We start from the raw sequence: 144,179 nt of genomic DNA, 5'->3' as shown, positions 1-144,179 counted from the left end.
AAGTGACAAGGTCTGAATATTATCCGAATGCACTGTATGTATGTACAGTTGAATTCGGAAGTTTACATACACTTCGGTTGGAGTCAATAAAACTTGTTTTTCAACCACTCCACAAATTTCTTGTAAACAAACTATAGTTTTGGCAAGCCGGTTTGGACATCTATGTGCATGACACGTAATTTTTCCAACAATCGTTTTACAGACAGATTATTTCACTGTATCACAATCCCAGTGGGTCAGAAGTTTACATACACTAAGTTGACTGTGCCTTTCAACAGCTTGGAAAATACCAGAAAATGATGTCATGGCTTTAGAAGCTTCAGATAGGCTAATTGACATTATTTGAGTCAATTGGAGGTGTACCTGTGGATGTATTTCAAGGCCTACCTTCAAACTCAGTGCCTTTTTGCTTGACATCATGGGAAAATGAAGAAAAAAAAAATCAGCCAAGACCTCAGAAAAAGAATTGTAGACCTCCACAAGTCTGGTTCATCCTTGGGAGCAATTTCCAAACACCTGAAGGTACCACATTGATCTGTACAAACAATAGTACGCAAGTATAAACACCATGGGACCACGCAGCCATCATACCGCTCAGGAAGGAGACGCGTTCTGTCTCTAGAGATGAACGTTCTTTGGTGTGAAAAGTGCAAATCAATCCCAGAACAACAGTAAAGAACCTTGTGAAGATGCTGGAGGAAACGGGTACAAAAGTATCTATATCCACAGTAAAACGAGTCCTATATCGACATAACCTGAAAGGCCGCTCAGCAAGGAAGAAGCCACTCCTCCAAAACCGCCATAAAAAAGCCACACTACGGTTTGTAACTGCACATGGGGACAAAGATTGTACTTTTTGGAGAATGTCCTCTGGTCTGTTGAAACAAAAATAGAACTGTTTGGCCATAATGACCATCGTTATGTTTGGAGGGAAAAGGGGGATGCTTGCAAGCTGAAGAACACCATCCCAACCGTGAAGCACGGGGGTGGCAGCATCATGTTGTGGGGGTGCTTTTCTGCAGGAGGGACTGGTGCACTTCACAAAATAGATGGCATCATGAGGCAGGAAAATTACGTGGCTATATTAAAGCAACATCTCAAGACATCAGTCAGGAAGTTAAAGCTTGGTCGCAAATGGGTCTTCCAAATGGACAATGACCCCAAGCACACTTCCAAAGTTGTGGAAAATGGCTTAAGGACAACAAAGTCAGGGTATTGGAGTGGCCATCTCCACTGGCTTCCTGTTGAAGCTCGCATCCGCTACAAGACCATGGTGCTTGCCTACGGAGCTGTGAGGGGAACAGCACCTCCATACCTTCAGGCTCTGATCAGGCCCTACACCCAAACAAGGGCACTGCGTTCATCCACCTCTGGCCTGTTCGCCTCCCTACCTCTGAGGAAGCACAGTTCCCGCTCAGCCCAGTCAAAACTGTTCGCTGCTCTGGCACCCCAACGGTGGAACAAGCTCCCTCACGACGCCAGGACAGCGGAGTCAATCACCACCTTCCGGAGACACCTGAAACCCCACCTCTTTAAGGAATACCTAGGATAGGATAAAGTAATCCTTCTAACCCCCTCCCCTTAAAAGATTTAGATGCACTATTGTAAAGTGGTTGTTCCACTGGATATCATAAGGTGAATCCACCAATTCGTAAGTCGCTCTGGATAAGAGTGTCTGCTAAATGACTTAAATGTAATGTAAATGCCATCACAAAGCGCTGACCTCAATCCCATAGAAAATTTGTGGGCAGAACTGAAAAAGTGTGTGCGTGCAAGGAGGCCTTCAAACCTGCCTCAGTTACACCAGCTCCGTCAGGAGGAATGGGCCAAAATTCATCCAACTTATTGTGGGAAGCTTGTGGAAGGCTACCCAAAACGTTTGACCGAAGTTTAAATTGTTTAAGGCAATGCTACCAAATACTAATTGAGTGTATGTAAACTTCTGACCCACTGGGAATGTGATAAAATAAATAAAAGCTGATATAAATCACTACTATTATTCTGACATTTCACATTCTTAAAATAAAGTGGTGATCCTAACTGACCTAAGACAGGGAATTTTTACTTGGATTAAATGTCAGGAATTGATAAACTGAGTTTAAATGTATTTGGGTAAAGTGTATGTAAACTTCCGACTTCAACTGTATGTATATATATATATATATATATCAGCAACAAAAGAAACGTCCTTTTTTCAGGACACGGTCTTTCAAAGATAATTTTTAAATATCCAAATAATGTCACAGATCTTCATTGTAAAGGGTTTAAACACTGTTTCCCATGCTTGTTCAATGAACCATAAACAATTAATGAACATGCACCTGTGCAACGGTCATTAACACACTAACAGCTTACAGACGGTAGGAAATTAAGGTCACAGTTCTGAAAACTTAGGACACTATCAGAGGCCTTTCTACTGACTCCGAAAAACACCAAAAGAAAGACGCCCAGGGTCCCTGCTCATCTGTGTGAACGTGCCTTAGGCATGCTGCAAGGAGGCATGAGGACTGCTGATGTGGCCAGGGCAATAAATTGCAATGTCCGTACTGTGAGATGCCTAAGACAACGCTACAGGGAGATAGGATGGACAGCTGATCGTCCTCGCAGTGGCAGACCACGTGTAACAACACCTGCACAGGATCGGTACATCCGAACATCACACCTGCAGGACAGGTACAGGATGGCAACAACAACTGCCCGAGTTACACCAGGAACACACAATCCCTCCATCAGTGCTCAGACTGTCCGCAATAGGGCTTGTAGGCCTGTTGTAAGGAAGGTCCTCAACAGACATCACCGGCAACAATGTCACCTATGGGCACAAACCCACCGTCGCTGGAACAGACTGGACTGGCAAAAAGTGCTCTTCACTGACGAGTCGCGGTTTTGTCTTACCAGGGGTGATAGTCGGATTCACGTTTATCGTCGAAGGAATGAGCATTACACCGAGGCCTATACTCTGGAGCGGGATCGAATTGGAGGTGGAGGGTCCGTCATGGTCTGGGGCAGTGTGTCACAGCATCATCGGACTGAGCTTGATGTCATTGCAGGCAATCTCAACGCTGTGTGTTACAGGGAAGACATCCTCCTCCCTCATGTGGTACCCTTCCTGCAGGCTCATCCTGACATGACCCTCCAGCATGACAATACCACCAGCCATACTACTCGTTCTGTTTGTGATTTCCTGCAAAACAGGAATGTCAGTGTTCTGCCATGGCCAGCGAAGAGCCCGGATCTCAATCCCATTGAGCATGTCTGGGACCCATTGGATCAGAGGGTGAGGGCTAGGGCCATTCCCCCCCAGAAATGTCTGAAAACTTGCAGGTGCCTTGGTGGAAGAGTGGGGTAACATCTCACAGCAAGAACTAGCAAATCTTGTGCAGTCCATGAGGAGGAGATGCACTGCAGTACTTAGTATCTGGTGTGGCCACCAGCTGCATTGACTGTTACTTTTGATTTTGACCCCCCCCCCCTTTGTTCAGGGATACATTATTCCATTTGTGTTAGTCACGTGTCTGTGGAACTTGTTCAGTTTATGTCTCAGTTGTTGAATCTTATGTTCATACAAATATTTACCAATGTTAAGTTTGCTGAAAATAAACGCAGTTGACAGGGAGAGGACGTTTCTGTTTTTGCTGAGATATATATTTACTACCAGTCAAAAGTTTGTACACACCTACTCATTCAAGGGTGTTTCTTTATTTTTTACTATTTTCTACATTGTAGAATAATAGAGAATACATTAAAACTATGAAATAATACATATGGAATCATGTATTACCCAAAAGTGTTAAACAAATCAAAACATATTTTAGATTATTCAAAGTATCCACCCTTTGCCTTGATGACAGCTTTGCACACTGTTGCCATTCTCTCAACCAGCTTCATGAGGTAGTCACCTGGAATGTTTTTCCAGCAGTCTTGAAGGAGTTCCCACATATGCTGAGCACTTGTTGGCTGCTTTTCCTTCACTCTGCGGTCCAACTCATCCGAAGCCATCTCAATTGGGTTGAGGTCGGGTGATCTGATGCAGCACTCCATCACTCTCCTCATTGGTCAAATAGCTCTTACAGCCTGGAGGTGTGTTTTGGGTCATTGTCCTGTTGAAAAACAAATAATAGTTCCACTAAGCCCAAACCAGATGGGATGGTATATCGCTGCAGAATGCTGTGGTAGCCATGCTGGTTAAGTGTGCCTCGAATTCTAAATAAATTACAGACAAAGCACCATCACACCTCCTCCTCCATGCTGCACAGTGGGAACCACATGTGGAGTTCATCCATTCACCTACTCTGCATCTCAAAAAGACACGGCGGTTGGAACCAAAAATCTCAAATTTGGACTCATCAGACCAAAGGACAGATTTTCACCGGTATAATGTCCATTGCTCATGTTTCTTGGCCCAAGCAAGTCTTCTTATTAGTGTCTTTTGGTAGTGGTTTGTCTAGGTCTTCCTTTCCTGTGGTGGTCCTCATGAGAGCCAGTTTCATCATAGCGCTTGATGGTTTTTGCGACTGCACTTGAAGTAACTTTCAAAGTTCTTTACATTTTCCGGATTGACTGACCTTCATGTCATAACGTAATGATGAACTGTCATTTCTCTTTGTTTATTTGAGCTGTTCTTGCCATAATATGGACTTGGTCTTTTACCAAATAGGGCCATCTTCTGTATACCAACCCTACCTTGTCACAACACAACTGATTAGCTCAAACCCATTAAGGAAATAAATTCCATAAATTAACTTTTAACAAGGCACACCTGTTAATTGAAATGCATTCCAGGTGACTACCTCATGAAGCTGGTTGAGAGAATGCCAAGCGTGTGCAAAGCTGTCAAGGCAAAGGGTGGCTACTTTGAAGTATCTCAAATATATTTTGATTTAACACTTTTTTGGTTACTACATGATTCCATATGTGTTATTTCATAGTTGATGTCTTCACTATTATTCTACAATGTAGAAAATAGTAAAAACAAAGAAAAACGCTGGAATGAGTAGGTGTATCCAAACTTTTGACTGGTATATTGTGTGTGTGTGTGTTTATATTTATATATATTTTTTTATTGTTGGACATAAGACTGTAAAAACACCAGGAAACGAGCTCCATATGATTTTATTTCAGAAATATGTTCCCAAGTATTCCCACTCATAATAAAGAGACACGTGAATGTGTACAAATGTAAGCAAGGTTGGAAATGTATGTTTAGTCAAACATATGTTTGGGCTTCTTGCAGTCAATTTGCAGTCTACAAATGATTTGCAATTATGTTCCGGATCCCCGACCATCTGCTCAAGAAAAAAAATTGGGCCGTGGCTGAATCTAGTTGATCTCTGCTGTACAGACACAGTGATCTGAGATAACTGATTGGCCTGCTAACTGAAGTGCACCTACCACCAACAGCGTAAAAAATAAATAATTGTAATGCAAGGTGTTTGTTTACAGAAATGTTTGGTGATCGACTAAGAATGCCTTGAAGATTGACCAGTCGATTGTGACCGGTTGGTTACCACTGTTCTAATCATTATAATTCTATGGAACCAACGTCCTACCCGTCACATCATATTACCCACAACAACGGGCTTAACGCTAGGCTCTCTCTAATACGCTGATCTCCGGTAAGAGGATGGGGAAGTTGGAGACTTAGTCTAGCACACAAACACACACTTGTTTACCTACTACAGTACATTGTAACCTACAACAATTCTACAAATATAGATTTAACTAAAAGGTAAACTCTTCTCCGTATGTAGGGTTTTCAGCAATTACATTTGCCCACATTTGGCTCTGTGTAAACTACAATTCCGACACTATTTTAACGTATAGAAACGTCAAAAATCAGCACTTTCAATAAGGTTTTTCTAAACGTATACTGACATGCCTCTTATCTTTCATGTAAGCGAGAAATAATCTTTCAAATTAAAAAGATACTTACTGTAGCAGTTTTGCACAGATCCATACACCGTGTGTGCCTCCAGTTGAGAAACTACACTACCTCCCCATTTAGCTTCACACAGGTGTTCAAAGCAATTAGCATAGGTGGGGGCCAGTCGTTCCCAAAAACAAGCGCTGTAACATGGAGATCTGGCAATGTGGCAACATTAACCCTATAAAATGTGTGTAGTAATTTACCTTTTGTTTTTTTATTATTATTTCCTGCTGATATGAAAGATATATTCCTTATGTTTCCAAAACAGTACCGCAAGCAATGCGAGTTAATGTTTAGAGGAAGTGTTGGGCTCTTTAACAAAGATACTATCGTTAATAGGCGCTAAAGTCTATGAATGGGGTACTAAAGGTCCTACCTGGATGTCTGAACAGAGTGCGGAATAGAGACCAGAGGAGAGGACAGGGAGGACACAAGAAGTTATGGGAAGATAACATGCTGTTCAATCAATAAAGAGATTAATTGATCAATGTAAAACTGTCTGACCTGGCCAAACGGATATCAGTAAAAAAAAAAAAAATGAAATAGACGACAGCAGAATAAACTAAATTATAGACCATCTATTGCACAAAAAAACATTATCCAACATTACACCATAACTGCAAGTAAAAGTAGAAAATGTTAAATCATACATAGAACAGAGCGTAAGCTCTTTTTCAATAATATTGCAGTTGCTATTTCAAAGGGCTAGATCCCATGACTGCACCCCGAATTTACCAGGGTTGAAGCTGCCACGTAACCTGACAGGCGACGACATGTGGTCCATGTTGCGGTGCAGTGCGCTGTCAGCTGGTCATCGGACGGCTAGGATCGCGTACCTTCCGTGTCTGTCAAAACAAACTCGCTGCGTCAATGACCGGATTTTATTCCAACTAGGCCCTAAACCAGTGGTACGTTCAGTTTGCTTGAACGTTTGCTACGTTGCAGAACGGTTTGTACTTAACGACACGTTTTCCCAAAACGTTCTTGAACAGACTTTGAGATATGTTTGCTCGGGTCAGTAGGTGTGCGGGGGTGTGGCTTGCAGCAACGAGTGACCAATTTAAAGGGCAGCGGTGAATTTTGAACCCACCCCTTCCCCGTTTTTCAACTGGTTACACCGCTCCTTTTCAGTTGGATGTTCTATACAATTTTGATGTATTCAACGCAGCCCTGACCAACTGAGCTAATTGATCAGTTCACTTCAACACGCCTGGTCTTCCAGGTCGGTTAAATAACAAATATGTAGTGCCTGCGCCACTCCAAGACCAGGGTTGCCTACATATCTGATTTCACTGGGTTCATGACAACTCTGAACTCGGAAAGAAAATTAGATCCGACTGGGAAGAAATCATCATCCAACTCGGAATTCCAAGTCGGAAACTCAGGCATCTTTCTAGCGCACTGACTTTCCGACCTGAAGCTCACTGACGTCATGATTTGACCTTGTTTCTTCCCGAGTTCCCAGTTGTCTTGAAAACAACATTAGTCAATGCTTATGAACTGAATATTGTATGTGAATTTATATATGACACTAACAAAAGAGTTGAATTTTTAAGCAACATGTGCAGTAAATGCTAACATGGCTTTGGTGATGAAAGGTACATAATGCTTTTGTCATATTCTTATCTGGCCACTGCATGCTGTGACATGGGCCTGGATGCTGACACATCTTCACGCTGACTGACTGAATACTGTGGCCTTCAGTGGTGCCGGAAGCACAAAAACCCTCTGTCTCACAGCCATTCTTTCAACATGTATTGTATGTAACCACTCAAATTCAAGCAAATCACTACAGATGCAATCACTGACTTATATTCATATTGTCTACTTGTCCCATTCTTCAATCTTGTCTGGGATATATTTTAGTTGACACACCTGTGTGATGTCTGATATACATGAATAAAAATGTATTCACCCTGGACCCTACTTTAGAACTTTTGAATCATAAGCTCCAAGTGTTGTCTTTGTGTTTAAGTTAACACAAAGGTTAGTGTGAATACCAAAATGACAAACATGCTATGAAAGTTGTTTTGTAATCTAACAATAACAAATAATAAAAAATGAGAATACAAAACTATTGCATTTGGACATCCCAAAACTGTTTTAGAAAGGATGCAACTATCAAGGCTTTCAAAGGGAACTGTATGCTGATAACCTGCCAAACTGTTGACAGCAATGTTTTTTATAAAAAAATGTTTACCCCCTTTTTGTCCCCAATTTCGATCTTATCTCAGAGAGGCGAAGGTCTTATAGTCATGCGTCCTCCGTAACATGACCCGCCAAACCGTGCTTCTTAACACCCACCCGCTTAACCCGGAAGCCAGCCACACCAATATATTGGAGGACTGTTTTAGAAAGGATGCAGTCAGCCTGCAGTCAACCGCAGTCAGCCTGCAGGCACCCGGCCCGCCACAAGGGGCATTGTTTACTAACTAAATTATTGGGATCATCTGGTTACCACCAATGTTTGGAATACATTGAGCTCATTGACAAATAGACCATGGGATGCCTTTTCACACTGAGATACTTTGTCAAAGTTCCGGTCTGTGTAAGCTATGCAATTTTTATATTGAATGTCATCTATTCATTTACTCTTATAGCATTTTAAGTAGCAGCTAAATGTCAGCCAGGGAAACGAATTGTTCTCACATACAGAATTTTCTGCATGACTGTCACGCTCTTTACCTGAATTGTTAGGATGTTCTTGTGATCACAATATTCACGACAGTACTACTTATTGTGTTCAAACAGAAAGATAATTAAATCGTGTTTACTTTAAAAAGATGGGCCTGGCTTAGAATAGAACATTCAGTTTTCTGCCTGTGTGGCACTGTTTACTGCAATTTTCTGGAATATCTTGTGACCAGAACTAGAGATTGAAATAACGGTGTTTCTTTAAAAATACATTAATACAATACATTAAGGGGAAAGGATCCACAGACACAGATTATCTTTCTGCACATCTCTTTATTTGCAATGCTGGCTGCCATGGTTAACACAAACACAGGACATTCAGGGCCGGCATTATGGGCTGGCCATATAAAATATTGATAATTTATTTGACGAGGCGCGCTAACAGAAAGATGCATCAATCTCACATAAAGCATCCAAGCGAGCGAAACAGCGCCCCTCTGTCTCCGTATGTGTAAACCATGTATCTGATGCTGTCTGGACAAAAGGAGTATGGCATGTCACCTTTTCTGTCCAGACAGTATCAGATACATTGACTACATAAGAAAGGGGTGTTGTTTCAGCAGAGAGGAAGAGGCGAAGCGAGAGGGGTCACTCTCGCAAAAATCTGTCCTGAATAAGCTCAACGCGTTTCGATAAAAATAATATGCAGACCTAAATTTGTCGACTGCATTACCGCCTTGTCATTATATATGGATCTCTGGTTTCACCCACTTGCAAATTAGAAAGAAAAGTTGGCGGGTGCACGGTGGACAGTGCATTGTTCGGATGCTGGCTTCCCCTTTTTCCAAAACTATATAATTACTCCTGTCTAAATGAAATCATTTAAAATACTTAGCTACACAGGATCATTACCTTCTTTAAAAAAAAATGCTGTGGATTGTTTCAAATCACAAGTATAGGCCTATGCAGTGGCGACCCATCATTCAGGGCAGGTGGGGCTCAAAACAGGTGGGGCTCTGCATACAAACATGGTCTCTTTTTTGCTTTCTTGAGTAAGGCAGCTCTAAAATGCAGGTGTTTCAGCCTAGTTCAGTCCTTTTTGTGGTGGGGCAGCCAGCGGAAAATACGGAGCGTAGGGGTTGGTAATATTCTCTAGTTGCGCCGTGATTGGCTCAGTGTTCTGTCACTCATGGGGACTCTACGTCACAGCAAAATCTACGGGTATAACTCGAAAATTCAAGCCCCTTGGGTGCTGCCATAGTTACATTAGAAGTGCCCCTCCAAGAAGGCTCAAGGTCATTGGCACCAGATAATATTATGTCAAATCAGGTTACATCTACCGTAGCTTTGATTGGACTGATCATGTCAACATCATACTTTCAAAATCTTAGCTAGCAAGCTAGCAGTCATCATCATGAATCAAGTCAACAATCTACTGGCAAATCATTTTCGATCCTTGTCAAGCTTTATCTGAATGATGCACTGAAATTAACTACTCTCGGGGGGGATCACTATTGTAGCTAGCTATGGCTATTCTCAAGAACAAGCAAGCCCCTATCTGAGAAGCATGTCCGACTGACTGATGGAGTATATTCGATGAGCGCTGATTTAATCAAAAGTGCATTACAGGCTGACCACACCATTCGCGTCGTGTGTGCGAGCGTTGCAAAATAAATGTTGAAATCTATGTTATTCAATTATTGCACCCATACTGCTCGCATGCGCCAACGAGCATCTGTGTGCCAAGGACTAAAAATAGAAATCAGTTCTATTTCTGATGCAGATCGCGCTGCAAGTCCTGCCTCTCTCATCTCCTCATTGGTTTATAGAAGCAGGTACCCACGTGCCATCTCCTCATTGGTTATACCCACGTGGGTGACTGAAAGACAAACGAGGTTAGTGGCGGTAATGCACCTAATTTATGAAAGTTGCCCATCGCAATATAAAGTCAAGAGAAGATAAAGCCTGGAAGGATGAGAGATGACTAGAAAAGATTTGGTTGACCGTTCAATGTTTATATACCAGGACAAATTAGCTATCGACAGCAAGCTAGCTAAAAAGGACAAATTAGCTAGCAAGTGCAAGCTAACTAGCTAAATTGCCATAAATGTTTAATGCTTTTCAACCTATCCCCAAATTAATATAATTGGTTCAGAGTTTGTTTTGATATTTTAACCTGTGTGTTGTGATCGCATTTGGTGTGGGGGGACAAAATAAATGTATGCACGATGGAGCACGCACACAGCCGGATTGGGTTCCGTGTTACAGTGGCTTGGAAATACAATGACATTACAAAGGGATCCTGAGTGGCGCTGCGGTCTAAGACACTGCATCGGCAGTGATAGAGGCGTCACTACAGACCCGGGTTCGATCCCGGGCTGTATCACAACCGGCCGTGATCGTGAGTCCCAAAGGGCGGCGCACAACTGACCCAGCGTCGTCTGGGTTAGGGGAGGGTTTGGCTGGGGTAGGCCGTCATTGAAAATAAGAATGTGTTCTTAACTGACTTGCCTCGTTAAATACTTAAAATAAACATTTTAAAGGGAGTAAAAATGTGTAGGAAAACCTTTAGTCATCATTTTAATGTCACCAGATTGACTTCAGATGTAGTATAACGTTAGCTAGCTAAGATTGGGGGGAGACCAACTCGGATTTCCAACTCGGATTTTAGCTAGCTACCGTTAGCATTGCTAGCTATTTTGGGCTAACTTTGTTAGCTATTGACAACATTTCCATCCATTTGACAATATGTTAATGATGGGAAAGTTGTTTCCTACTAAACATCTGCTTACTTCAGCAATATCTTATTTCTAAGTCACTATAGTGTTATTTAGACAAAACTGTTGTTAGCCTCCATCTATCACGACTTTTGGGCACCAGTATGGCGCCTTCTTTTTCAATGAGGTTTAACGATGGTTGGCATCCAATAAATGTTGCATTACCACCATCTACTAGACTGGAGTATAACTCCCTTATACTTTGCTTAATATATATATATAATAAAAATAATAATACAAATACCCTACCATCTAACACTATACTCACAAAAAATAATAATAAATACCATACTCCACTATTTGAATCTATTTAGTTCTACTTCAGTCCAACAGCCTGAAAGGATGAGACACCACCACTTAACACACCCTGTAACTATTCTGATGTCTCGCACACCCAAATACCTCTTTGCAGCTACCACCACAACCTCTATTTTCCACGACTTACTTTCCATCTCTGCAGTACAGTTGATAACCATTCCTATAAATGCCAAAAATCCAATCTTACTGAAACATATCACTTGTACTGGTACAGATCTACTACTCACACCCCTTCTCTCAGAAACCCTCCCCCTTGACCAATCTTCCTCTACTTTCTTCACTGCCTCAGCATATGACAACTTCTGCACTACTCTAACCCTTGAAATCTCAACCTGCCTCTCTCGCACTGGACATCTGATCCCCAGCCCCATAGGCACCCCTACAATTAACACATACCACAACTTTCCCCAATGCTACACATTTCTTTGTCTCATGCCCTTTTGCACACTTCTCACACGTTGGAACCTCCCTCCTACACATTGCTGCCACATGCCCATAAGCTTGACACCTCTAACAACATAATGTAGTCAGCTCAAAAGCTTGTACAGAATAATTTATATTTCCTAACATCACTTTGTCAGGCAAAGACTCAACATCAAAACTCAAAAGAACAGACAATGACTCCTCTGTTTCACCACTCACGCCATCCTGTCTGCGTCGCACCAAACGGCGAGCATCACAAACACCGGGAATCTTCCCCTTCAGTTGGTCAGCTTTCACATTTACTGCTACCCCAGTAATCACTCCTTTCAATGGCACCCTTTTCTTGAGAGTAAAACAATTCACATCTCTTGCCCCCATTCGTTTAACACGGAGCACCTGCTCCCTCTAACCAGCAAACACATACAATTATCACAAGACCACTTCTGGTTACCCTCACCGATTCCACAGCACCCAACTCTGTTTTCACCCACCCTGAAACCTCAAAATGGATCAGCCAAAAGGCAAGGGTCCACTTTACCAAAAACTTCACTCCTATTGTCATAGACTCATCTTTATCCTGACCCTCGGTGCAAGCCTCGGGCTCAGAGGACTTCACCAAACCTACGACCTCCAATACTTCGCCCTCATTCACTTCCATTTCTCCTCCTGTCTTCAGCTCCCTCTGCTTACACTTTCTACCATTCTTCTTTAACAAACATGTTTTTTCCACAATTCTTAACCAACTCAAGCTCACCCTCTTCCTCTCTCTCTTAGACCGCCTCTCTTTTTCTCCTTATGATAATGCTGCACTTCTCTTGACATACATCTTCTTGCCTTATGACCATTTAACCAGCGGTCACAATCTCCGTACAACCAGCACAAACCCCTCAGGATGTAGCACTCAACAGTGCATCCCATTTGTAAAGCAGCCACTTCGTCTTGATGTTCTTCTTTACCAATATATTCCTCAACGCTTTTCCATTTCAAACACGCTTGCTCTCTTTCTCCCGTATTCCTCGATTTCCTGGAACGTGAAGTCCGCCTCCAAACCTCTCCACTTCACTTCCCATTTGGGCGTTTACGCGTGCCTCTGTCATTATGCACAAGCATCCCAAAACTGAGGGTATAGATGCCAATTAGACCCTCCGATCCCAGTATGGCGCCGCCGGTAGAGGGCGGCTTGACATGGCCCAATGACTGAGGTGCAACCTATCAATAGCAACATTTGTTTAGCATTTGCCCATTTTGCCCAGGTCTCAGATTGTGTGTATGTGTGTCTGTTTGCCAGGCTGTCTGTCTGTCTTGGGGTATTCTATATTAGGTACTACTACAGTGCTAGCTAGTACATGGATTTACAGAACTAATCATATTTAATTGATGTACAGGGTCCACTTTGACCCAAGAAAACAATCCAGACTAAGAATTTGCACAAGGTAAGATCATAATGAATATGGACAGATTGGACTTTATCCTAGATCAGCACTCCTACTCTGATGACGAATTCTCACTCTCCCTCATCTTTTCTATAACTTCAGATTGACCCACTGGTCTATGATTAGTAGATGTGGGTGAGTGGACATACAGATCTGGGACTAGCCTGGCAACAGCAGCTCTTCTCAAATATTGGCAAGGATTCATTTGACAGCCAATCACCAGGAGAGATGCATTATTTTGCATTCAACACTTCTATTGCAGGAGTGGAGAGCACCTATCAGATCACCCTGCTGTCCTTCGCCTCTTGGTGCAGTCTGCTGACCATCGCTGAGGCCAGGAATAACTCCACCAGCCAAAGTAGGAGCCATGTTAATCGCCATGCAACACTCTACTGACCGAGGTAGACTGTTCTTTGAGTAGCAACTAACTGACAGGCAGACAGACAGGCACACACACACACATTTGACATTACTCGTCGGTATAGGTACCCCCTTCTCCCTTCACATTGATCTCCCTTTCACCACCTTAGGTGCCAAGTGGTGTCCCATCTCCTTCATAGTCGCCTCAGCTGGACCCCGCTGCATAACCTCTTGGTCTAGAAAGGTGAATCAAGAGCTTCACCAGAGACGGAAGTAGAAGTGAGACATCCCACTCCCAAATGTTTTCTGTTTCAATTCAAGTCAATGAACTAAGTAGACCAGACCCAGCTGCTATCGGATTGGGTGTCTATGGGAGAACCACCCCCTTAAATAGACAATGGTACACGGCCTGAGTAAACAATCTTCATTTATCCACCATCTTTGGCTTCCTTTGAAACTCCACCCTAAGTGTATCCCCAAAGATGGAGGGAGCACATCTGCTTGCTCTGTCCCTGCAGTACTGTTTACACCATATTCGCTTGAACAATAAAGTTGTTGCTTGAGTCAATACTTTTAAAGATACATCTTATTTCACAAGATAGAAAATCCTACAATAAATGCATATCAAGTTGTTCCTTGTCACTGTCAACATGAAAAGGTTGTGTGAGGTATAATGTAAATAACGTTGATATCATTAGTTCATTGATTTGTCATGGCCAATCTGAACATTTAACAATATACCGTTACTGTAGTCTTGGGGACCTATGATGGAAACATTGTCCTAAAGGTTACGCAGTCATTCTTGTCCTAAAAAGCACTGATGTTCAACAAACAGGTTACAATTTTTATAAGTAGTACGCAACTATACTAAACAAAAATATATACGCAACAATTCCAACTATTTTACTGAGTTACAGATCATATAAGGATTAGGCCCTAATCTATGGATTTCACATGACTGGGCAGGGGCGCAGCCATAGGCCCACCCACTGGGGAACCAGTCCCAGCCAATCAGAATGGGGTTTTCCCCAAAAAAAGGGTTTTATTATTGACAGAAATACTCCTCAGTTTCATCAGCTGTCCAGGTTTCAGACGATCCTGCAGGTGAAGTGGAGGTCCTGGGCTGGTGTGGTTACACATGGTCTGCAGTTGTGAGGCCGGTTGGACGTAGTGCCAAATTCTCTAAAACTACGTTGGAGGCAGCTTATGGTAATTCTCTGGCAACAGCTCTGGTGGACATTCCTGCAGTCAGCATGCCAATTGCACACTCCCTCAAAACTTGAGACATCTGTGGCATTGTGTGACGAAACTGCACATTTTAGAGTGCAGCACAATGTGCACCTGTGTACTGATCATGCTGTTTAAGCAGCTTCTGGATATGCCACACCTGTCAGGTGGATGGATTATCTTGGCAAAGGAGAAACACTCACTAATAGGGATGTAAACAAATTTGTGCACATTTGAGAGAAATAATATTTTTGTGCGTATGGAATCTTACTTCAGCTCATGAAACATGGGACCAACACTTTACATGTTGCTTTTATATTTTTGTTCAATATAGGTTTCCGTGAATATGGTTTCCAGCAAAGTGGACAGAACTTCACTACAGAGCAAGTACATGTCTGTATATTAATTATATTTACAGAATACATTGGCCATATGACTATGTAACACCTACCGCCTATAGAGTTACCTAACATGGCACAACTACCAGACTACGGCAGTTCCTTTTTACTGAGGGGGAACCATAGGAAGACTGGTTCGTTTCAGGCCACCCATTGAATTGACTCATGAGTTCTGAGCATTACAATGGACCAGACAACACTTTATAAAAAGTTGATTTTTAAGTTACAAGATTAAAACAACTGGCACTTCCTGTTTGTTAGCCAGTTCCAACAGTCATTAATCAATAATACATAGCCGGCTGGTAGTCTCAGACGGGTTGCCTCCCACAATGTACCGGCTTATACGTCTGCACGTAAAAAACATCAGTTTGGCATTGAGGAACGGGCGGAGTTGGGACATCCGGCATTCCTACGTCACTGCCTTATCCACATTATTGCCCTAGCGCAATGTTTCACAACTCCAGTCCTCAAGTACCCCCTACAGTACATGTTTTTATTGTAGCCCCAGACAAACACATCTGACTCAACTTGTCAACTAATCATCAAGCCCTTGAGCTGAATGAGGTGTGTTTATCCAGGGCTACAACAAAATAGTGTACTGTTGAGGAATGGAGTTGGGAAACACTGCCCTTGCACAATGAGGGAGTTCTATTAATCTGAGCTGCGGTGCAACGGTATGACCTGTGACGTGAATGAGCAAAAGTGGTGAGGGAGGAGCGCCCTTCTCAAATCTAACAGTAATTTGCCTCGCTCTGTCATTTTGTCATTAAGGCAGCATGGTGCATCGTCCAGAAATATCCCTTCTCCATAAAATATGTTAACATTTTAAAAATAGTTCTCATTGGGAAGGCCAATTTAAAGCAATTTTTTTCTCCAAAAGGAATCACTTTTGCATGTGAAAAAACACAATCCTACTCATTACACCATGTGCTTAATCTTGCCTTCGTCACTTTTGTTTTGAGCCGACTTTGCGTTGGGCTTTTAAAATGGGGCACCTGGCTCACGCCCAGGAGGCAGTTCCAAAATGAATGCAATCACTTTTCACCCAGTGCAAACTCCTCTCACTGGGTTAATCTGGGCCAGATAATCTAATCCCCTCAATTCCTGCTAGCATTTTAAACCCTGTCCACCCAAACTTGTGATTTGTTGGGAGAGTCGTCTGAAGAGGACCCTCCTCCAGATTTTATTTCTTCTTTCGTTTTATGAAGTTACCAATAGAGTCCGTCATTAATCCAAAACCTAGTCACTGCTGTTGCCTTGGTCTGGATTTCCGAAACTACCCGGATGGTGGTTTGCGCTCTATTTAATCAATACTTTATATAGCTTGGAGTACAAAGCAATAAATTAGTTACATCTCAATCATAACAAATACCTTAGCGAAGCCACCATCACACCGAGCATGGGGAAGCACGTGGAGTGGCGCAAGATATTTAAAAAAATAACAATAGCTGACATCCCTGAAAGCAGGGAAAACTACACAGTGTACAAAACATGCTATGATCCCTTGTCATTTGTTAAATCCACTTCAATCAGTGTAGATGAAGGGGAGCAGACAGGTTAAAGAAGGATTTTTAAAGATGCACTATGGAGAAATCGCTCCACCAGTTCCTGGTTGCAAAAATTTGAATAGTTTGCCTTATTTCAATTTATGTGAAAAAACAAGCAAGTATAACGTAGAGCAGGGGTATTCAACTCTTGCCCTACGAGGTCCGGAGCCTGCTGGTTTTCTGTTCTACCTAATAATTAATTGCACCCACCTGGTGTCCCAGGTCTAAAATCAGTCCCTGATTAGAGAGGAATAATTTTTAAAAAAGCAGTGGAACTGGCTTCGAGGTCTAGAGTTGAGTTTGAGGGGTGTAGAGAATCATTGTACCATCTAAACCACTGAAATATATTTTCCACAACCAAATATATTGTATTTCTTAGCTGTTTGAAGCAGGTGTACAAAACTGAAACCTAACAGGAAGCATAGAAAATGGACATAGAACATACCTACTGCTTCTTAGACCTGCTTCCAATGAGAATGACAGATTTATAACACACATTTCTATGTGAATTTGGTCAGGATGTCCCAAAAAGGTACATATTGCAGCTTTAAGCCATGAGACATGGATTGTGTATGTGTGCCACTCAGTGTGTGAATCGGCAAGACAAACTATTTAACTTCTCTAGGGCCAGTGGGACGAAATCGTCCCACCTACGTAACAGCCAGTGGAATCCTGTGGCGCGTTATTCAAATACCTTAGAAATGCTATTACTTCAATTTCTCAAACATATTACTATTTTACATCATTTTAAAGACAAGACTCTCGTTAATCTAACCACACTGTCCGATTTCAAAAAGGCTTTACAACGAAAGCAAAACATTAGATTATGTCAGCAGAGTACCCAGCCAGAAATAATCAGACACCCATTTTTCAAGCTAGCATATAATGTCACAAAAACCCAGAAGACAGCTAAATGCAGCACTAACCTTTGATGATCAGCAGATGACACACCTAGGACATTATGTTATACAATACATGCATGTTTTGTTCAATCAAGTTCATATTTATATCAAAAACCAGCTTTTTACATTAGCATGTGACGTTCAGAACTAGCATATCCCCCGCAAACCTCCGGTGAATTTACTAAAGATTTACTAAATTACTCACGATAAATGTTCACAAAAAGCATAACAATTATTTTAAGAATTATCGATACAGAACTCCTCTATGCACTCGATATGTCCGATTTTAAAATAGCTTTTCGGTGAAAGCACATTTTGCAATATTCTCAGTAGATAGCCCGGCATCACAGGGCTAGCTATTTAGACACCCAGCAAGTTTAGCACTCACCAAAGTCAGATTTACTATAAGAAAAATGTTATTACCTTTGGTGTTCTTCGTCAGAATGCACTCCCAGGACTTCTACTTCAATAACAAATGTTGGTTTGGTCCCAAATAATCCATAGTTATATCCAAACAGCGGCGTTTTGTTCGTGCGTTCAAGACACTATCCGAAAGGGTAAAGAAGGGTGACGAGCACGGCGAATTTCGTGACAAAAAAAATCAAAATATTCCATTACCGTACTTCGAAGCATGTCAACCGCTGTTTAAAATCAATTTTTATGCAATTTTTCTCGTAAAAAAAACGTTAATATTCCGACCGGGAATCTGCGTTTAGGTAAAAAGAGAAAAGAAAATAAAGCACGGGGTCGACTCGTGCACGCGCCTAAGCCCATTGTCCTCTGATCGGCCACTTGCCAAAAGCGTAAATGTGTTTCAGCCTGGGGCTGCCTCGATATCATTCAGCTTTTTCCCGGGCTCTGAGAGCCTATGGGAGCCGTAGGAAGTGTCACGTTACAGCAAAGATCCACAGTCTTCAATAAACAGAGACAAGAAGAACAAGATCTTGTCAGAGAGGGCACTTCCTGTAAGGAATCTTCTCAGGTTTTTGCCTGCCATATGAGTTCTGTTATACTCACAGACACCATTCAAACAGTTTTAGAAACTTTAGGGTGTTTTCTATCCAAAGCCAATAATTGTATGCATATTCTAGTTACTGGGCAGGAGTAGTAACCAGATTAAATCGGGTACGTTTTTTATCCGGCTGTGTCAATACTGCCCCCTACCCCCAACAGGTTAAGTACCTTTGAACGGGGTATGGTAGTAGGTGCCAGGCACACCAGTTTGTGTCAAGGGCTGCAACCAGGGGCAAAAATCTGATATCAACTTTGGAGGGGACAATTACATAAAATTTTCTCAAGAGCAATTCCTGAGGGGGACACCAAAAGTAGTGCTGTAACACATAGCCTACGTTGTAATATGGTAAATGTATATTGAGGAACCAAAGAAATAAGGTGTTTGCCGTACTCCTAACTACCGGTACCCAAAACTACACAACTAATCACAACAGCAATACCATTGCCTTTAACAAATCTTAGTTCAGTCACCAGTTTAAGTTGAGAGTGGGGGTATCCATGGCATTTTCCAATTATGTTCCTATTTTACAAGTAAAAAAAATTGAGAACCTTTCATAATGTTGCCAAACAAAGACTCAACAAACTTACCTGAGACTCCCTGTCTCTGCCAGTCTGTCCCTGCATATCTGTCCCCAACTCTGCTGTCTGTGTGCCATCTGTTGCCTGCTCTGCCTAATGACATCATTGTGAAACATTCCATTAGCATTTCACTTCTTTCTTATGAACATTTTATCAACTAGTCTGAGATATTAGGCTACTAGGGTTCTTACTTTGCGTTTTGGTGTACTGAAAAATACTCTGATGTCCATCTTTTTTTGCCATTTTTCTACCTGGCTGGCTACACACACACAGTATGTAGGTTATTTACAGTAGGAGATGGGCTTCTATCATCTTATCTTCTATCATTCTATATGGGCTTCGATCTAAAAGGTAGCTAGCAAATGTGAAACAGATTGCAGTGACAAGAGTTGACAGCTGTATGAGTTCACAATTTACACAACATATGCTGCAACCTTTTGTAATTTTAATCGTTTGCTTCATATTGGCTGGCTTCTAACAATAGCTGAATTTGCAAAGCTAGCGAGCACCAATTCAGTGGTGTTTGCTATAATCTTTGCTACCCGGGTTAAATAAAGGTGAAATAAAATATATAAATAAAAGTTCCCTTGCGACAATTTAGCTTTTGCAACGAGACCATTAAATATATTTAAAACAATGGTAGAAGAGAGTGTAGTTCTGTTCAGTTTATCGCTAACCTTATCACAGGGACGTTGAAGCACTAACTTACATGCATGCTGATCTTGGAATAAATTGACGATAGCAAAGATTCCATCTTTGACGACGCCACATAAATGGAATAGGTACTAGCTAGCTTAATAGTTAATATTTGTGCGCTAGCTCTGCATATTCAGCTAGTGTGTGTGCGCGATTGACTGGATTAACCTCACGTCAGTTACGTTCATTGAGTGCCTTTCAGACAGTAGATACGACCTCTACGTTACCTAGCAAGCTAAGGATCTGGCAGTGGATCAAACCATTGTGAGGCAAAGGGTGGGGGGGGTCGCAATCTTTTGAAACTTAAAAACGCGCTATTAAGTATCTATAATCAGCACAATTGCTTTCATTGCGTATTATTAATATTATTTAAATTACATAGTTAGGTTTCAGTGATATATTGGGGGGGACAAATCATATTTTTCCCAGGATGGGGGGGTCGTGTCCCCCCCGTCCCCCCCGGGATTTCCGCCCCTGGCTGCAACACTGCTGGGTTTTTCACGCTCAGAAGTTTCCCGTGTGTATCAAGAATGGTCCACCAACCAAAGGACATCCAGCCAACTTGACAACTGTGGGAAGCATAGGAGTCAACATGGGCCAGCATCCTTGTGGACCGCTTTCGAGACCTTGTGGAGTCGATGCCCCGACAAATGAAGGTTGTTCTGAGGGCAAAATGGGGGGACGGAGTGCAACTCAATATTAGGATGGTGTTCTTAATGTTTTGTACACTCAGTGCATGTTAGGTCCGACGCCACTATGAGCTAGCACCAACTAGAGCTCCGCAACTCAGACATTTGCAGTTTGGACCGACAGCTTGTTTCTTGGACACAAGCGCCATGGAAACGTTCCTGCTCCCTTGAGGTGATCGACCACAAACACAGGTGGACTACAGGTTATAAAGAGGCAGATGGCATGAAATGCAAGGAGAGGAGTTAAGTAGTATGCTCCAATCACAACAGGAGGGTATTTCAAAATGTTCAGATAATGAAACACAGTTGATTGGAGTGGAGGCTCAGTAGTTGGAGTTGAGTACTGTAGGATGGTTGTGGTAGGAAGGAATGTTTGTGGTTTCTGGAATGGAGATACAAGCACATCAATTAGGATACACATAATATAAAAAGTGCATGCAGGATGAAGTAGTGGCAAATATGTAGGGAGAGTGCCAGAGCTGAACAAAACTTTAATAGCGTACCCAAAGTGGAGATGAGGAAGATCCTAACTTATATTCAGGTACTAATGCAGATTCTGGATGACAGGAAAACATGGCTTGCTATAAAACAGTCTTGTCCATAGTTGCCAGTTTAATGCACTAAGATTTTCAGGGGTACAATTTACTTTTTGGAGAAAGGAGGCAGTAACCAGGCAACTTTCAGCCAATTTGGTGCCACAACATCCCTTCCTTTCCATGGGAGAACATCCTCACCTGGCTGATAGTGGACAGATCTAAAAGACAGGTGGTCGGCTGGAGCACCTACAGGAGCTGCTGAAGTTAACTACACACATCAATGGCATTGGTCAGGTGTTCCACTCCCTTCTCCTGAGGGTTGGAAAACAAAATAGATTAGTTGAAAGGCACACTGCCAGGTCAGGATTAGATGAAGTCTAAATTATTATAAACTATACAGAACAAAAATATAAAGGCAACAAGTTAAGTGTTGGTCCCATGTTTCATGAGCTTAAATAAAAGATCCCAGAAATGTTCCATATGCACAAAAATCTTATTAATCTCAGATTTTGTGCACAAATTTGTTTCATCCCTGTTAGTGAGCATTTCTCCTTTGCCAAGATAATCGAATAGAATTTTCATTTCTCTACCATAAGCCGAGGCGGCTTTGTTGTTTTAGAGAATTTGTCAGTATGTCCAACCGGCCTCACAACCGCAGACCACGTGTAACTACACCAGGACCTCCACATCCGGCTTCTTCACCTGTGGGATCGTCTGAGACCAGCTATCCGGACAGCTGATGAAAAGGAGGAGTATGTCTGTCTAATAAAGCCCTTTTGTGGGTAAAAACAAATTCTGGCTCCCCAGTGGGTGGGCTTTGCTCCCAGGCCCACCCATGGCTGCGCCCCTGCTCAGTCATGTGAAATCCATAAATTAGGGACTAATTAAATTATTTCAATTGATTGATTTCCTTATATGAACTGTGAATCAGTAAAATTCTTGGAATTGTTGCATGTTGCGTTTATATTTTTGTTCAGTATAATATAGAAGATTATTTATTCCCAAAAAACTTCAGTAAACTCCTAACCAGGCAACAGCCCACTTACAGTCTCCGGTACTGTCCCGAGGGAATATAATCATTCACTATTGTAAGTCATCCGACCATGATGACATTTAATTTATAAAGTAAAATCTGCGCCTCTAGAAGAATGTGAAGCCCCTAGTTGATAAATGAGGCTGGTGGAAGCAAACGGGATTGTAACTGTAATCCAGCTGAGGCCACTGAAGTAGATGGGAGACCAGGTGGCACCTAAAGTGGAGAAAGGGAGGTGAATGGGATGGGAAGGAAGATGGGGGGTACCTGTGAGTAGAGTGCTGTCACTATAAGGTCAAGTCAAATTTGAGTATGTTTCAGTTGCTACTCAAAGCATAGTCTACCTCGGTCAGTAAAGCGTTGCATGGAGATGAACATGGCTCCTACTTCGGAGATCTTCCTGACCTCAGCGATGTTCAGCAGAATGCACCAAGGGGCTCACCTCTCCTGCAAAAGAAGTGTTGAATAAAGGATAACGCATCTCTCATGGTGATTGGATATGTAATAAATCCTTGCCAATAATTAAGAGCTACTGTTGCTAGGCTAGTCCCAGATCTGTATGTCCACTCACATCTACTAATCATAGACCAGGGGCTCAATCTGAAGTTACAGAAAGTATGAGGGAGAGACAGAATTCACCATTAGAGTAGGAGTGCTGATCCAGGATCAGGTCTACTCTGTCCATATAGTACTAGTATTCATTATGATCTTCTCTTTTGCAAATTATTAGTCTGGATTGATGGCATCGACAGAGATGGTCGCCTCGCTTCTATTCCTTCGGAAACTATGCAGTATTTTCTTTTTTTTATGTATTATTTCTTACATTGTTAGCCCAGAAAATCTTAAGTGTTATTACATAGTCGGGAATAACTATTGGATATCAGAGCGACGTCAATTTATAAACATCACGACCAGGAATACGACTTTCCCGGAAGCGGATCCTTTGTTCGCACCACCACCCAAGGACATTGGATCTGATTCCAGAGGCCGACCCAAAACAACGTCGTCGCAAAAGAGGTAGACGGAGGGGCCTCCTGGTCAGACTTCGAAGGCATGCAACACCACCCACCGCTTCCGAGTATATTACATTTGTCATATTATTACTCGCCAATGTGCAGTATCTAGATAACAAGGTAGACGAAAATAGTCGGTACAGCCATTCTTTATACGTCGTTCACCTGAACTAGAATTCCTTACAAATCAAATGCTGACCACATAATCCCCCAAAATAATTCTCGTCAGTCATTATCACAGCCGTTTATATCCCTCAAGCCGATACCACAGTGGCCCTCAAGGAACTTCACTGGACTCTACACAAACTGGAAACCATATATTCCCGAGGCTGCATGTATTGTAGCTGGGGATTTTAACAAAGCAAATTTGAGAACAAGGAAACCTAAATTCTATCAGCATATTGATTGTAGCACTCGTGCGGGCAATACACTGGATCACTGGTACTCTAACTTACACAATGCATACAAGGCCCTCCCCCGCACTCCCTTCGGTAAATCCGAACATGACTCCATTTTGCTCCTACTGTTCTATATAAGCAGAAACTCAAACAGGAAGAACCCGTGACTAGAACTACCTAACGCTGGTCTGACCAATCGGAATCCATGCTTCATGATTGTTTTGATCACGTGGACTCGGGAAATGTTCCTGGCAGCCTCAGAGAATAACATTGATTTATACGCTGATTTGGTGAGTGAGTTTATAAGGAAGTGCATTAGAGATGTTGTACCCATTGTGACTATTAAAACCTACCCTAACCAGAAACTGTGGATAGATGGCGGCATTTGCGCAAAACAGAAAGAGCAAAACACTGCATTTAACCACGGAAAGATGACTGGGAATATAGCCGAATATAAACAGTGTAGTTATTCCCTCCGCAAGGCAATCAAACAAGCGAAATGTCGGTATAGGGACAAAGTGGAGTCGCAATTCAACGGCTCAGACGAGACGTATGTGGCAGGGTCTACAGGCAATTATGGACTACAAAAAGAAAACCAACCACGTCACGAATACCGACGTCTTGCTTCCAGTCAAACGAAACACCTTTTTTGCCTGCTTTGAGGATAATACAATGCCACCAACGCGGCCACTACCAAGGACTGCGGGCCCCCCCTCTCCTTCTCAGTGGCAGATGTGAGTAAGACATTTAAACGTGTTAATCCTCGCAAGGCTGCCGGCCCAGACGACATCCCTAGCCGCGTTCTCAGAGCATGCGCAGACCAGCTGGCTGGTGTGTTTACGGACATATTCAATCGCTCCCTATCGCAGTCTGCTGTCCATACATGCTTCAAGATGGCCACCATTGTTCCTGTACCCAAAAAGGCAAAGATAACTGAACTAAATGACTATCGCCCCGTATCACTCACTTGTCATCATGAAGTGCTTACCTGCCACCCTAGACCCACTTCAATTTGCATACCGCCCCAATAGGTCCACAGACAATGCAATCGCCATCACACTGACCTATCCCATCTGGACAAGAGGATTACCAATGTAAGAATGCTGTTCATTGACTATAGCTCAGCATTCAACACCATAGTACCCTCCAAGCTCATCATTAAGCTTGAGGCCATGGGTCTCAACCCCACCCTGTGCAACTGGGTCCTGGACTTTGACGGGCCACCCCCAGGTGGTGAAGGTAGGAAACAACATCTTCACTTCACTGATCCTCAACACTGGGGCCCCACAAGTTTGCATGCTCAGCCACTTCGTGGCCATGCACGCCTCCAACTCAATCATCAAGTTTGCAGACGACACAACAGCATGATTACCAACAACAATGAGAAAACCTACAGGGAGGTGGTGAGGGCACTCAGAGTGTGGTGTCAGGAAAACAACCTCTCACTCAACGTCAACAGAAGATGATCGTGGACTTCAGGAAACAGCAGAGGGAGCACCCCCCTATCCACATCAACGAGACCGCAGTGGAGAAGGTGGAAAGCTTCAAGTTCCTTGGCGTACACATCACAGATAAACTGAAATGGTCCACCCATACAGACAGTGTTGTGAAGAAGGCGCAACAGGAGGCTGAAGAAATTTGGCTTCTCACCCAAAACCCTTAAACTTTTACAGATGCACAATTGAGAACATCCTGTCGTGCTGTATCACCGCCTGGTATGGCAACTGCACTGCCCACAACCACAAGGCTCTCCAGAGGGTGGTGCGGTCTGCACAACGCATCACTGGGGGCAAACTACCTGCCCTCCAGGACACCTACACCACCCGATGTCACTGGAAGGCCAAAAAGATCATCAAGGACGACAACCACCCTATCCACTGCCTGTTCACCCTGCTACCATACAGAAGGCGAGGTCAGTACAGGTGCATCAAAGCTGGGACCGAGAGACTGAAAAACAGCTTCTATCTCAAGGCGATCAGACTGGTAAAACAGCCATCACTGACAAAGGTATATACTGTATTCTATACCATCTATTGCATCTTGCCTACGCCACTCGGTCATTGCTCATCCATATATTTATATGTACATATTCTTATTCCATCCCTTTACTTAGATTTGTGTGTATTAGGTATGTGACCAATAAAATTCGATTTGATGAATTCATAGGTTGCACCGTTGTCACCTCATTACATTGGTGGAGTTCGTTTTTGCATGGTCCGGTGTCCCGGGTAAGGGGACATTTAACTTAAGGACTCATGGAATGGTCTAAAATAAGCAAACTCTGCTCACCTGGGGCACCAGGCCATGCAAAACAAACTCCACCATTGTTATGAACGTTCTTAAACCGCCCTCTGCCAGCAGCGCCATGGTGGTGCCCCAAAGTCGTGATATAGAGGCGAACGACTTTTGTCTAAATGGTCTGGAAATATGACGACATTGCTAAAGTAGGCAGATCTTTAGTAGGAAACAACTTTGCCATCATTATCATGTTGAAAGGATGGCAATGTTGTCATTAGCTAACAAAGTTTGTCAAAAACATAGCTAGCGATGCTAACGGTCGATCTGCAACTAAAGTAAATCTGGGAACATCAAAATTATGACTAAAGGTTAATTGAATATGCTCGATCAGTCAGTCGGACATGCTTTCCAGATAGGGGCTTGCTTGTTCTTGAGAATAGCCATAGCTAGCTACCAGTGATCCTCTCGAGAGTATCTAATTTCAGTGCGTCATTCAGATAGTTTGCTAACTACAGTAGTTGGTTGTGCTAGAGAATATATAATCATGCTAGCTAATTGTTTCAACGCAGCTTCCAAATATGAAATTACAAGACAAAAAGGACACTTACCTAAACTCTTCCTCTATGTCCTCTTAGTTGCAAAGGTAGGAGCTAGTCTCTTTCCAAGAGACTTCTGCCCAAAATGCAGTCCATGGGGGTCTAGAAGTATATGTCTGACTTTGTTTTGGGTCACCACATAACCCGTTCGGATGCATTTAAGATGCATTAGTTTGTATCCATGAAAATGTCCCTCGTCCGCCCAGTTGATCAAGACGGAATAACGTTATGTCAAGGAGGTCCGATAGTTTTTTCTGTCTGCCTTAGAGTACTCAGATTTCTCTGCAATGTAGGTAAACTACTGACAACACCATCTACAGTATATTGCACAATGACACGAATATCTCCCAATGCCTCAAATTGTGGAGAAAAATAAAACCGCCCATGTCAAGCTGTGCATGAGATGAAGTCAAGCCGGCCAAGTACCCTATGCTAACATTTCAGCATGATAAAGGCTTTCTCTCATAAATAATAACATGCAACCGGCTTATTTCGTATTAACTTGATCTTTCACGTCTTAAAGTAAATGGACTGTTGTTTCTCTTTGCTTATTCAAGCTGTTTTGCCATAATATGGACTTGGTCTCTTACCAAAAAGGGCAATCTTCTGTATACCACCCCTACCTTGTCACAACACAACTGACTGGCTCAAATGCATTAAGGAAAGAAATACCCCAAATTAACTTTTAACAAGGCACACCTGTTAATTGAAATGCATTCCAGGTGACTACCTCATGAAGCTGGTTGAGAGAATGCCAAGAGTGTGCAAAGCTGTCAAGGCAAAAGGTGGCTACTTTGAAGAATCTTAAATATAAAATATTTTTTGATTTGTTTAACACTTTGATTACATGTGTTATTTCATAGTTTATGGCTTCACTATTATTCTACAATGTTGAATGTAAAAATAAAAATGTAAAAATAAAGAAAAACCCTTGAATGAGTAGGTGTTCTAAAACTTTTGACTGGTAGTATATGTAAAGTCAGTAAAAAAAAGTGAACTAGCCCTTTATTACTCCTGTATGAGCAGAGAAAAATACTTGTCAGCACCCACTGTGTGTTTGATATGCTCCTTGTTCTCTTAAGTAAAGCATTCCTCACTGAAGTCAAAAGCATTTTGTCTCATCATCTAACACAATAGAATGAGAAAGATTGAAAACAAACTAAACTGACACAGTATACTGTACACACAGTATCAAAAAGGGACACCGATACTACATTTAGCTTGTGTCTTTATTCCAGTAGTAGTGTATCATCTTTTGTTTTACACCAAAGGCCTCCTGGATTAGATTGAGGTGTGGCAGAAGTCATAATCCTAAAAGAGAATGAAGTTAATGGAGATTTTACATATTAATTGGCAATAAAGTATTATTCTATTCAATTAATAACTTATTTAATACGATCAATATTATTTCATCAATCAACAAAAAAATAAAAAATATGATTTTGGTCTAAGCACAAGGACAAATCTCTTTCGCGTGTGTCTCCCTACCACAGTGCGTTGGCTCTTGCACAGCCACTGTGCTCTGTAACTCTCGTAGTGTGTGTCATGGGTCATGTCCTTCAAGTCCTGCATATGAGTCCTCACCAACATGTTCCTCAGGTGGACAAAGTCACTGTGATATGGGTTCTCCACTGACAGCACAACAAGACAACAGTGAACTGCAATAAACTTAAATGGAGTGTACAGTACATTTATCTGAAGTTCACTTACAAGGTGTGTGAGTGTGCATGTTCATGTATGTCTATTTATTCTGCACCTTCCACCACTCCCCAGGGGTAGAGACGGGCACGGAGCCGCCGACCATTAACATCCACCACCATGTTACTGCCGATCACTGCAAACGGAACACTCCTCTGACAGAGAATGAGAGACAGAAACTTATAGAACACACTTCCTCATTTAGCAGCAGGGTAAATCCATTTGAACGGATTTGATTTTGTTGTTATTGACAGCATCGCTTTTGATTTAAACAAAACTTTCCTTACATGTTTGCCCATGGAAGAAGTGGTCAGAAAGGGACTTTTTTGACCTGAATGCAAAAACATTTAGGAGATAAAGGTCCTCAAAGTTCACCCATTTTGCATACCTTACGAGACAATGTCTTATTACTGGAAAAGATAAACGGTTGAGTTTGATATCATTTAAAAGCTTAGTGTTGTCAAACTATTTTATTATATCATTATAAAAAAATAAAACATTTTTAAACCTTTAATGTCAATTATCTAAAAACGTGTCAACTCAGATTGTCATTCGCATGTGTGGTAGCTTAGACCCTATAGCACATCTGAAGCTTTTGTGTTGTGCCCGCCATCGGTTGGGACAACATGCTCTTGAATAAAGCGTGGGTGTCATTTCAAGCTTAGAAATAAGTCACGGAATGGACCTGTCCCTTCAGACCACTGCAATTTAGCTGGTACACCGCTAACCCACCAACCGGCGAGGACGCTGTAATCAACTTATCTGATAAGGTACTTACTACACATCAGGCGTCTGCTTTAAGCAAAGGCCTCCCTTTTGTCCCCACATGAAACCAACTCTTGAGATAAAGAGTGATCTTTTTTAGCTTTTTTTGAAAAATATACAGTGAGGGAAAAAAGTATTTGATCCCCTGCTGATTTTGTACGTTTGCCCACTGACAAAGAAATGATCAGTCTATAATTTTAATGGTAGGTTTATTTGAACAGTGAGGGACAGAATAACAACAACAAAAATCCAGAAAAAGACACATCAAAAATGTTATCAATTGATTTGCATTTTAAATGAGGGAAATAAGTATTTGACCCCCTCTCAAATCAGAAAGATTTCTGGCTCCCAGGTGTCTTTTATACAGGTAACAAACTGAGATTAGGAGCACACTCTTAAAGGGAGTGCTCCTAATCTCAGCTTGTTACCTGTATAAAAGACACCTGTCCACAGAAGCAATCAATCAGATTCCACTCTCCACCATGGCCAAGACCAAAGAGCTCTCCAAGGATGTCAGGGACAAGATTGTAGACCTACACAAGGCTGGAATGGGCTACAAGACCATCGCCAAGCAGCTTGGTGAGAAGGTGACAACAGTTGGTGCTATTATTCGCAAATGGAAGAAACACAAAAGAACTGTCAATCTCCCTCGGTCTGGTGCTCCATGAAAGATCTCACCTCGTGGAGTTGCAATGATCATGAGAACGGTGAGGAATCAGCCCAGAACTACACGGGAGGATCTTGACAATGATCTCAAGGCAGCTGGGACCATAGTCACCAAGAAAACAATTGGTAACACACTACGCCGTGAAGGACTGAAATTCTGCAGCGCCCGCAAGGTCCCCCTGCTCAAGAATACATACACATGCCCGTCTGAAGTTTGCCAATGAACATCTGAATGACTCAGAGGACAACTGGGTGAAAGTGTTGTGGTCAGATGAGACCAAAATGGAGCTCTTTGACATCAACTCAACTCGCCGTGTTTGGAGGAGGAGGAATGCTGCCTATGACCCCAAGAACACCATCCCCATCATCAAACATGGAGGTGGAAACATAGCGCTTTGGGGGTGTTTTTCTGCTAAGGGGACAGGACAACTTCACCGCATCAAAGGGACGATGGACGGGGCCATGCAAATCTTGGGTGAGAACCTCCTTCCCTCAGCCAGGGCATTGAAAATGGGTCATGGATGGGTATTCCAGCATGACAATGACCCAAAACACACAGCCAAGGCAACAAAGGAGTGGCTCAAGAAGAAGCACATTAAATCTCCAGACCTTAACCTGTTAGGGCTAGGGGGCAGTATTGACACGGCCGGATAAAAAACGTACCCGATTTAATCTGGTTACTACTCCTGCCCAGTAACTAGAATATGCATATAATGATTGGCTTTGGATAGAAAACACCCTAAAGTTTCTAAAACTGTTTGAATGGTGTCTGAGTATAACAGAACTCATATGGCAGGCCAAAACCTGAGAAGATTCCATGCAGGAAGTGGCCTGTCTGACAAGTTGTGTTTCATCTTGGCTCTTTTTATTGAAGACTGAGGATCTTTGCTATAACGTGACACTTCCTACGGCTCCCATAGGCTCTCAGAGCCCGGGAAAAAGCTGAACGATATCGAGGTAGCCTCTGGCTGAAACACTTTATCGCGTTTGGCAAGTGGCCGATCAGAATACTATGGGCTTAGGCGCATGCACGAGTCGACCCCATGCTTTATTTTCTTTCGTCTGTTTACCTAAACGCAGATTCCCGGTCGGAATATTATCGCTTTATGAGAAAAATTGCATAAAAATAGATTTTACACAGCGGTTGACATGCTTCGAAGTACGGTAATGGAATATTTAGATTTTTTTTGTCACGAAATGCGCCATGCACGTCACCCTTATTTACCCTTTCGGATAGTGTCTTGAACGCACGAACAAAACGCCGCTATTTGGATATAACTATGGATTATTTTGAACCAAACCAACATTTGTTATTGAAGTAGAAGTCCTGGGAGTGCATTTTGACGAAGACAGCAAAGGTAATAACATTTTTCTTATAGTAAATCTGACTTTGGTGAGTGCTAAACTTGTTGGGTGTCTAAATAGCTAGCCCTGTGATGCCGGGCTATCTACTGAGAATATTGCAAAATGTGCTTTCACCGAAAAGCTATTTTAAAGTCGGACATATCGAGTGCATAGAGGAGTTCTGTATCTATAATTCTTAAAATAATTGTTATGCTTTTTGTGAACGTTTATCGTGAGTAATTGAGTAAATTCACCGGCAGTGTTCGGTGGGAATGCTAGTCACATGCTAATGTAAAAAGCTGTTTTTTGATATAAATATGAACTTGATTGAACAAAACATGCATGTATTGTATAACATAATGTCCTAGGGTTGTCATCTGATGAAGATCATCAAAGGTTAGTGCTACATTTAGCTGTGGTTTGGGTTTATGTGACATTATATGCTAGCTTGAAAAATGGGTGTCTGATTATTTCTGGCTGGGTACTCTGCTGACATAATCTAATGTTTTGCTTTCGTTGTAAAGCCTTTTTGAAATCGGACAGTGTGGTTAGATTAACGAGAGTCGTCTTTAAAATGGTGTAAAATAGTCATATGTTTGAAAAATTTAAGTTTTTTCATTTTTGAGGAATTTGAATAACGCGCCACGGGATTAACACTGGCTGTTGAGTAGGTGGGACGCAAGCGTCCCACCTAGCCCATAGAGGTTAAACCCATAGAAAATCTGTGGAGGGAGCTGAAGGTTTGAGTTGCCAAACGTCAGCCTCGAAACCTTAATGACTTGGAGAAGATCTGCAAAGAGGAGTGGGACAAAATCCCTCCTGAGATGTGTGCAAACCTGGTGGCCAACTACAAGAAACGTCTGACCTCTGATTGCCAACAAGGGTTTTGCCACCGAGTACCAAGTCATGTTTTGCAGAGGGGTCAAATACTCATTTCCCTCATTAAAATGCTAATCAATTTATAACATTTTTGACATGCGTTTTTCATGATTTTTTTGTTGTTATTTTTTCTCTCACTGTTCAAATAAACCTACCATTAAAATTATAGACTGATCATTTCTTTGTCAGTGGGCAAACGCACAAAATCAGCAGGGGATCAAATATTTTTTCCCTCACTGTAACTTAGGCATATGTTTGGCAAGTCTAATGACTCCAATGATGCACAAAGGGCCAATATCTCTGACTATATTAATAAAGCTGTCAGCATAAAACAATGTTTTCTGGACAGGGGTTACTCCACTCCGTGTTTGGAAGAGGCATACCAAATTGCGCTCTCTAAACCTCGCCAGGCTATACAAAACAAAGTTAAAACTTCTGAGTTGTTTGTTACTTGCATTTCTACATTCACTGGCATATGCTCACCTCAGACCCAGCCAGGAATTCAAGGATCCCCCCTTTTTCATCTACAAATGGGACCCCAATTTTGAGTTGACTAGTCCGTGCCAGCCTCAACACGGGTTCTAAACAAACCCTCTTTACTCCCCTGAGACGGAAACTACCCCTGTGGCAATTGAGCTCAGTGCAACACCAATACAACACCTCAGCGTTCTGACACCCTAGGTCTGGAGAAAGATAAGAGGTAAAGGCCATAATAAAATGTGATTTACATCCTACGCTGTGTTTGTGATAACATGTACGTGGGCAAGATATCCAGAAGCTTGAAAGAGAATTATTGAACATAAGAGTTCTATAAAGACACCAGGATGAAAATGACCGTTGCTTGTCACTTTGTACAGTTCTCAGTGTCTTCTCTACACTTAAAGGGCATTTAGAAGGTGGAAGTGTCACCAATATGAGATGACGACGACAGTAAACTCTGGCAGAGAGAACTCTTTTGAAGATTTTTATATGAGGGTCAAGTTATAATTCCTATTATCATCTTACACACCCCCTCCCTGTTATTAGGGGGTCCTGTATTCATGACGGCCCTAGTGGTCCAATACTTCCGACAGGTTACCTTTATCTAGTTATTTTCTAGATTTCTCCTGGTTCTATATTTGAAGGTGTCCACATACTTTTGTATATGTTTTCCTTCTTTTCTTTTGCCCTCTCTTTGAGAGTATGGGTTCCTTATACTAACACCACATTCCCTGTGTACATGTGTTTTTGTTCTAGTAGAAATAAATCCATATCCTGTTCTGTCCTGTAATGACACCTGGTGGATACATTAGATTACTACAGGTTTATTTTTATTTAACCTTTATTTAACCAGGTCGGCACATTGAGAACAAGTTCTCATTTGCAACTGCAACCTGGCCAAGATAAAGCATAGTAATTCGACACATAACAACACAGTTACACAGAATAAACAAAACAGTGAAAAATACAGTAGAAAAGAAAATAAAGTCTATATACAGTGAGTGCAAATGAGGTAAGTTAAGGCAAAAAAATAGGCCATGGTGGCGAAGTAATTACAATATAGCAATTAAACACTGGAATGGTAGATGTGCAGAAGATGAATGTGCAAGTAGAGATACTGGGGTGCAAAGGAGCAAGAAATAAATAAATACAGTATGGGGATGAGGTAGGTAGATAGATGGGCTGTTTACAGATGGGCTATGTACAGGTGCAATGATATGTGAGCTGCTCTGACAGCTGGTGCTTAAAGCTAGTGAGGGAGATATGAGTCTCCAGCTTCAGAGATTTTTGCAGCTCGTTCCAGTCATTGGCAGTAGAGAACTGGAAAGAAAGACGACCAAAAGAGGAATTGGCTTTGGGGGTGACCAGTGAGATGAGATAAGGCAGGGCTTTACCTAGCAGATAAATAACCTGTAGCCTGTGGGTTTGGCGACGAGTATGAAGCGAGGGCCAACCAACGAGAGCGTACATGTCGCAGTGGTGGGTAGTGTATGGGGCTTTGGTGACAAAACGGATGGCACTGTGATAGACTGCATCCAGTTTGTTGAGTAGAGTGTTGGAGGCTATTTTATAGATGACATCACCGAAGTCGAGGAGCGGTAGGATGGTCAGTTTTACGAGGGTATGTTTGGCAGCATGAGTGAAGGATGCTTTGTTGCATTTGCGATATAGGAAGCCGATTCTAGATTTCATTTTGGATTGGAGATGCTTAATGTGAGTCTGGAAGGGGAGTTTACAGTCTATCCAGACACCCAGGTATTTGTAGTTGTCCACGTATTCTAAGTCAGAGCCGTCCAGAGTAGTGATGCTGGACGGGCGAGCAGGTGTGGGCAGTGATCGATTGATTAGCATGCATTTAGTTTTACTTGCGTTTAAGAGCAGTTGGAGGCCACGGAAGGAGAGTTGTATGGCATTGAACTCGTCTGGAGGTTAGTTAACACAGTGGCCAAAGAGGGGCCAGAAGTATACAGAATGGTGTCGTTTGCGTAGAGGGGGATCAGAGAATCACCAGCAGCCAGAGCAACATCATTGATGTATACAGAGAAGAGAGTCAGCCCAAGAATTGCACACCCATAAAGACTGCCAGAAGTCCAGACAGGTGTCTGCAATTACCTCTGGCTCACTGTGTGGCCTTACCTGTCCCACTATTGTTTGTGGAGTTATGTTCTGATGAAGGTCGATTGACCGAAAACTCAGATATAATTAAAATACATTCGCATCTGACTGGAAGTGAGCACGCCCCCATTCTCATCGACGGGGCTGTAATAGAGCAGGTTGAGAGCTTCAAGTTCCTTGGTGTCCACATCTCCAACAAACTAGAATGGTCCAAACACACCAAGACAGCCGTGAAGAGGGCACGACAAAACCTATTCCCCCTCAGGAGACTGAAAAGATTTGGCATGGGTCCTCAAAAGGTTCTACAGCTGCAACATTGAGGGCATCCTGACTGGTTGCATCACTGCCTGGTACGGCAATTGCTCAGCCTCCAACCGCAAGGCACGACAGAGGGTAGTGTGTACGGCCCAGTACATCACTGGGGCTAAGCTGCCTGCCATCCAGGACCCCTACACCAGGCGGTGTCAGAGGAAGGCCCTAAAAATTGTCAAAGACCCCAGCCACCCCAGTCTTAGACTGTTCTCTCTGCTATCGCATGGCTAGCAGGACCGGAGCGCCAAGTCTAGGACAAAAAGGCTTCTCAACAGCTTTTACATCCAAGCCATAAGACTCCTGAACAGGTAATCAAATGGCTACCCGGACTATTTGCATTGTTCCCCCCGCCAACCCCTCTTTTACGCCACGGCTACTCTGTTTTTCATCTATGCATAGTCCCTTTAACTATGCCTACATGTACATATGACCTAATTTTGCCCGAGTAACCGATGACCCCGCACATCATAATCTAAAATAACCCTAATTTGACTAATGGTGGTCAGACCCATCTATGTGGTGCTAGCCACAATAAGGATTAGCCACAATAGTGGACTTTGCTGTTAGCTTTCAAAATAAACATATGTCACTGACAGTGATGCAAATTAATACAAATAGTAGAATTATGCATTAATTGAATAGATCATGCTAAACAAGATTGGAATGTTATATAAATGTCAACAAAAAGACAATTTGTTAATTTAACAAAAATTTGTTGAAATCACACTGGACGTATTATACTTTAGAATTTTATTGGGGGCATACTTACTTCACTGTACAGCCTTACCTATGGACTGTGGATCAATGACATGGGGTATCAGTCTACTCAGTGACACCTAGAGAACATTAGTGTCATAGCTCTTATTGCGGGACTCTGAAACAACTGAATTGAGCCACATTTATTGTCAACCTACAGTGGCTTATGAAATGATTCACCCCCTTTGCATTTTTCCTATTTTGTTGCCTTACAACCTGGAATTAAAAGATTTTTGGGGAGTTTGTATCATTTGAATTACACATGCCTACCACTTTGAAGATGCCAAATATTTTTTTATTGTGGAACAAACAAGAAATAAGACAAAAATACAGAACTTGAGCATGCATAACTATTCACCCCCCCAGTCAATACTTTGCAGAGCCACCTTTTGCAGCAATTGCAGCTGCAAGTCTCTTTCTTGGGGTATGTCTCTATAAGCTTGGCACATCTAGCCACTGGGATTTTTGCCCATTCGTCAAGGAAAAAGAGCTACATCAAGTTGGTTGGGTTCTGCTGGTGTACAGCAATCTTTAAGTCATACCACAGATTCTCAATTGGATTGAGGTCTGGGCTTTGACTAGGCCATTCCAAGACATTTAAATGTTTCCCCTTAATTAAACCACTTGAGTGTTGCTTTAGCAGTATGCTAAGGGTCATTGTCCTGTTGTAAGGTGAACCTCCGTTCCAGTGTCAAACCTCTGGAAGACAGATTTCCCTCAAGAATTTCCCTGTATTTAGCACCATCCATCATTCCTTCAATTGACCAGTTTCCCAGTCCCTGTCGACGAAAAACATCCCCCCCCCCCCTGCATGATGCTGCCACCACCATGCTTCACTGTGGGGATGATTTCTCGGGGAGATGAGAGGTGTTGGGTTTGTGCCAGACATAGCATTTTCCTTGATGGCCAAAATGCTCAATTTTTGTCTCATCTGACCAGAGCACCGTCTTCCATATGTTTGGGGAGTCTCCCACATGCCTTTTGGCGAACACCAAATGTGTTTGCTTATTTTTGTCTTTAAGCAATGGCTTTTTTATGGCCACTCTTCCGTAAAGCCCAGCTCTGTGGAGTGTACAGCTTAAAGTGGTCCGATGGACAGATACTCCAATCTCCGCTGTGGAGCTTTGCAGTTCCTTCAGGGTTATTTTTGGTCTCTTTGTTGCCTCTCTGATTAATGCCCTCCTTGCCTGGTTCGTGAGTTTTGGTGGGCGGCCCTCTCTTGGTAGGTTTGTTGTGGTGCCATATTCTTTCAATTTTTTAATAATGGATATAATGGTGCTTTGTGGGATGTTCAAAGTTTGATATTTTTTATAACCCAACCCTGATCTGTACTTCTCCACAACTTTGTCCCTGACCTGTTTGGAGAGCTCCTTGGTCTTTATGGTGCCACTTGCTTGGTGGTGCCACTTGCTTAGTGGTGTTGCAGACTGAGGCCTTCAGAACAGATATATATATATATATATATATATATATACACACACACTGAGATCATGTGACACTTAGATTGCACACAGGTGGACTTTAACTTATTATGTGACTTCTGAAGGTAATTGGTTAAATAGGGCTTCATAGCAAAGGGGTGAATACATATGCACGCACCACTTTTCATTTTTTTTTTATGAATTAAGTTATTTTTTTCATTTCACCAATTTGGCATATTTTGTATATGTCCATTACATGAAATCCAAATAAATATCAATTTAAATTACAATGTAATTGTAATTTGTTGTAATGCAACAAAATAGGAAAAACAAGGGGGATGAATACTTTTGAAAGGCACTGTATGTGTATTGAACACTATTCCCAAGTAAAAACCATACTGCGTGGATGTTTTGGAGTCTGATAACTCTGATGTTGGGAGAAAATAAAAAAATTGCTTGGGTATTGATAAACTTATACCCCATTTCACTGATCCTCAATCCTTTGGTAAAGCTGTGCAGTGCAATATGAATGTCACACACAATAGCCTGACTAGGGAGGTGATTTCAGTCAATCGATAAGAGCTACAAATTAATATTTGCGTAAACTGGCCCAAGCAAGTCTCTTCATATTGATGTCCTTTAGTAGTGGTTTCTTTGCAGCAATTCGACCATGAAGGCCTGATTCACATAGTCTCCTCTGAACAGTTGATGTTGAGATGTTTCCAAGCATTTGGGCTGTATTTCCAAGGCTGGTATTTCTAATGAACTTATCCTCTGCAGCAGGGTCTTCCTTTCCTGTGGCTGTCCTCATGAGCGGCAGTTTCATCATAGCGCTTGATGGTTTTTGCGACTGCACTTGAAGAAACTTTCAAAGTTCTGACTGACCTTCATGTCTTAAAGTAATCTTTGCTAATTTGAGCTGTTCTGGCAATAATGACTTGGTCTTTTACCAAATAGGGCTATCTTCTGTATACCACCCTTACCATGTCACAACACAACTGATTGGCTCAAACACATTGAGGAAAGAAATACCACAAATTAACATGGCACACGTGCTAATTTAAATGCATTCCAGGTGACTACCTCATGAAGTTGGTTGAGAGAATGCCAAGAGTGTGCAAAGCTATCATCAAGGCAAAGGGTGGCAACTTTGAAGAATCTCAAATATATTTTGATTAACACTTTTTTGGTTACTACATGATTCCATATGTGTTATTCCATAGTTGGTCTTCACTATTATTCTACAAATGTAGAAAATAATACAAATAAAAACCCTTGATTGAGTAGGTGTGTCAAAACATTTGACTGCTACTGTATATGTTGGAGGTCAATGAAGGGTGAATAAGAACTTTGTGTATAGAAAGTTACTGAGTGAGACAATGGGAAGTGCAGAAAGTTCATCTTCTGTTCAAACATGTTATTGCTAAATATTAATATTTCTAAGGAGGCAAAGGGTAGCAGTCTGGTTTCAGTTCCTGATAAGGCAGGCCAGCTGCTGTGGAACTAGGACAATGAGGGATGTGGAACTCAACTCAAGATAAGTCAACAGTTGAAGAGAGAAGACACTGCTGGGAGGGGGGCCATAGGGGTCCACCCTGAAGACCATCTGACTACAGTGCTATCCCATATTCACACACTTCCACGCCCATGATGGTCCTAGATTTAGGTAGGGCCATGACAATACCAGTTAGAGGAAAAGATTGAGAATTGTTTATCTTACACATACAAGGGGGTGACTCTGCCTTGTCAGACGGTATAAATATGTTATTTTGTGACTTGTATGTTGTGTTCGCAGCAGAAGCACCCAATGGGTTGAATAAAGACGGTTTTAGCTTTTTCTAGATGTCTGAGTTTTTACTCGGTTTGTTCAGAACCTAACAATATATATGTACACACACGACTCTGACATTGCTTGTCCTAATATTTCTTAATTAAATTATTTTACTTTTTAGATGTGTGTATTGTTAGATATTTCTGCAGTATTGGAGCTAGGAACACAAGCATTTCACGACACCCGCAATAACATTGCTAAATATGTGTATGCAACCAATAAAATTTGATATTTGAAAGAAATCAGAGATTAGAATTTTTTGATAATTGACATTAAAAGTAAAAAATAAATATATTTTTAAGAGATTATAAAACAGTTTGACAACCCTGTTTGGAGGCTTTTAAATTATATAAATCTCAACCATGTATCTTTTCCAGTGATGAAGACATGGATGTCTCAATGTACAGTGGGGGATACAAAATGGGTCAACTTTGAGCACCTTTATCTCTTGAATGTTTTGGCATACAGGTCCAAAAAGTCCCTTTCTGAGCACTTCTACAATGGGCAAATATGTATAGAAGGTTTTGTTCAAATCAAAAGGTTGGCTGTCAAAAAGTGATTGAATTCAAATGGTTTTAACCAACATTTTGCTGATAAAGCTGTTATTATTGTCATCATCATCCATCTGTCCATTTTCACCTTGAGCTCCATGTCCTGCCTCCTGAACTCCTCGTCCTCATCAGAGTCACAGTCTGGGAACTGGTAGATCTTTAACCTGTACTTATCTATCTCACTTAGAATCTGTATAGGGGAGGGAGAGGGGGGGATGGAGGGAGGGGGAAGTAGAGAAAAAGGGGGGGAGAATACAAGGAATATGGAAGCGGGATTGGGGGAAGGGGAGATATAGAAGGCAAGAAAGGGGGAGGGAGAGGGGAAGCGAGAGAGAGGGGGAGTGAGGGGGAGATAGTGGGTAAGAGTGAGAAGGAGCAGGAGGAAGGGGGAGAGGGGGTGAGGGTGAGAGGGGGGGAGACAGGGGAAAAGGGAGAGAGTTAAGGTTTACAGGTGTAAACCTCTGGCTTCTATTTTAGAGTGAAAATGTGTAATAAAGGTAAAATATCTGCACAGTGAAATAAACAACTGGTGGGAAAGGTGATAGCTTGAGACATGTCACCAACTAGGGTCTGGAAAACTCTCTTATTTACCCTGCTCTTCTTCTTCTTGACCTCATCATAAGTGAGACCATCAGATTTGGCCACAATAGGGATGATGTTGACCTTGTCCTGCAGAGCCCTCATACACTCTACATCCAATGGCCGCAGACTGACAACACACACAGAGTGTAACATTTGTATAGGTTGAGTGTGTAGTATGAGAGTGTGTAGTATAAGTGTGTGTAGTCTGGTACCCATGTCCGAAGGGAGAGATGAAGTAGAGGCAGCAGTGGACTCTGTTATCCTGGATGTTCTTTCTGTTCAGGCCGATTTCATCCCTGCGGTACTGCTCAAACTGATGGTCAATGTAGTCTGAAACACACTTATAGCTACAGCAGCACACACACACACAGGACAGAAATGTGTGTAAGTACAGCTCCCATGACACACACTCACAAGTGCACACAATGGCTCTGGGGAGGACTTTTTCATGAGCACACCATGTCATTTTGAGACTAGGGTAAGCTTATTACTACTTAGCGTCTTTATGACTCTACATGTACCAGTGAATACCTACATACCTGTCTGTATTATTGATGGTATCGCCATAGCCTTGTGTGTCCACTACGTTGAGTTTGAGCTTCACTCCCTTCTCCTCGATGCACACTGTGTTCTTAGTGATGCCCACAGTCTGAGCCAGCCTCTCTGGACAAGACAGATGCGCACACACACACAAAGAAAAAACAAAAACACACATACACAGAAGATCAGAGGTTGTATAAAATCAATCTTGTAGATCAGGGTTGGGTAGGTACAGTAGAGACAAACCACTCCACAGGATACAACTTGATGTTGCAGAAGTACAATAGCAACAGTAATAGACCCATTGAGAAATCACACTCTCACCCTCTGCATTCAGCACCTTCCTGTCCTTGTAGAGGTCTGTAAGGAACAGACTGTTGACTAGTGTAGATTTACCCAGTCCAGACTCTCCTAGAGAAAGAGAGGGAGGGAGAGAGAATGATGAAGAGAATGAGGGAGATAGCGCGCAAGAGATCCTGCTTAGCCTCAGACCCTGATCATATGCCTGCTAAATACTTCTAATTTGGCAGTGGAAACACTGTCATGAAAGTGAACAAACTACAAGTCCCTGACAGCCCTTCCCCTGTCCTCACCTACCACCATCAGAGTGAACTCAAATCCCTTCTTCACTGACTTTCTGTGTACCTGGTTGGGTAGAGTAGCAAAGCCTACATACTCCCTGTCCTGGTCCTGCAGGGGTTGACCACATGACAAACCAATATAAAGCAAAGACAAACAGATTATACTGTAACTCACTACTCGCTTAAGAGAATATACTGTACTCACTGCTTACATAAAATAAACTCAGCAAATAAACAAAACATCACTTTTTCAGGACCCCGTCTTTCAAAGATAATTCGTAAAAATAACTTCACAGATCTTCATTGTAAAGGGTTTTAACACTGTTCCCCATGCTTGTTCAATGAACCATAAACAATTAATGAACATGCACCTATGGAACGGTCGTTAAGACACTAACAGCTTACAGACGGTAGGCAATTAAGGTCACAGTTCTGAAAACTTAGGACACTAAAGAGGCCTTTCTACTGACTCTGAAAAACACCAAAAGATGCCCAGGGTCCCTGCTCATCTGGGTGAACGTGCCTTAGAAATGCTGCAAGGAGGCATGAGGACTACAGATGTGGCAGGGCAATAAATTGCAATGTCCGTACTGTGAGATGCCTAAGACAAAGCTACAGGGAGACAGGACGGACAGCTGATCGTCCTCACAGTGGCAGACCATGTGTAACACATGCACAGGATCGGTACATCCGAATATCACACCTGCGGGACAGGATGGCAACAACTGCCTGAGTTACACCAGGAACACACAATCCCTCCAACAGTGCTCAGACTGTCCGCATTAGGGCTTGTAGGCCTGTTATAAGGCAGGTCCTCACTAGACATCACCGGCAACAATGTCGCCTATGGGCACAAACCCACCGTCGCTGGACCAGACAGGACTGGCAAAAAGTGCTCGTCACTGACGAGTTGCGGTTTTGTCTCACCAGGGGTGATGGACGATTCCGCGTTTATCGTCGAAGGAATGAGCATTACACCGAGGTCTGTACTCTGAAGCGGGATCGAATTGGAGGTGGAGGGTCCGTCATGGTCTGGGGCAGTGTGTAACAGCATCATCGGACTGAGCTTGTTGTCATTGCAGGCAATCTCAACGCTTTGCATTACAGGGAAGACATCCTCCTCCCTTATGTGGTACCCTTCCTGCAGGCTCATCCTGACATGACCCTCCAGCATGACAATGCCACCAGCCATACTGCTCGTTTGTGCGTGATTTCCTGCAAGACAGGAATGTCAGTGTTCTGCCATGGCCTGCGAAGAGCCCGGATCTCAATCGCATTGAGCACGTCTGGGACCTGTTGGATCGGAGGGTGAGGGCTAGGGCCATTCCCCCCCAGAAATGTCCGGGAACTTGCAGGTGCCTTGGTAGAAGAGTGGGGTAACATCTCACAGCAAGAACTGGCAAATCTGGTGCAGTCCATGAGATGGACTTAATGCAGCTGGTGGCCACACCAGATACCGACTGTTACTTTTGATTTTGACCCCCCCCTTTGTTCAGAGACACATTATTCCATTTCTGTTAGTCACATGTCTATGGAACTTGTTCAGTTTATGTCTCAGTTGTTGAATCTTATGTTCATACAAATATTTACACATGTTAAGTTTGCTGAAAATAAAACGCAGTTGACAGTGAGAGGACGTTTCTTTTTTTGCTGAGTTTATAATATGCAGCTCAATCAACAGAGACGTTGTAAATAGGTATGATGGCATCATGAGAAAGCCCTGAAAGCTGCCTGTTTTCAGACCATATATCACGTTTCACCTTTGACTCTTGAAATCTAGGTTTTAGATTTACATCAGGAAAATCTAACTCCATTAACAATTCAGCACAGGAGCCAATGTGGGCTCTTAATACTACCGTTCTCTTCCTGTGCCTAGGGTTGCAAAAGGTTGGGAAATTTCCCAGAAATATTCCATGGGAAGTTAAGCCCGGGATTTTGGGGAATTTTGCTTAACCCCTCTTGGGTAGGGGGCAGTATTTTGAAGTTTGGATGACAAACATGCCCAAAGTAAACTGCCTGTTACTCAGGCTCAGAAGCTAGGATATGCATATGCATGGTAGCATTGGATAGAAAACACTAAAGTTTCCAAAACTGTTAAAATAATGTCTGAGTATAACAGAACAGATATGGCAGGCAAAAACCTGAGGAAAATCCATCCAGGAAGTGGGATTTTTTGATGTGGGTAGTTTTCAATTGAATGCCTATAGAGTATCTAAATGGTTAGGACCCAGATTGCAGTTCCTATGGCTTCCACTAGATGTCAACAGTCTTTAGACATTGTTTCAGGCTTGTTTTCTGAAAAATTAATAAGAATGAGACCAATTTATAAGTGGATTGTAGAATCAAGTAGAGCTGGTTTGCGCGTGACCGATTGCGCGCTCTTCGTTGTTTTTCCTTTCTAATGAAGACGCTATTGTTTAGTTGAAATATTATAGATTATTTAGACAATAGACAACCCGAGGATAAATTATAAACATCGTTTGACATGTTTCGACGAACTTTACCGGTACTATTAGGATGTATGCCGTCTGCATGTTTTGACCGGCTTTGAGCCAGTGGATTACTGAACAAAACGCGCCAACAAAACTGAGTTTTTTGGATATAAAAGGGGACTTTATCGAACAAAACAAACATTTATTGTGTAGCTGGGACTACTGTGACTGCAACCAGAAGATGATCTTCAAAGGTAAGTGATTAATTTTATCGCCATTTCTGACTTTTGTAATTCCTTTACTTGGTTGTAAAATGTTTGTATGCTTTTGTAAGCGGGGCGCTGTCCTCAGATAATCGCATGGTATGCCTTCGCCGTAAAGCCTTTTTGAAATCTGACAAAGCGGCTGGATTAACAAGAAGTTAATCTTTAAACCGATGTATAACACTTGTATTTTTATGAAAGTTTATTATGACTATTTCTGTATTTTGAATTTGGCGCTCTGCAATTTCACCGGATGTTGGCCAGGTGGGATGCTTAAATTGATCTAAAAAGTTAGCTTATAACAGTGAACCTTTTTTTGTGGAATACACACAAGGCAAGTCTAAGTCTTGTGGCATATTTTGGTTAAACTATCCCCAATTCAATGGAATTGCCACCCTCTGCATGCACAGTGCATTCTTCCATCACAAGTACAGCCGATTCTCAAGATCTTGCACACTAATGAGATGCTATTGAGCCCACACTACTACACTGTCTGAGCCAAGGACCACATGCTTTCTGGTAAGTATTGATTACAATACTGGGTGAGGTGAATGTATTTTATGACATACGTGCTTTTTTTGCTAACTAGTAAATAGTAGCCTACAGCAAAGTGTGTTTAAATCATTTCTAACTTGTTAGCCATTTCTGCTAGTTAGTTTTTGCTACCATGTGGGTTTTAGCTTGCTTGAGCCTGCTAACTGAGGAGTGTTAATTCACCTGTTGTTTCCAAACAACTTACAAAGGAGGTATTTAATTTAACTGTTTAACTATTTATCTGTACATGGAATTGTATTTGGGTTTTCTTTTTACTCATTTTTTTCTAATCTCTACAGGAAAATGCCACGGGCACTATCTGATGTGTGGAGACATTTCACTGCAGCTAAAGTAGAAGGAAAAGCTGTACATTTGCAAATACTGTGCCAAATCATATGTGACGAATGCAACAAAGATGCAGAATCATCTGGCCAAGTGCATAAAGTTCCCTCAGTGCTCACAAGCAACCTCTGACAAAAGTCCCTATACTTCTATTCGAGGTGAAAATGAAGAAGCAGAAACCTTATCGATAGCAACAGCTCATGGTCCTCCTGGAATCGGAGTTTTTTTTTTACTCAATGGAGGAACGCAGTCAGAGAAATGCTGATGAATGTCTTGCTCGATCTGTGTATGCAACTGGTTCACCTCTGATGCTCACAGGCAGTGTGTATTGGAAGAGATTTCTAAATGTTCCTCGCCCAGCATACACCCCTCCAACCAGACATGCTTTATCTACTCATTTGCTGGATACAGAGTTCAGAGTTCAAGTGAAGGTCAAGCAAATCATAGAGAAAGCAGACTGTATTGCAATCATCTCTGATGGGTGGTCAAATGTTCGTGGGCAAGGAATAATTAATTACATCATCTTCACTAGAGGTCGACCGATTAATCGGAATGGCCGATTAATTAGGGCCGATTTCAAGTTTTCATAACAATTTGGACGCCGAATGTTTTTTTTATTTTTACACCTTTATTTAACTAGGCAAGTCAGTTAACCTGTCAAGGTATAGGGGGCAGTATTTTCGATTTCGGATGAAAAGCGTGCCCAGAGTAAACAGCCTAATACTTGGGCCCAGAGTCAAATATTTGCAAATTATTAGTAGATTTGGATAGAAAACACTCTGAAGTTTCTAAAACTGTTTGAATGGTGTCTGAGTATAACAGAACTCATATGGCAGGCAAAAACCTGAGAAAAATACAACCAGGAAATGAAAATCTGGTGCCTGTAGTTTTTTCCAAGTCATTGCCAATCGAACACACAGTGAGTTAGGGTTCATTTTGCACTTCCTAAGGCTTCCACTAGATGTCAACAGTCTTTAGAAAGTTGTTTGAGGCGTCTATGATGAACAGAGACCGAACAAGAAGGCTGGGAAGTTGGTGACCCAGGGAAGGACATCAGTTCATTGGTGCACATTCACATGAGGAGGTAGCTCTGTTCCAAAACGTTTTTCAAGACAATGGAATCGTCCGGTTGGAATATTACTGAATTTTCACGTTCTAAAGGCCCTAAAGATTGATGCTTTACAACGTTTGACATGTTTGAACGAACGTAAACAGAACTTTTTTTGACTTTTCGTCGTGACATTTTCCTCGCGCGCCCTACATTTTGAGTAGCTTACTGAACGCGCAAACATGGAGTTATTTGGACATAAATTATTAACTTTATTGAACAAAACAACATTTATTGTGGACCTGGGATTCCTGGAAGTGCCTTCTGATTAAGATTATTAAAGGTAAGTGAATATTTCTAATGCTATTTATGCATTTAGATGACTCCAAAATGGCGGGTATCTGTAATTGCCTGATGTATTTTTCTGAGCGCAGTACTCAGATTATTGCAAAGTGTGCTTTCCCAGTAAAGTTATTTTGAATTCTGTCAATGCGGTTGCATTCAGGAGATGTTAATCTATAATTCTTTGAATAACAGTTTAATATTTTATCAACGTTTATAATGAGTATTTTTGTAAATTGTTGTGCTGATCCACCGGCAGTTTTGGGGGAAATACATTTTCTGGACGTCACACGCCAATGTAAAATGCTGTTTTTGGATATAAATATGAACTTGATACAACAAAAAATGCATGTATTGTCTAACAATGTCCTAGGAGTGTCATCTGATGAAGATTGTCAAAGGTTAGTGCATAATTTTAGCTGGTTTTCTGCTTTTGGTGACGCTTGTCCTTGCATTGAAAATGGCTGTGTGTAATTTTCTGTCTATGTACTGTCCTAACATAATCTAACTTTATGCTTTCGCCGTAAAGCCTTTTTGAAATCGGACAACGTGGTTGGATTAAGGAGACGTTTATCTATAAAATGGTGTAAAATAGTTGTATGTTTGAGAAATTTGAATTATGACATTGTTGTTTTCGAATTTGGCGCTCTGATTTTTCACTGGCTGCACGGTGGGTGGGACGCTTGCGTCTTGCAACCTTACAGTTAACTAGTCCAACGCTCTAACCACCTGCTTTACATTGCACTCCACGAGGAGCCTGCCTGTTACGCGAATGCAGTAAGAAGCCAAGGTAAGTTGCTAGCTAGTATTAAACATCTTATAAAAAACAATCAATCATAATCACTAGTTAAGTACACATGGTTGATGATATTACTAGTTTATCTAGCCTGTCCTGCGTTTCATATAATCGCTTAGGTACACGTTGCTCCAAGTGAAATAATCTGTCTGTAAACAATTGTTGGAAAAATTACTTGTGTCATGCACAAAGTAGATGTCCTAACCGACTTGCCAAAACTATAGTTTGTTAACAAGAAATTTGTGGAGTGGTTAAAAAACGAGTTTTAATGACTCCAACCTAAGTGTATGTAAACTTCTGACTTCAACTGTATTCCCGTTAATTCCCATGGAAAGTTTCCACCTCTGAATATTTCCCAAAATGTGCAACCCTACGCTGTGCCTAAAGCCTAATTGTGAACTTACACAAGTACGCAACGCAAGAACACAACTACACAAAATGGCTGTTCTGCGTACTTGCGTAGCAAAAATATGCAGACATGTGCAACCCCGCAATTTGTAGCTCGATGCAACTACACAGGGTCGCAATTTTGTGAAGCCAATTGGGTCTTTCTGTGTTTACTTCCATAAGGAATAAATTCAGATTTTGGCCATAGCTAAATCACCTCAGAGGTGTAGGGGTCTAGGCAGCCCCAGGGGCTCTTGGGTCGTGGGGGGCGGTCAGAGGTCCAGCTGGTGGGTGTGGCCAAGTAGCGGTGTTCCGGGAGAGGGGAGGAGTAACAGAAGTTTCCCAAGATCGATCCTGTGCCCTGGTGGGAGGAACAGTTGTAACTGTCCTGGGGTAACTCCCTGATGAAACTCTCCAGACTTAAGTTCCCCATTTCATCTATAGCCAGGCTGGAGAACTAGACAGAACAGAGGAGAGAGGAGGGAGGGTTGTAGAGGAAGGAGAAGTAGAGAGGGGGAGAGGAGAGGGAGGGGGATAGATTCCTTATTAAACCGGTGTGGTTTGTGCTACTGTATGTCTGAGTGTAGGGTTTACAATAGCTTACATAGGGAGAAAACAAAATCTGATGACACTTCATTGGCATGGCACAGTGATAACAGTATCTCCAAAAATATTGTTGCTAACTGCTTTCTGTGCATCCTACATACCTCTCCATCTGAAGGCAGTGCAAGTATGGTGGCAGAGGAGAGAGACACACACATTCAGGATCATAAAGAGAGAGGGGACCAGGATGATGTCAGCACAATTTCAACACCGAAGGGCGGAATCTTACTGTTATATTATAGGCTAGTCTACACCTGCTGAACATCACGTCAAAATACCAAAATTGCTGCCAAGAAATGTGTGAGTATCTGACAGGCAGCAATAAGCTACATTTCTATTGATTATGCAGGGCTCTACAGTGACATTTTTTACAAGGAGCAAATGTGCTCTAAGTAGAAAGATGTCGGAGCACAATGAAAAATATTTTAGGTATTAAAGCAGCAATCCACAGTTGAAACAATAAAGCATTCTCAACACCACTGTTTCTGTAAAAGGTTGAGGGATGCGGCTGCAGAAACGTAACCACACTCAAATTCATAGACAGATGGATGCATCCATGATATCAAAATTAGTTTGAACCATGTTTTAAGGCTATACAGTGTTTGTTTACATTTAGTTTGTTTACAAACCTTGGAAAAATAAGCTTATATTTCGGCTTCTGATGTGGTACGACAGTTAAACTAAGCTCATGGGGCATTTAAAAGTGATATTCTTCAATAATCAGCGGGTTTACATAATTCAATTTTAAGTCCAAAAAGTGATGTAGTAACTGCAGCAAGCCCTATTAAATTATAAGGATTGACAGCAATAACAAAATACAGGGTTTAGGAGCACCAGAAAAATGTATTTTTAAGATTGGGCCTATGAATCCTTGCTACTTTTGAAGCACTCCCTTTCTTTGTGCTACCACATATTTGCACTACTGTGGCTGCGGGACATTCCAACAATTATTCCATGAGTGATTTTTTTCTTCCTAGGGGCACTGGTTCACGGTAGCACAGCTGGCCACACCATTATAGACAGAACACCAGCTGACAGCTTCTTCCCTAAATAGTACTCGCATAGTTTGGAGCTGTACTTTCGGTCATTGTCCTGTTGTAGGAGGGAATTGGCTCCAATTAAGCGCCGTAGACAGGGTATGGCATGGCGTTGCAAAATGGAGATCCCTTTTACCCTGTACAAATCTCCCACTTCACCATCACCAAAGCATCCCTAGACCATCACATTGCCTCCACCATGCTTGACAGATGGCGTCAAGCACTCCTCCAGCATCTTTTCATTTTTTCTGCGTCTCACGAATGTTCTTTAGTGATCCGAACACCTCCGACTTAGAACACTTTCCTAATCCTCCTATGTCCAGTGTCTGTGTTCTTTTGCCCATCTTAATCTTTTCTTTTTATTGGCCAGTCTGAGATATGGCTTTTTCTTTGCAACTCTGCCTAGAAGGCCAGCAGCCCAGAGTTTCCTCTTCACTGTTGACATTGAGACTGGTGTTTTCCAGGTATTATATATCTGTTTCTCAAACAAGACACTCTTATGTACTTGTCCTCTTGCTCAGTTGTGCACTGGGGCCTCCCACTCCTCTTTCTATTCTGGTTAGAGACAGTTAGCGCTGTTCTGTGAAGGGAGTAGTACACAGCGTTGTATGAGATCTTCAGTTTCTTGGCAATTTCTCCCATGGAATAGCCTTCATTTCTCAGAACAAGAATAGACCGACGAGTTTCAGAAGAAAGTTCTTTGTTCTTGGCCATTTTGAGCCTGTAATCAAACTCACAAATGCTGATGCTCCAGATACTCAACTTGTCTAAAGGCGGCCAGTTTTATTGCTTCTTTAATAAGTACAAGTTTTCAGCTGTGCTAAGATAATTGCAAAAGGGTTTTCTAATGATCAATTAGCCTTGTAAAATTATAAACTTGGATTAGCTAACACAACGTGCCATTGGAACACAGGAGTGATGGTTGCTGATAATGGGCCTCTGTACGCCTATCAAATCAAATCAAATTTATTTATATAGCCCTTCGTACATCAGCTGATATCTCAAAGTGCTGTACAGAAACCCAGCCTAAAACCCCAAACAGCAAGCAATGCATGTGAAAGAAGCACGGTGGCTAGGAAAAACTCCCTAGGAAAAACTCCCTAGAAAGGCCAAAAACCTAGGAAGAAACCTAGAGAGGAACCAGGCTATGAGGGGTGGCCAGTCCTCTTCTGGCTGTGCAGGGTGGATATTATAACAGAACATGGTCAAGATGTTAAAATGTTCATAAATGACCAGCATGGTCAAATAATAATAATCATAGTAGTTGTCGAGGGTGCAACAAGCACGTCCGGTGAACAGGTCAGGGTTCCATAGCCGCAGGCAGAACAGTTGAGACTGGAGCAGCAGCACGGCCAGGTGGACTGGGGACAGCAAGGAGTCATCATACCAGGTAGTCCTGGTACGCCTATGTTGATATTCCATAAAAAAAATCTGCCGTTTCCAGCTACAATAGTCATTTACAACATTAACATGTCTACACTGTATTTCTGATAAATTTTATGTTATTTTAAATGGACCAAAAAAAAAGCTTTTCTTTCAAAAACATGAATGCCAAACTTTTGAACAGTAGTGTGTCATAAACCCTCAAAGTTCCAGGACGGTTTGAAAATGACAGCCATATTAGTCAGCAAGAAATCCAAACCAGTCAAAAAAATTAAAAGGCACGTGATATACACTATATATACACACTAGAGGTCAACCGATTAATCGGAATGGCCGATTAATTCGGGCCGATTTCACGTTTTCATAACAAATCGGTATTTTTGGCCACCGATTTGCCGATTGTTTTTTTTGTTTTTATAAATATTTTTTTACTAGGCAAGTCAGTTAAGAACACATTCTTATTTTCAATGACGGCCTAGGAACGGTGGGTTAACTGCCTTGTTCAGGGGCAGAACGACAGATTTTTACCTTGTCAGCTTGGGGATTCAATCTTGCAACCTCACGGTTAACTAGTCCAACGCTCTAACCACCTGCTTTACATTGCACTCCACGAGGAGCCTGCCTGTTACGTGAATGCAGTAAGAAGCCATGGTAAGTTGCTAGCTAGCATTAAACTTATCTTATAAAAACAATCAATCAATCATAATCACTAGTTAACTACACATGGTTGATGATATTACTAGTTTATCTAGCCTGTCCTGCGTTGCATATAATCAATGCGGTGCGCATTCGCGAAAAAGGACTGTCATTGCTCCAACTTGTACCTAACCATAAACATCAATGTCTTTCTTAAAAATCGATACACAAGTATATATTTTTTAAACCTGCATATTTAGATATTTCTTTTAACTAGGGAAAATGTGTCACCTCTGCATCAGAGTCAGGGTATATGCAACAGTTTGGGCCGCCTGGCTCGTTGCGAACTAATTTGCCAGAATTTTACGTAATTATGACATAACATTGAAGGTTGTGCAATGTAACGGGAATATTTAGACTTATGGATGCCACCCGTTAGATAAAATACGGAACGGTTCCGTATTTCACTGAAAGAGTAGAGATGATAGTTTCCAGATTCTACCATATAAATGACCTAAGGCTCGTATTTGTGTGTAATTATGTTATAATTAAGTCTATGATTTGATAGAGCAGTCTGACTGAGCGGTGGTAGGCACCAGCAGGCTCGTAAGCATTCATTCAAAATAGCACTTTTGTGCGTTTTGCCAGCAGCCCTTCACAATGCATTGCACTGTTTATGACTTCAAGCCTATCAACTCCCAAGATTAGGCTGGTGTAACCGATATGAAATGGCTAGCTAGTTAGCGGGTGCACGCTAATAGCGTTTCAAACGTCACTCGCTCTGAGACTTCGGGTAGTTGTTTCCCTTGCTCCACTGGATATCATAAGGTGAATGCACCAATTTGTAAGTCGCTCTGGATAAGAGCGTCTGCTAAAGGACGTAAATGTAAATGTAACGCTGCTTCGAGGGTGGCTGTTGTCGATGTGTTCCTGGTTCGAGCCCAGGTAGGAGCAAGGAGAGGGACGGAAGCTATACTGTTACACTGGCAATACTAAGGTGCCTATAAGAACATCCAATAGTCAAAGGTATATGAAATACAAATCGTATAGAGAGAAATAGTCCTATAATAACTACAACCTAAAACTTCTTACCTGGGAATATTGAAGACTCATGTTAAAAGGAACCACCAGCTTTCATATGTTCTCATGTTCTGAGCAAGGAACTTAAACGTTAGCTTTTTTACATGGCACATAATGCACTTATACTTTCTTCTCCAACACTTTGTTTTTGCATTATTTAAACCAAATTGAAATGTTATTATTTATTTGAGGCTAAATTGATTTTATTGATGTATTATATTAAGTTAAAATAAGTGTTCATTCAGTATTGTTGTAATTGTCATTACAAAAAGTATTTTTTTAAATGTAAAAAAAATATATAAAATTTTTTTTAAAAAAGCTGATTAATCGGTATTGGCTTTTTTTGGTCCTCCAATAATCGGTATCGGCGTAAAAAAAAAAAAATAATAATAATAATAAGTCGACCTCTAATATAAACACAAAAGTATTTGGCGACTCCTACAAATTAGTGGAGTCGGCCATTTCAGCCACACCCGTTGCTGACAGGTGTTAAAATCGAGCACACAGCCATGTAATATGCGTAGACAAAACAAAGGCAGTAGAATTGCTCGTACCCAAGAGCTCAGAGACTTTCAATGTGGCACCATCATAGGATACCACCTTTCCAACAAGTCAGTTCTTCAAGCTTCTGCACTGCTAGAGCTGCACCGGTCAACTGAAAGTGCTGTTATTGTGAAGTGGAAACGTCTAGGAGCAACAACGGCTCAGCTGCAAAGTGGTAGGCCACATAAGCTCACAGAACGGGACTGCCAAGTGCTTAATATAAGGAACTTGAAACGATTTATACTTTTGATGCTAAGATGTACTTAAGTAATTCCATTTGTAGAGTTAAAATTGTTATTCCAGCAAACTTCAGATTATTGGAATAGTGCACAATGCAGAGCAGAACAATCAGGTTGAGGGTCAGTGGCCACAGACCGCGAACAGGAATGTTCCAAGTTCAGACAGAAGGGGGGAGTCAGATCACTATGATCGCCAGGAACTTTGCTTTTGGTTTCTAATTTTAATTGTTGAGCTACTGGTGATGCCTGTTGATGTTAGGTGGGCAGCTACAGTAGCTGAATGATGTTAACATCTTCGGGTTTTATTTCATTAAATGCATTTTATTTTATCTGGGTGCTTACGTCACCTACTAACACCCTGGTACTACCAATAGCTCCCGCTCTCCTCAGTCTGAGAAAACACAGAGAGAAAGAACAGCTTGTCAGGTGGTGCATTGGAGACTGATGTGTTCCTGTCCTGTTTTTTCACAATACTATTGCAGATCAACATAAAAGCCTAAAAGACAGCCGTTGTGTCGCTCTTCATTTCTTGGTTCTCCTGTGGTGCATAGTAGAGCCGCTCCACATTTAATTTTAATACTTAAGTATATTTCAAACCCAAATACTTTTACTCAAGTAGTATTTTACTGGGTGACTTGAGTCATTTTCTATTAAGGTATCTTTACTGTAAGTGTTGTTACATAGATGCTGTGTTCACTATGCATGATTAATACATAATTCAAGGTTTATTTGATGTAGTAAATAAATAAATGATTTATTGATGTATAGATAAGAATTTAAATGTGATGTAACAGGTAAATTAACGTTAGGCCATTGTTTGTGTTTTTATGTTCCATCCCGGAACTAACGTTCTCTGTTGTGTTACTGCTACGGAATTTGTTAATTGACTGTGTGCAATCTAACTTAAGCAGATCTTAGTCTGAGTCATAATTGTTGATGGCAGAGGCTAAGAAAGACAGTAAAGGGACTTTCAAGGGACTTTAAGGATTCAAGAACCTATTTTCAGGACAAGCAGCCAACGAGGTATTTTGTTCAACCTATAGAACTTTGTTTATAGTCGCGCCAAGTTCTATTTGTATTGTCGCGCCAAGCGCCATTTGTATTGTTGCGCCGAGCGCCATTTGTATTTCTTTGTTTCAGTACTCTATAATTTATCAACGTTACTGTGTTCATTCAAACATATAGTTCTCACGGCGTGACGTGGATGCATCGAAGAAAAAGACGTGCAATGCAATAAACGCCCGTTTCAAGGAACCAACCTGTGTCTGTTGTCGTGAAGAGAGCTACATTTACTTTTACTCAAGTATGACATTTGAGTACTTTTTCCACCACTGCTAAATTTGAGTTGAGTTCTTGGAAAGCTATATGTGCTATTATATGATAAAATGACAGTACTTGTTGCAATTACAACTTGTCTAAGTCCTATCAAATGATTTCAGCCAGTGTATGGCTGTAGATTGACTGCATTGTTTGAATGGAATGTTGACAAATTGGCAGTTTATTAGAAAAATGTATATAATCATTCCTTAACTGTCTGGCTAGCTAAAACATACAGTGCAGGTAAATTCTTCTAATTCATTATTCTACACTATCTTTTCTCAGCACTGGCAAACCATGGTTGACCAACTCCCTGACCTTTATCCCATCATAAGAAGGTTCATGTCCATTCTAGTATTCTAATTAAGCATTAAGGCCCAAGGAGGTGTGGTATATTGCCGATATACCACGGCTAAGGGCTGTTCTGGACACAGCCCTTAGCTGTGGTATATTGGCCTTATTGCTATTATATACTGGTTACCAACGTAATTAGAGCATTACAAATAAATGGTTTGTCATACCCATAGTATATGGTCTGATATTCCATGGCTGTCAGCCAATCAGCATTCAAGGCTCGAACCACCCAGTTTCTAATTCTTAATTATATGCCCAGAAATGTTAAAGTATGTCATGTTGCTAGGTAGCCAATGTGCCTGTGCAGCTAGCTTTACTAATGTTGCTAGCTAGCTAGCTAGAAATTGTAGAAAGTCATTTGGCTACAACTAGCTAGCCCAAGATGTACTCTTAAATAGCCAACCGTTACTCCCTAAGGTCCAGGGACCTTATATGTTATTTACTGAGGTAGACTGACTTTGGGAGCCAAAACAGCCATATACTCCATCTAAACAGGAATCAATTCTCAATCGTGATATCTAGAAACAAAGCCCTTTACTTTCATATGACATCAAAATAACTTCACAAATGCAACATATACACTTACTGTACACTGGTTTAACCAGATTTATCACTATTGCAGCCTACAGTATTTTTTTCAATTACAAGTTTTGGGAGCCTTCTTCCATTACACAGGTGTTCGGGGCATGCTAGATAGCTAATTAGCACTCAGTCTTCCGTAAACACGCGCTGTAACATGGAGATATGGCTGTCTGGGAACACTAACCCTAAGGTGTGTATCAATTTTTTTTTAAATTATTATTACAATATTTCTTGATAATATAAAACGGTCCTTATGCTTCCCAAAACGTACCGCAAGCGATGCGTATTAATGTTCAGACCGAGAATTTGGGCTCTTAATGAAACTCCCCTGTACAGAAAATGCCTTCATCCAATGACTTACGTGTAATGTAATGAAACTGAGTCATGATCACAGGCTAGATAACTAGTTAGCAAGACGTTTAATAATTTAATTCACCCTCACCACGCTGTAACTAACATCATGTAGCTGTGTAGACATGGACACCTGCAAATAAGACTTCTTAGACTAGCCTACCTGGAAGGCCTTCGTCTGTCTGTGTGCCTGGAGTGGAAAAATGTTAAAGGTTTTAGCTTTGTAACCAACTCAAATGGCATAATGCCATGTTATGAATAAATAACTTATCTCTGAACAACAGTCTCACTTGGACAAGTGACAAGCAGGGAAGTTACACCATGATTTGTTTGCTAGTTGCTAGCTACCTCAACCTGGTCTCAGAGCACTTCATATTATTATAAATAATCCGAAAAACTCAAATTTAGTTTGATATGTTACGTATGGTATGTATTAATTTGTGGATATCCATCATCCATTTCGTTAATGTTGCGAATTACAATTTGTATGACTTGTTAAGAACCTGAAATATGTACAATATGTTACGAATTCTAGTCAATGCCACTCCTACATTGCTCGTCCTAATATTTATACATTTCTTAATTACCTTTTTACTGTATGTATTGTTAGATATTACTGCATTGTTGGAGTTAGGACACAAGCATTTCGCTACACCCGCAATAACATCCGCTAAATATGTGTATGTGACCAATACAATTTGATTAGAATTTTCTAAAGTATGATATGTTACAAATTCTAAATTGTTTTGGCTCACATTAGCTAGGTGGCTCTAATGGTTAGGAGCAAAAACGTACTAAGTAGTTGAAGTTGTTAATTAACTAACTAAAGTTCTCCGTGATGAGATTCGAACAAGCAACATTTCGACTGTGGCTACCTAGGTAACATTCTGACTGTAGCATTGAATCGAAGCTGTTTTCAACCCACAATAAAATACACAAGGCAAGCTAGCTGGAGACAGTCAATAGCTTATTTGGTGTATACTGTAAAAGCAAACGGGACAGGTGAAAATAAAGGTGTTATCTTAGTAGATATTGATGTGGCTGGCTTATTATGTTCTTGTTTTTTTGTCTACAATTTGTGTTTACCTTGTTCATCGTTGTACATTGTATTTATGTTGTCGTCAGATAGCGAGGTTCAACGGTTAGAATCGTTACATTTAAAAGTAGGCTATATACCCAATGCGTTCGGGCACCAACATAGATAAACCGCCAAATCCTCAAATCCGCGCGCTCGACGACATGCGTTACGCCTCATGTCCACCAGATGCATCAAACGCTTTGCGTTCCTCTGGAAGTAATTCATTATCAATCTAGCAGACCGCAACGCTACGTTGGGGGTGCAGCGCTAGACTTCTTCGGTGGTGTTTATCGGTGGTTGGCATCCAACGTTATGGTGCATTACCGCCACCAACTGTACTGGAGAGTGGGCCAGAGACGGAGAAACTAAATCCTACCTGCCAGCCCTGTTGTTCTTCAAAAGATAACAAAATATTTGAGACTATATCAAATGACGTTCTACTCCATATACTCTTTAAACAAATGTCCTGTATCCTCTTCTCCCTCATACTAGATCTCATCCTCTCTTTCCCTCCAATAATGTCCACACTGAATCAATACATGGTCCACTGTCTCTGTTTCCTGGCGAACTCACATTTTCCTGTTGGATGCTTTCCTATCACATGTAAGGTCTAATTCAACTGGCTGTGTCCCACCCATAATCTTGTAAAAATAGCCTCCCCTCCCCAACTTTCCTCTGTACTTGAAATAAATGCCTGCCATTAGTATCTCTATCCACTGCTCCTGCCATTTCTCCACCATCACTGTTCATATCATGCTTTTTGCCTCTGCCTAACTCATTGAAACTACCACATCAACATCCCCAGTACTTAGTGCTTGTTTAGCCAGTATATCAACTGCCTCGTTCCCTTCCACTCCCACATGAGCTGGGACCCATGTAAATATTATCTGTATACCCATTTGTTTACTCATGCCATGGGTTTGTAGTACCTCAAAGCAGGTTTTGTCTGCTACGTGATATAAAAGAACTGGAGATGCCTTAACACTGCACATGAATCAGAGCAAATAACTACCCTTTCTGGCTTAACTTCCTCCACCCAAGGCAAGGCCAACAGTATGGCCATCATCTCCACCGTATATAGAGACATTCTCCCTACATTCCTGCACTACAAATGCTGACCCAGTACATCCTGTCCTTGGAACTGTTGAACCATCTGTGTATTTGGCCACAAAATCCTGATACACAGTATCCAGACTTCTGTTAAAACAAATCAGATGTATCAACACCCTCCCCATCTTTCCGTAGTCTCTCCAACACTTCTAGATCAACTACTGGAAGCGGGGGTAGTCATGGTGGATTCACAGGAATAGCTAACGTTGGGCTAAACTCCCTTCCATACAGTCCCTTCTCCTTCGCCTGGGTATTACTCACCCAAAGCTCGTGTTCTGTCTTCGCTCATGTTCCCAGCATGCCTGTAAAATCCCTTTTATAGGATGAGATACCCCATGTCCCTATAGGTTGACCCAAAAATTCATTGCCAGCTGCTGTCTCCTAATCTGCAATGGAATTTCCCCCATGTCCACCTGTTGTGCAGCCACTGGGGATCTCCAGAACGCCCCACAACATATTCTGAGTCCTTGTCCCTATATGACATCTAGCCTTTCCAATGAGGTCCGGGCTGCAGAACCATACACTATACTTCCATAGAGTATAACAGATCGGATCAATGCAACATACATGGTCCTCAATGAGGAACGCCCAGCCCCCCACTCCTTCCCCGTCAGACAGCACATCACATTTAGAACCTTCTTACACTTCCCCACCACTCTCAATGTGTTCTACCCAGGTCAGTCTAGTGTCAACGTTTACCCCAAGGAACCTGAAGGCCCCCACCCTCTCCAAGTTGCTCCAAGCATACCTCATCTCACACCTTCCTCCTGGTAAAGAACATTGTCCGAGTTCTCTACAGAGAACCTGAATGTCCACATTAATGCCCACCGCTCTACCTCAATTGCTTACTGTACCTGACTATGTATGGCACATTTCTTCCTCTCTTCCATAAAGCCAAATCATCTGCAAATAACGACCTCCTAACATCCGTCTGTACCTAAGAGTAAACATCATTAATCACGATTGAGAACATAGGACTAATCAAACTCCCCTGTGGTATACCATTATCCACCAGGCAGCTAGCTGCCTGATAAAGGATTTCCTATTTGGAAGGTTTATCCAGTTGTACGTTCTTCCTCCTAACCCCACAATATCAAGCTTGATTAACAATATCAAGCTTGATCCAAGATGGTGTAGCAGTCAGACGTCTTTGTCCTTCGTCTTGTCCCATGTATACATTTTTTTCTGAACCTCAACATCAACTCTCCTGCAACCCGCCTCACCCAATGTGGTGCGGATCTGTCTTTTTTCGAAAGTATTTTTATTCACCTCGAATCCGGAATCCCCCAACAGAAGCTAGCCAGCTCACTAGCTACTAGTCAGCTAACCACTGCTAGCAGTCATCAGCTAAGCTTTAGCTCGGAAAGCTCTCGCCAGTTTGTACAACGCGACTCAACCAGAGCATACCAGACCTATTTTCTCTCCATATCCCCAGATTCCTACTGCAAGCTCTGGACATTTTCACCTGGATCGTCGCAGCTAGCTAGCTACTATCCGAGTGACTACTGGCTAACGTCGGTCCCGGAGCAAGAACCAATTAGCCTGGAACTAGCCCATGCTAGGCCCTTTCTCCCGGCTAGCTAAAGAGGCCCATCAGCCACTCCTGGGCTACAATACCCAGACCCCTTCTACTGCCGGTATGTGGCACGGAACCCCGCCGATCCTTCACGACAGGACTACGACGTAATCTGCTCGAGGGGGTACTCAACTGGCCTCTACATCGTGACGTCCACTGAATGCCCATCTGCTCGCCGCGGCCCGCTAGCTGTCTAGAGCATATTAGACTGTTAGCTGTATAGCTCCATCGGCCAATTTCTTGGGCCACTATACCTATTTTGCCAATTGGAAATCTAGCTACAGTTTCAGATATTATACGTTTCTAATTTTGTCAGAAAGTTGTTTTCATTGCAAGTTAAGGCTTGCCGTTAACTAGCCAGCTGGAGCTCGATGACTGGCTTGCTAGCTAACGTTAACATTGAACCTAACTTATTTGGTTAATTAAGTTTAGCTATGACAATCGGTTTGTATTGCTAGTAACATTACTCTATTGATTGGGATTAGTAAATGTTTTAGCTAGCTAACGTTATTGTGACATGTCTTAACGAAAGACCCCAAGTTAAAGCTTGCTGTTAGCTAGCTAACGTTAGCTGAGGTTAGATTGCTGGCTTGCTAGCTAACTTTAATTTACATGTATGAATTGTGTATAATGTTAGTGATGTTTTCTCAGAATGCCATTTCGTATTGCTAGTTATAGCCTAATGCTAGCTAGATAACATTAAACCTATTTGGTTAACTTTAGGTAGCTATGACAATCGGTTTGTATTGCTAGTTAAAGCTTGCTGTTAGCTAGCCAGCTGACGTTAGATGGCTGGCTAGCTAGCTAACATTACGTGTGTGTAGTGATGTTATCTCAGAATGCCATTTCGCATCTATTGTATAATACTGCTAAAATATTTGTATCTGGAATTTGTCTTTCAGCATCAGTAGAACATGCCTGACTCTCCTCCACCAGTCATAAGGAGAATGGTCTAGTGCCTCCCATCAAAAAGAGACCTGGCCCAACAAGCAAAGGCAGCAGCACAGTCATCAACTACATGCACCATTTCTTCACCAACTACGGAGTTGGGGAAACACGTGTGGACCTGAATTGTGATAACTGCAGTGGTCAAAACAAGAACAAGACTGTGCTCTAGTATTGTGCCTGGTGGACCATACCACAAGCTCCACCACAGTCTGGACCTTCACTTCCTGATCACAGGCCACACCAAGTTTGACCCCGACTGGTTCTTCGACCTCATCAAGCAGCACTTCAGAAAGACCAGAGTGAACACTTTGTCTGAGATTGCTGGTGTTGTGAAGGACAGCATTGTGACGGGTCAACATCCCACAGCTGGTTGGACTGGAGGATGGTACGGTGCTGGTGGAAAGCTATGGCTGGCAACAACACCTGACTCCGTACTTCAGGCCATTGCCACAGTTTAACCAGTACCAGCACAGGTGAACATAATTTTCATTGCATTGTATGAGGTTATTCTTCTTATCTAGACTTTCAAGGTGAATTGATGTTGTGCATTTGACACTTTCTATTTCCTATATTGCTACTATGCAAGTAACCATTTGGCTGTACCGTTTACAACTTCTGTAGAGACCATCCACTTAGCAAGACATTGATTTATAAAATGAGTATTGATATGTGTGTTCTTAACATGATTTTGTAACATATCACAACAATATCATGTGACCGTATCAAGTGTCCACCACACAAATATATGGCGGATGCATCTGTTTATGTACTGTACATGTGTACCTCACTCAGGTTACAACTCAGGTTGCATAGCCTTAACTTATGTATGGAATACTATGTGATAAGTGTGTGTGTAACAGTATATAAAGTATGCTAATGTACAGGTGTGAAGGCATTTGGGCAGTGGTCAAAAATACTTAAGTAGTAATTTAAAGTATTTTTACTTTAAGTATTTTTTTTTGGGGGGGGTATCTGTACATTACTATTTATATTTGGGGAACTTTTACTGTTACTAAACTACATTCCGAAAGTAAAGAATGTACTTTTTACTCCATACATTTTCCCTGACACCCAAAGGTACTCGTTACATTTTGACAGGAAAATTATCCAATTCACACACATATCAAGTGAACATCCCTACTGCATCTGATCTGGCAGACTCACTAAACACAAATACTTTGTTTGTAAATTATGTCCGAGTGTTGGAGTGTGCCCCTGGCTATCTGTCAATTGTCATACTTGAGTAAAAGTATAAATCTTTTCAAATTCCTTATAATTAAGTAGACGGCAAAAAAAAGTACTTTTTTATTAAGTACTTTTTCCACCACTGGATGTGGCTGAAATTAATGCATTTCTTTTACATGACCCATCATTTTAGTGTGTCTGGGTAAGCGTCATCTAATATTTATAAAATATTTCTGTTTTGACACTTGCTGTTTAACTGACATTTTTCCTTATTGTAGGCTGACTGTTTAGCACATGACCTCATGTGAATCCTTAAAGGCTTGGGTGGGGCTAAAGCTTAGGAGGGTGTGAACAATGCTGAATGGGTGTAGACAAAGGAGAGCTCTCCAGTAGGTACCAAAATATTCAAAGGCCCTTTTCTCAAAAGTGAGTTTACAAGTGTATCAATTTTCAAAGCAATACCAAGAGAACACCAAGAGTGTGCAAAGCTGTCATTAAGCTAAAGTGTGGCTACTTTGAAGAATCTAAAATATATTTTGATTACCACATGATTCCATATGTGTCATTTCATAGTTTTGATGTCTTCAGTATTATTCTACCATGTAGAAAGTAGTACAAATAAAAAAAACCCTGGAATGTGTGTGTCCAAACCTTTGACTGGAAATGTATACTGTGGTTCTGTTAATGCTACGCATAGCCCCAGGCTGTAACTCAGGGTTACAGTGGTGGTGTAGCATGCCAGGCCAGCAGAGGAACACTTATGGTTAATGCTGGGAGTAGAATGTCATGTGCCTTGGTGGGAGGGGTGTATCTGTTTCCTCTTGCTGTGCAAAAAAGCAGACATCACTAGAGTGGTGTGTGTGTGCTTGCGTGTGTTGGAAAAGGTTACACTTACAACACAACATTCAGGTAATTTCTTTATTTAAAAACTGTGTACTGTGTGGGAAAAAAAGTGCATAATTCTCTTCTAAGGTAAAACACAGATGTTCTTTGTCTGTCTGGGCTTAATGATATAAACACTAGAGCCCATAGATGATAACTCAAGATTACAAAGTTTCATTAAACATGTAACATGACACCTCAGGTAACACTAGCATTACAGAGCAAAGACAATGTAAAAAAATAAAGCACTTCATTTTTTTAAATCAGAAGACTAAACATTGTTGAAATTGTAGGTTAATAAAGACTACAAAAATGTTTTAGCATTTTTTCTTCATAATTTAAAAAGCTAAAGTAAACAAATAGTTTAAATTCAGAGTGAAAAGACTTGAACTGCATCAGTGTTAAGCCGAAATCACACCAGGAGATGCCTGTCAACCGTGTGAAATTTGCTTGCGAGAGGCGAGCGTCAATTCACATATACTGCGTAGTGTACGTCAACGTAATCGTCATGATAATCCATAATAAACAGTTGTATTTGTTATGTTCGCTATATAGCACCTGGGAACTATTTTTGTGTGTTCCTTTTGATTCATCTTAGATGTCCTATGGGAGCCACCGTACCTGCCTGCACAGGCTAAATAATTGTTATTCATGAACATGAGAGTTGTAGCTAATAAACCTGAGCAGTCTATAAGGAATTTAGCTAGTCTCGTTCTTCCTACATAATAGTATTCTCTCTTGAAATCGTAGTTCCTCGAGTTTCCCAGCCGTAGTCTGCCAAGGCCTGGGGTCTCCAGCAGGTTGATCATGAGCTACCAGTAGCTCGCAGCTCACCTATGAGTAGCTCACCAAACAATTCTGAAAGCATATGCAATTGGTCATGTGTTCCATCGCAAACTGTCATAAACAAATCTCCCAAGTATCCGGCACTGCAAGCTCCCACCTATCTAATCAACACAACATTGACATTATCCCAGCCCTTGTTAGCCACTATTGGCATAAAAAATAAAACCTTAAACAATATCTGCCAATTAATTTCCGGTAGTATTGCCCGTCTGTCTACTGTATATGGTGTGGCGCGTTTGTCTATCACTCTGTGTGTATAGCCAGTTGATGCGATAACCGTCTTGTGGGCTGACAGAAATGCTTTCCCTAAAAAGTTCTCAATTAAATGTTAACTGCAAAGTAGGCTTACCTGGCAGAAGTTTATCATAAGTAAGTATATCATTTGTATCTATTTGTTATTTACTAACTTTGCCATGAAATTAGCAGCAGTACAGAACCATCGCTAGACTGGCACATTAGACAGCACATTCCTTACTCGCTAGATGCACAATAAAGGGGAAATCTATTTGTTTTCCTCCAGACCCCACCCAAAAAAGGTATCCTGATGTGATTTAACCATGACATGGACTCAGAACAAACTATTTTGTTGTTTCTCTATGAACAATTGTAATTTTGAGAGTAAAATCAAAAACAATCTTAAACCAGAAAACATAAAACAGAGAACGTATTTTGGGAAATTGAAAACATAATTTGAGAAAGAAAATCAGACTTTATAGGGATCCCCTTAGAGTTGTTTATTAATAATTATTTTACCAGGTATATTGACAGAAAACAGTGCACTACTTTCTCTTATACACTAAGGACCTGAGGAAGAGTTGAATGGGAGAGGAGAAGAGAAGCGACATGTTTAATTATTTTTAAAGTAACTCAGGCTAGAAAAGGTTGGAGACCCCTGGCCTAGGCTATATGCCTGTGATCGAAATCCCATGCCATTGTTTTCAAATATGTATTGGCAGTTAAACTTATCAACACTAAATAGACACTTTTAAACTATACATTTCACATTTCCAGACATAACGATGCAAACAGTCTATTTTCTGGCAATTTATTTGCTAATTTTACCAGCATTGCTTCGTGTAGATGTGGAGAGAAATAGACTTGCTTTCTAATTTGATGTGGATTGACGCTGTTGAGGCCAATCTGTCTCTCATTCACTCCCATGCATTCTATTTCCTGCGTGAATTCACGCGCGTAAAAAAACATGTCTCGTTTAATTTGGGCTTTTGTCAACAGTCTGCAGCTATATGCTCTCTACAGTTCACTGTATAACATAACCGTCTATGTCACTAAAACTAAATGAACTGAGTACTGGTAACTTACAAAAAATGTGTTCCTTTAATTGAATGAGTCAAGGCAATCAGTTTTCTCAAATAATTTGAGTTAACAGAATTATGTTTTACGGTGATAGGTCTGAAAACAGGCCAATCTGTGGCGATCAGCATGATTATAATATTAGTTTTAATCAACTGCAAATGTACATGTAGGTACTGTTGCTCTCGGTAAAGCCAATATGAGGATTTTAAATAGAAAATATACGTTTGCACATTTTCAGTCATCTCAACTATGGCTGTACTAACACGGTCATATCGATGTGATTAAGTGTTCAAAACACTCACAGCAATTCAGTGTTATACAGCCATTCAGAAAGATGTTGATAATATTTCAGGCAAGTGGCTTATTAAAACCTTACTATATATTCTGTAAAGGCATTATAAACGACTGCATATACAATCTTAAAACCTTTACTAATGGCTCTAAGGGCAATAAGCTCCCTTTTTTTGAGAACTGCCGAAACTAGAAGCAGTTAGAACATGAGCATTGCTGTGGACACACACTGCTTTTGAGGGTTCAGAGTGGACACAGTTATAAATCAAAAATGGTGGTTGTAAAATTACCACTCTAAAGATATCTCCTATGATTTTAATTTATACCAGCAGTGTATGTATATATCTCAAGACACCTTGGGCCAGATTTTGTAAATGTTTGCTACTAAACACCTTGAACAAAAACTAGGTGTATTGAAAAGTGCAGGTGCAAATGTTGAGTAAGTCTGGGCCTGTGTGTCAATAGCATAGCTTCGTAGAGGGATGTTAGTCACATTAATCAGAAAACAGACAGTCAGCATACAGACAGGTCTAGAGGCACTCCGTTGTGGGACGCCTTAGTATCAGTGTTTTAAACAAACATAACTCATGGTGGAGCTAAATGGGTAAATGGGGTACACAGGTGGGTTAAGGGGGGTGGAGGTAAAGGGGTACACAGGAGGGGCTAAAGGGGTACAGGTGAGGAACAATTAACACATCACAGTTTCAGAATAAAAGATCAAACAGGCTCTGGTTTTGCCATTGCCCGAGATTCACACTTTAAAAGAAAAAAAAGGGACATATTAGTAGTTGAAAATCAGTACATTCTGGAATCATGCAGTAGCACCACAATGTTGTTGATGAGGTCACTTCTTTTTGCTGCTCTCACTTCCACCTCCGTCCGCAGTATTTACCCTGGCAGTCGGCGCCCCCTGAAGGACCATTCACAGCACAGTATCTCAGGGCCATTTGATCAAATGACATACAATCAAATAAGAATATTTACAGTACAGCAAGGGTGGAACAACATGTATTATGCACAGTGGTGTCTGAAATTACTGACAAGGGCCCCAGGACCAGGGGAAGCGAAATAGCCCCATAACTTCAATAATCCACTTCCATATTTGTCTGTTGATATGGGGTTCTTTTCTGGTTGTGCATTCTCATTTTAACACCTAGCTCACCACTGGTGTACGTGGCCAAAGAGCTCTATTTTGTCATCAAACATATGTAAACGCCTGGAGTTTGCTAAACGGTATTTGGATTGGAACTGTGCTTTTGTCAGATTACATGAAAATAGAGCTTTTTTGCCACGCACACCAGTGGTGGGTTCAGTATCGAAATGAGAATGTAAAAGCAGAAAAGAATCCCATAGCTACTGTCAGGGACGGACTGGGACAAGAGTTCAGCCCTGGAATTTCATCCTCACCAGCCCACATCACTGTGCGCACTACCAACTCATCCCAAAAACCCAAATGTATACATATTTTATTTTTTACCTTTTAACCTAGGCAAGTCAGTTAAGAACAAATTCTTATTTATATATATATGCAGTACAGTACCAGTCAAAAGTTGACAACACCTACTCATTCAAGGGTTTTTCTTTATTTTTTACTATTTTCTACATTGTAGAATAATAGTGAAGACATCAAAACTATGAAATAACACATATGGAATCATGTATGTATACTGTGAACCATCAGATCCTCCTCTCCACCCTCTCCGAGTTGGGCATCTCCGGCGCGGCCCACGCTTGGATTGCGTCCTACCTGACAGGTCGCTCCTACCAGGTGGCGTGGCGAGAATCTGTCTCTGCACCATGCGCTCTCACCACTGGTGTCCCCCAGGGCTCTGTTCTAGGCCCTCTCCTATTCTCGCTATACACCAAGTCACTTGGCTCTGTCATATCCTCACATGGTCTCTCCCATCATTGCTATGCAGACGACACACAATTAATCTTCTCCTTTCCCCCTCCTGATAACCAGGCGGCGAATCGCATCTCTGCATGTCTGTCAGACATATCAGTGTGGATGACGGATCACCAGCTCAAGCTGCGCTCCATCCATATCTCATAGCCATATCAAATATCTTGGTTGTATTACGTTGTTATTAAGCTGAATAGTGAGAGTTGAGAAATTATACCTACAGAAAGCTGAGACCCTACTCTCTTTGACAGGGACAAGGGGAAGAAGCTTCAAAAGGTGTGTTTTTCCCACAATTGCATTTTTAAATGTTTTACGATCGAACGCATTTTTCTCTCAAGTGCATTGGGGAAGAGGAGAGGGGTTCGCTTATCACAGCAGCATACTCCTGCATAACAGGCACAGGGGCAGGGCAGACACTTTTATTACAGGAATCATGAGGTTAATGCCCTTTACTATTAGCCATGAAGTTGAGTGAGGTTACAATATCGAATGTGCTCTTTCTAAGTTTTTAGGCACCCTTTCTGTTTTTTACGATTCATGATCTTGGCTGTCTAACTAATGATGGAGTCGGCGCAGGTCTCTTTGCTGATGTCGCATTTGACTTTGAATGTTAGGCTGATCTGAAGTCACGCAAACTATCAGAAAACCGTGCTGGTCCATCTTGGACGGGGGGCTGGCCGTTGCCCACTGATCAGCCAAAGGCTTATTATATAAACTGAGAAATTGCAAAAAAGTTGTCAAAAAAACTGTTCCAAGGCCCATGAGCCGCCGGCCATGTCACCTTTTTTTCTTCTTTTTTAGTTCACCTTTATTTAACTAGGCAAGTCAGGCCTAGGAACAGTGGGTTAATTGCCTTTTTCAGGGGCAGAACGACAGATGTTTTAAAATGTTGTATTTTTCTATAACTTCAAAGATCCACCACCATATTTGTTTTATCGGGCTATTTTGCTTCCACTGGTCCTGGGGCCCTTGTTAAGGTCAACAGCATCATGAACTTTACCCAGTACCAGGACATTTTAGCCAGAAACTTGGTCACCTCTGCCAGGAGAATTCTGTATGGAGTAATGGACTAAGATCCCTCCCAATGTGTTCTCCAAAAAATAAAACATCCTCGCAAGGTGAGGTATTGAAAGCTATTAAAAACAGAGGTTTCAACAATTTTGACCCCTTCCTTTTTGAGAAAAAATGTATTACTTGTTAAACAAAATCTATTTCTGCGAGCAATTGTATTAGTATAAAATAATATAATTTTCTCTTTTTTTTAGCACACAGTATAGCTCATCTTTATCAAGTTGGTAAATAATTTTGGACCCCACTGTATATTATTTATAACACAAGACATTGTGCTTTTGTGTTGGTGTTTACCTCTGTAGCTGCGTGCTCCCAGGAAGCCTTGCATGGCTGTGTATTTGGCTGCCTTCTGTGCCTTCGCTGGAGGAGTAGGATAAGACAAGGAGGTTCATCAATTTAAACTGAAACCTTGTGTCCAGTACAGCTCAGGAATGCCAGAAACATGTCTATTTCATGTATCAGGGGTTGTGCCATAAGGTCAAGTAGTTTTGACTCATTTCATCACTAAGCAAAATGAGACCAAGTCCCTAAAAGACAAAAAAAATAGCTAACAATTTGCGAGTCCTTGAGCTGATCTTGTTTTATTTGCAGTAGTATGTTAATCATTCTGACTCAGTGAGGTGTCAGGCTAATCAAGATTAACATGTGTTAATTAACTGTGAGCAAGCGTGAGTGTGTGTTTGCATGCATTTAAGCATCCAATCAAGCGTGTGTGTGTGTGTGCGAGCATGCGTACATGTGTATTTGGGCTTACATGTGCATTTGACTATCAGGACAGTAATTTATTATAATATGTGAAGCAGAATGTCTTACATTTCTGCCCTGCTTGTCCCACTTCTCCTACTCCGTAGCCTCCTAGAGAAGAAAAATAACAGGAAATAGACAAACCCACATCAGTCATATTAAACAGCTGATCATTCCTACCGAACTGACTATTTAATCTGTTCATTTTTTGTCAGGCATTTGTTAACATAATAAATAAAAGGACTGACATCTCTGCAATATCAACGTTTATAAAACCCAAAGACTTTGACTCTCAGAAAATTATATACTAAAGCTTTCCAACATCTTTTTTTCTTACCATGGGAGAACATTGTGAATATAAACTCATGTGAGACGTCTCTTTGGGTGAATCTCTATAGTAAAACTCCTAAACTTCTTCTAGCAAACACAGTGGAGGATTATACTTAGAACTATTGAGAAAAAGTGCATTGATATGGTTTTGCAACATTTTACGACACCTTGGCTGCTATTTAGATATTTCACTAGTGACTATTTTGAAGCAGAGATTAATTGGTATTTGTGAATTGACATTGTAGTCTCGGTCCTAATTTAATGTGCTCTACATCATCTCTGGCCGCATGGCAAATGGCCCAATACAATGCCCAAAGGTCAGTCAGCCCTTCCCTGTCAAGAGGCCAAATTCTCTATCTACAGTATCCAGAGGACTTACCATTGGAATGTGTGATATAATAATACTAAGGATTCATGTTTGGTATCTATCTGAAACTTGTTCACTGAGGGTAACTCTGATGCTATATGGATGTATGATCTCTGTGGTAACTTGTATATGTTCAGTGTGTACTCGACACCATATGCAAGGATCTCTTTTGTCCTCAGGAATTATCGCTCTCCCTCACCCCCTTAGGTGATCACATATACAGTAACTTCAGAAAGTATTCATCCTACTTGACTTATTCCACATTTTGTGTTACAGCCGGAATTCAAAATGTATTAGATATATATATTTTCTCACCCACGTACACACAATACCCCATAATGACAAAGTGAAAACATGTTTTTAGAAATGTTTGCAAATGTATTGAACATAAAATACAGAAGTCTCTCATTTACATTAGTATTCACACCCCTGACTCAATACTTTGTAGAAGCCCCTCGATGACGATTAGGGGGAAGAAAGGGGTCCGATGACGATTAGGGGGAAGAAAAAATAAATCTATTGAAGCTCCCTCTAAGGAGACCTGTGGTGCTCTCCATCCTGATTGCTTCAGGAAAGTCTGTGGTAAGAGGGAGAGTGTGGCCAGGAGAACCAAACAGGGTTCTACCACTTGCCCCTCTTGCAGCTTTGAGTCGTTTTGGAAATGTCTGTATCAGCTTTGCACATCTGGATTTGGGGATTTTCTCCCATTCTTCCTTGCAGATTTTCTCAAGCTCTGTTAAGTTAGACGGGGGAGTGGTGGTGAACAGCAATCATCAAGTCTTTCCAAAAATGTTCAATGGGATTCAAGTCTGGGCTTTGGCTGGGCCACTCAAGGACTATCACATTCTTGTTCTGAAGCCATTCCGGCGTTGCTTTGGCTGTATGCTTAGGGTCATTGTCCTGTTGGAACGTAAATCTTCGCCCAAGTAAGGTTGTTTGCATGCTGAAGCAGGTTCTCATCAAGGATTTGCCTTTATTTGGCTCCATTCATTGTTACCTCTATCCTTACCAGACTCTGCTGCTGAAAAGCATCCCCATAGCATGATGCTGCTACCACCATGTTTCACGGTAGGGATGGTGTTGGCAGGGTGATGAGCTGTGCCTGGTTTTCTCCAGACATAGCGCTTTGCATTCAGGCCAAGGAGTTACATTTCAAAGAGTTACATTTTTGTCTCATCAGGCCACAGAATCTTTTGTCTTATGCACTCAGACTTTCACGTGCCTTTTGCAAACTCCAGGCGTGCTGTCATGTGCGTTTGTCTCAGGAGCGACCTCTTGTCTTGCCACACTCCCATAAAGCCCAGTTTGGTGAAGTGCTGTAGAGACTGTTGTCCTTCTGGCAGGTTCTCCTGTCTCAGCCAAGGAACTCTGTAGTTCTGTCAGAGTGGTCATTGAGTTGTTGGTCACCTCCCCGTCCTTCTTGCCCGGTTGCTCAGTTTGGTTGGATGGCCAGCTCTAGGCAGAGTGTGTGTGTGTGTGTGTGTTTAACACAGGACAGGTAAGTTTGTAACTAAAGAACAGCTCCTTAGAGCCAGCCTAATGCCAGCCAATTCTAACTGCATGTTTGAATTCAGAACCATATTTAGCAACATGTTCATAACACTTGCACTGTTAAAGCTCCATGGTCTTTGTTGTCTTGCTCTCACCTGGTTGATAGCCAGCTCCACCCTGGGAGCCATAATAACCTGGAAAGAGGACACAGTAAACAAGCCATCTAGCCTGCACTAAACAGGCAGAGGCTACATGAGAATACCAACACATGGGATGTATGTTCCTACCCCCCTTGGTAGTTCACCTTGTACCTAACTCCAGGTACACCCTATATTTACACCCCAGGTAACTCACCTGGAACTCCTCCTCTTCGCCCGGTAGCTCCAGCACCAGGTACCCCACCTGCTCCAACACCTGGATAGCAGGTACAGGTGTGTTAGTGTGTGTGTAAGATAGAAGGGAGTTCAACAAGGGTGCTGTTTGCGGCAAACAATTTCAGTTGAACAATTTGAATTAACATTCCAAAATGTTACGGTAAAGCTGCAAATAGCAAATCTTAGTATGGATTACTGTGACTTTTTACCAGCAATATTCAAAGTGCAAATGACTTTGCTATTATTACTGCGTAGAAACCCTACACAGCCACATTATTACAGCAGTTTAAACCCGAAACAGATACTTACGTTCACCAAACAATGACCTTTCCCATATAAATACATGGTAGATATAAAGAATTGGCCTAAAAATATATTTCCAAATGTATGTATTACAAATATATTTACGTTTCAAAATTGCCAAAGAAATACCTTATTTGGCAAAATGTTTATATTTCACATGTATCCTAAAATGCATCACTGTTACATACAAAACAAATGGAATGTTTCCCTTCTTAAACGCACCTATTGACTAACAGGTAAATTGGACACACCTGAAGAACAGATTGATTGTAAATTCAAAAGCGCCAGAAGGCTAGTGAAAAGGTAAGCATGTGTCTAGTTATCATCAGTTGTAGCTACACCAAGACCCTGGACAGTTAACTACAGAGGGGATACAAGTATGTTTTCTTCCACACCTGGTCCAAAGAGAGCTCCACCCAAGGAGGAGGAGCCATAACCTGATTTGTTTGGCTTCACTGCACCCTGTCCAGCTCCACCTGGTCCATAACCACCAGGCCCAGTCCCGTAGCCACCTGGTACGGACCCAACTCCTCCCTGGCCAAGTCCAGTTCCAGCACCCCCCCCTGGTCCATAACCGTCAACAGTTCCACCACCAGGTCCAAATCCAGCTCCAGGACCATAACCACCAGGGACTCCTCTACCTCCACCAAGCACAGATCCAGGCACTCCTCCCTGGCCTAGTCCAGTCCCTGCTCTCCCTCCTGGCACTCCTCCCTGACCAAGCCCAGTCCTTGCTCCCCCTCCTGGCACACCTCCCTGGCCAGCTGCTTGTCCTCCTCCAATGGAACCACTTAGCATACCTGTCAGTGGAAGAACTTCATCAGCAAAAATATTATTCCTTGCGAGAATTAATGGAACATCTAAAAATATTATATACTCACCATATTTACGAGCTTTTGCATTTGCGTCATACCCTGCAATACAAAACAGGTATCACAAATTGTTTGCTCTAAAGTGCATTTTTCTGAGTGGAGAGGTGTATAAATAAATACAAAGAGGAGATCTCCATTGATCCACACTTAAAAGCAGTAATTTTCAGTACCTCCAGCTCCAGTTCCCTGTCCAGCCCCAGCTCCAAGTGGTCCATAGCCACCTGGTCCAGCCCCGGCTCTTCCCTGACCAAGTCCGGTCCCAGCACCACCTCCTGGTCCATAACCACCATGAGTTCCAATGCCAGGTCCATACCCAGCACCGGGACCACTACCACCACCAAGCCCAGATCCAGGCACTCCTCCATGGCCTAGCCCAGTACCTGCTCCCCCTCCAGGCACTCCTCCCTGACCAAGCCCAGTCCTTGCTCCCCCTCCTGGCACTCTTCCCTGGCCAGCTGCTTGTCCCCCTCCAAGGGAACCACTTAGCATACCTGTCAGTGGAAGAACTTCATCAGAACAAAGATTTATTATTCTTTGAGAGAATTATTGGAACATCTAAAAAGATTATGTACTCACCATATTTATGAGATCCAACTCCACCTGGTCCATAGCCACCAGGTCCAGCCCCATAACCTCCAGGACCAGCTCCGCCAGGTCCAAGACCAGCCCCAGACCCATAACCTCCAGGCCCAGCACCATAGCCACCAGGTCCGGCCTCTGCTCCACCTGGTCTGACCCCAATTCCTCCCGGCCCTGCACCACCTGGTCCATAACCTTTAGGTCCGGCACCGTATCCACCTTGCCCGGCCCCAGCCCCACCTAGTCCGGCCCCAGTTCCTCCTGGTCCATAACCAACTGGTCCGCCACCATAACCACCAAGCCCATCTCCATCTCCAACAGCTCTCCCATAGCCTGAAACAGAGGGGAGAGTGAATTCACAGACACTAGGATACATTTTTATTTTCACACATGATGTAAATGTGATGTGACATTATAAAAAATGTATGTGACAATGTTTCTGCCATACTTTTAGGTGGTTTTCCAGTGCCAGTTCCTGTACCAGTTCCAGCACCTGTGGGGTATCTGCTACCAACTCCACCTGGTACATAGCCACCTGGTCCAGCTCCACCTTGACCTCCACCTAGACCTCCTCCTTGACCTCCACCTACTCCTCCTGGTCCTGCTCCGGCTCCTATGACACCCAGGCTACCAGTTCCACCCAGACCTCCACCAACACCACCGGCTCCAGCACCTCCAGTCTTGTATGGCTTGGATCCATATCCTACAGGCCCAGCCCCAGCACCATAGCCACCTGGCCCAGTACCATAGCCACCAGGACCAGCTCCAGCCCCATAACCGCCTGGACCAGCACCATAACCACCTGGACCAGCACCATAACCGCCTGGACCAGCACCATAACCACCGGGTCTGGCCCCATAACCACCGGGTCCAGTGCCATATCCTCCAGGACTGGCTCCGTATCCGCCTGGTCCGGCACCATATCCTCCAGGACCTCGTCCTCCTGCTCCAAATTGGCCAGCACCATATCCTAAGTGGAGGAGAGAGAAATTACATGGATGAGCCTGTGCAGATATTTTTTTAGAAGAGATACAAACACAGAAAGACATGCAGACAGCTGAAAGAATGCTCAAAGCCTGGCTTCCCTGAGCCCAGTCCTTCTCTAGCCCCAGTTGGGTAATGTAGACCTGACAAACCAAGCCTGTGATTAATGCTCTAATAAAATAAACATTGTGTGTGTGTGAGCGCCTTTCAGACTGACAGGGCAGTAACTTTAACATACCTCCACCTGGCAGGACTCCACCAGCTCTGTAGCTTGCAGAGAGAATAATTACCATAATGAAGACATCAGGACAATCATCTTGTTGTGGTGTTGAGTTGAAACCAGAAGACTTGTTTGGTATATCTGGTTTGAAGTCATGGCTTACTTTTTCCTGGTTTGGGGGTTCCAGCTCCTACATCACCGGCACCACCAGTCCCAGGGACCAGAGCTGCTCCTCCAGCACCTCCTGCACCCAGACTGCCAGCTCCACCTGCTCCATAACCTAAAGTTGCAGAGACCAACAGATCATTAAAGTGTCATCTTAATCATCACTTCGTTGACAGTGACAGCCCTATATAGTCTTGTTATAGTAGCTTTTAAACTGTACCTTTGGGTGGTTTGTCACTCCTGCCTGGTCCTGCACCTCCTCCAACTCCTCCAGGTTCTACTCCTGCTCCTCCACCTCCTGAACCTCCAGCTCCCCCTGCACCGTTAGGACTTCCTCCCACTCTAACTGCAACACCGTCTTTCCCCCCTGCTCCTCCCGGTCCTCCTCCTCCTTCACCATCACCATCTCTTCCTACACCGCCAGATCCACTGCCTGCTCCTCCTGGTCCTCCTCCTCCTCCTATACCATCACCATCTCTTCCTACTCCGCCAGATCCACTGCCTGCTCCTCCTGCACCATCAGGACCTCCACCAACACCTCTTGCTCCTCCTCCTGCATCTCCCTCTCCTTCACCAGGTGTATCTCCTCTTGGAGCCTTCAGAGGTTTAGTGCCAGGTAGTCTCCCCCCTCCAGTGATATCACCGATAGCAGCACCTGTAGAACCAGCACCTGTAGAACCAATCAGGTGACAGAGGTTTCAGACCCAAACCTTGCCAGACCGATCGATGTGGATCACAGCATAACTCGATTGTAATTGCTGCAATTGTCTCTTGTTAATAACCTTTCTTTTAACAGTTTCATTCAGACAGACTTAGCTGATATTTCATGTTTTAAGTTTTACAGGAGATTGTTTTGGTGAAATCATGTACACGATGAAACCATCACCTGCTTGTCTTTCGTTAGAGGGTTTTCCGCCGGCACCAATACCGATGCCTGTTCCCGAACCTAATGAAGATAAAGGACTTAAAATGACATCACCTGTACACACAGCATAACTGTTAGTCAAGCACTACTGAAGGCTATAGGGGCGGAGCTTGATTTGGCATCGACAGTACCTTCAGAAAGTATTCAAACCCATTCACTTATTCCACATTTGTTACAATCTGAAGTCAAAATTGATTAAACATTTTTTTATCTCACCCATCTACACACAATAATACCCCATAATGACAAAGTGAAAACATGTTTTAAGACAGATTTGCAAAAATGTCTCTTTTACATAAGTATTCACACCCCTGAGTCAATGCTTTGTAGAATCACCTTTGGCAGCGATTACAGTTGTGAGTCTTTCTGGGTATGCCTCTTTCTACCCCTGGATTGTGCAACTTTTACCATTATTCTTTTCAAAACTCTTTAAGCTCTGTCAAATTGGTTGTTTATTATTGCTAGACAACCATTTTCAGGTCTTGCCATAGATTTTCAAGTAGATTTAAGTCAAAACTATAACTCGGCCACTCAGGAACATTCACTATCTTCTTGGTAAGAAACTCCAGTGTAGATGTGGCCTTGTGTTCTGTGTTATTGTCCTACTGAAAAGTGAATTAATCTCCCAGTGTCTGGTAGAAAGCAGACTTAACCAAGTGTTCCTCTAGGATTTTGCCTGTGCTTAGCTCCATTTCCTTTCTTTTTTTTCCAGAAAACTCCCCAGTCCTTAACGATTACAAGCATACCCATAACATGATGCAGCCACCACTAGCTTGAAAATATGTAGAGTGGTACTCAGTAATGTGTTTTGGCTGGAGGTAAATCAGACACTTGCACATATATAAACTAGGATTAATTAGTTTCTAATTTATGTTAATAAGTATTGGTGGTTATGTTGTACATTGTTATTGTTTAATTTGTTTAAAAAATAACAACTGCTTAAAGCAAGCTAGTTACAGTACGCTCTTATTTGTCATGGGTAATCAGATTATTGATTAGTTTTCGGTGCAAGCGGAAAGTATTTTGGTTTTACAATTCCAAATGGCTGAGACAGTAATAGAATAATCCAGAAATTGTACCTGCATTAGCCCTAGACCAGGCAGGGTTAGATCACAACAATCACCAGGTTAAAGTCCTGGACTAAGTGTTGGACATCACTTTTAACTCTTATCTTGAACAATGATGAGCATCTGGAAAATGAATTATTAATTATGTAAGCAGAAATCTTTGATTATAAAAGGGCTTATCTTTGCACTGGCAATTTATTATTAGTAGTAGTAAAACCGTGCAAACAATCAGACCATCAGTGAACCAAGCAGCTTGTTTCCTTCTTGAAGCTATTAGTGGTGAATACTGCCCAGTTCAGGCATACCTATATCAATGTCACATACTGTTCTGGACAAACATGTTATGGTTAGCCCCAGTAACTACTGTACTGGCCTGAATTGTTATGGTTAGCCCCAGTCACTACTGTACTGGACCGACATGTTAAGGTTAGCCCCAGTCACTACTGTACTGGACTGACATGTTATGGTTAGCCCCAGTCACTACTGTACTGGACTGACATGTTATGGTAAGCTCCAGTCACATTCTTTACTGGCCTGAAATGTTATGGTAAGCTCCAGTCGCATTCTCTACAGGCCTTAAATGCTATGGTAAGCTCCAGTCGCATTTTGTACTGGCCTGAAATGCTATGGTAAGCTCCAGTCACATACTGTACTGGCCTGACATGTTATGACAATGACCAGTCATATGCTAATGTAAAATCATGGCATGTTATGACCAGGTTCCAGTCACATACGGTACTGGCCTGTCAAGGAACAGAGCCTTCATTTACCTCCATCTTTACCACCAGAGCCGATACCCAACCCAATACCACCATCGCCACCGACGCCCAGCCCAATACCAGTACCCGCACCAACACCAGTACCAAACCCCACACCAATCACATCACCAGATGAACCTGACCCAGAACCAGTGGAACTAGAACCAGCGGAATCAGAACCAGAGGAACCTGATGAAGAGGCCAAAGGTTGAAATAGATGAACCTGTTGTCAATGAGGTCATCACTCTGGAGGTACTTTCATGCTCCTCACATGTCTTCTGAGTGTTGTAGAAAGACAAATAATCTACATTCAGTTTCAAACAGCCAATTCGACTGGATCAAACAGACTTATTTAGTAACGCTAGTTAAAACTCCACCTTTTCTCCTTGTATGTTAGACGAGCATCATGTCCAAAGATATCTATATACAGACACACACACACACACACACACACACACACAGTGGTGGAAAAAGTACAAAATTGTGATACTTGAGTAAAGTAGATACCTTAATAGAAAGTTGAAAAAAAAGTGAAAGCCATCCAGTAAAATACTACTTGAGTAAAAGTCTAAAAGTATTTGGTTTTAATTAGTCTCTAGTTTCCCCCTTTATGTGAGGAACATCAGGGGTCTGACAGTCACTTACCAGCACCAGACTGGCTCTGGTGCTCACCACCAGCTCCTGAGTTCTGTGCAGACCACAGAATGAAAAAATAGGTACCTAGACATAAGGGTATGTGATAAGTTTACAAATATGTGGTTATTCTATTTCTCACCTCCAGAGTGAACTCCTACCCCATCTGCAGCTCAAGAGAGTGGGAGTGGGAGAGGGGGGAGAGTGAGTTAGAGCAAGAGAGTGAGGAAGGCGGATGGAGTGAGAGACAAATAAAGAGAGAGAAAGAATACCGTAAGTCACAAATGCATGCAACAGATATCAATAATTAAAAGGCTGTTATTACATATGTATATTGATATCACAATTAACACAAAGACAACTGATACTCACCAACTCCAGCCCCAGCTGTATAACACAAGACATGAAAGATAGTATTAGACTTCATGTAATGGTGACACAGACATCAAGATAATATCAATGCACCACAGACTCACCACTGGGTCGAACAACTCCAGCCCCAGCTGTACAAGACACAAGAATTTCAGATGTTGGCCAATGAAACCACACCTTATTGAATTCAGGATTAGTATATCATACGTATAGATAACATCAGATTCTTAAGTCACTTACTTTCTGGCACTGCAATTCCACCTACGGAACCAAATGGAAACAGACATTTTATAAGTGAAACAATACTATGTACTGTACATCTGTTACATAATAGTGATAAAAGTTAGCATGAAAAGGGTTGAGAGCTGATGTGTGAGAAACTCAGAGTTGGAAGCAAAGAGAGGAGAGAGAAAGGGTGAGAGCGCGATGCATATTGCCTTACTGGGTGAATCAGGGCCTGTGTCACTAATGATAATAGCGATGCCTGTTGCCAAAAGAGACAACAGAGAACAATGACTATGGTCCTTGCAATAAGCTGTAGAACACAACAGGGATGCGTGCCAAATGGCTCCCCATTCCCTATATAGTGCGATACTTTTGACCAGGGCCTGACAAGGGCTCTGGTCAAAGTAGTGCCTGGTCACAAGTAGTGAACTATGTTGGGAATAGGGTGCGGAAAGCACACAAAGTATTCTGGTATCATATGTGTGCACATGAAGCCAGACAAAAACCAACTACTAGTACTTTGCACACACAGCACTGCCAATGATATTGCAGAGAGGATGCAGTGATGTTGGGGATGAAGCAAAGGTAACTTTAACACAAACAGTGCTCGTTAACAGATGCAGTAGAGACCTATTACATTCTCTCTAAAAGATCAGATGAACACACCTGGGATTGCTGTCCCTCCAAGCCCCGATTTATCTGTTAAACAGAAAAGAAAGAGAAATGCATGTGTTCACACATACAACTAAAGCCCAAGACTGGGACTAGGGATGTTTGATCGGGTAGTTATCAGAAATACCTGGTTTTCCTCCAATGATAGGGATTCCTGTGTCTCCCACCCTTCCTCCAACAGCACCAGCTGTGAGGCCGGTACCTGTCATGAGATGATAAAGGTGTTCTAAGAAATATATAATGTCAAAAACATCACCTTAGTTTATGGCTTCTTCTCTAAAACCACTGTTGCACTTATTGAAGTCAATGGTTAAATCTTGGTTGGCCAGAAATGATGTTAGAATGGTTTTAGCAATAGGATTTGGCCCATCCCACCATACCCACCATCTCCTGGGCCACCAGAACTTCCAGATCCTTCTAGAACCCCACCGGCACCACCAGGCTCACCTGGTGGAACAAAGTAACTACAGGTAACTGCCAAAATAGAGGAAACACCAACATAAAGCGTATTAATAGGGCGTTGGGCCAGAACAGCTTCAATGCACCTTGGCATAGATTCTAGAAGCGTCTGGAACTCTATTGGAGGGATTCAACACTATTCTTCCATGAGAAATTCCATAATTTTGTTGATGGTGTTGGAAAACTCTTGCACCACTCTAGAATCTCCCATAAGTGTTTAATTGGGTTGAGGTCTGGTGACTGACATGGCATATGGTTTACATCGTTTTGATGCTCATCAAATAATTTAGTGACTACTCGTGCCCTGTGAATGGGGGCATTGTCATCCTATGGGGGTATAGCTTTGGTAGCCAAAATAATAGCCTACCCAGCATTTCTATATATGATGGGATGCTCATTGCTGAATTGACTCAAGAACCACACTTGTGTGGAATACTTGCTTTCAATATACGTTGCATCCCTCATTTATTCAAGTGTTTCCATTATTTTGGCAGTTACCTGTACTTTGAAAACTGGGAAAGTTTCAAATATTAATGGAACGAATATGACATGCAGTGACATTCCCAGTGTGACATAGCAAACAAAAAGGGAGAAAAGTGTTTATATTGGACATCCTAGCTATTATTTAAACATCCATTGCAAAGTTATGGCATGTGTAACCACGTATTTACCGTAACTGTTAATGAAAACCTGCTCCAACAGACCAAATGTAAATATCTAAATTCCATGGAGGCACCATCCAGAGTACCGCTAACACTGTTACCTCTGTCCACATAAACCTAGGTAACATCCCAAATGGTACCCTATTCCCTACATAGCATTACTTTTGACCAGAGCTCTATGGGCCATGGGCAAAGGTAGTGCACTATAAACTGTAGGGCAGGGCTCTCCAACCCTGTTCCTGGAGAGCTACCGTCCTGTAGGTTCTCTCTCCAACCCTAATTTAGTGCACCTGATTCTAATAATTAGCTAGTTGATAAACTGAATCCGGTTAGTTACAACTGGGTTTGAAATGAAAACCTACAGGAAGGTAGCTTTCGAGCCCTAATATTGTGCCTTCAGAAAGTTTTCAGACCTCTTTACTTTTTCCACATTTTGTTGTGTTATAGCCTGAATTTAAAATAGTTTGTTTTCTACATTTTTACAAATGAATTAAAAATGAAAATCTGAAATGTCTTGAAACAATTGTATTCATTATGGACTCGCTCTGTGTGCATTATTTTTGAATGACTACCGCATCTCTTTGGGGCGGCAGGTAGCCTAGTGGTTAGAGCGTTGGACTAGTAACCGAAAGGTTGCAAGATTGAATCCCCGAGCTGACAAGGTAAAATCTGTCATTCTGCCCCTGAACAAAGCAGTTAACCCACTGTTCCTAGGCCGTCATTGAAAATAAGAATTTGTTCTTAACTGACTTGCCTAGTTAAATAAAGGTAAAATAAATGAATATCTGTACCCCACATATACAATTATCTATAAGATCCATCAGTCGAGCAGTGAATTTCAAACATAGATTCAATCACAAAGACCAGGGTGGTTTTCCAATGCCTCGCAAAGAAGGGCACCTATTGATAGGTAAAAAAAAAGCAGACATCAAATATCCCTTTTGAGCATCGTGATGTTATTAATAGACTTTAGATGCTGTAACAATACACCCAGTCACAACAAAGATATAGGTGTCCTTCCTAACTCAGTTGCCGAAGAGGAAGGAAACTGCTCAGGGATTGCCTCCATCAGGCCAATGGTGACTTTAAAAAGAGTTTGAGTTTAATGGTTGTGATAGGAGAAAATTGAGCATAGATCAGCAACATTGTAATTACTCCACAATGCAAACCTAATTGACAGAGTAAAAAGAAGGAAGCCTGTACGGAATAAATATTCAAAAAATGTATCCTGTTTGCAACAAGGCACAACAGTAATACTGCAAAAAATGTGGCAAAACAATTCCCTTTTGTCCTGAATGCAAACTGGAACACGCTGTCATTCACGTTGATCCAGAGCATCCCAAACATGCTCAATGAGTAAGAATGCAGGCCAAGGAAAAACTAGGATATTTTCAGCTTCCATGAATTGTGTACAGATCCCTGTGACATTCAGCATTATGGTGAAACATGAGGTGATGGTGGCAGATGAATGGCATGACAATGGCCTCAGAATCTTGTCCCGGTGTCTCTGTGTATTCAAATTACCATCGATAAAATACAATTGTGTTCATTGTCCGTAGCTTATGCCTGCCCATACCATAACCCCTCCACCACCATGGGCCACTCTGTTCCCAACGTGGATATCAGAAAACAATACGATGCCATACACGTGTTCTGCGGATGTGAGGCTGGTTGAACATACTGCCAAATTCTCTAAAACAACATTGGAGGCGGTTTATGATAGAGAAATTAACATGACATTTTCTGGAAACAGCTATGGTGGATATTCCTGTAGTCAGCATGCCAATTGCATGCTCTCTCAAAACTTGAGAGATCTGTAGCATTGTGTTGTGTCCCCAGCAGAAGGTGCACCTGTGTAATAATCATGGTGTTTAATCAGCTTCTTGATATGCCACATCTGTCAGATGGATGGATTATCTTGGCAAATGAGAAATGCTCACTAACAGGGATGTAAACAAATTTGTGCACAACATCTGAAAGAAATAAGCTTTTTGTGCGTCTGGAAGATTTCTGGGATCTTAAATATTTCAGCTGATGAAACATTGGACCAATATTTTACATTTACATTTATATTTTTGTTCACTGTAAATAGTGTACCAAAAATGTTGCTAGAAATATGCAAATGTTTAATGGCAAACAGTTCACCAGAGGGTTTTTTTCTGCCGAAAAACTTGAGGCAACCATATTTAGAACCATAGAAGAAAAATATTGGAATTGGAAACCTAGTGAACTAGCTTTCTACCAAAGTTGTGCCTGATGAGTGCCTGATAACTTGTTAATAAATTGTCCTAATAAACCTAAAACTCGTTAGGTATTTGATGCCTGGTTAGCATTGTCATGTTTTTATGGTATAGGGTGAAACACATTTTTTTACTGGGTAGCTAGCTAATGGCTAGCGCCTAGCTAGCTTAGCTTGCTAAAGTTAGCTATTATAAATAGCTAACTAATGATGCGATTGATATCTTAAAGACATATTTTTAGATGAAGACACTGCTGTCTTTAAATACCAATAATATGTCAATATGGTAGCGTCACTGTTCAGTAACGTTAGCATGTTTATTATCTAGCACAACAACTAAGGTAGCAACTATATGAGTTGACTTGACATCTAAGCAAAACTACTCTTTTGCGGATTGGATACCCTTTTCCCTACCCATGGTGTTGGAAGAGGCTGCATTGGGAAGAGGATGCATCCTACCCAAGGTGTTGGAAGAGGCTGCATTGGGAAGAGGATGCATCCTACCCATGGTGTTGGAAGAGGCTGCATTGGGAAGAGGGTGCATCCTACCCATGGTGTTGGAAGAGGCTGCATTGGGAAGAGGATGCATCCTAACCATGGTGTTGGAAGAGGCTGCATTGGGAAGAGGGTGCATCCTACCCATGGTGTTGGAAGAGGCTGCATTGGGAAGAGGATGCATCCTACCCAAGGTGTTGGAAGACGCTGCATGGTGAAGAGGATGCATCCTACCCATGGTGTTGGAAGAGGCTGCATTGGGAAGAGGATGCATCCTACCCATGGTGTTGGAAGAGGCTGCATTGGGAAGAGGATGCATCCTACCCAAGGTGTTGGAAGAGGCTGCATTGGGAAGAGGATGCATCCTACCCAAGGTGTTGGAAGAGGCTGCATTGGGAAGAGGATGCATCCTACCCATGGTGTTGGAAGAGGCTGCATTGGGAAGAGGATGTATCCTACCCAAGGTGTTGGAAGAGGCTGCATTGGGAAGAGGCTGCAGCAACACCCTGGAAAGATTTTTGTTGTACACTAAGACTTTTTTAAATTGATAAATATGTGTATCGTCTTCAAGCTTGATAAGGTAAGAAAATGCATGTATTGTTCTCAAACACCTATACATTCATCCTTTGTAACAATTAGATCTTTCATTGCTTTAAACTAGGAGCTCTCTCTTTCTAGAAGCAATCAGTTACCAGGCAAAAAGACAGATTGAAACTTTCAAACGGAGGACAGCGAAATATGTGTGCACCAGGTAAAGACTTCTTGCATGCATTACCTTGATGTAACTCAAATATAATTAATTTAGGAAAAATAATATAAATAGTCATATTAGGCATAACTCAATTTTATGTTGCTTTTCTTCCACACAAGCCTTATACACCCAAATCAGGAATAAGAGACAGCTAGTAGACAACTGGCTCTTCATCATGATATCCCAATTCAGTCTAGATTGAAGATTGTAAATTAGTTAATTCGTTTGAATCAATTGTGTTGAGGCTTGGCTGGAGAAAAATCTTGTATACTGTGGCTCTCTAGGAACGATTTAGCCACATATTTAAGATTTAGTAGGCCTAAGTCCCACTTTATGCTAGCTACATCGTTTGTTTATATAGAATTTATACAGGGCAGAAACATTCTATATATTTTTCAGCAAGGAAACAATATCTGTTTCAGTTAGAAGAAAAGCAACATCAAGGCAACTTTGTTACAGCTCACCCAGTTTTTCCGAAGCCTAACCCACCTATTAGCTGGTGAGTCTACCTCTTAAGATGACAAAATATGAAATGTTTTAGGTACTTGTTTTCTATCTTAATTTTGTTTTGTGTTCTCTGATTGTTCCAGTGGATGCATTCAACAAGCTTTGGATGAAGGACTCCAAAGTTCACTCAAAAAGGCAATAGTTCTGACCTGGGTTTGATTTTGTTTTTGTTGTTTTAATTGTTTACATTGGTTGAAAGCTCATCGCTCAGTTATATACTGTCCTAAGGTTAACATCCCTATAGTGTTCACATTTCTCTCATTTAAATGTTGTAGCTATGTGAAAGCATTAAATAAACAATTTATTTGGGAAATATTGAGTCTTTGCTCTTTTCTTCATTAGCATGCTGATGATTTCAAGGTTAATATTGTAACACTTGGCATTATGTTTTAATTGTAGGATAGATAAGAATTTGATTGGATTTATTTGTATATGTTAAGACATTGAATACATGTTTAGTTTACTCTATGAGAAACAAGTTCATTTAAAGCTATGTGTGATTGGTTTTATGTAAATAAGACATTTCAATGTGAAGTAATCAAAAGGCTGATCTAATTTGCATATTCAGAAGGAGTTTGAAACAAATTTGCAACAAACAGTGTTCTCCACAAGTTTCCCAGAATTGTTTGCCAGATGTTCACGTCGTCGCAAATTTGGCACAACAGTTTAGTGAAAATATTATTGCCACAACTGTTTGCCAGAAGCCTGTTTTTTTTCTGTAAGGGCATGCAGCAGGTAAAGAGAGATTAATAGATGCCAGAACCAGTTCAAACAAGATTATTCAGTTGAAATTAATTGAAATTAAGTCAACTCAAACTTTGACCTATAACTCTGATTATGTACCCTACCTCCAGTGCCTGCTCCTCCTGCGCCTGTCCTGTTTCCTCCTGCTCCTGTCACAGTGCCATCTCCTCCTGCTCCTATCACAGTACCGTCTCCTCCTGCTCCTGTCACAGTGTCATCTCCTCCTGCTCCTGTGCCTGTGCCAGGGCCAGGTGTAGGTCCTGCACCTCCTAAGTAACAATAGAAATAAGTCATCCTCATCATCCTCAACATCCTCCTCGTCATCATCAGACCGGATAACGAAGGATGGACCCTCATCGTATTTATCAGGTTTGCTTCTGGCTCCACTAGGCACACCTGCAAAACAGATAAACCATAAGCTCTGCCCCTTCCTAGACTCTATCCCTAACAGTACCAACTTGACCTTACCTCCAGCACCTGTCCCAGCTCCGGTCCCAGCCCCTGCACCTCCAGCTGCCCCAGCACCAAGGGCCCCACCTGGTCCTACAAAAATAAACATAAAGGCAGTTCATATGTCTGCATCTTTCCATCTGAGAGATGATGGGAAATGCAGCAGCAAAGTATAGTAGGGTTAATTGGGGTCGGTTTAGCTCTGGGAACTTCTTCACTTGAATGCAACAGTGCAGTATTCTGGAAAACAAAACCCATTCTCACCGTATTTGTCTGCCTTAAATCCAGATCCAGTACCGTAGCCTGCAGATCCCAACCAAACACACAGAGACCAGTGTCAGACATCAGAGCATACTCATACAATACACTTACCCATTGGTCTTTCTCTGTACTTATAAAGTACATTTCATGTACTTACCAACTTGTCTTCTATGTAAAGTAAAGGTCAGTGAAATGACCCAAACTAACCCATCTATATCCTCTCCACCCTCCCCCCTTTTCCCCCAGGGAGAACCCCTGTACCCTCCTGGAAGCCCACCTGGCACCCCTCCTGATCCTGCTCCGCCCCCGGGTCCATAGCCACCTGGTCCGGCTCCAAAGCCACCTGGTCCGGCTCCATAGCCACCTGGTCCGGCTCCATAGCCATCTGGTCCGGCTCCATAGCCACCTGGTCCGGCTCCATAGCCACCTTTGTATACAGAGTGTGTTAATATAGGGATGTGATGATATTGTATCATCTGTTTTGCTGGAATGTGGTGTTGCAGTGTGATTATATGTACAATGTTCAGCTGTTACTTAAATTTTGGTAGTGCAATAAGTAGCTTTGAGAGGCAAAGTCGATATTGGTGCTAAATAATAGGCGATATTTTCTCACCTGGTCCATAGCCACCTGGTACCCCTCCGACTAAGGAAGTAAGAGGTAATCCCCAGATCAAACTTAGACATTTTATGGACATCGATTCAACTTTATATTCCCTTAAAGGGATAGTTCACCCAAATGACAAAATACAATATTGGCTTCCTTGGACAATGTATGACCAGAGTGACAAGACAAACTCACATCCTTGTCCAGCTCCTCCTCCAAGGGTCCCACCGGCCCCACCAGCACCTTGTCCGTATTTAGCAGCTTTTGATCCGGCACCATATCCTGTAGAATCATAGCGACCCTTTTCACTACAGAATGTTGAACTCAAAACCAACAGGAAAAAACTGCCCAACCAATGCCATTATGTAGGAAGCTTGAAGCCCAACAAACAATGTTTTCCCTGGAATACACAACAAGGATTCCCAATCAAATAATTCCCCCAAGTCCAACTATTATTAGTTGCCTTTATTTAACCAGGTAAATCAATGAGAACATATTCTCAACAAACAAGGAACGCTGCTTTGTAAATAGCCCCTATATCCCAACCTGTCCTAGGGAACCCCTGGCTCTGCTGTTGACTAACCTCTTCCAGGTCCATATCCAGCCCCAGGTACTCCTCCTGCTCTTGCCCTAGCTTCATAGCCTCCTCCAGGGACTCCTCCTCCAGGGACTCCTCCTGCTCCCTGACCATACCCAGCTCCAGGCCCTGTTCCTGCTCCATACCCAGCACCAGGCCCAGCTCCAGTCCTGTATCCACCCCCAGGCACTCTTCCTCCGGCCCCTGCTTCTCCTGCTCCTAAGGCGCCTCCTGCCCCTGGTCCGTAGCCTCCTCCTGGCAGACCTCCTGAGGCACCGAATCTCCCACCAAGGCCTCCACCCGGAGCTCCTCCACCTCCTCCTGGACCTGGCAGGACAACACGGGAGGGGTCAGGGGTTAGGGTTAGACAACATAAATATGGCAGCCATCATACTGTTTTGTTTCAAGGATTTTAACATAAATACTCTCCACAAAGAGAAAATAATGATTACCGTATTTCAGTGACTTAGCCCCAGCAGGATATCCTGTGAGACAGAGCACATGATGGGAGACATTTAATGATGGGAGACACTTCATTGGTCCTATACCAGGCAGTGTCAGAGGAAGGCCCTAAAAATGGTTGAAGACTCCAGCTACCCAAGTCATAGACTGTTCTCTCTGCTACCGCACGACAAGCGGTACCGATGCACCAAGTCTGGAACCAACAGGACTCTGAACAGCTTCTAGCCAAAAGACTGCTAAATAGTTAACCAATTAGCTACCCGGACTATCTGCATTGACCCTTTTTGCACTAACTCTCATCACATACACTGCAGCTGCTGCTGCTGCTTATTATCTATCCTGTTGCCTAGTCACTTTACCTCTACCTATACAGTGCCTTGCAAAAGTATTCATCCCCCTTGGTGTTTTTCCTATTTTGCTGCATTACAACCTGCAATTTAAATGGATTTTTATTTGGATTTCATGTAATGGACATACACAAAATATTACAAATTGGTGAAGTGAAAAAAATGACTTGGTTCAAAAAAATAAACAACTGAAAAGTGGTGTGTGCATATGTATTCACCCCCTTTGCTATGAAGCCCCTAAATAAGATCTGGTGCAACCAATTACTTTCAGAAGTCACATAATCAGTTAGATTGCAGACAGGTGGACTTTATTTAAGTGTCACATGATATCAGTATATATACGCCTGTTCTAAAAGGCCCCAGAGTCTGCGGCACCACCAAGCAAGCAGCACCATGAAGACCAAGGAGCTCTCCAAACAGGTCAGGGACAAAGTTGTGGAGAAGTACAGATCAGGGTTGAGTTATAAAAAAAATATCTGAAACTTTGAACATCCCACGGAATACCATGAAATCCATTATTTAAAAAATGGAAAAAATATGGCACCACAACAAACCTGCCAAGAGAGGGCCACCCACCAAAACTCACAAACCAGGCAAGGAGGGCATTAATCAGAGAGGCAACAAAGAGACCAAAAATAACCCTGAAGGAGCTGCAAAGCTCCACAGCAGAGATTGGAGAATCTGTCCATAGGACCACTTTAAGCTGTACACTCCACAGAACTGGGCATTACGGAAGAGTGGCCATAAAAAAGCCATTGTTTAAAGATAAAAATAAGCAAACACATTTGGTGTTTGCCAAAAAGGCATGTGGGAGACTCCCCAAACATATGGAAGCAGGTGCTCTGGACAGATGAGACTAAAACTGAGCTTTTTGGCCATCAAGGAAAACGCTATGTCTGGCGCAAACCCAACACCTCTCATCACCCCGAGAAATCATCCCCACAGTGAAGCATGGTGGTGGCGGCATTTTCGTCCTCAGGGACTGGGAAACTGGTCAGAATTGAAGGAATGATAGGTGGTGCTAAATACAGGGAAATTCTTGAGGGAAACCTGTTTCAGTCTTCCAGAGATTTGAGACTGGGATGGAGGTTCACCTTCCAGCTGGACAATGATCCTAAGCATACTGCTAAAGCAACACTCAAGTGGTTTAAGGGGAAACATTTACATGTCTTGGAATGGCCTAGTCAAAGCCCAGACCTCAATCCAATTGAGAATCTGTGGTATGACTTAAAGATTGCTGTACACCAGCAGAACCCATCCAATTTGAAGGAGCTGGAGCAGTTTGAAGATTGGGAAAAAATCCCAGTGGCTAGATGTGCCAAGCTTATAGAGACATACCCCAAGAAAGAGACTTGCAGCTGCAATTGCTGCAAAAGGTGGCTCTGCAAAGTATTGACTGGGGGGGTAAATAGTTATGCACGCTCAAGTTTTCAGTTTTTTTGTCTTATTTCTTGTTTGTTTCATAATAAAAAATATTTAGTATCTTCAAAGTGGTAGGCATGTTGTGTAAATCAAATGATACAAACCCACCCCAGAAATCTATTTTAATTCCAGGTTGTAAGGCAACAAAATAGGAAAAATGCCAATGGGGGTGAATACTTTCGCAAGCCACTGTATGTACATATAAATCCAACACTGTTATCAGGAACTATTCCAAAAGTTAGGAACAGCTTATGTGCTGCCACTCCATAAGGCAGGGATAGTAGTGAACTTGATAATTATCGTCCCATCTCCAGGCTTCCATGTCTAGCTAAGATTTTCAAATATTTGGTAAATAATCAACTTCACTCTTTTATATCTGAGAATGGTATTTTGAATATAAATCAATCTGGATTTAGGCCAGGGCACTGCACTTATCACAGCAAGCACATTAGTTGTTAATGATATTGTCAATGCTTTAGACACTAAAATGAAATGTGCTGCTTTGTTTGTGGACCTGTCAAAAGCTTTTGATACTGTTGATCATGCTATTTTATTGAACAAATTGTCCTAGATTGGCCTGGGCTCTGATGCCTGCTCATGGTTTCATGATTAACTCAGTGACAGAACTCAGGCCATCTTGATTGATGGGGTTAAGTCCAAATTTCTTGAACATAAAGGTGTTCCGCAGAAGTAGATACCAGGAGCTGTTCTTTTCACAATTTTTATGAATGCTATTGGTCAATCTGTAAACATGCTGAATATACTACTATGTACACAATTTCCATGACTGCTGACCTGGCTGTGACAAGGCTACAGTTCGATTTTGTAACTGTACAGGAAGCCCTTACTGATTTCAAAACTCGTGCTTAATACCGGCAAAACTAAATACATGCTGTTTTCAAGTTCTCGTAAGATTGTCTCTGCTGCATTACATCTTCACTCATCATCGGATGGTTCTATAAATCGAACAAGTCCCTGCATACAAATACCTTGGTGTGTCGATTGACAATGATTGAACATTTTTTTTAAAACATATGAATGAGCTTGTTAAGAAGCTAAGATTAAAAGTGGCCTTTTTTTTACAGAAACAGATCTTGCCTCTCTAGTCAGCAGGAAGCAGATTGTGCTGTTAACCTTTCTAGCTGTTCTTGATTATGGTGATGCTATTTATCAAAGTGCAGCTGCCACTACTCTTAAACCCCTTGATGCACCCTTCGTTTTATCACAGGAGACAGTTTTATTACTAATCACTGCATTCTTTACAAAAGGTTGGCTGGACGGTTAAAGGTTAAAGTCACGTACAGTAGATCACATCATTACGCTCTTTTTGTTTATAAAGCCCTGCTCCACAAGCTTCCATCTTACCTATCCTTACTGTTAAGATTTAAAACTGCAAGTTATCAAACCCGTTCACAGGGTTAAATAACTCTGAAGACTCCTTTGGTGTCTACAGAGTTAGGTAAATCAGCCTTTAATTTCCTTGTTTGGAATAATCTCCTAAATGTTTGGAATAATCTCCAAAATACACTTTGATTGGATGCTTCGGTTTTCCAAGGGAAATTCAGAGGATTTTTATAATGAAGAATACATTTCTTTTAATTGACTGTTTTGTATCTTAATGTTTTTAATGTGTATATTGTGTTTATTTATGTGTATCTATACTTGCCTATTGATACACTTGTTTTGTATGGTGCAGGGCTCATTTGTAAAAGAGACTTTAGTATCAATATGACTTCCCTGTTGACATAAAGGTAAATAAATATATCTACCTCATTTACCTCGTACCCCTGCACATTGACTTGGTATTGGTACCCCGTCTATAGAGCCAAGTTATCGTTACTCATTGTGGATTTATTCCTTGTGTTATTATTTTTCTGTTTTTCTCTCTGCATTATTGGGAAGGGCCTGTAATTAAGCATTTCAGTGTTAGCCTACACCTGTTTACGAAGCATGTGACAAATCATTTTAGATTTTTTGACCCACTGGTTTAATGTACCTCCAGCACCAGGTCCGTAACCAGCACCACTACCAGGTAAACCACCTCCGGGTCTGTATCCACCACCAGGCACTCCACCAGCACCAAGCCCAGCTCCAGGCCCTGCTCCCTGGCCAAGTCCAGTCCCAGCACCCACTCCTGGTCCATAACCACCACCGGTTCCACGGCCAGGTCCATATCCAGAACCAGGACCATAACCACCAGGGAAACCTCCACCACCACCAAGCCCAGATCTGGGCACTCCCCCCTGGCCTACTCCAGTCCCTGCTCCCCCTCCTGGTACTCCTCCCAGGCTGGCTGCCTGTCCTCCTCCTGGGGTCCCAAGGACACCACTTAGCATACCTGTCAGTGGAGACATTGATTTTCCTCTCTATTAAAGTACTATACCAGCTGGTACTGTATGCATACAAATAAATATTTCAAAACGGAACTTTCAACTTTACAAAAGACAAGGATATTGGATTTACTCACCATATTTACGAGCTTTGGCATTTGCATCATATCCTGTAAAGGAGCACATTTATGAATTAAATATACATCCTGTTTTCTCTTTTACAGAGCATTCTTGTCACTGAACAGGAAAACAAAGGGATGCAAAGTCACTGAATACTGAATCACTTATAGCTGTGCCTCCAGCTCCAGTTCCTTGTCCTTCCCCAGCTTCACCTGGTTCATTGACTGGTTCTTTGACTGAATGTCTATTTAATGTGTATATTGTGTTTATTTATACTTGCCTATTGATACACTTGATTTGTATGGTGCAGGGCTCATTTGTAAAAGAGACTTTAGTATCAATATGACTTCCCTGTTGACATAAAGGTAAATAAATATATCTACCTCATTTACCTCGTACCCGTGCACATTGACTTGGTATTGGTACCCCGTCTATAGAGCCAAGTTATCGTTACTCATTGTGGATTTATTCCTTGTGTTACTATTTTTCTGTTTTTCTCTCTGCATTATTGGGAAGGGCCTGAAATTAAGCATTTCAGTGTTAGTCTACACCTGTTTACGAAGAATGTGACAAATGTGGAAGGACCACCAGAGGGCAGGCTGGGCTCACGGATAGTAGCCCAACAAGGCATGTGAGACAAGGTAACCAGAGTCAATTAAGCACAGCTGACGGTACTAATGAGATATTCTCTTTCCCCTACAAGAGAGAGGATGGAACCAGCAAGAAGAGGGGAAGATAAACTATCTCTGGAAAATGGCTACGGAGAGAGAGGTGTTATCCAAGAAGATCCATTAAGACGGTGACGAATATGTGATTGTTGTTATAGTTTGAAGATAATCGTAATGTGATCCTGTGTCATCTAAAGAAGAAGATATATGTTGTTCCTTTGGAGATTCTCATTGACTGTGTTGGAGTGTTTGTATTGTCAGAAATCCCTCAATAGAGAATTGTGTTAAATCAAGAAAACCTACTCTGGACTCGTTTATTCCACCTTTCCACTTTAGAGTGACACCAAATGACTTGGTCCGCTCACACAAATCATATTTGATTTTTTGGACCCACTGGTTTAATGTACCTCCAACACCAGCACCAGGTCCGTAACCAGCAACACTACCAGGTAAACCATCTCTGGGTCTGTGTCCACCACCAGGCACTCCACCAACTCCTCCACTTGGTCCATAGCCGGCTCCACCTGGTCCATAGCCAGCTCCACCATGTCCTTCCCCAGCACCACCTGGTCCAACCCCTCCACCTGTTCCATAACTTCCAGCACTACCTGGTCCATAGCCACCAGGTCCAGCTCCACCTGGTCCATAGCCGGCCCCACCTGGTCCATAACTGGCCCCATCTGGTCCAACTCCACCTCCAGGACCGACGCTACCGCCAGGCCTGTAACCGCCTCCTGGTTCCCCTCCAGCCCCACCAGGCAGTCTTCCGGTTCCAATCCCAGATGCAGGCACTCCCTGGCTGAGCCCAGCACCAGCTCCTGCTGATGGACCTCCTCCTCCTAGACCACCACCAGCTCCAGTGCCTGCTCCACCCTGACCTGGAGAAAGGGAGGCAATGGTCTTGTATGAAGAGTGCTTATTCGTCAACAATTACAGGACCAGTGAACTACATGTAGTTAAACTAGTAATTTAATTCCACTTTGCAGTAGCTTGGTGGTAGTTGAACTAAATTCAAATCTTGCTACTGTTTTTACCATGCAGTGGTGTACTTAACTACACACTATTATAAATATATATAATATTATACAGTTGAAATCGGAAGTTTACATACGTTTAGGCTGGAGTCATTAAAACTATTTTTCAACCCATTTTTCAACCACATTTCTTGTTAGTAAACTATAGTTTTGGCAAGTCGGTTAGGACATCTACTTTGTGCATGACACAAGTAATTTTCCCAACAATTGTTTACAGATTATTTCACTTATGATTCACTGTATCACAATTCCAGTGGGTCAGAAGTTTACATACACTAAGTTGACTGCCTTTAAACAGCTTGGCAAATTCCAGAAAATTATGTCATGGCTTTAGAAGATTCTGATAGACTAATTGACATCATTTGAGTCAATTGGAGGTGTACCTGTGGATGTATTTCAAGGGCTACCTTCAAACTCAGTGCCTCTTTGCAGGACATCATGGGAAAATCAAAAGAAATCAGCCAAGACCTCAGAAAAAAAATTGTAGACCTCCACAAGTCTGGTTCATTCTTGGGAGCAATTTCCAAATGCCTGAAGGTACCCCGTTCATCTGTACAAACAATAGTACGCAAGTATAAACACCCTGGGACCACGCAGCTTCCATACCTCTCAGGAAGGAGACGCATTCTGTCTAGAGATGGACGTACTTTGGTGCGAAAAGAGCAAATCAATCCCAGAAAAACAGCAAAGGACCTTGTGAAGATGCTGGAGGAAACAGGTACAAAAGTATCTATATCCACAGTAAAACGAGTCCTATATCGACATAACCTGAAAGGCCTGAAAGGCCGCTCAGCAAGGAAGAAGCCACTCCTCCAAAACCACCATAAAGAAAGCCAGACTACAGTTTGCAACTGCACATGGGGACAAATATCGTACTTTTTGGAGAAATGTCCTCTGGTCTGATGAAACAAAAATAGAACTGTTTGGCCATAATGACCATCGTTATGTTTGGAGGAAAAAGGGGGATGCTTGCAAGCCGAAGAACACCATCCCAACCGTGAAGCACGGGGATGGCAGCATCATGTTGTGGGGGTGCTTTGCTGCAGGAGGGACTGGGGCACTTCACAAAATAGATGGCATCATGAGGAAGAAAATGGTGTGGCTATATTGAAGCAACATCTCAAGACATCAGTCAGGAAGTTAAAGCTTGGTCTCAAATGGATCTTCCAAATGGACAATGACACCAAGAATACTTTCAAAGTTGTGGCAAAATGGCTTAAGGACAACAAAGTCAAGGTATTGGAGTGGGCATCACAAAGCCCTGACCTCCATCCTATAGAAAATGTGTGTGCAGAACTGAAAAAGCGTGTGCGAGTAAGAAAGCCAACAAACCTGACTCAGTTACACCAGTTCTGTTATGAGGAATGGGCCAGAATTCACCCAACTTATTGTGAGAAGCTTGTGGAAGGCTACCAGAAATGTTTGACCCAAGTTAAACAATTTAAAGGCAATGCGACCAAATACTAATTGAGTGTATATGAGTGTAAACTTCTGACCCACTGGGAATGTGATGAAAGAAATAAAAGCTGAAATAAATCATTCTCTCTACTATTACTCTGACATTTCACATTCTTAAAATAAAATGGTGATCCTAACTGACTAAGACAGGACATTTCTACTAGGATTAAATGTCAGGAATTGTGAAACTGAGTGTAAATGTATTTGGCTAAGGTGTATGTAAACTTCCGACTTCAACTGTATATATAATAATAATAATTATAATAAAAATAATAATATGGGTAAGTTTGCGTTTGATATGCTAAATTACACATTCTGTTAACATCTGACTCCAGAGTGATCTATTCTAGTTTGGATGTAGTGAACTACTTTTCCAAAGTAACTTTAGCTAAGTAAACTATACATTTCTTAAGGGTAGCTTTAGTGTAGTTTAACGTCTTCCAGTGTGAAGTAATTGGTAGCTTGGTAAACTATATTTTCAGAGTAGCTTACCCAAAACTGAATAGGATGCAGACAGTTACCTTAAATAAATCATAGTTATGTGCTCTTGATATTGAAGCAAACTCTCACCATATTTGGCTGCCTTAGATCCAGCTCCTGTAAAATAGAGCGATGCAAGAAACTGAAATTAGCATTGGCATCAGATGAAATAACTTATCCTTAAAAAAATAAGAATATTTAAGTGAACTCCTTCTGTATTTCAAACGCCAAATGCGTAGCCATGCAGAGTGTAGGATGGGAGGTAGCCAGAAGGAGGGACCTGGTGGGGGGGAGGAGTGAGTGTACACATATCTAGCACATTCTACACGTGTATGATATGTAAGATATCATGTGGAAAGATAGGAGAATGCCCCCACACACTGTTTAGATGCTCTCAGAGTTTGTTGAGGACCAGATTCAATGTTTATGTCAATATGGTCAAAATTTTGCAACATCAAAACAGCTAGGAGTATTTAAAAACTTGTCAGCAAGTATTCTCCTTTCTTTTCCTTTATGTCTCTAACTCACCTCCTGGGTAGGCACCTCCTACTCCTAGGCCAGCCCCTGGGTACCGCCCTCCACCTGGGTAACCCCCTGGGTATCCATACCCACCTGAGCCAGGGACGCCCCCTGCCCCAGGTACGCCTCCTGCTCCGGCTCCGCCCCCATAACCAGGTACGCCTCCTGCTCCGGCTCCGAATCCAGGTATGCCTCCTGCTCCACCTCCGTAACCAGGTACACCACCAGCTCCAGCTCCAACTCCATAACCAGGGACCCCACCTGCTCCAGGTACACCGCTAGGTACTCCTCCTGCTCCGGCCATGCCCCCTTGACGAGGTACACCACCAACTCCATAACCAGGGACCCCATCTGCTCCAGGTACACTGCTAGGTACTCCTCCTGCTCCGGCCATGCCCCCTTGACGAGGTACACCACCAACTCCATAACCAGGGACCCCATCTGCTCCAGGTACACTGCTAGGTACTCCTCCTGCTCCGGCCATGCCCCCTTGACGAAGTACACCTCCAGCTCCAGCTGGCCAGGGACAGACAGTTCTTATCTTTGACTCCAAACCACACTGAACCCCCAAACACCTAGGTCCCCCACACTACAAACACTTGAGTCCCCCCACATCAAACACCTGAGCCTCTCCACACCAAACACCTGAATCCCCCCAGACCACAAATACCTGAGTCTCCCCACACCACAAACACCTGAGTGCCCCCTGACCACAAACAACTAAGTTTCCCTATTCCCCAAACATGTGAGTCTCCCCACACAACAAACACCTAGGTTCCCCACACTACAAACACTTGAGCCCCCCCACATCACAAACACCTGAGCCTCTCCACACCAAACACCTGAATCCCCCCAGACCACAAACACCTGAATCATTCAATACCTGGGTAATAAAACCTGTTATGTCACCAAACGTACACTTACCATCTTCCTAAGGACTAGTTCATCTAGTCTTACCGTAAACCTACCAACTACCACTTTCCTAAAGGATGAATTATTAATTCAGTCTTACCATATTTAGCAGCAAGCTTGGCCTGGGAATTAGCTGATTTGCCTCCAGCCCCTAAAAATGGAAGAGAAGAAGAGGACAAAGAGGAGGAATGAAATAAGCAAAGGAAGAGAAATAGCAGGGTAATAGATATGGATTGTGGATTGTTGTAGTAGTTTTCTAGTGTCCCAACCTGGTCTCAGAGCATTTCATATTATTCTGTACGTAAATACGGGACACTCAATTTATAGTGAACAAAATGTCAAGTGTTGGTCCCATGTTTCATGAGCTGAAATAAAATAATCTCAGAAATGTTTCATTTGCACAAAAAGCTAATTTCTCTCAAATGTTGTGCACAAATTTGTTTACATCTGTTAGTGATCCTTTGCCAAGATTATTCCATCCACCTGACAGGTGTGGCACATAAAGGAGCTGATTAAACAGCATGATCATTACATTGGTGCACCTTGTTCTGGGGACAATAGAAGGCCACTAAAATGTGCAGTTTTGTCACAACACAATGACACCAATGTCTCAAATTTTGAGGAAGCATGCATTTGGCATGCTGACTGCAAGAATATCCACCAGAGCTTTTGCCAGAATTTCATGTCAATTTCTCTACCATAAGCCACCTCTAACGTAATTTGGCAGTACGTCCAACCGGCCTCACAAATGCAGACTACGTGTAACCACGCCAGCCCAGGATCTCCACATCCAGCTTCTTCATCTGAGGCATTGTCTGAGACCAGCCACCCAACTGAGTATTTCTGTCTGTAATAAAGCTGTTTTGTTGGGAAAAACTCATTCTGATTGGCTGGGCCTGGCTGCCTAGTGAGTGGGCCTGGCTCCCCTGCCCAGTCATGTGAAATCAATAGATTAGGGCCTAATGATTTATTTCAATCGACTGATTTCCTTATATGAACTGTAACTCTGTAAAATCATTGAAATTGTTCCATGTTGTGTTTACTATGGTATGTATTAATTTGTGGATGTCCATCACCTATTTCGTATGATATGTTTCGAATTACAATTCGTAATATATATTATGAATTCGCAATTGTACAATATCTTACACATTTCTAAAACATACTATATGTTACGAATTTGCTAAACTTATGATATGTTATGAATTCTAGCTAGGGGTTAGGGTAAAGTTTAGGAGTTAGGTTAAACGGTTAGGGTTAGCTAAAAGGGTTAAGGTTAGGGGTAGGGAAAGGGTTAGCTAACATGCTAAATATTTGAAAAGTTGCTAATTAGTTAAAATGCTAAAGTTGTCCGTAACGAGATTCGAACTTGCAACTTTGGGTTGATAGACGTTCGTGTTATATGCCCACTCATCCACTCCGACCAATCACGCTACTTTCATTTTCACCTTAAGTCTCATGTAACTATACAAAACATAACATACAAATTTGAGTGTCCCAAATTTATGTTTACTATGTTACGTCTACTATGATACATCTAGTTTATGAGACCAGGCTGAGTGTGCAGTACCTCCAGATTTAGGTGATATGAGGGGATATCCACGGAACACTCCATTTAAACTGCCTCGGCCACCTGAGGAGAAGAATATACACTATATACAATGTATTTATTTATATATTAATGTACATGTAACTGCCAAAATAAAGGAAACACCAACATAAAGTGTCTTAATAGGGCGTTGGGCCACCACGAGCTGCCAGAACAGCTTCAATGCATCTTGGCTTTGATTCTACAAGTGTCTGAATTCTATTGGAGGGATGTGACCATTCTTTCACGAGAAATTCCATCATTTTATGTTTTGTTGATGGTGGTTGAAGACGCTGTGTCAGGTGACGCTCCAGAATCTCCATACGTGCTCAATTGGGTTGAGATCTGGTAACTGAGACACACACACGCTATGCTCTTATGCTCCTTAGAGACCCCTCTTTCAAAATCTCTTCTTCTAGCCATGGTAGACAAAATAATGGGCAACTGGGAATTTTTATAAATGATCTTATGCATGATGGGATGTTAATTGCTTAATTAGCTCAGGAATCACACCTGTGTGGAAGCACATGCTTTCAATATACTTTGTGGGACACTCATTTACTCAGTGTTTCCTTTATTTTGCCAGTTACCTGTATATTAATGCACAAGGTGAGTGTTTATATAGAGTACATCCTGTGAGCTACAAAAGTATTGTACTCCAGCACTTTCGATTTGAAATGATATGATGATTTTAAGGTTCAGACTGTCAATTCTAATTTGAGGGTATTTTCATCCATAGCAGGTGGAACATTTAGAAATTACAGCACTTCTTGTACATAGTCCCTGCATTTTAGGGGACGGAAACTATGGGGACAAATTCACTTATATCCTGTTAGGGATAGGGGGCAGTATTTTCACGGCCGGATGAAAAACGTACCCGATTTAATCTGGTTATTACTCCTGCCCAGAAACTAGAATATGCATATAATTAGTAGATTTGGATAGAAAACACCTTAAAGTTTCTAAAACTGTTTGAATGGTATCTGTGAGTATAACAGAACTCATATGGCAGGCCAAAACTTGAGAAGATTCTATATGGGAAGTGCCCTGTCTGACCATTTCTTGTCCTTCTATAGCCTCTTTATCGAAAATACAGGATCTCTGCTGTAACGTGACATTTTCTAAGGCTTTCATTGGCTCTAGGAAGGTGCCAGAACGTTGTATGATAGCTCTGCAGTCTCTGGGCGAAAAACAGTAGGGATTTTGGTGAGTGGTCCTTCTAAGCACAATGGCACTGGTCCGCGCGTGCATGTGGCGACTCCATGTTTTACTTTCAGTGTTTGAACGGATACAACGTCTCCCGGTTGGAATATTATCACTATTTTACGAGAAAAAAAGCATAAAAATTGATTTTAAAACAGCGTTTGACATGCTTCGAAGTACGGTAATGGAATATTTGAATTTTTTGTCACGAAATGCGCCGGCGCGTCACCCTTCGGATAGTGACTTGAACGCACGAACAAAACGGAGCTATTTGGATATAACTATGGATTATTTGGAACCAAAACAACATTGGTTGTTGAAGTAGAAGTCCTGGGAGTGCATTCTGACAAAGAACAGCAAAGGTAATCCAATTTTTTTAATAGTAAATCTGAGTTTGGTGAGTGCCAAACTTGGTGGGTGTCAAAATAGCTAGCCATGATGGCCGGGCTATCTACTAAGAATATTGCAAAATGTGCTTTCACCGAAAAGCTACTCTCCTGACATAATCTAATGTTTTGCTTTCGTTGTAAAGCCTTTTTGAAATCGGACAATGTGGTTAGATAAAGGAGAGTCTTGTCTTTAAAATGGTGTAAAATAGTCATATGTTTGAAAAATTGAAGTTTTTGCATTTTTGAGGTATTTGTAATTCGCGCCACTCTATACCATTGGATATTGGTGAGGCGTTCCGCTAGCGGAACATCTAGATGTAAGAGGTTTTAAGACAATTGATGTATGGATGACTCATAGTGAAGACTGGGTCTGTCCCTAACAGGATATGTGTATTAAAGTAGTAAAAAGTTAAGTATTTGGTCCCATATTCATAGCACGCAACATCAAGTTTGTGACTTTACAAATTTGTTGGATGTATTTGTATGTTTGCTTTGGTTGTGTTTCAGATTATTTTGTGCCCAATACAAATTAATAGTAAATAATGTATAGTGAGAAAGTTACACACACAAATATCATACCCCCAAGACATGCTAACATCTCACCATTACAACAAGGGAGATTGGCATTTTATATTGTTGGGGGGGTATGAAATTGTGCATCTGTAACATTCTCACTCATCATTATTCACAATTCATCAGGACTATCTGTAATCATGGTAGCATCCACATTAATATAGAAGTGTTTAGAAACATATGATATTCTTATTACAATAAAAGTGACTCCAAAATGACACAATACATTATTTACCATTCATTTCTGGGCACAAAATAATCTGAAACAACTAAAACAAACAGCAAATGCATCAAACAAAAATGTACGTTTTTACTACTTTAATACACATATACAGTGCATTCGGAAAATATACAGACCCCTTGACTTTTTCCACATTGTTACATTACAGCCTTATTCTAAAATGGATTAAATCGTTTCCCCCCTCATCAATCTACACGCAATACCCCATAATGACAAGCAAAAACAGGTTTTTAGAAATGTTTGCAAATTTATACAAAAACCCCCTGAAATAATCACATAAGCATTCAGACCTTTTACTCAGTACTTTATTGAAGCAGCTATGGCAACGATTAGAGCCTCAAGTCTTCTTGGTTATGACACTACAAGCTTGGCTCACCTGTATTTGGGGAGTTTCTCCCATTCAACTCTGCAGATCCTCTCAAGCTCTGTCAGGTTGGATGGGGAGCGTTGCTGCACGGCTATTTTCAGGTCTCTCCAGAGATGTTCGATCGGGTTCAAGTCTGGGCTCTGGCTGGGCCACTCAAGGACATTCAGAGACTTGTTCCGAAGCCACTCCTGCATTGTCTTGGCTGTGTGCTTAGGATCGTTGTCATGTTGGAAGGTGAACATTCGCCCCAGTCTGAGGTCCTGAGTATTCTGGAGCAGGTTTTCATTAAAGATCTCTCTGTACTTTGCTCTGTTCATCTTTCCCTCGATCCTGACTAGTCTCCCAGTCCCTGCCACTGAAAAAAATCCCACAGCATGATGCTGCCATCACCATGCATCACCATAGGGATGGTACCAGGTTTCCTCCAGATGTGACACTTGGTATTCATGCCAAAGAGTTCAATCTTGGTTTCATCAGAACAGAGAATGTTGTTTCTCATGGTCTGAGAGTCCTTTAGGTGCCTTTTGGCAAACTCCAAGTGGGCTGTCATGTGCCTTTTACTGAGGATTGACTTCCGTCTGGCCACTCTACCATAAAGGCCTGATTGGTGGAGTGCTGCAGATATGTGTGTTCTTCTGGAAGGATCTCCCATCTCCACAGAGGAACTCTGGAGCTCTGTCAGAGTGACCATCTGGTTCTTGGTCACCTCCCTAACCAGTGGCCTTCTCCCCCAGGATTGCTCAGTTTGGCCGGGAGGCCAGCTCTAGAAAGAATCTTGGTGGTTCCAAACTTCTTCCATTTAGGAATGATGGAGGCCAATGTGGTCTTGGGGACCTTCAATGCTGCAGACATTTTTTGGTACCAGATCTGTGCCTCGACACAATCCTGTCTCAGAGTGCTACAGCAATTCCTTCGACCTCATGGCTTGGTTTTTGCTCTGACATGCACTGTCAACTGTGGGACCTTTATATATACAGGTGTGTGCCTTTCCAAATCATGTCCAATCAATTGAATTTACCACAAATGGTCTCCAATAAAGTTGTAGAAACATCTCAAGGATGATCAATGGAAACAGGATGCACCAATTTCGAGTCTCATGCCCAAGGGTCTGAATACTTATGTAAATAATGTATTTTTGTTTTTGATTTTTAATCAATTATTTTTTCGCTTTGCCATTATGGTGTGTTGTGTGCAGATTGATGAGGACATTTTTTTTGTTGAATCCATTTTAGAATAAGGCTGTAAGGTAGCAAAATGTGGAAAAAGATAAGGGGTCCGAATACTTTCCAAATGCACTGCAAGTGAATTTGTCCCAATAATCTTGGTCCCCTAAAATATGGAGAGGGCTATGTACAAAAAGTGCTGTTATTTATAAAACGGTTCACCCGATATGGATGAAAATACCCTCAAATGAAAGCTGACTGTCTGCCCTGACAATCTGCCCTTTAACTCTGAAAGTGCAAATTGTACACTACAGTATTTTCAGTGAACATATGAATCCTACTGTACTGGTGTTAAAATAATACTTTAGAAAGTGTTAATATTCATTTATTAACTTTTATTTATTCAAGGGAACACAATAGATCCCCATGGGGGAGGTGTCATAATGCCCATAAAACCCAGCAGTCAAACATGGAGAATAATGGTTCCAATTGATTTTCCACCATTCATTTTTCCCACAGGGGATTTTAGAGACACTTAAAATAAGGGCTGTGTTTTGTTTAGGCTTTGTGTCATTTTGATAACCATGTAAATCTGGGGAGGGCTATGTACAAAAAGTGCTGTTATTTATAAACGTTTCACCCTATATGGATGAAAATACCCTCAAATTAAAGCTGACAGTCTGCCCTGACAGTCTGCCCTTTAAGAGGTTAACCTCCTATCATTTCAAGTGCTGGAGTACAGAACCAAAACAACAACAAAAATGTCACTGTTTCAATACTTGGAGCTCACTGTATATTCACGTCTTATAAAATCAATTATAACACTGTTGTCCCTCTCTGTTTGATAAACCCTTACCTCCAGCTCCAGTGCCAACTCCAACTCCACCCTGACTCAGCACACCTGCCCCTGTAGGAAAGACGAGACCAAGGTCAACAGGGTGCAGAATTAGGTTAGGGGTCAAAGGTCAGTAGTTCAACAGGTGGATGACAGACTCACCTGTCTGGGGAACAAGTCCGGATCCAGTGGCAACACCTGGTAGAACCCCACGCCCTCCGAAACCTAAACACAATAATGGAGGAGAAATGAGAGCGCACCAAGGCAAAGTTTTGCAAAAGCAAACATGTAAAGTATTGCAACGTATCTCAGCTCAGACATGTAACGTATCTCAGCTCATCTAATCTCACAACATATCAACCAAATCAGAACATCTTGGCAGACATACCTTGACTAGGTACTATTCCACCTTGATAGAGTCCAGGTACTCCAACACCTGTGTTGATAAAGTAAGGAATATATGACAAAACAAAACTACTGTATATTGAAATAAAACTACTACCTTTACATCTATACTGCAGTAAGATATGGAGTTGGCCTCTGGGACTTGTAGTTTACCTGGCACTTGTTTGTTGGCCTTCCAACCGCTCTTCTCTCTAGCTCCACCCCCAGGGACTCCAGTCTGTGGAAGTACTGGTGCTGCAACAATATACATCAATCATTTTAATGAGGTGTATTGTACTGCATATCTTCTCCCTTAATTTCCCACTCAGTCTAATTTATATACTTTACACAATGAAATAGTGTTCAGCCTCACTCTGTTTTTTTGCATGTTCTCTGTGGATGTCGTAGTTCTCGGGTTTGATAAACCCTTACTAACCTCCAGCTGGTACTGCTGCGCCACCAGGCCCAAAACCACCAAGACCAACTCCACCTGCGCCACTAGGCCCAGTTCCTGCGCCACCAGGACCATATCCACCTGCGCCACTAGGTCCCGTTCCTGCGCCACCAGGCCCAGTTCCTGTGCCACCAGGCCCATGTCCACCTACGCCACCAGGCCCATGTCCACCTGCGCCACCAGGCCCATGTCCACCTGCGCCACCAGGCCCATGTCCACCTGCGCCACCAGGCCCATGTCCATCAGCACCACCAGGCCCATATCCATCTCCTCCTAGTGTACTTCCTGCTCCTAATGCAGATGAAAAAGGGTGAGAGAAATGCACAGAACAATCAGGCAATAGCCAGGTGGCCATAAAGAGCTGACCAAACTCTGTATACCTATGACATATGGCTCTGGTCATTCCACCCCTAGCCCCATCCTCCCAGAGCCTGTACCTGTTTTGGGAGGTTTCTGGCCTGCCCCCACCCCTCCAGCGTATAGACCACCAGCAGCACCACCGTAGCCTCCTCCAGGTCTGTATCCATCTCCTTGGCCAGCTCCAAGACCTTGGCCTGCTCCAAGTCCTCCAGCCCCTTGACCAGAACCTCTGGATCCCAGTCCCCCAGCTCCGAGGCCTCCATACCCTGATGGGAACACAGTATAGACATGATGTTTTGATGTGTTACATGAATCCAACACATGACGACATCATTAAATGGTGGCCTCACCCTGCTCCGAGGCCTCCATACCCTAATGGGAACACAGGAGGAATTATGTTTTATATGAATCCAACACATGATGGCATCCTTGCATTGTGGGCACATTTTTCTGAGGTTAATGTAAAATACATTTTAAATAACACTTAAATCCAAGCCTGGCTCCAAGCCCTGGAGTACGAAGCACTGCCCTCCTTTGGCCACTTACATTACAGCATCCAGTTTAATTCCCAGGTGTATTACACTACATCAGTGTTTCCGAACTGGTTTTCCCTCGGGACACAAATTGAACCAGGTTGTCTCAGTCTCAACCCAATACTCACATTGCACATTTTTAAATAATAAATCGGCAAGATACAGTCTGGAAAACATTTTTCATTGTTATATTTTTAAGTATTTCAAATAGTGTTTGAACCCAGGTCTGTGGCCCACTTTCTATCTCAGGGTCTAAAGCAGAGGTCTCCAGCAGTTTGATCATGAGCTACCAGTAGCTCACAGCTCACCTATGAGTAGCTCACCAAACAATTCCAGAAGTATGTGCAATTTTTTATGTAATCCATCGCAAACTGTCATAAACAAATCACACAAGTATCTGACACTGCAAGGTCCCAGCTACTGTCTAATCAACGCAACATTGACGTTATCCCACCCCTGGTTAGCCACTATTGGCTTAAAAAGCCAAACCTATGAAAATATCTGACATTTAATTTCCAGCAATATTGCCCTTGTCTGTCTGTATGGTGTGCATTTGTCTATCACTCCGTGTGTAGCCAGTTGATGTGATAACCATCTTGTGGGTTGACAGAAATACTTTCCCCAAAACCTTCTCAAATAAATGTTAACTGCAAAGTCAACTCGGTCTCAGAGCATTGTGTATTATTCTGTACATAAATTCGAGACACCCCATTCAGTATGATATGTTACTTTTCATATGGTATGTATTAATTTCTGGATGTCCACCACACATTTTGTATGATATGTTACGAATTACAATTCGTATTATATGTCACAAATATTTGCAAAATGTACAATATGTTACAAATTTGCAAAACGTACTACATGTCAAGAATTTGCAAAAGGTATGATATGTTACAAATTCTAGCTAGGTGGCTAGATGGCTCACATTAGCTAGGCTAGTCTTAGGGTTAAGTTTAGGAGTTAGGTTAAAAGCTTAAGGTTAGGGTTAGGGGAAGGGTTAGCTAAAATTGTTAAGGTTAGGTTTAGGGGAAGCATTAGCTAACACGCTAAGTAGTTGCAAAATAGCAAAAAAAAAGTAAGTACTTGAAAAGTTGCTAATTAGCTAAAAATGCTAAGGTTGTCCATGATGAGATTCAAACTCACAACCTTTGGGTTGCTGGATGTACGCATTATATGCTTACCATCCACCCCAACCAACCACCTTTCCTTTGTTTTTGCGTTAAGTAACCATCTGTCTCATGTAACCATACCAAAAGTAACATATCATACTAATGTGAGTGCCTGATTTACATTTACTATGTTATGTCTAATCTATAAGACTAGGCTGGCAAAGTAGGCTTACCTGGCAGAAGTTTACCATGAGTTAGTATACCATTTGTATCTATTATTTCTTATTTGCAAACTTAGCCATGAAATGAGAAGCAGCAGTACAGACCCGTCGCTAGACCTGCACAATACAAGGCACATTCCTCACTCGCTAGGTGCACAATTAAAGGGTCAGATGCACAAATAAAGGGGAATTACACTCAAAAATCAATTCCTTCAGACCTAAAAATGTTTTTCTTCTAATGTGATTTAAACATTTACATGGACTCAGAACATCCAATTTCATTGTTTCTCTATGAACAATTGTAATTTTGGGAGTGAAAAAAAAGTATTATTATAAAACCAGGAAAAATAAAACTGCTAAAACATCATTTTGGAAAAAAATTCAAATTTTATAGGGCCCCCTTTAAAGTTGTTTTTTAACCATTATTTTACCAGGTATATTGACAGAAAACGTAGTGCACTACTTTCTCTTATACACTAAGGACCTGAGGAAGAGTTGCATGGGAGAGGAGAAGAGAAGAATGTGCCTATTTAAAAGCTAGAAAAAAAATGTGCTCACAACGTTACATTTTTTTAAGCAGCTCTCATGCTAGAAAAGGTTGGAGACCTCTGGTCTAAAGGGTGGAACATCTAACTAAAGGTTCCACAAAGGCAGGTCATAAGCATCGAGAACTGCTCCTCGGATAACATCATCAACATTCCTCATTCTAAATAAGCTGCGTGTGTGTGCGTGCATGTGTGTGTGTGTGTGCATGTTCGGTGTGCATACAACCCAAATAACAACCCCAGGCTTCAGTTGTGTCTGAGGAAATTAGATAATGGATAACTTGATCCATTTCCTGCTTTCACTTATGCAGGAAAATACAACTAAAGCATGTGATGTATCAGAAATTGTGTAATGGAATATAATTGACCTAAAGTATTGTCATATAATTTTAAATACAGTTTATATAGACATTTTCGGTATAAACAGACCATAAATGTCTCAGATTTTGTTTCTTGGAAAGCTGTGCTATTATATGATATATGCATGCATATATGATATGATATACACTCAACGGCCAGTTTATTGGGTACACCACCCAGTTCACAAAAAATGTATCACTCCTACAGACAGTGGACGTGGCTTGCTATGTAAAGCAGGCAGACAGGCAGGCATTCAGTTACTATTTGATTGAACATTAGAATGAGCGTGGTATGATCGTCGGTGCAATGCGTGCCGGAACCAATATCTCAGAAAGGGCCACCCTCCTGGGCTTTTCACGCAAGACAGTGTCTAGGGTTTACCAAGAATGGTGCAAAAAAAATAAAATCCCGTCAGCAGCAGGCCTGTGGGCAAAAACAGATTGTTGATGAGACAAGTTAAATACAGATTGGCAAGTATCGTGCCAAGTAAGAGACGGACCACAAACAGACAAATAACGGTGCACAGTGGTGTGTAGAACACACAACTCGTCAGTCCTTGTCACGGATGGGCTATTGCAGCAGACGACCACACCAGGTTCCACTCCTATCAGCTAAAAACAAGAACAAGCGGCTCCAGTGCGCACGCGATCACCAACTCTGGACAATTAAGGAGTGAAAAAACATTGCCTGGTCCGATGAATCCCGGTTTCTGTTGCGTCATGCTTATGGAAGATTCAGGATTTGGCGTACAGTGAGGGAAAAAAGTATTTGATCCCCTGCTGATTTTGTACGTTTGCCCACTGACAAAGAAATGATCAGTCTATAATTTTAATGCTAGGTTTATTTGAACAGTGAGAGACAGAATAACAACAAAAAAATCCAGAAAAACACATGTCAAAAATTTTATAAATTGATTTGCATTTTAATGAGGGAAATAAGTATTTGACCCCTCTGCAAAACATGACTTAGTACTTGGTGGCAAAACCCTTGTTGGCAATCACAGGGGTCAGACGTTTCTTGTAGTTGACCACCAGGTTTGCACACATCTCAGGAGGGATTTTGTCCCACTCCTCTTTGCAGATCTTCTCCAAGTCATTAAGGTTTCGAGGCTGATGTTTGGCAACTCAAACCTTCAGCTCCCTCCACAGATTTTCTATGGGATTAAGGTCAGGAGACTGGCTAGGCCACTCCAGGACCTTAATGTGCTTCTTCTTGAGCCACTCCTTTGTTGCCTTGGCTGTGTGTTTTGGGTCATTGTCATGCTGGAATACCCATCCACGACCCATTTTCAATGCCCTGGCTGAGGGAAGGAGGTTCTCACCCAAGATTTGACGGTACATGGCCCCGTCCATCGTCCCTTTGATGCGGTGAAGTTGTCCTTTCCCCTTAGCAGCAAAACACCCCCAAAGCATAATGTTTCCACCTCCATGTTTGACGGTGGGGATGGTGTTCTTGGGGTCATAGGCAGCATTCCTCCTCCTCCAAACACGGCGAGTTGAGTTGATGCCAAAGAACTCCATTTTGGTCTCATCTGACCACAACACTTTCACCCAATTGTCCTCTGAATCATTCAGATGTTCATTGGCAAACTTCAGACGGGCAAGTATATGTGCTTTCTTGAGCAGGGGGACCTTGCAGTATTTCAGTCCTTCACGGCGTATTGTGTTACCAATTGTTTTCTTGGTGACTATGGTCCCAGCTGCCTTGAGATCATTGACAAGATCCTCCCGTGTAGTTCTGGGCTGATTCCTCACCGTTCTCATGATCATTGCAACTCCACGAGGTGAGATCTTGCATGGAGCCCCAGGCCGAGGGAGATTGACAGTTCTTTTGTGTTTCTTACATTTGCGAATAATCGCACCAAATGTTGTCACCAAGCTGCTTGGCGATGGTCTTGTAGCCCATTCCAGCCTTGTGTAGGTCTACAATCTTGTCCCTGACATCCTTGGAGAGTTCTTTGGTCTTGGCCATGGTGGAGAGTTTGGAATCTGATTGATTGATTGCTTCTGTGGACAGGTGTCTTTTATACAGGTAACAAACTGAGATTAGGAGCACTCCCTTTAAGAGTGTGCTCCTAATCTCAGCTCGTTACCTGTATAAAAGACACCTGGGAGCCAGAAATCTTTCTGAATGAGAGGGGGTCAAATACTTATTTCCCTCATTAAAATGCAAATCAATTTATTACATTTTTGACATGCGTTTTTCTGGGTATTTTTGTTGTTATTCTGTCTCTCACTGTTCAAATAAACCTAGCATTAAAATTATAGACTGATCATTTCTTTGTCAGTGGGCAAACGTACAAAATCAGCAGGGGATCAAATACTTTTTTCCCTCACTGTAAGCAGCATCAGTCCATGGACCCATCCCGCCTGGTGTCAACGGTACAGGCTGGCAGTGGTTGTGTACTGGTGTGGAGAATGTTTTCCTGGCACACTTTGGGTCCCTTGATACCAATTGTGCAACGATTGAACGCCACAGTGTATCTGAACATTGTTGCTAACCAAACCCAATTGAGCATCTTTGAGATGAGATGGAATGGGCTGTTCACAGCATGAATGTACCGCTGTCAGATCTACAGTATGGACCAACATCCCTGTGGAACTTTTCCAACACTTTGTAAAATCCATGCCCCGAAGAATTCAGACTGTTCTGTAGGCAATGGGTGTACCTAATAAACTGACCATGGAGTGTATATGTATATGAGATATCACATATGATTATATGAGGAGTACCTGTTTAATTTACAACTCTAAGTCCTACAGATGTAGGATCTTAATTTGAGACAGTTTGCTACAGTAGGAAAATAATCCTGCAGCAACAGGATATTTGAATTATTATGTGAATTATAATTAATATACCTTTTTGTAGGGGTCGATACATTGTCCATTAGGACAAAACAAGTCTGACATTTCAAAGTTGAAATTACAAACTTAAGAAGCCTTTTTAAAACTCAAATACACTAGAAGTTTGCATTTCCTCCTGTGCAGGAAAATTATCAGCAACAAAAGAGTGAGCAAATGAAGATCCTTCAGTACATCTGTATCATCAACTGATTTCAGCCAGTGTATGGCTGTGGATGGCTGCATTGCTTGAATGGAATGTAGGCGTATTGGCAGTTCATTTGAAAAATGAATGGAATCATTCCTCTAAAACTGTGGCTACCTAGCTAACACACATACAATGCAGATCAATTATTAACATTCCTTGTTTTACACAATATCTTATCTCAGCATGGTTGACAAACTCCCTGACCAACATGGCTGACCTTTGGACCATCATAAGAAGGTTCATGTCCATTCTAATAATCTAATTCCTAATTATATGGATGCTACTGCATAATGACGGTAACATGGCTTTGGCTTTACTCCATCACAGCAGTCACAGACTGTCATCATTAATAGCACCCAAAGACGCACCTACAGTAGCAAGTTACAGTATATCAGACTCATGGGCTATACGAGTTAGGCCATACACCCTACCAGCTCCAAGGGCGTCTCCTTGTCCGCCAGCTCCAAGACCACCACCAAAACCACCTGGACCAGCTCCACCCTGGCCAACACCAGAACCAGGCCCATATCCTCCTGGTCCAGCTTCACCTGGTCCATAGCCTCCAGCTCCTAATCCAGCCCCCTGTCCCCCAGGACTGCGACCTACATAGCCAGCTCCTGGGGATCAAACACAAGAAATACAGACTCAAACAGACAAAAACACATCTCAAAGGTCTACTGTACATAGAGACAAGATCCACACACATCTGTTTTGGAAGGATTCCCGCTGGCTCCTGTAGAAAGATGGAGAAACAGCAGAGGAATAACAGAGGCCATAAGATCAGGTTGTATTGCATGAGTTAGTGTGACTCCCAAAAGGCACCCAATTATGGGCAAAAGTAGTGCACTATTTAAGGAATATGGTGCCATTTGGGAACACGGCCGGTATCTTTGACTGTACTCCATCTGTAGACCTCAGGGTTCGTTACCTGTTCCATCGGGTCCATAACCATGACCATAAACTCCAGGACCAGCTCCCCCAGGACCAACACCAACACCAAGCCCATAGCCACCTGGTCCAGCCCCAGCTCCACCTGGTCCATAGCCACCTGGTCCAAAACCTCCAACACCCAGTCCAGCCCCCTGTCCTCCAGGATCTCTACCACCATAGCCAGCTCCTGGAGATCAAGATCGACTGCATCATCCTCTTGATAACAACAAACAGGCTTAAAAGCTTTAGGAGGGTCTTTGTCATGTGTAGTGTTCATTTAGATATATTGAGGAAATAGACTGCCATTGAAAAAACAAGTCAATAGTTTGTGAGCCCTAAAAGAGGTCTAGGGCAGACCTGAATTGTCTATGTCGCTCACCTGCCTTCTCTGGCTTTCCTCCAGCTCCTATGGAAACACAACAATCATCAAAAATACATTTCTGTCAAATTAACTGAAAATAGTAATAATTGATCAGATGATCAAATCAAGAAGCTCATACCTGCTCCAAGGCCTCCGGCACCTAGACCACCGCCAAGTCCGTAACCACCACCAAGACCTCCAGCCACAGCTCCGCCCAGACTAAGACCAGCACCAGGCCCATAACCACCTGGTCCAGCCCCAGCTCCACCTGGTCCATAACCTCCTGGTCTGACTCCTTGTCTAAGACCTCCTCCTCCCAGACCTCCAGCTCCTAGTCCAGCCCCCTGTCCTCCAGGACTCCGACCTCCATTGCCAGCTCCTGGAGAGGAAGACTCAAGCATCAGTATCACAACTGAATCTGTCCATTACATCCAGGGCCGGATTACAGAAGGGGCACGCAGGGCACAGATACCAGATACCATATGATAGCAAAATGTGTAGAACTGCAGGAAATTAGCTTTAAAACTATAAAAAATTCTCTCAGCATTATTGAAAAATGTTTAGTATAGCAGGAAATTTGCTTTAAAACTGCCCTACCCCACTCCCCAACAAATATCCCTGGGGCCCCAAATGCAGTAGTTCGGCCCTGATTACATCTCTAAGCCAAGAAAATACCAATATAACAAACAGGGTGGTTTAGGAGCTAAAGGCCTTGGAGCAGGTATAGTATGAGCTACTTCATACTATACCTGCTCCAAGGCCTCTAGCTCCTAAACCACCGCCATGTCCATAACCTCCTGGTCCGGCCCCAGCTCCTTCTGGTCTAACTCTTCTTTCCCCCAGACCTCCAGTCCCCAGTCCTCCTTGGCCTTGGCCTACAACCTGACCACCATAGCCAGCTGCAAGAAACAATGGTCATATCAACAGAATTACATCCCAACAAATGAAAACACAGATATTTGTTTAATCGAAGGTCATCATCCTAACCTTGAGACTAAATAAAGGCAATTATCAATTTGTTGATTGATTGATTGTCTGTGAGAGCATGAAACATTGTAAGACTTTAATAGGAATATGATAAACATTGCCCTTGGCAGCAACACTGATGACCAATAAGAAAAACAGAGGAAGGATTTTCTCTACTGGCTCAGTTCCTTCTTCCCATTCTTCATTCCTTCAGTCCACAGTGGACGGCTGATTTGCTTCTTTAATCAGGACAACAGTTTTCAGCTGTGCTAACATAATTGCAAAAGGGTTTTCTAATGATCAATTAGCCTTTTAAAATGATCAACTTGGATTAGCTAACAGAACATGCCATTGGAACACAGGAGTGATGGTTGCAGATAATGGGCCTCTGTACGCCTGTGTAGATATTCCATAAAAAATCTGCTGTTTCCAGCTACAATCGTCATTTACAGCATTAACAATACAAAACTGTATTTCTGAGAAATTTGATGTTATTTTAATGGACAATGTTTTTTTGATTTTCTTTCAAAAACAAGGAAATGTCTAAGTGGCCCCAAACTTTTGAACGGCAGTTTACGTTTTTCCAGCAACAGACTATGATCGATAATGTCAAAAGCCGCACTGAAGTCAAACAAAACAGCCCCCACAATCTTTTTATCATCAATTTCTCTCAGCCAATCATCAGTCATTTGTGTAAGTGCTGTGCTTGTTGAGTGTCCTTCCCTATAAGCATGTTGAAAGTCTGTTGTCAATCTGTTTACTGTAAAATAGCATTGTATCTGGTCAAACATAATTTTTTCTTAAAGTTAACAAAGGGTTGGTAACAGGCTGATTGGTCGGCTATTTGAGCCAGTAAAGAGAGCTTTTCTATCCTTAGGTAGGGGAATAACTTTTGCTTCCCTCCAGGCCTGAGGGCACACACCTTCTAGTAGGCTTAAATTGAAGATATGGCAAATAGCAGTTGATAGTTTAACGTTCTCCCTTACCTCCCGTCTTCCCTGGCTTGGTGTAACCTCCACCGGCTCCAGGGCCAAAGCCTGCACCACCTGGACCAGCGCCAGCTCCACCTACACCTCCTGCTCCTCCAGCTCTTAATCCAGCCCCAGCTCCTTCACCTACACCAGCAGGTATGTACACACCTGGAACACAGCACAACCATGCTAAACCACTGTATACACACAACTAAAGCACACACCTGAAACATAGCACAACCAGTTCTGGTCCTGGAGAGTTACAGGGAGTCCAGGCTTTTGTTCCAGTCCAGCACCAAAATACCTAATCAATCATCAAGTGAGGTATGGGATTGAGTTTGTGTTCAGGGATATTTCTTTATTGTGAGAATTAATTGATAGATTGTGTGTTTGATTGCCAGATTGATTGGTTGATTGGTGGGTTGATTGATTGTCTGTGAGAGCATGAAACATTGTAAGACTTTAATAGGAATATGATAAACATTGCCCTTGGCAGCACTGATGACCAATAAGAAATATAGAGGAAGGATTTTCTCTACTGGCTCAGTTCCTTCTTCCCATTCTTCATTCCTTCAGTCCACAGTGGACGGCTGATTTCATAACCATGTTAATCTTAAATACAATATGTCAATGAATAACCGTTTATCCATATTTTCATTTGTTCTGGACTCTTAAATGACCACGAAACTTCTGAGGTTCTATGTCTGCGTTTACACAGGCAGAACAATTCTGATATTTTTTACACTAATTGGTCTTTTGACCAATCAGATCAGCTCTGAAAAAGAGCTGATGTGAAATCATCTGATCCGATTGGTTGAAAATATCAGAATTGGGCTGTCTGTGTAAACGCAGCCTGTCATAGTTTATAAAGCACAGTTTTATTTCCTCATTGCCTTGGCTGTTCAGTATGGTTCTGATAGTTTACTCTAACTTGTTCCATTGCACACTTTTGTACATTATGCAAATTTGCACACACAATTCCCCATAATAACAAAGAAAATAGTTCGTTTTTTAACATTTTTGCAAATAATAATAAAAATTAAATAAAAACACACATTTACATAAGTATTCAGACCCTTTACTCAGTACTTTGTTGAAGCACCTTTTTCAGTGATTACAGCCTTAAGTCTCCTTGGGTATGACGCTACAAGCTTGGCACACCTGTATTTGGGGAGTTTCTCTCATTCAACTCTGCAGATCCTCTCAAGCTCTGTCAGGTTAGATGGTGAACGTCGCTGCACAGCTATTTTCAGGTCTCTTCAGAGATGTTAGATTGGGTTCAAGTCCAGGCTCTGGCTGGGCCACTGAAGGACATTCAGAGACTTGTCCCGAAGCCACTCCTGCATTGTCTTGGCTGTGTGCTTAGGGTTGTTGTACTGTTGGAAGGTGAACCTTCACCCCAGTCTGAGGTCCTGAGTGCTCTGGAGCAGGTTCTTCTTCAAGGATCTCTCTGTACTTTGCTCCGTTCATCTTCCCCTCGATCCTGACTAGTCTCCCAGTCCCTGCCGCTGAAAAACATCCCCACAGCATGATTCTGCCACCACCATGCTTCACCATAGGAATGGTGCCAGGTTTCCTCCAGACGTGACACTTGGCATTCCTGCCAAAGTTCAATCTTGGTTTCATCAGACCAGAGAATCTTATTTCTCATGGTCTGAGAGTCCTTTAAGTGCCTTTTGGCAAACGCCAAGCAGGCTGTCATGTGCCTTTTACTGAGAAGCAGCTTCTGTCTGGCCACTACCATCAAGGCCTGATTGGTGGAGTGTTGCAGAGATGGTTGTCCTTCTGGAAGGATCTCCCATCTCCACAGAGGAACTCTGGAGCTCTGTCAGCATAACCATCGGGTTCTTGGTCACCTCCGTAACCAAGGTCCTTCTCACAGGATTGCTCAGTTTGGCCGGGTGGCCAGCTCTAGAAAGAGTCTTGGTGGTTCCAAACTTCTTCCATTTAAGAATGATGGAAGCCATTGTGGTCTTGGGGACCTTCAATGCTGCAGACATGTTTTGGTACCCTTCCCCAGATCTGTGCCTCGACACAATCCTGTGTCGGAGCTCTACAAACAATTTCTTAGACCTCATGGCTTGGTTTTTGCTCTGACACGCACTGTCAACTGTGGGACCTTATATATACAGTGGGTGCCTTTCCAAATCATGCCAATCTATTGAATTTACAACAGGTGGACTCCAATCAAGTTCTGGAAATGTCTCAAGGCTGATTAATGGAAACAGGATGCACCTGAGCTAAATTTCGAGTCTCGTAGCAAAGAGTCTGAAAATGTATGTAAACAAGGTATATCTGTTTAGATTTTATAAATTAGCAAACATTTCTATGAACCTGTTTTAGCTTTGTCATTATGGGGTATGGTGTGTAGATTGATCATGATTTTTAGTTATTTAATCAATTTTAGAATAAGTGTAAACGGCTGTTGAATGGAGTAGACCAAGGCGCAGTGTGGTTAGTGCTCATCTTTGTAATTTAATGGAAAAAGAGAACACTTTACAAAATAAACAAAAGACAACAGCCAAACAGTTCTGTCAGGTAACAAATGACTAAACAGAAAATAACCACCCACAAAACCCAAAGGAAAACAGGCTGCCTAAGTATGGCTCCCAATCAGCAACAACGATATACAGCTCTCCCTGATTGAGAGCCATACCCGGCTGAAACAAAGAAATACCAAACATAGAAAAAAGGACATAGAATGCCCACCCCAACTCACGCCCTGACCAACCAAAATAGAGACATAAAAGGATCTCTAAGGTCAGGGCGTGACAATAAGGCTGTAACGTAACAAAGTGTGGAAATGCTTATTCCTGTCATTGTCTTGAATAATGCTTGGTTGATGCCTTACAAATATTGTATACTAAACAAATTTAAGGAATTGCACTTTAAGATTCTACATAAGATATATCCATGTAAATCTATGTTGTCCAAATGTATGGCTATTGATGACATCTGCGTTTTCTGCGAAAAAGGTACAAATCTGACTCATTAGTTCTGTAAATGTAAATCTGGGATAACATTTTGGGAAAACCTTGTAAAATACTTATTATCCTTTTTGAACACTACCCATGTTTTTGACATGAAGGATATAACATGTTACTATTGCAATGATAACAAGACTATTGAAATGGTTGTGAATTATTTTATTCTTGTTGCCAAATACTATATACAAAAATGTAAATTCCAGAATTCTGTACCAAAATTACAAATGTTTTTGATTGAATTTAATCATCCTGTTAAGACATTATTCCTAGTGAATAACAAAAAGAATAACATCATCCTGAATCATTATAATGAGATATTTATGGAGTGAATACAATTGCGCTAGAATTGTCGTTCTTTAAAAAAAAAGTATATATATTTTTTGGTATTTATATATATTTTTACTTTTTTGTATGTATTTCGTATTTTCTTGTTCATACCTGTGTTCTGTTTTGTTACACATTTTTGATGTAGGGATGTAAGAAACAGCTTCATGAGGTCACCTGGAATGCATTTCAATTAACAAGGTAGGGGTGGTATACAAAAGATAGACCTTTTTGGTAAAAGACCAAGTCCATATTATGGCAAGAAGAGCTCAAATAAACAAAAAGAAACGACAGTACATCATTACTTTAAGACATGATGGTCAGTCAATCCGGAACATTTCAAGAACTTTCAAAGTTTCTTCAAGTGCAGTCGCAAAACCCATTAAGCGCTATGATGAAACTGGCTCTCATGAGGACCGCCACAGGAAAGGAAGACCCAGAGTTACCTCTGCTGCAGAGGATAAGTTCATTAGAGTTAACTGCACCTCAGATTGCAGACCAAATAAATAATTCAGTGTTCAAGTAACAGACACATCACAACATCAACTGTTCATAGGAGACTGCGTGAATCAGGCCTTCATGGTCGAATTGCTGCAAAGGAACCACTACTAAAGGACACCAATAAGAAGAAGAGACTTGCTTGGGCCAAACACGAGCAATAGTCATTAGACTGGTGGAAATCTGTCCTTTGGTCTGATGAGTCCAAATTTGAGATTTTTGGTTCCAACCGCCGTGTCTTTGTGAGATGCAGAGTAGATGAACGGATGATCTCCGCATGTGTGGTTCCCAACGTGAAACATGGAGTAGGAGATGTGATGGTGGGGGAGGGGTGCTTTGCTGGTGACTGTCTGGGATTTATTTAGAATTCAAGGCACACTTATCCAGCATGGCTACCACAGCATTCTGCAGCAACACGCCATTCCATCTTTTTTGCGCTTAGTGGGACTATCATTTGTTTTTCAACAGGACAATGACCCAACACACCACCAGGCTGTGTAAGGGCTATTTGACCAAGAAGGAGAGTGATGGAGTGCTGCATTAGATGACCTGGCCTCCACAATCACCCGAACTTCACCCAATTTTTAAATTATTTATTTTATTTAACCTTTATTTAACTAGGCAAGTCAGTTAAGAACAAATTCTTATTTACAATGACGGCCTATGCCGGCCAAACCCGGACGACACTGGGCCAGTTTTGCGCCGCCCTATGGGACTCCCAATCACGGCCAGATGTGATTCAGCCTGGATTTTGAACCAGGGACTGTAGTGACACCTCTTGCACTGAGATGCAGTGCCTTAGACCGCTGCACCACCAGGGTGCCCCAATTGAGATGGTTTGGGATGAGTTGGACCTCAGAGAGAAGGAAAAGCATCCAACAAGTGCTCAGCATATGTGGGAAGTCCTTAACCTGTTATGTCTAGGGGGCAGTATTTTCACGGCTGGATAAAAAACGTACCCGATTTAATCTGATTATTAGTCCTGCCCAGAAACTAGAATATGCATATAATTATTGGCTTTGGATAGAAAACACCCTAAAGTTTCTAAAACTGTTTGAATGGTGTCTGTGAGTATAACAGAACTCATTTGGCAGGCCAAAACGTGAGAAGATTCTGTACAGGAAGTACCCTGTCTTACCATTTCTTGAACTTCTTTGCCATCTCTATTCATTACAAATGGATCTCTGTTCTAACGTGACACTTCCCACGTCTTCCATAGGCTCTCAGAGCCCGGGAAAAACCTGAATGTCGTCATTCCAGCCCCAGGCTGAAACACATTATCGCCTTTCTCAAGTGGCCGATCAAGGGACTGTGGGCTTAGGCGCGTGCACTGGCCGCCCCCGTCTTTGTGATTTTTTTCTCTGTTTGCCGAAAAGGAGATTCCCGGTCGGAAAATTATCGCTTTTTTACGAGATAAATTGCATAAAAATTGATTTTAAACAGCGGTTGACATGCTTCGAAGTACGTTAATGGAATAATTAGAATTTTTTTATCACGAATTGCGCCATGCACGCGACCCTGATTTACCATTTCGGATAGTTTCTGGAACGCACGAACAAAACGCCGCTATTCGGATATATCGATGGATTATTTTGGACCAAACCAACATTTGTTAATGAAGTAGCAGTCCTGGGAGTGCATTCTGACGAAGACAACAAAAGGTTATCAAACTTTTGTAATAGTAAATCTGATTTTGGTGAAGGCTAAACTTGCCTGGTGTCTAAATAGCTAGCCCGTGATGGCGGGCTATGTACTTAGAATATTGCAAAATGTGCTTTCACCAAAAAGCTATTTTAAAATTGGACATATCGAGTGCATAGAGGAGTTCTGTATCTATAATTCTTAAAATAATTGTTATGCTTTTTGTGAACGTTTATCGTGAGTAATTTAGTAAATTGTTAGTAAATTCCCCGGAAGTTTGCTAGTTCTGAACGTCACATGCTAATGTAAAAAGCTGGTTTTTGATATAAATATGAACTTGATTGAACAAAACATGCATGTATTGTATAACATAATGTCCTAGGTGTGTCATCTGATGAAGATCATCAAAGGTTAGTGCTGCATTTAGCTGTCTTCTGGGTTTTTGTGACATTATATGCTAGCTTGAAAAATGGGTGTCTGATTATTTCTGGCTGGGTACTCTGCTGACATAATCTAATGTTTTGCTTTCGCTGTAAAGCCTTTTTGAAATTGGACAGTGTGGTTAGATAAAGGAGAGTCTTGTCTTTAAAATGCTGTGAAATAGTCATATGTTTGAAAAATTGAAGTTTTTGTATTTTTGAGGAATTTGTAATTCGCGCCACGCCTATCATTGGATATTGGAGCAGGTGTTCCGCTAGCGGAACGTCTAGATGTAAGAGGTTAAAGACTGCTGGAAAAACATTCCAGGTAAAGCTGGTTGAGAGAAGGCCAAGAGTGTGCAAAGCTGTCATCAAGACAAAGGGTAGCTACTTTGAAGAATCTCAAAAGGAAAATATATTTTGATATGTTTAAAACTTTTTGGGTTACTACAGTGGGGGAAAAAAGTATTTGATCCCCTGCTGATTTTGTACGTTTGCCCACTGACAAAGAAATGATCAGTCTATAATTTTAATGCTAGGTTTATTTGAACAGTGAGAGACAGAATAACAACAAAAAAAATCAGAAAAACGCATGTCAAAAATGTAATAAATTGATTTGCATTTTAATGAGGGAAATAAGTATTTGACCCCCTCTCAATCAGAAAAATGTCTGGCTCCCAGGTGTCTTTTATACAGGTAACGAGCTGAGATTAGGAGCACACTCTTAAAGGGAGTGCTCCTAATCTCAGCTTGTTACCTGTATAAAGGACACCTGTCCACTGAAGCAATCAATCAATCAGATTCCAAACTCTCCACCATGGCCAAGACCAAAGAGCTCTCCAAGGATGTCAGGGACAAGATTGTAGACCTACACAAGGCTGGAATGGGCTACAAGACCATTGCCAAGCAGCTTGGTGAGAAGGTGACAACAGTTGGTGTGATTATTCGCAAATGGAAGAAACACAAAAGAACTGTAAATCCCCCTCGGCCTGTGGCTCTTTGCAAGATCTCACCTCGTGGAGTTGCAATGATCATGAGAACGGTGAGGAATCGGCCCAGAACTACACGGGAGGATCTTGTCAATGATCTCAAGGCAGCTGTGACCATAGTCACCAAGAAAACAATTGGTAACACACTACGCCATGAAGGACTGAAATCCTGCAGCGCCCGCAAGGTCCCCCTGCTCAAGAAAGCACATATACATGCCCGTCTGAAGTTTGCCAATTAACATCTGAATGATTCAGAGGACAACTGGGTGAAAGTGTTGTGGTCAGATGAGATCAAAATGGAGCTATTTGGCATCAACTCAACTCGGCGTGTTTGGAGGAGGAGGAATGCTGCCTATGACCCCAAGAACACCATCCCCACCGTCAAACATGGAGGTGGAAACATTATGCTTTGGGGGTGTTTTTCTGCTAAGGGGACAGGACAACTTCATCGCATCAAAGGGATGATGGACGGGGCCATGTACCGTCAAATCTTGGGGGAGAACCTCCTTCCCTCAGCCAGGGCATTGAAATGGGTCGTGGATGGGTATTCCAGCATGACAATGACCCAAAAGGCAACAAAGGAATGGCTCAAGAAGAAGCACATTAAGGTCCTGGAGTGGCCTAGCCAGTCTCCAGACCTTAATCCCATAGAAAATCTGTGGAGGGAGCTGAAGGTTCGAGTTGCCAAACGTCAGCCTCGAAACCTTAATGACTTGGAGAAGATCTGCAAAGAGGAGTGGGACAAAATCCCTCCTGAGATGTGTGCAAACCTGGTGGCCAACTACAAGAAACGTCTGACCTCTGTGATTGCCAACAAGGGTTTTGCCACCAAGTACTAAGTCATGTTTTCCAGAGGGGTCAAATACTTATTTCCCTCATTAAAATGCTAATCATTTTATAACATTTTTGACATGCGTTTTTCGGGATTTTTTTGTTGTTATTCTGTCTCTCACTGTTCAAATAAACCTAGCATTAAAATTATAGACTGATCATTTCTTTGTCAGTGGGCAAACGTACAAAATCAGCAGGGGATCAAATACTTTTTTCCCTCACTGTACATGATTCTATATGTGTTATTTCATAGTTTTGATTTCTTCACTATTATTATACAATGAAGAAAATAGTAAAAATAATGAAAAACCCTTGAATGAGTAACTGTTCTAAAACTTTTGACCGGTAGTGTCTGTAAAAATTATATTATACAACACATCATTCATAAGGCCTCATTTTGAGGGCCTAGTTTTACCCGGACAATGGCCTGAAACTTATGGTTTACAGGCAAAATCAGGCCTGGAAGTCACATTGCAAAGAGATGTGTAATTTCTATTGGAATCCTGCCAGAGTGGATATCAAACATTTTGAAATATTTTTTTTACCGCAACCTGCATTCAGAATTACTGCCGGGTTCAGAAGACTAAGATCTAAATCGGAACAACTATTTCAGTAACGGGGCAATTAGTCCAAGTAACAAATTGTATTAGTTTAGAAAAACGGTAATTATATTTGAGTATCATAAGATGATTTAAAAAATCAATGTACATGCAAAAACAACCTGCAATAAAGCATGTTGGGAAATATGATAATGGTTTTGTTTTAACACTTGTTATTAGCACCAACACTGGGGTTCTTTTACACCAATAAGAGTTAATTTAGCACCTTAATCAACATTAGAAATGTTACACTGAAAAATCAATACTAGTTAATATTGACCAATTTGACAACCTGACTGTACAACAGTATTTCATTACAACAGACTTTTTAAAAATAAAAACACCCGCTGGTGTTTTACATTTTTACAATTTACAGTAACACAAAGTAACACCACATAAGACCAAAACTGCGTAAACCAGGATATGAACACTGGTGATTTTGCTGTGTACATATGTAAAGAATAAGTCCTATGGAAATGTCAAAGAATGGCGATGCAGCCCAAATGGCAGCCTATACACAGTATATAGTGCACTCCTTTTGATCAGAGTCCTTAGTGCACTATAAAGGGAATAGGGTGCCATTTGGAATGTAGGCTGTGAGTTTCAAATCACTTTGTTAACAGTATAGAGCTGGTCTTTTTTTTTAAACAATCTTTATTAAGAGCTGTCATTTTATTGTGAGGAACTGCAGTTTTATAAGAATTTATTTATGTTTTGTCATCTGTTATATGAGTGATTTTTACACTTTAGTCTTTTCCCTTTTCAGTCATTCATCAATGTCATGTTTGATCTCCGAGGAACTCGCAAATGAAACTTCACTGTTTCAGAGATAATGAGAAATTATGCATCTAGTTTTGGGAGAGTTGTGGTCTGTGTTCAAAGGAATCTGAACATGAGAAGGACATCTGTTTCTATCATTGGACTTGACCAAGAGCACGGTGGAGTGGAAAGGTATAGGTTGTTCCCCAAATGACAGCATATCCCTTATAAAGTGCACTACTTTGACCAGAGTCTCCAGTGATATGTTCTGTCATTGGAAATGTACAGGAAATGTTGTGCATGTTGCTATAATCCACAGTGGGAGATTCAGTATCAAAATTACTCATTCCCTTCTGCCATGAATCGTCTGTAAAAGAACACTACAGTTCTGTATGTTTCAACAGAACAGGACAGATTTCTCACATCAGCTTAGATGTAAGAGTCTTGGAGGGGCCCAATGCTGAATTGAGTATTTCTCTATCAATGGGGAACTCAATCATACAAACCTGAACCATGCTCTACAAATCATTTCCTTTCATTGAGTTACACTCCATATAAACTTAAGCCTGAACCACAAACCTCACTGTTATTTCACTGTTACCAAAGACCAGCAAGATTTGGCATTTTCTTCAATCAGTGTGTAATAATAAAGTTGCATTTTCTATTCAACTTCCGATCTCCTCCAACAGTAGCTGAATATATAGTATTTCCAGTTGGTTCCACAGTTCACACACCTTGGTTGGACATGTGAGATACTGACATTACGATTGTATTACATGCTTATTACAGTGTTAGAAGCATAGTTATTACCTCCACCCTTTGACCTCTCTCAGAGCTGTTTAAGTCCTGTGTTCCAGTGATCGGAGAGATCATAGGAACCAGTAACCCTCTGCTGGCCTATCAAAACAAGCTAAACCAAACCCAACAGCCAATCAGACAGCTCACTGTCTACCTAAAGTATGGCATCGTGGGTAATTCTGAATGATGTAACTCCCTGTACTTTAGCGGAGCGGGGAGCAGAGTGGGGAAAGGAGTGGGACTCGAACTACAAGCCCCACTCCTAGAGGGAATACCAGCAGGTAAATACACACAGATCTGTCCTGTCAAAGCTCCACGGGCCAGTTCTATGTCACTCCACAGAACAGTAGAGCTCCAGAATGTTGGACACTTAAAAGCCTTTGAAATCTAAAAGATATTGAGAACGTTCTACAATTCTATCAAAATAGCATAATACATCAATACGTCTTGAGCAAATCAATACAACACTCAAATCTCAAAACACATAAACTTAAAACACTCAAACACCCTTGACTCTCCCATAGATTAATGCTCAGCTTGGAGCATCATGTACCTTGTACTTGCATACCAGGCTGGTGAACTATACAACCAAAATATCGAGCAGGGGTTAAGGACTATGGTTTCAGTGCCTGCAGCAGGGAGAGCGTTTGGAGTGTGTACACCTGCACAGTGCTATAAAGAACCCTTTCCTAAGGTTCTATAAAGAACCATTCAAAAACAGGGTTCCGTTACAGTTACAACCATTTTGGGGGCTATATAGAATACTTTTTTTATTGTTCTTTAGAGAACATTCTCAACCTGAAAGGTTCTTTGTAGATCCTTTTGAAGAACCATACAGGGTTTTTTATTCTGGTCAGCCATATTATATTGTTAAAATTCAAAATGCGTTATTATTATGTTAATTTACATGTTGAATCACGTGAGTTATCTCAGGAACAGCTGGAGGTCCCTGTGGAAAGAATCAAGAACCACTGACCGCTTTTGTCAACTGTTCACAATTGACACAAGACACTGTCACTAGCCATAGCCATTTATAGTATATCATTTCATACAGTAACACAGCACATTAAATAAACTGGAATGACACTCTCAATCATGGTTTTACAAAAAGAGCTGTGCATAAACCACACCCCAAAATATTCTAATGTACCACCTCCCTTACATTTTAATTATCACTAAAAGAGCAAACAACCCTTTTGTGAACCGTAAACAACCATTGAAGAGTTCAAAGGGTTCTTTGAGTCATTATAGTTCCACATAGAACAATCACCCTTACCAAAGAACCCTTGAGAAACCCTCATTTTTTTGTGTACAACCTTAGAGGGGCACCTGAAACACAGGGGTGTATATGAATACATATCCATAGTAAAGGGGGTCCTACCTCCTTGCAGTGAAGGTCTCCACAGAGACAGGAGCAGGAATCCATACAGGAACGCCACCGTCCCACTCGCCATCTCGCTCCCAAATGTCCCTCTCCTCTCCCAAACTCCTGATTTTATCCCCTATCAGGGCTCAGCCAGCCAGAGAAAGAAGGAGGGGAATAAAAAGTAAGAGAGACAGAAAACAAAAGACAGAAAGGATGAAGGGCAGGACAGTCCGTAATTAATGAAGAGAGCAAGAGAGAGAAACACACTGAGTTGAATAGATCACTTCATTGAACCAGCGGCTTTTCTCCCCCACAGACTGGTGGAGCTGCTTTTATTTGGTTGACTCCTGCCATAAAAACATGGTTGCCTAAAAGAGAGAGGGGGGGTTAATTGAGAAAGAGGTGGAGAAAAAGAAAGAGATGAAGAGGAGAGAGAGAGATGAAGAGGGAGAGAGATTTGGGTGAGTCCACCCCCTATCCCACCCAACAAAAAAAGAGACAGAGGGGTGGAGGATGGAAAGAGAGAGAGATGGAGAGAGAAGGAAATTGAGAGAGAGTTGGGGGTCCCCCCCCCATCCCACCCCACCAAAGGAAAATAAACGGGACAGTCTGCCAGATATTCTCATAGATTCCAAAATGATGTCATTTTGTTAAGTCAAGGGGAAGAGGTAACTATACAGGCCTGATACGGCAATTACAGATGTGTGTTTTTTCTGCTGAATGTAACTGAAGAAAGACGGAAACTTTTCCGGAACATTATACAATACGGTATATCCATGGACAACTCTAGAACACTGGAGTAAGTGGATACTATGTTGTGTTGATGACAAGTAGCACCAAGTAAGACTGAGGAACCTCACCTGATAGACAGAATCCCATTATCCTCTTCGCACACTCTTCTAGACCCACTGTGTGTGTGTGTGTGTGTGTGTGTGTGTGTGTGTGTGTGTGTGTGTGTGTGTGTGTGTGTGTGTGTGTGTGTGTGTGTGTATGCATGTGCATATTTTGTGCATGTGTTGGTGTATGTGTGTAGAGGGGGTGGAGGGTCCTTGGCAGGCTTCCACTCAACACAGTCCTTTCCTGAGAAGAGCATGAAGTCATGTCACTAACGGGGGAAACTGAAATGTAAACTTGTTATTCATAGAAAGACGTAATTAAAGAATAGGAGATATATCAGCCAGATAGAAATTAGCACCTCCTAGTACCATTCCTTTGAGAAAGTGACACACACACAATCACACAGACACACAGCAAATTGGCCAGTGTTGATTTTTCAGTGTAACATTTCTACTGTTGATTCAGGAGTTAAATTCACTCTGTAAGAGTGAAATTAACATTCAGTGGTGTAAAATAACCCCCAGTGTTGGTGCTAATAGCTAGAGTTATTGTTTGACACTGTGGAAAATAAAATAGTCCCATCAAAACCACACCCGTCATTATCATATTTCCCAGCATGCTCTACTGCAGGTCGATTTTTAAAAAATATCAGCGTTTTTGCATGTACTGTATATTGATATATTCATTAATCTTATGCTACACATAGATAAATGTCACGTCCTGACCAGTATAGAGGATTATTTGTATTATTTGGTCAGGGCGAGGCAGAGGTATGTTTGTTTTGTATGGTGTTTTTTTTTGTGTATAGCTTAGAGGGGTGTGTTATTTATGTGTTCCGGGGGTTTTGTGGTGTATGTTTTAGTATGAGTAGGTTCTAGGTTAAGTTTTCTATGTGCAGATTTGGTTGCTGGACTCTCAATTGGAGGCAGGTGTTTCTAGTTGCCTCTGATTGGGAGTCCTATAAGTAGGTGTGTGTTTTGTTTGTCGCTTGTGGGTAGTTGTATGTTAGCACTGCTTTTGTTTAGCCTGCGACACTGTTCCTGTCGTGAGTTTTGTTTATTGTTTTTCCCTTGTGGTCACATTTAAAATAAATGATGATGAGCACGCAATCCGCTGCATATTGGTCCTCTTTGTCCGACAGCGATTTCAACATATCTTCTGACGAAGAGGTTTGTGACAATAAATAACATACATTTTTCTAATCCAATCAATTAGTTAGATTTATGTTTTTTCTGGTTTAAATGATTTAGGTAGTGTTTTTTTAACCAAGTATCTTAATCCACACAGTCAATCTGAATGCAGGTTGCGGGTGAATAAAAATGCCACCTGTTGGATATCCTAACCCAGGCTGGATTCCAATAGTACTTACACATAACCTTGCAAGCAAGCATAATGTGATTTGCAGGCCTGATGTGGCCTGTCATCCAGGAGTTTCCTGACACCACTGTTTTAGGGTTAAACTAGGCCACTTACTATACTAATAATTAAGACCTTATGATATATGTAATGCATTGGCATAGTTTCATTTTAAATGATAACATTCCCCTAGGCACTTACTTGGCAAAAGCACAGGCCTTTATAAAGGAAATAATTCGACAACCATGTCTCTGGCACTAACAAATACAGTCATGGGCGTTAACTCAATTTACTCAAAAAGAAAAGGCACCCTGGGAAATATACAAATTAAACGTTACTCTCTAAATCAAGTGTTATGTTTCACACTGTAGGTGTGGCGTACTACTCCACAGTAAAGCTATGCAAACACCACAATTTAGTTCCTTTGAACACTTTAAGAGTTAAATGGAGAACACTGCAACATAGTTAAATCTTTAACACTTTCAAACGTGTTATTTTAACACCAGAACAGTGAAAACAGTGTGCATTTTACACTTTCAGAGTTAAATGGGGAACACTGCAACAGAGTTAAAGGTGCAATATGCAGAAATTGCTCCGCCATTTCCTGGTTGCAAAAATTATAATAGTTTGCTTAATTTCAGTTTATGTAACAAGACAACACAAAATCATTGTACCATCTAAACCGCTGTGAAAAATATTTTCAATAACGATTTTTTGTTTTTTTTCAGGTGTTGAAGGTGGTGTACAAAACCGAAAGTAAATGAAACTTCAGAATGGGAAGCATAGAAATGGTGCACATAGAACACATCTACCAGCTCTTTTAGACTTGCTTTCAATGAGAATGATAGATCTATAACTCACATTTCTATGTGAATTTGGTCGGGTTGCCAAAAAAGTTACATATTGCAGCTTTAAATCTTGTATGTTGTATTCAAGCCAAACCCATGGTGTTTACTAATACATGGCATGTTCGTATTAGAAACTACGACTCTTGCTTCTCAAACCAACGCAGACGTTCTGGTTATAACTGAATCTTGGCTAAAGAAGTCTATGCCGGACTCTGATGTGTATGTGACTTGTTAGAATGTTTTTAGATCTGACAGAGTTGGCAGAGGAGGGGCTGTCACCATATACATAAAGAGCAAGTTAAATGTTTTTGTATCCATTAACATCTATGTTGCCTAAGCAATTTGAATGTCATCTCTTAAATGTGAGCCTTGGTAATAATCTGAAGCTAGTGGGAATTTATCACCCTCCCTTTGCCTCCATATGTGCTCTTAACAAATTGTATGACCTGCTGTCTAACTATTCTAAATCTGAATTATTAATAGTGGATGATCTTAATCTGGACTAGTTGACACAAGTATCTGATAATCTGAAAGATATTTATACTGAGCTAAATCTAACTCAGCTGATAACTAAACTAACTCGCCTGAACTTTAAACACCCTGAAAAATCTACTCTCTTATCTATTATTCTAACGAATGCTCCTCATAAATGTACAGGCAATGGAATATTTGTTCCATTGCCTGCATAAGAGATCTTAAACTGCCTTAACCTGTTATGGCTTAAATTCCGTTAGCGGGATTGATATGACGACAGCCAGTGAAAGTGCAGGGCGGCAAATTCAAAACAACAAAAATCTCATAATTAAAATGTCTCAGACATACAAGTATTATACACAATTTTAAAGATAAGATTCTCCTTAATCTAACAACAGTGTCCGATTTCAAAAAGGCTTTACGGCGAAAGCAAAACATTCGATTATGTTAGGACATAAACTTCACAAGAAAATCCACACAGCCATTTTCCAAGCAAGGACATGCATCACAAAAACCAAAAGTACAGCTAAAATATTCACTAACCTTTGATGATCTTCATCAGAAGACACTCCTAGGACATTATGTTATACAATACATGTATGTTTTGCTCCATAAAGTTCATATTTATATCCAAAAACAGCATTTTACATTGGCGCGTGATGTTCAGAAAATGTATTCCCACAAACTTCCGATGAATGTGCACATCAATTTACAAAAATACTCATCAACGTTGATTAAATTTACAACAGTTATTGAAAGAATTATACATATACTACTCCTTAATGCTACCGCTGTGTCAGATTTTAAAATAGCTTTTCGGCGAAAACACATTTGTCAATATTCTGAGTACAGAGCTCAACCATCAAAGCAAGCTATACAGATACCAGCAAAGTTCCGGAGTGAACTAAACTCAGAATTAGTATTATAAATATTCCCTTACCTTTGCTGATCTTGGTCGGAATGCACTACCAGGACTCCTACTTCCACAATACATTTTATTTTTGTTCTAAATACTCCATATTTATGTCCAAATACCTACGTTTTGTTCGTGCGTACAGATCACTATCCAAAAGGCATAACGCGTGTGCGTAAAATAAGAGACAAAAAGTCAAATAGTTCCATTACCGTTCGTAGAAACATGTCAAACGATATTTACAATCAATCCTTAGGGTCTTTTAAAAATAAAACGTTGATAATATTCCAACTGGACAATAGCGTATTCATTCCAGCAGAAAAAGAATGAGCGGCGTGCTAAATGTGAACGTGCAGTAAACAACTCCCTGCTCCCAGGCAGTCCACTGATAAACTGAGCTCCTGTTCTATGCCCAGTAACAGGAGACGCATGAAAGACATTTCTAAAGGCTGTTGACAGCCAATGGAAGCCTTAGGAAGTTCAAAATGACGTCATAGACACTGTAGTTTGAATAGGGATTAGATAGAAGAACTACAAATCACTTCCTGGTTGGATTTTTTTATCAGGTTTTTGCCTGCCATATGAGTTCTGTTATACTCACAGACATCATTCAAACAGTTTTTAGAAACTTCAGAGTGTTTTCTATCGAAATATACTAATAATATGCATATCTTAGTTTCTGGGAGTGAGTAGGAGGCTGTTTATTCTGGGCACGTCAGTCATCCAAGCGACTCAATACTGCCACCATCCATAAGAAGTTAATCTCGCTCACAAATCATTACAAAGAAATATTATAGACATTTTTAACGAGCAACATCTTTTGTCTTAGCTGGGGTTGAGTGACTGGTGGGTTATGTCTGTGGCAGCCCTTCAGACATTTCAGATATAGATGTCTATCTATGCATGGTTAGAAAAGCAAAATCAATATATTTATTGAATTGTGTATCCACCCCTTTGTGGCCCCAGCAGGTTCTGACAGCCTCTTGTACCAAACTAGACATTTGTAGTGTAGAAAAAAAGAAGGAAGGGAAGCGCTGCTAAGGTACACCTTTTGATTTGAAGGAGTGGTTACATAATTCATTGGACAACACCTAGTAAGCAATACTATACACATTAAAAAGTGAAATACTGTAGATATGTTATCATTTGTAGTGCTTTTAATAACAGCTGGCCGCCACCTGTTTAAAATGATAGTCTCTGAAAATGTATCTCATTCCACTAGAGGGAGTCCTTTAGTCACCTCAAAACAGATTGTGAAGAATGATGCTCTAACAGACTCACATACTTTATTTTCAGTTCAACCATTTGTCATTTTCACTTATAAATATCTGGCCGTTTGGATTGATAAAGATCTAACGTTTCAAAAGCATACCGATGAGCTAGTTAAAAAGCTAAGATTTAAAGTGGACTTCTTTTTTAGGAATAGATTTTGCTTTTCCATGAACAGCAGGAAGCAGCTTGTAACGTCAAGTTTCCTGCCAGTTCTTGACTATGGTGACACCATTTACCAGAATGCAGCAGACACTACTCTTAAACCTTTGGCTGCCGTCTACCATAGCACCCTTCGCTTTATTACAGGTGACAGTTTTATGGTGCTTGCCTACGGAGCTGTGAGGGGAACGGCACCTCCGTACCTTCAGGCTCTGATCAGGCCCTTACACCCAAACAAGGGCACTGCGTTCATCCACCTCTGGCCTGCTCGCCTCCCTACCTCTGAGGAAGCACAGTTCCCGCTCAGCCCAGTCAAAACTGTTCGCTGCTCTGGCACCCCAATGGTGGAACAAGCTCCCTCACGACGCCAGGACAGCGGAGTCAATCACCACCTTCCGGAGACACCTGAAACCCCACCTCTTTAAGGAATACCTGGGATAGGATAAAGTAATCCTTCTAACCCCCCCTAAAAGATTTAGATGCACTATTATAAAGTGGTTGTTCCACTGGATATCATAAGGTGAATGCACCAATTTGTAAGTCGCTCTGGATAAGAGCGTCTGCTAAATGACTTAAATGTAAATGTAATACTACTCATCACTGCATCCTGTATCAGAAGGTCGGCTAGACCTCATTAAAATCCTGTAGATAACTTCATTGCTCCCTTCTTGTTTACAAAGCTCTGCTCCACAAGCATCCATCATACCTCACATCCCTGTTGAAATATAAAAACATGAGATACCAAACCCATTCGTAGGGTTGGTTAACTCTTGAGGTCCCGCTTGTCTCCACAAAGTTTGGTAAATCAGCCTTTAGTTTTAACGCACCACAGTTCTGGAATAGCTGAGAAAACAAATTACACCTGGATTCCCTGGTGCCAATTGGACAGTTAAAAAAACTGTTGTTAAATGCAATTGTTTAAATTGATTATTATAACGTGTTAACGTGACGTAATGTATTTATAGCGTTCTTTTAGTTTTTATCTTTTTGTTGTTGTTGTATTGCTGGATTTATTTATTTTTGGTCCCCAGGGCACCATTGTAAATGAGACACCGGTCTCCATAGAGTACCACAGTATGAGTCATAATACCCATATAACCTAGCAGTCAGGGAAACGGTTCCAACGGTTTTCCATCATAAAACTTTCCCATAGGGTATTTTAGAAAAACTTTTAAAAAAGGCTGTGTTTCATGTAGGCTTACCCTGGCGTGACGTTTTAATAACTGTGTAAATCTCTCCAAGACAAGGTTACTTTTATCAATATATCCCCCTGAAAATGTAATGCAAATTAGCTGCTAAGGTGGCTATCATAAACTACAAATGCCATGATGATCTGGACGAGACTGCCGAATTAACACAAAGGAAAGAATCTCTGGATCAACTATCTAATGCCATGATGATCTGGACGAGACTGCCGAATTAACACAAAGGAAAGAATCTCTGGATCAACTATCTAATGTTAGCTAATTGTAGTAATTCATAAATTGGCAAAATGTATTTAAATGGACAATTCTGTGAACTATCTTGTGCAAGTTTTAAATTGACACAATACTTGTTAGCAAAGGTGTCATCTAGAGATGACCTGCAGGAGCTTGCAGGGATTTGTAATTTAGCATGATGTCCACTTAGATACTAATTAGCATGTTTGAATCTGAGAGTAATTGATAAGTCACCTTGTCCAAGAGAGATTTACATGGTTATCAAAATGACACAAAGCCTAAACAAAACACAGCCCTTATTTTAAGTGTCTCTAAAATCCCCTGTGGGAAAAATGAATGGTGGAAAATCAATTGGAACCATTATTCTCCATGTTTGACTGCTAGGTTTTATGGGCATTATGACACCTCCCCCATGGGGATCTATTGTGTTCCCTTGAATAAATAAAAGTTAATAAATGAATATTAACACTTTCTAAAGTATTATTTTAACACCAGTACAGTAGGATTCATATGTTCACTGAAAATACTGTAGTGTACAATTTGCACTTTCAGAGTTAAAGGGCAGATTGTCAGGGCAGACAGTCAGCTTTAATTTGAGGGTATTTTCATCCATATCGGGTGAACCGTTTTATAAATAACAGCACTTTTTGTACATAGCCCTCTCCATATTTTAGGGGACCAAAATTATTGGGACAAATTCACTTGCAGTGCATTTGGAAAGTATTCGGACCCCTTATCTTTTCCCACATTTTGCAACCTTAAAGCCTTATTCTAAAATTGATTAAATAAAAAAATGTCCTCATCAATCTGCATACAACACACCATAATGACAAAGCAAAACAGAATTGATTAAAAATCAAAAACAAAAATACATTGTTTCCATAAGTATTGAGACCATTTGAGCTCAGGTGCATCCTGTTTCCATTGATCATCCTTGAGATGTTTCTACAACTTGATTGGAGTCCACCCATGGTAAATTCAACTTATTGGATATGATTTGGAAAGCCACACACCTGTATATATAAGGTCCCACAGTTGACAATGGATATCAGAGCAAAAACCAAGCCATAAGGTCGAATGAATTGTTCGTAGAGCTCCGAGACAGAATTGTGTCGAGGCACAGATCTGGGGTACCTAAAAATGTCTGCAGCATTGAAGGTCCACAAGACCACATTGGCCTCCATCATTTCTAAATAGAAGAAGTTTGGAACCACCAAGACTCTTTCTAGAGCTGGCCGCCCGGCCAAACAGAGCTCCAGAGTTCCTCTGTGGAGATGGGAGATCCTTCCAGAAGAACAGCCATATCTGCAGCACTCCACCAATCAGGCCTTTATGGTAGAGTGGCCAGACGGAAGTCACTCCTCAGTAAAAGGCACATGACAGCCCACTTGAAGTTTGCCAAAAGGCACCTAAAGGACTCTCAGACCATAAGAAACAATATTCTCTGGTCTGATGAAACCAAGATTGAACTCTTTGGCCTGAATGCCAAATGTCACGTCTGGAGGATACCTGGCACCATCCCTACAGTGAAGCATGGTGGTGGCAGCATCAAGCTGTGGGGATGTTTTTCAGTTGCAGGGACTGGGAGACTAGTCAGGATCGAGGGAAAGATGAACGGAGCAAAGTACAGAGAGATCCTTGATGAAAACCTGCTTCAGAGCACTCAGGACCTCAGACTGGGGCGAAGGATCACCTTCCAACAGGACAACGAACCTAAGCACACAGCCAAGACAATGCAGGAGTGGCTTCGGGACAAGTCTCTGAATGTCCTTGAGTGGCCCAGCCAGAGCCCAGACTTGAACCCGATCGAACATCTCTGGAGAGACCTGAAAATAGCTGTACAGCGACGATCACTTTCTGCCAATATCAGGTATGTCTATGTCCTGGGAAATGTTCTTGTTGCTTACAACCTCATGCTAATCGCATTAGCCTACATTAACTCAACCGTCCCGTGGAAGGGACACCGATCCCAAAGAAGTTTAATGTCCCGTTAAATGTACTTTAAATACATGTAGATAGATTTGCATCGTTGCTCAAATGCATGTAATGCCTGACAATATGTATGGAATGTATGTATGGTATGAAATGTATGGATAATGACATCAAGTCTACACAGGGTGGCCGAAGTGGTTTCTTAATTCGGCTTCATAAATTACTCTTTACGTATTGATCAATGGAGATAATTTTTTGGAACAACAAGCCAAAACTTTGCCAGTGATATCATTTTAATTGTGATGGTGAGTAAAAATAAAAAAGTTAGATTTTACCAAACGTTTACATTTTATCATCAAGAGCACATCTTCAAAAAAACTAGTTTTCCCATCTCAAGTGAAAGAAAAAAAATGACTATAGTAAGTGCCTCTCTTCAGCTTAATTTAGTGCCTGAGATTGGGCACTAGGCTGTTTTTATTTATTATATTTTTTTTGTTATTTAAGCAAAAAGTATACATAGTACAATGCTTCACAATATGTCAAAGGTCTTGTGTTTCAAATTAGTGGGGTATGCATGGGTGTCTGAGCTGTGTGCCAGTAGTTCAAACAGACAGCTCGGTGCATTCAACATGTCAATACTTCTTCAAAAACAATTAGTGATGAAGTCAATTTCTACTCCACCTTGAGCCATGAGAGGTTGACATGCATATCATTAATGTTAGCTCTCTGTGTTCTTTAAAGGGCTAGCTGTGCTGCCCTGTTCTGAGCCAATTGGAATTCCCTCGTTGCACCTGACCACACCACTGAACAGTAGTCCTTGTGTGACAAAACTAGGGCCTGTAGGATCTGGCTTGTTGTTAGTGGTGCTAAGAAGGCAGAGCATCACTTTATTATGGACAAACTTCTCCCCATCTTAGCTACTGTTGTAGCAATATGTTTTGACCATGACAGTTTACAATCCAGGGTTACTCCAAGCAGTTTAGTCACCTCAATTTGCTCAATTCATTACGAGGTTTAGGGTTTAGTGAATGATTTGTCCCAAATACAATGCTTTTAGTTTGAGATATTTCTTGCCACCTATTCTGAAACTAACTGCAGCTCTTTGTTCTTTATTGTGTTGCAGTCATTTCAGTTGCTGTAGTAGATGACGTGTATAGTGTTGAGTCATCCGCATACATAGACACACAGGCTGTACTCAAAGCCAGTGGCATGTCGATAGTAAAGACTGAAAAAAGTAAGGGGCCTAGACAGATGCCCGGGGGAATTGTTGTTTATACCTGAATTATGTTGGAGAGGTTTCCATTAAAGAACACCATGTGCTTCCGTTGTCGGTGTGGTAGCTAAGAAACCTTTATTCGCATTCAATTAAAATATATTAATATGCATTACCATTTATCCCGACAATGGAAGAACTAAATCTTATCGTATGCTTCCCAGTCTAAACAGTTTGCATATTTATTAAAACAACATTTGGTTACGATTTTGTTTGCTTTGATCGTCAAAAGTTTTTTTTTCGGCTGTTCATGAACACAAATGTTTTTCTTGTGGCAAGTCGAATTTCAGTAACCTAAGTTTACGCCCCTTCGTTAATGATTGGTCAACAAGACTACCCTAATAGGAGTGGGAACATTAAGTGTTTGTTGTCATTGAAAGAGAGGGGAGTAGTTTTCATGCACATTTTTTTACTTGAGAAATACTGCACTGCTAGATGTAAAATTGCGCTACTAAGACCTCATTGGCAAAAACGTAAAATAATTCGGACTATTTTGAGGAAATGTTTCTGGCTATGTTGTTGCTATGGTGGCTCAAGAGGGACCAACGACAGCAATATTGCTGCTTGTTTTTCAAGCAAAGTTCTTTATAGGGAGTATGAGAGCACAGACGGTCACTTCACCTAGCCAAGTTCTGCTAGGAGCAAACCGAAACTATGTATGCGGACACCTTTAGATGTCTCGAAGACTTGATCAAGCTGACACTGTTGGCTCTGAGACCCGTCTGAAACAACTTTACACATTTTGTGTGTGTGTGTGTGTGTGTGTGTGTGTGTGTGTGTGTGTGTGTGTGTGTGTGTGTGTGTGTAAAGAACTACCTGAGCTCCCATAATTGGGCTGAAAGCATAGATTTTATTACCCCTTTTTGAAATTCGGTCGTATGTTTTAATGGAGTAGCATAGTTACGCAGTGAAATAAGACCAGAATAATAGAGAGAAAAAAGAATTAGGGAAAAATAAAATATATACTTATGGAACGGTATGCATTTTTCCTTCTCTCAGGTGATACATGCAGCAGTGTAGAAAGGGGTCAGACAGGGAGATGAAACACTACTCTAACTCAGCCTCTCAGACATGTAATAAGAAACAAGAGAGGAGAGTCAGTGGTAGTGGTGGCAGAGGTCTTGGCCCACGGGGAAATTACCAGGACAGTTTTTAGTGCCTCTGAGGGGAAAACAGCAATGAGCTGGGGTAAATATCAGAAACTTTATTTGGTTCGCACCGTTCATACAAAATGTAAGTGGGTGACCTTTTGAGAAGATTTATGAGCCAGCACTGCAGACATCTGTCCAACAGTACAGGAAAAGACATGTGAGAGGGGAATCTGACCCATTTACTCCCTTTGACAGCTAGAGAGTGCAGAGCTGATCACTCTGATATAGATATGCTTCTCTTGACTCCTATCCAAACCATACAAACAGACCGACACGCATCCACCTGCCCACACCCATATTCATGCATGCCTGTGTGCACACACGCACACACTTACACACCCCATGCCTGCCCAGTACCCTGTGTTTAGTGATGTCTGTGCCAGCTCAGAGAGGCATATTGGTGCTATGTATAAAGCTACCGATTGAGTCCTGCCTGTTTAAGTTTACCTAACGTCTACCTCGCATTTACCTAACGTCTGCTGCCTTTATAAGGACCTGTGGGGAGCACCGCTCTGTGCTGCTCTCCCTTGCTCTTTCTACCCCCTTCAGCCTGGTACCCCTGAAAGGAGAGAGAGAGAAGTAAAAAGTATTTTCTGAGCAAGCAACACACACACACACACACACACACACACACACACACACACACACACACAAACACTCCTCTGATAATCTGGCACGAGTGAGCCCTGTTATTTCTCAGCATGAAGGTCTGGTTCTCGGTCGGTATTGGCTTTCAGTGTCGACCCTCGCCAAAGCATTACACACCCCTATCCTCACCCGGACCTCCACCCTCTCCATGCTTCAGACAGGTGTCTGGACCAAAACATACTGTTGGTCTCCATGGAAACTAATCAGACAGAATGGATGTTGGTTAGGAGATGGGGGTGTTGTCATTCACACACCTTTATGTTTCTATCTGTTCTGACTGTGGTTAACGTCATCATTCTAACTTTCTGGAAAATGGTAAGAAGTGTTTTCCCTCGTTAAAAATGGTTCATGAAGGTTGTTGACTGATTCCACTCTGTGTGTGTGTGTGTGTGTGTGTGTGTGTGTGTGTGTGTGTGTGTGTGTGTGTGTGTGTGTGTGTGTGTGTGTGTGTGTGTGTGTGTGTGTGTGTGTGTGTGTGTGTGTGTGTGTGTGTGTGTGTGTGTGTGTGTGTGTGTGTGTGTGTGTGTGTGTGCGTGCGTGCCTGCATGTGGGACCCCACAAGGATAGTAAAACAAGGAAAATGCTCCCATTTCCCACTTCCCCATGAGGACAAAGGCTATTTTAAACTTATGGGTTAGGTTTAGTGTTAGGGTTGCAATTGGGGTTAGGGTTAGGTTTGGGTAAGGTTTAGGGTTAGGTTTAAGGGACATTTAGAATGGAAATAAGTTTTAGGTCCCCACAAGGATAAAATAAAAAACAATTTGCGTGTGTGTGTGTGTGTTGACTGCCTGCGCCAGGGCAGGAGAAATGTGAGGACTGGGTGTGTATTTGGTTCATTAGACTGCTGTAATAACACAGGCTGTGATGTGTGTATGAGGTCAGCTCTAAGGATTCTCCTCTCTGCAGGGCTGAGATGGAGACAGACATGAGAGTGAAAACATTCAAGGTATGATAATGGACAATAAAGTCTTGTTTTTCTCTCCCCTGCAATACCTCTAATGTACATGTACCTGTTATTTCAGAGTATGTCACGAATTCCACCGAAGGTGGCTCCCCTGCCTGCTCGGGCGGCGCTCGGCGGTCGTCGTCACCGGCCTACTAGCCGCCGCTGATCCCTTTTTCCTTTTCGTTTGGTATGTCTTATTGTTTGCACCTGTTCCTCATTTGGTTCTCTTGATTTATGGTTATTTAGCCTGTTTAGCCCGCCCAGGTTTGTGCGGGATTATTTTGCGTCAGAGTGTGTTTTTGTTATTGGATGTGCTGGCGATCGACAAGTGTTATTTTATATGCATGCTGTGTACCTGTTGTTCTGGGCACTTTGCATTTTTCACGCCGGTTGTGTTGGCGTCGACCGTTTTGTGTTTTATGGAATAAACACACATTTCCTTACCTCTGCTCTCTGCGCCTGACTCCTACCACCACTCCTAGCAGTTACTGACAGAGTATCTGTTATTCAGTGAAGAGTAAATATTACATTCCAAATCCCATGGGGGCACAAAGCAGGGCCAGTAGAGTAGAGAGGATAAATACTTGCATAAATGAAACGTGTCACTATGAACAACATAACCTCACATAATAATGGGGATTAGAGGAAGAGTGGATGACCACCCAGCATAGCTCACAGAAAAGGAGAACACATGAACACAAATACATTTGCACCCACACACACACACACACACACACACACACACACACACACACACACACACACACACACACACACACCGTACAAGAGAAACACGCTCACACTAAGAAGCATGACATCACATGAGTTATACGGCATGATGTCGTCCGTTGCTAGCGGACCCCTTTCCATGACCCATAACGACCCTATGGGAGAGGGGTTGGGTGCGGAGGGGGAAAGTGACTCCCAGGGTGGTCGAAACAACACCAAAACAAGAACAGGGCTTTATACCAGCAGTTAAACATGGTACAGTATGGAGGGGATCATCCATCAAAACATTACAGAGAACGAGCTGAGACAGAAGTGATGTGGGAACAACATGGTTGGGAGAGAATGAGGCAGGATTGGGAGTGTGAGAAGAGTGGTGATATACTGTAAAGTGTGTGTGTGTGTGTGTGTGTGTGTGCGTGCGTGCGTGCGTGCGTGTCTGTGTGTGTACACACACACACACACACACACGCATACTACTGATGTGAGCTCACCTTTGTCAAATAGTACCTGTGAGAATAAGTCATATCCTTAGAGACAAGGTCGGCAAGGCAACAGACTACCCTGGTCTCATGGCAACTGCAAATACCAATGTATGTAGAACTTCTTCTTCTTTTTCTCTGCTCCAGTTGTTAAAGTATGACAAAGTTCATTGTCTTCATCATGACTTTATTTCACAATCACTTTCTCCCTGGAGGGACAAGACTCCCCAAACAGACTCAACAGCGATATCAAAACATGAATCTAATTTAACCAAAGGGGAACATTATGAGGAAATATTCTTGGTTACACCCCGGCCTTATCAAATGATGTTCAAAGCCTGCCATTTCTTAGTAGTCATTTTCCTACCATTATTTTAGAGTTATGGTTTGCTTTTAATATCAAGGAAACGTTATACAAAGTCATTGGAGAATTAGGGGACATCCCTGACTGAAACTGACATTGTTTTAATGATGAAGTTAGTTAGATAACATTTGTATCTCAGGCCCTTTTACCCAGACCATGTTACCTAATAATAAAACATTAGTCAATGTTGCAGGTATTGTATTTCTCATGTAAACCTCATGCATTGCACCCTGACCTTTAAGGCTTTCAGGTATTTCCACCCTCCACAGTGACTGAACTGACGCAAAGCCTCAACCCCCACCCAATGCCCAGCTGCAGGCATTTATTTAAGTAATAATTCCTAAGACGCCGATGTTTGGAGGATATATTGGCACGGGTGATGTTTTTATTTTAAAAAATGTATTTAACTAGGCAAGTCAGTTAAGAACAAATTCTTATTTACAATGACGGCTTACCCCGGCCAAGCCTGGACAACGCTGGGACAATTGTGCGCCGCCCTATGGGACTCCCAATCACGGCCGGATGTGATGCAGCCTGGATTCAAACCAGGGACTGAGGTGACGCCTCTTGCACTGAGATGCAATGCCTTAGACCGCTGCGACACTTGTTAGGCCCGAGATGAAGTGCAGCCAGAATAACAGCAAAGTACCTGCATTTGCATAAACTGTTTTCTAGTGACATTTATTTGCATACATCAATAACAATAAACTGATGAGACACGATTTCAACAGGAAACTGTTGTTCAGAGGAGCTTTCCAACAACACAGATACAGTAACACAATCACTTCAAACTGAAGCTAGAAAGACTGCAAATTAGCTATGTTTCGTTATACCTTTTTTCAATTGAATTTTTTTTAATCTATAAAAATGATTCCAGCTAAATCATGATTTAAAGTGGTTGAGAAACGTTGCCTGCCTGTCTGTCTCGTCCCGACTCATGACACGTTCTTGCAAACGTTGAACAGACAGACAGCAAGGTTTATACAAATCTCCGCTGTTGTAAACTAAATGTTAGTGTAAAAGAATGTGAGATAATGTCTGGATGCTTTTTATAATGAGATCAAGTTTATAAGTTGCTTGGCTGGGCTGATGAGACAATGGTTTGCGCAGTCAGATGGAATAGAGTAAATAGACATTTTAACATCATATTTTTAGCCTGTGGCAAACGGCTGGAATGCGGTTTTAACCAATCAGCATTCAGGATTAGACCCACCTGTTGTATAGTATTAGTATCATTCTAAAGTAGGTCATATAAGAAACTCCAACCTATGTATAGCTCATCAGCACATCAAAAGTCACACAGGGGTCAAGCCTGTAACATGTAACAGACATATTCTATATCTCTCTCTGTTCTCGTTACCCCTAGGTGTAGGCATTTACATATCAGACATGACACAGCTCCAGGATTGTTCGTAGGATGTAGGATACAATGTAATCTACAAAACCCACACCTATGTATAGCTCATCAACACATCACAAGTGACATAGGGGTCAGTCATGTAACATATCTTAATTATTTTATATCTATCTCTCTGATCTATATACCCCCTAACCCCTGACATGTGATAGGAAGTCATCCCCCACACAGGACAGGAGCTCTTAGTTGAGAACAGAGAGGATGAGACGCTCCCTGTCATCACCGTAATGTCAGGACTGTAACATCTCATCTGGACATAATTTAGGCTCTGTAATCATCTCGTTCCCGTGCTGACATCATCATTAGACCAATTATACCACAGGCTCATCGATCCTGTGTCTGATCAGAGACCGTTTAGACTTCATGGATCAGTGGTTACCAACCGGTCGATCTTCAAGGCATTCCTAGTCGATCACCAAACATTTCTGTAGAATATCTAACGATAAAGCCTTGCGCTCCTATTTTTTGCAAACCGGGTAGGCAATGTGTTCCCATTTTCAACCATTTAATTTGTCTGAAGGGACAAATTTCGCCTACCGGTGAACCAGGAGAGCTAAATCAAGTGTGCCTACTGCGCTGGCCAATCAGATCATCGTGTCAACAGCTTCCATGACCCCACAGCAAAGGGTGATACTAGCCTATGTGAGATTTCATAACTTTTAAAACCATGACTAGAGAGAGACTGTCAAAGAATACAGCAAAGAGTGAGTTCATGTTTAAGTTTTATTCAGCACTGCCAACACTGTGTTTATTCAACACTTTTCCAAAACTTATTAAGATGCGCTTCTCCCTACTTCCACTCATGTTACAACCAGCACTGCAGCTGCAATGAATGAGTAGCCAAGTGTATTGACAGGCCTGCCTTTTTATTATTTGCAGCTCGTTGTGTCTATTTTAATATCTAGGAATATTTCATTTAATCTGTTCATAGGAACAACATCAATTTGTGCATGAGGCCCTCTCTCTGGTCAGTCTCACAGGAGGGAGGAAGAGAGCAGGGACTGTGAGAGGCAGACCCTCTGCTGCTCTCTCCCTCCCTTCGCTGAGACTGACCATCAAATACAGGTACCATCAGTACAGTAAAATAAAAAGCTAATTATTTGCTAATTATTTCAATTTATGCTCAGATATGTCTTGCAAGTGATACAACAACTGATAAATGTTTTTATCAAAGCTTGTGTTTTGAAATATAATATGGTCTGAGAAAGAACAACATTGGCAGGCCAAGCATAGCCAATATGCTGTGATTATGTATTAGGCCTACAGCACAAACCTCATTCCTACAGAACTGTTTTTATTAGGTTAATGTTGCATAGGCTTACACATGGTAAGTCATGTTGAAAACAAATTCAGAGCGGTAGATCTCAGCTTGCTTTTTGACTCCGAATGTGATCTTGACTCAGAACAAGATGGTGACCACTCCTATGGGTTTCCGTGAGTTACTATTCTGAGCACACTGATTGGTCACAGTCTGCCAAATGAGGGCTTGGAATGATGAATGAATGGAAAAACATTTTTGACAACAATTTTGGACCTGTTTGTGGCCCCCCTAAATGTGGAGTATGAAATAATTTTTACATAACAAATTTTTGCTATCGTTCTTTTTTTACATCCGTTATTAGACAGTGGCAACGCGGAACATGGTCTTTTGCCTGCAATGCAGTGAAGAAAACTATATGACAACAATAACGTCTAATGTAACTGGCCCGTCTAACAGTACAACTGGCCCCAGCTTGGCCCCCCCAGTTGAAATGGTCTAGAACCGCCACTGCTGCTGGGGGGCAAGGAGACCCCCAGCTAAAACCATTGACTATGTACCGTTTTCAAAGGGATTGTTAAATACATGTTATAACTATTTGGTTTTAATATCATCACCTCTTGAAGAGCATAGTCAGACCTACACATTTCCGATTATTCTACATTTAGCTCTATCATCAGAGTTTCACAGCAAGTAACTGCATGATTTTCATGATCAGTAAACATCAATTTATCATGTAATTTCAGATACATAGGGTAGCTGATGCATTTGGCAAGTAGCTAGCTAAGCAAACAACGTGCAATTTAGCTTGCTTCATCAGAGATTAGGCTTTTGGAAAGAGTTTGACATCGGCAAGTCCTCGTCCTGGTAAAGTTGTCAGTTTGACTAATGTCATCACCAGTATAAATGGCAAGCAAATCAAACAATATTTGCATATAGCCATCTAGTTTATCCGCTGAACATTAGCTTGTTAACTATCCATATTGACGTGATCTGTTATTAGTTAGCTAATAACAGTGAGGCCTATCATGTCTGTCAGCAGTTGTCAATGGTTTTAGCAGAGCTGAGGTCTCCTTGCACCCCCCCCAGCAGGCAAATCGAACGCTCTGCACCTTAATGTGACTTTTTATTGATAGGGACCTATTGCTGAGTGTGGATTCTAGAAATCAACCCCCAAAAGTAACCCTCCTCATCGGCCTTCCAAAACCCTTATGTACCCGGAAAAAGACACACACCCATGTACGCACGACCTAACTCAAATTATTGGGACCCTTGCTAAAGATGAGCAAAAAAGACTGTATAAAATAAATAATACATAGTCTGAGCTATATTCTATGCTAAAAAAATGTTTCCAAGTATATTATTTTATAGAAAATTTTCTTAGAGAAACAGATTTTGTTTAACAAGTTTTTATTTTTCTCAAAAAGACAAGCGCCAAAATTATTGGCACCCATGTTTTCAATACCTTTTAACACCTCACATTGAGAGGATAACGGCAATGAACCTTTTTTTAAACAAAAAAAATTGGAGATTAGAGAACACATTGGGAGGATCTTAGACCATTCCTCCATACAGAATCTTTCCAGATCCTTGATATCCTTCGTCTGAGTTTATGGACTGCCCTCTTCAATTCAAACTACAGGTTTTCAATGGGGTTCAAGTCCGGAGACTGAGATGGCCATTGCAAAATGTTGATTTTTGTGGTCAATTAACCATTTCTTTGTGGATTTTTATGTTTGCTTGGGGCTATTGTCTTGCTGGAATATCCACTTGTGGCAAAGTTTCAGCCTCCTAGCAAAGGCAACCAGGTTTTTGGCTAAAATGTACTGGTACTGGGTAAAGTTTGTGATGCTGTTGACCTTTCTGCTTACGCATCCTTATTTAGATGCCAAACCTACCACTGGTGTGCGTGGCCAAAGAGTTCTATTTTCATGTCGTCCAACAAATGTAAATGCTGGGAGTTTGCTAAACCGCATTAGGACTTGGATTGTAACCGGCGTTATGGTCAGATTACATGAAAATAGAGCTCTTCGGCCAAGCACACCAGCGTGGGTTTGGCTTCAAAATAAGGATGCATAAGCAGAAAATAACTATATACCTACTGTAAATGGTGGTGGATCTTTGATGTAATGGGGATATTTTGCTTCCATTGGTCCTGGGGCCCTTGTTAAGGTCTCTCTCTCTCGTTCGCTCTTTGACTCACTCTTTTTCTCTCTCATCCTCTCCCTATCTCTACAAGACTGCAGCAAAGAGTTGTCATTTCTCCCTCTGGCTCTAACATTGAAATCCAAACAGATATTGGTTAAGAACTAATAGCTTTTCAGAGCCAACCTGCAGTCCCAGCTGAAGCCATTTACTAATCTTTAATAATGTTTAGTTTATGTGGGATGGAGAGCAGCCAGTCAGATAAGAGAGCTGGAAACCTCTCTGGTGCTCCCTGAGAGAGCAATGACCTGCTGTCTGACCTCGTTAATAACAGCACGCTGACGCAACTGGACGGAAACACACACATATCCCAGTATGCACACACACATTTCCGCACACACGCAGTCTCAC

General features: G+C 41.7%; 3 protein-coding genes across 14 annotated transcripts in view; all 3 read right to left on the bottom strand.

Moving 5' to 3' along the window:
• LOC106602834 (septin-5) overlaps nucleotides 1–6,941 on the bottom strand; it is a 21,071-nt gene extending 14,130 nt beyond the window's left edge. Inside the window, exons 1-2 of one of the 3 annotated variants that reach the window (XM_014195755.2) lie at nucleotides 6,662–6,941; nucleotides 6,303–6,310 (exon numbers count right to left, since the gene is read on the bottom strand). In XM_014195755.2, coding sequence (XP_014051230.1) covers nucleotides 6,303–6,310; nucleotides 6,662–6,710 — 57 coding nt within the window. In that variant the 5' untranslated portion in view covers nucleotides 6,711–6,941. Of the gene's footprint in view, nucleotides 1–5,932; nucleotides 6,265–6,302; nucleotides 6,311–6,661 lie in introns of those variants that run through there. The other 2 variants (XM_014195759.2, XM_014195757.2) reach the window with 2 other exon arrangements.
• A 21,011-nt stretch (nucleotides 6,942–27,952) lies between these two features.
• LOC106602833 (septin-4) lies at nucleotides 27,953–56,828 on the bottom strand. 7 transcript variants are annotated; one of them, XM_014195745.1, is made up of 13 exons: nucleotides 56,614–56,827; nucleotides 55,691–55,717; nucleotides 48,110–48,117; nucleotides 47,620–47,859; nucleotides 41,271–41,367; nucleotides 41,002–41,088; nucleotides 40,677–40,800; nucleotides 40,350–40,484; nucleotides 40,147–40,264; nucleotides 39,644–39,745; nucleotides 28,494–28,590; nucleotides 28,226–28,368; nucleotides 27,953–28,048 (listed from the first exon to the last, which is right to left on the bottom strand). In XM_014195745.1, exons 1-13 carry the CDS (start codon nucleotides 56,630–56,632, stop codon nucleotides 28,019–28,021), a joined length of 1,227 nt encoding a protein of 408 aa, XP_014051220.1. In that variant the 5' UTR covers nucleotides 56,633–56,827; the 3' UTR covers nucleotides 27,953–28,018. The 7 variants fall into 7 exon arrangements, with proteins under 7 accessions (XP_014051220.1, XP_014051228.1, XP_014051222.1 ...); XM_014195753.1 differs by lacking the exon at nucleotides 48,110–48,117 and having other exon boundaries at nucleotides 47,620–47,763; nucleotides 56,614–56,828; XM_014195747.1 differs by lacking the exon at nucleotides 48,110–48,117.
• Nucleotides 56,829–62,328: 5,500 nt separating this feature from the next.
• Nucleotides 62,329–124,577, bottom strand: elnb (elastin b). Of its 4 annotated transcripts, none has more exons than XM_014195742.2 (48): nucleotides 124,144–124,575; nucleotides 112,933–113,085; nucleotides 111,730–111,879; nucleotides 111,120–111,359; nucleotides 110,999–111,025; nucleotides 110,618–110,806; nucleotides 110,121–110,306; nucleotides 103,948–104,136; nucleotides 103,493–103,801; nucleotides 103,231–103,311; nucleotides 103,061–103,108; nucleotides 102,835–102,897; nucleotides 102,694–102,744; nucleotides 97,884–97,946; nucleotides 96,414–96,464; nucleotides 95,411–95,917; nucleotides 94,973–94,999; nucleotides 92,519–92,788; nucleotides 91,260–91,292; nucleotides 90,789–91,130; nucleotides 87,014–87,046; nucleotides 86,568–86,888; nucleotides 86,180–86,266; nucleotides 85,994–86,023; nucleotides 85,658–85,807; nucleotides 85,384–85,422; nucleotides 85,138–85,212; nucleotides 84,774–84,938; nucleotides 79,197–79,259; nucleotides 78,940–79,014; nucleotides 78,807–78,839; nucleotides 78,156–78,176; nucleotides 78,020–78,046; nucleotides 77,916–77,930; nucleotides 77,686–77,709; nucleotides 75,047–75,106; nucleotides 74,381–74,830; nucleotides 74,159–74,275; nucleotides 73,240–73,761; nucleotides 72,789–73,124; nucleotides 72,383–72,703; nucleotides 72,222–72,254; nucleotides 71,736–72,140; nucleotides 71,018–71,077; nucleotides 70,819–70,857; nucleotides 68,545–68,586; nucleotides 68,026–68,091; nucleotides 62,329–65,667 (listed from the first exon to the last, which is right to left on the bottom strand). In XM_014195742.2, exons 1-48 carry the CDS (start codon nucleotides 124,214–124,216, stop codon nucleotides 65,621–65,623), a joined length of 6,708 nt encoding a protein of 2,235 aa, XP_014051217.1. In that variant the 5' UTR covers nucleotides 124,217–124,575; the 3' UTR covers nucleotides 62,329–65,620. The 4 variants fall into 4 exon arrangements, with proteins under 4 accessions (XP_014051217.1, XP_014051215.1, XP_014051216.1 ...); XM_014195740.2 differs by having other exon boundaries at nucleotides 92,318–92,788; nucleotides 124,144–124,571; XM_014195741.2 differs by lacking the exon at nucleotides 70,819–70,857 and having other exon boundaries at nucleotides 92,318–92,788; nucleotides 124,144–124,489.
• Between the last annotated feature and the right edge of the window lie 19,602 nt (nucleotides 124,578–144,179).

The sequence above is a fragment of the Salmo salar genome, chromosome ssa04, assembly GCF_905237065.1.
Source record: "Salmo salar chromosome ssa04, Ssal_v3.1, whole genome shotgun sequence".
NCBI lineage: Eukaryota > Metazoa > Chordata > Actinopteri > Salmoniformes > Salmonidae > Salmo > Salmo salar.
This window is presented reverse-complemented; position numbering and strand designations above follow the sequence as displayed.

Excerpts from the sequence above, each read along its gene's own strand:
- LOC106602833 (XM_014195745.1), bottom strand. Across the intron at positions 40,485-40,676 it reads ACCATCAATAATACAGACAG|CTATAAGTGTGTTTCAGACT; the intron begins GTATGTAGGTAT and ends GTGCTGCTGTAG. Across the intron at positions 39,746-40,146 it reads TCAAGAAGAAGAAGAGCAGG|ATTCTAAGTGAGATAGATAA; the intron begins GTAAATAAGAGA and ends TCCCCTATACAG.
- elnb (XM_014195740.2), bottom strand. The coding sequence starts at position 124,216 with ATGGCGAGTGGGACGGTGGCGTTCCTGTATGGATTCCTGCTCCTGTCT. Across the intron at positions 103,802-103,947 it reads CCAGAAACCTCCCAAAACAG|GAGCAGGAAGTACACTAGGA; the intron begins GTACAGGCTCTG and ends CATCTGCATTAG. Across the intron at positions 102,745-102,834 it reads CGGACTTGTTCCCCAGACAG|GGGCAGGTGTGCTGAGTCAG; the intron begins GTGAGTCTGTCA and ends TCTTTCCTACAG.